This window comes from Stegostoma tigrinum, chromosome 11 (genome assembly GCF_030684315.1).
Source record: "Stegostoma tigrinum isolate sSteTig4 chromosome 11, sSteTig4.hap1, whole genome shotgun sequence".
Taxonomy (NCBI): Eukaryota; Metazoa; Chordata; class Chondrichthyes; order Orectolobiformes; family Stegostomatidae; genus Stegostoma; species Stegostoma tigrinum.
Window position 1 is genome coordinate 60,011,876 of NC_081364.1, and position 121,896 is coordinate 60,133,771.

The 121,896-nt window shown below is 45.1% G+C and overlaps 2 protein-coding genes across 2 annotated transcripts; one reads left to right on the forward strand and one right to left on the reverse strand.

Moving 5' to 3' along the window:
• Positions 1 to 12,387: 12,387 nt before the first annotated feature.
• Positions 12,388 to 29,812, reverse strand: LOC125460395 (caveolin-2-like). The gene is made up of 3 exons (XM_048547845.2): positions 29,442 to 29,812; positions 19,703 to 19,890; positions 12,388 to 13,954 (listed from the first exon to the last, which is right to left on the reverse strand). The coding sequence occupies exons 1-3, from the start codon at positions 29,583 to 29,585 to the stop codon at positions 13,804 to 13,806; spliced, it is 483 nt and encodes a 160-aa protein (XP_048403802.1). The 5' UTR covers positions 29,586 to 29,812; the 3' UTR covers positions 12,388 to 13,803.
• A 30,185-nt stretch (positions 29,813 to 59,997) lies between these two features.
• LOC125460334 (protein SSUH2 homolog) lies at positions 59,998 to 120,789 on the forward strand. The gene is made up of 13 exons (XM_048547710.2): positions 59,998 to 60,335; positions 72,105 to 72,166; positions 77,796 to 77,894; positions 80,494 to 80,569; positions 86,674 to 86,803; positions 89,421 to 89,481; positions 91,809 to 91,933; positions 93,147 to 93,209; positions 95,280 to 95,362; positions 96,024 to 96,116; positions 102,103 to 102,208; positions 111,447 to 111,554; positions 115,279 to 120,789. Exons 1-13 carry the CDS (start codon positions 60,313 to 60,315, stop codon positions 115,420 to 115,422), a joined length of 1,173 nt encoding a protein of 390 aa, XP_048403667.1. The 5' UTR covers positions 59,998 to 60,312; the 3' UTR covers positions 115,423 to 120,789.
• Positions 120,790 to 121,896: the final 1,107 nt, after the last annotated feature.

The following is a 121,896-nucleotide window of genomic DNA, read 5'->3' on the forward strand; positions in this document are numbered from 1 at the left end:
CAGCCTCACATTTTATTATCTTGGTCACCCATGGCACTCCTTTGACCTGATGAAAGGAGGAGTTTAAGGAGAAGTTGTTCAGGGTGAGAATGAGCTTGGCCAGGCAAAGGAGGATTGTGGTAGATGGGAGCAGTTTGGGGCCTTTTTTTCCAGGGAGAAGCAGAGAGCCCTGAGACCTTCCTGGTGGGGGGGATGGACATGGAAAGGGATTGCACATCCACCGTAAAGATGAAGCAGCTGGAGTCTACGAACTGAAATTTCTGAAACTGACGCAAAACCTTAAAGGAATTGCAGAGATAAGTCGGAAGGGACTAGACAAGGGCAGAAAAAGCTCAAGTCGAAATTGGAAGAGTTGCGTTTCTATAGGGCAGGATTTTGGGAAGGAGGTAGAAGCAAGCTATGTGGGGTTAAGATATGATCAGCTTGGAGGCAGTGAGGGGAAATCATCAGATGAAATGAGATTAGTTACATTTGTGGACATAGTACCATGATATTCCATGGTGGGGCCATGGTCCAAGTGGAGTTAGGGGGAGGTATCTGAGATGTAGCACTTAGCCTCTGCAATGTAGACATCAATATGCCAGACGACAACCACCCTTATCAGCAGGCTTTATTACAAAGTCAGGGTTGGATCTGAGAGCAAGGACTGCAGTCAGTTCAAAGGGAGATAGCTTGGAAGGGGTAAGGGCGGGGGGTCAGAGAAATTGAGGCCACCAATGTCAATTCAACTGTTTTTGATGAACATATCGCGCGCAGGCAAAAGGCTACAGAGAGGGGTCCAGCTGGATGCAGAGTGTTGGAGATCGGTGTTATGGAGAGAGGACCCCTGTCTAAAGAAATGGGCACAGAGGCAAAGATGACAGAAGAAGGGTTCAACATCATGTCGTACCCAAAATTCATTAAGGTGGGGATGCAGAGGAATGAAATTGGCTGAGTAGAGAACATTCAGCATCAGGTAACAGAAGGTTATGCAGGTAACAGCAAAGGTAACCACCATGGGTAATAACACAGGTAACCACCATGGGTAATAACAGAGGTGACCAGTACTGGTTAGTGCCAAAGGTAATGACACAACATGCTCTATAATACAGACATAAGTCTGGCATAGTCAGTGAGGCACGACCATGTTTCACATCCTCCCCTTGTTTTAAATGCAGCGACAGAGCTGTTAAAGCTAATGAGAGCAACGTACCAGGGAACCTAAAGCCTTAAAATGAGCTGTATGTTAAAACAGATATGAAGTGCCATTTGTCTCAGAGGAGCCAGTGAATGCCATATGAAATGGTATGAAAACGAAACGTGCTCAGCTTGCTGTTTTCATTGGAGAATGGGTGGGGAGTATGCTCGGTATGTCTTATTCATTCAACTGAAATAGATTAGGGTGTGGGACACTAACATAGCTGAAGAAGTTAAATCATCAAGCTATGAAATGTTGTCCCTTCTGCACTATCATTAACCCCACCACCAACAAACATTTGAGCTTCGAGTTAAAATCACCATGTGAGAACAGGGAATGTCCCAAGGTGCTGTCAGAACAAAGAAATAAAAGACATTATTATTGAGGCAGAGTGAGAGCTAAGAGGATCTCTGTTTAATTTAAGGTAGCTGCCTGAATTCTTCTTCACCGATGTAGATTGCTAACATAAAGTTTCTTTTCCAAAGGATCCTCAGCCATTTTGATGAAAAGTTGCTCAAATCCTGAAGTCAATTTCTCTGTCCCCACCAGAGACTGCCCGAGCAGCTGGGCATTTCTGGCGTGTTTTTTTGCTCAAGGCTTTTCTCAGCTGCCGACACTAAAGATCAGGTTGTACTCCTCACAGTACAACCCACAAGGCTTGAGGCTCGCATCTTGGAAACCGGAGCTGAACTCAACAGCCGAGGTAGGCAAGGATCAGACCTCTAGACAGCACAGTCACAACTTCAGGAGCGGAACCTTGCAGATGTCGGAAACCTAAGCCACAGAGAGAAAGTTCTGGAAGCTCTCAGCGAGTCCAGCTGCATTTGCAGAGATGGAAACAGAGGGTGGAATTTTCCGAGCCATTTGGGAGAACTGAGGAGGGAAAATGGGGCTGGCACAGTTGTGCGATATCAAGTTGCAAGATGTCAATCGGGCATTTGAAGAAAGCGCAATAATGTCCCGACTTCCTCAGGAGGCTAGGAAATTCGGCATGTCCACAAAAATTCTTACCAATTTTTATAGATGCATCCTGTCTGGATGCATCACAGATGCCAGCTGCTCTTCCCGAGACCACAACAAACTGCAGTCATAAACACAGCCCAGTCCGTCACACAAACCAAAAGCCCATCCATTGGCTCCACCTATACTTCCCACTGCCTCGAGAAAGCAACCAACATAATCAAACACCCCTCCCACCCTGATTATACTCTCTTCCAGCCTCTGTCTTCAGCAGAAGATATAAAAGCTTGATGACACATACAAACAGATTGGAGAACAGCTTCTTCCCCGTTGTTATCAGACTTTTGATTGGACCGCTCAAATGTTAATTCTGATCGCTCTCTCTGCCCTTTCGCTGCAGCTGTAACACTGTACTCTGCACTCTGTCCTGTGAGCCTGATGCACTTTGCATTGTACCATCTGGCTGTATAACACACACAACAGCAATTTTCATTACATCTTGGTACACGTGACAACAATAAATCAAATCAAATAGTGATCGGTAAGGAACAAAACCGACAATTTGGCAAATTGAGAGGAATTTTGCGTGGCTTGTTTTGAACGTTTTCAAACAGCACATAGGAGCCAGAGGGTTCAGAGTCCAGAAAAAAACAAATGGGAGCTTGTGTAGGCCAATATTGATGATCAGGGAAGGTGGAGCAATGTGGGCACTGGCAAACGAAAGCAGGAAGAGATAACAGAGTGAATGGTGCTTCGTTAGGAGACCTGGGAAACTGAAAGTGACCACCAGATATGGAACTCATTCAGTCAGGCTGCAGGAACTATGTTTATGGATGAGATACAGTGGAGAATGAGAGAGAGGTCCAGGTGTCTGCTAACTGCTGACCCTGCTCCAGTGTGAAGCCTGGCAGAACAACAGCACAAGGGGTCAGAGGACCAAACCTCCTCAGACAGAAGAAATCACCTCCAAGAGTAGGCCCACTGCCCCAGGGTCAATCACACGCAAATATCCAAACAGCAGTGTCTCCAAAGCTGATTTCTTCAAGGAGAACAACACTGTTCTGTGTGCTAAGATGGAAGACAAGCAGAACCCTGTGGGAGCTGGTGGTCAAACAATGCCAGTGATGCTAGAGGCCACACAGTGCCAGTAGAACTGAAGGTGACACAGTGCCAATGGAACTGAAGGTGACACAGTGCCAGTGGAACTGCAGGTGACTCACATTGCCAATAGAACTGAAGGTCACACAGTGCCAGTGGAACCGAAGGTCACACAGTACCAGTGAAACTGAAGGTCACACGGTACCAGTGGCACTGAAGAGGACAATACGTCAGTGGAACTGAAGGTCACTGAATGCCAGTGCACTGAAGATTTCTCAATGCCAGTGGTGCAGAAGGTGCCACAATTCCAGAGGAAATGAAGGTAACACAATTCCAGTGGTGCTGAAGTGGGCAAAAGGACAGTGGAACTGAAGATCACCACTGATGCTGAAGGTCACTGAATGCCAGTGGAACTGAAGATAAATGATTGCCAGTGGAACTGAAGGTTACATAGTGCCAGTATAACTGTAGGTCACTGAATACCAATGGAATTGAAGGCCACGCAGTGCCATGGTGCTGAAGGTCACTGTAGCACTGATTTTTACACACACAGGGAATGTGAGGTTTCACTTTGACTCTCCATAAATGCCAAGTGTAAGTGAGTGCTCTTCTTAAATTTCTTACTGAGACTGGATTACACACTTTACAACAGATGCAGACACTTTGATAAATGGTCCCAAGGCTGGGAATGTTCCATTGTGAAAATAGATTGGAGACATTGGGATTCTTTTACTTGGAGGAGAGGCTAAGATGAGTGTGGTTGAAGTTTGCGTGGTCATGGGAAGTCTGGAGAAAGTAGTCAGAGAGGAACTGTGCCCACTTGTGAGGGCATTGAGACCCAGATAGTGCAGGTTTGAATTGTTTTGCAGAAGAAGTCAAAGTAATGTGAGAAAAAAGCATTTCTACACAGTGATAGCAGGAACTGCAGGTGCTGGAGAATCTGAGATAACAAGGTGTAGAGCTGGATGAACACAGCAGGCCAAGCAGCATCAGAGGAGCAGGAAAGCTGATGCTTCAGGAAGAAGGGTGTGGGCCCAAAACATCAGCCTTCCTCCTCCTCTGATGCTGCTTGGCCTGCTGTGTTCATCCAGCTCTACACCTTGTTATTTCTACACAGTGACTGGTTTGGGTTTCGAAAGCATTGCCTGGAAGCCTGGTGCAAGCAGCTTCAGTCGAGGAATCTGGGATGGCATTAGATGATTATTGAAATAGAAATGGTGTGCAGAGTTGTGGGGAAAGGCCAGGAGAATGGCAGTAAGTCATGACGTTCCTACAGAAGGCTGTTACAGATGCGGTGGGCTGAATGGCCTCCTTCTGGACTGTTTTGTAACCATTTTGTGATTCTGTGATTCCTGACCTGTTGGCTCTTTTCCATCTGCAGCTAAGTTGGAGACGAGCTGATTGCTTGGTATGACCTTGTCTGCCATCCTATGGCTGATTGCTAAAGGAGCACACGCTGAGGGGCATCAGAAGTGGGTACAGAAGCCTCTGTGATCACTTCTACTGGAGGCTGTGGTGTCACTGGCAAAGGCATCACTGGCAGAGGGTTGAGGAGCTGCTGCCCACACTAGGAGTACTCTGAGAGGAGCCTCCAGATGGGAAGGCTACCATTCCTCCTCCCTAACAGCCACCCTCATACCTCCCTGTCGACCTGAGAAGGGTGAGCTCCTGGCAGAGACTTTAGGTACCTTGTCTCCTTCTTGGCTTTTCACTGCCGCATGGTCAAGGTGATGATGTACACCTCCCATCATCACTGAGTGGCCGACGGAGTTGACCTATCTCAGACATGGAAGCATTGGAGGAACTGCTCCACCCCCCCTCCATACAATTTGGGGGTCCCCCGGTAGCCCCTTAGCTCACCTGTAGCATGCACCATGTTGAAGCCAACTCCAAAGGCACTTCAGCAGTGCTGGCCCCAGCATGGGCCTGGCCCCCGCCCTCCGCCCCTCAGAACCTGGCCTTTCCTCCTTCCCCTAATCATCAGTCCCATCACTCTTGATGTCAAGGCTAGCTCCTCTTGCAAGTCCGTAGTGTCCTCACCAGGTTTTGGGCCCAAACCTAAACTCCAGCATAAACCATAGAGGGCACGTTGGGCTGAATGGATTCCTTTACATCTTAGATATTCTGTGAGTCTGTGAGAGTACTCTGAGGAACCCTATCATCCTTGCAGTTGGGAAGCTAGTTTTTCTTCAGCCTGACCCTTATTGAGAGATTAAATTGTCTGATGGCTTCCCATTGTGGGCTTCCAGCTAGCCCTAGTGCGGAGGTCCGTGTCTCCGATGGTGTTCGGATGTTCTTCTGGGCTCTGCGCTCACTCGCTCTGCGACAGCACTTCTGTCTCGAGCTGTGTGTTGGGGCAATTTCCGAACTTTCCATCCAGTTCTTCCTCCATAGAGCTCAGTGTGGACAGGATTGGAACTCCTTCACTGGTCTTGATCTCATGGTTGTCTCTTGCTACCAGCACACCACCATATTGTATAGGGCCCAATCATCCACGGTGAGCACTCTTGTGACTTCTGTTGAAAAGACTTTGCCAAAGACAGCATTGGTAGAGTTCCTCTTCTATCTAAGCTGCAGCCAGATCAGGTTGTGCCTGACCACCCCCTCCCCTCCCAAATCCTTCCCATTCTGTTATGGACCAGACCAAATACCCTCAAATATATTCAGAGATTAGTCTAGCCCCTAACTTTTTCTTATTTTAGAGATTGATATAATGTGTTGCATTCCAGATGCAATTTGATTGGTCAAACTGTTCAACATTAAGGGAAACGCACTTTATTTTAACATTGCTGTTAAAAAACAGACAAAATAAAAAACAGACTTGGCTTACCTGCAACTCTATCGAAATGCTTAACAAAACAATAAATATATTCACTGCTACTAATTAACTGTTCCACAATAGTAACATCCCATAAACACACCCTTGACAAAGGCAAATTCAGTAAAATAGATTGCCTCACAGGTTAAGTCTCCAGTTCAAGAGGGAAAACATCAAGAGAAAACTCTGACAGAAAGAGTGGCAGGGAGAGATGAACTGCAGTTTCCAAACTCTGCTACTAGACCCAGCAACAACTGCTACTGAAATTAAAACTAAATTTCCTGGTTTTGGGAGAGCTTGACTCCACCCATTCAGGCTGCTTCTATTGTTCCAACTTTAAAACAAAACCTCACAAGCTGTTCACATTATTGGATTCAAATAGACAGCACAGCACCTGCCTTAAGACAGCTCTTTAAAAAAAAAGTCCAGGACAAAATATACCACTTAAAAGCCATAGTTTCATTGCACTTGCGACCGGCTAAATGGTTACTCCCATTATACCAAACTCACTCCATTGTATTGTTGCAATAAAGCTCCAAAGCAGGAAGAGATATGCACCACCCATTTTGGAAGGGTGAAATTATTGCCATTGCTGTGCTTTTGAGCCACTTGTCTGAGTTGCTGTATAGCTGCAGACCTTCTCTGCAATCTCTGATCAGACCTGTTGGTCAAGCAGGCCAATTCCTAGCACTAACATCACCCTCCGCAAACCCAACCCCCAGTCCACTGGAGATAGGAGCTTGATGCTACAGCCTGGAGGGGAACCCCACACAGTCCCATTCAGTGCTGACAGGTCTTTAAGTATGGTGGGACTGTACCCACAAGGTGGCAGGATGCTGTCTCCGTTGTATGCCCTCCGATACCTTCAGGTTGTTAATGGCTTGCTCACCAAGCAGACTCTAGTCCCAAACTTGGGATCTGAGGTTTCTTTACAAATCCAGTCCAGAAATCATGGGACAGATTTTGGGAGCACCATTTTCCCAAAAGGAAATTTTCCCACAGGGCTCCCTGAGAAATACAAAGCCGTGCTTCTACTCTGACAGTCCCTTGTAGGTCCATGATGCAGGATTTATGGTAGGTGGGCAGTGTTGTGTGAAGGTCTGAAGACTGTAAGGCGGTCGAAGGGAATGCGAGGTAAGTCTGAGGTCTGTTGAATAGTTCCTCACGAGTTAAGATATAACTTTCCACATTTTCCTAAGTAAGCATTCTAATTAACTTTATCAGAATCCTCTGAATTCTCTGATTTAAATAGAGATATTCAGGTATGGGAGAATTCCCAGTCATATCTTCAATTTCCTGAGCAATTCCTCCATGGCCTGCTATGATGGGGATACCACAGGATCCCTGAGTGCAACTCCCATCTTTACTAGAATAACAACTGCCTGACTAGGTCAGCAATGTTTATTCTCTTCAAATATTTGTATTCCCTTTATGAGGAGAATAAAAGACATCTCGGCACCTCGTCTGGCAAAGTCACTCGATATTAAGGAACCCATGATTTTACTTTGTAAAAATCAATAGATCAACTTGGTCAATGATGGCAGATCCATTATGTTTAAACATGAATGCTTCTACATGTAAATCCAAGAAGGCAAAGGATAAATCTACTCAGAATCTATAGAGAACATTAAATAATTTCTCTCTCTCCTTCTCTCCCTCTCTCCTTGATAAAGTGAGGTGTGTGGTTAACAAACAAGAATATACATGTTGAACCTCAAAGCTTAGCTTACAGTTTCTGTCATGTAGCAGTTATCCCATTTACTTTTACATATGGACAGGGTCTTGTTCGAAACCAGGCGGAAACATTTTTTACGCCTCTTTTGGCACAGTGCTAATGTCGCCATCTCTGGACCAGGAGGCTTGGATTCAAGTCCCTCCTACTCCAGACGTGTGCTGTGACACCTCTAAACAGGTTGATGAAAAATGCCTCAAAGCTCAGCTTTAAATAACTTAATTACAGAAGTGAGGGATCATAAATGGAGTTAGTTTTCATTATTTTCTATAACTAAGAGCATAGTAATATTTAGGCTCTGAAATGCTGTAGAACTCACCTTTCCTATCAGTGAAGAACTTCTGCTGAAGACTTTTTTGTTACTGAATTGCTCAAGAGAAATGATCTGTTTGGTCAAAAAAAGACCTGACAATTATATATCATTGAAGTAACTGCTCATGTTGAATTCTGACAAAAATGCAGCGGATAAATGGTCCAGGTCCAAAATCTCATCTGAAGCACAAAGGACAAAATATGAAAAAAAACTGTTCATCCAAAAAAAGCTGTTGCTTGCCGATATTCTGCAAGAAGTATTTTTCTGATAAAATGGCATTTTAACACTCTGGAGTTTTGGTAATTCTCTCACTTAATGTTGAATTAAATTGTATCTTGCCAAATCTCTGCCTTGATTTGTAAATTTATCTGTAAACAAACCTGGACAAATAGTTTAATCTGCATGCAGTGAATTTGTAAGGTAATATTTTTCTGTATTCTCAGATGTAGGTGAACTCGGCTGACATGTCATATATCCTGCAGTGGGCAACCTGTTGAAAGTTGTCATATTCATGTTAACACAATCTTTGCAGAGCAGAAAATGATGCATTGAATTTATACTTACTCTACCGTATTTATGGTTCACCATGTGCATCCCTCTACACTGGGAAGATTGGACACAGAATGTGTGACCATTTTGCAGAATACTTAATTCAATCCCCATGTGTGATCCTAAGCTTTCACTCACCTGCCACTTCATTCTCCCCTCCACTCCCGCTCAAATCTCCTACACTGTTCACTGAAGCTCAACGCAAGCTTGACAAGAAGAATTGCTTCTTTCAATTTCACGAATTGCAGTTATTTTTCTTGTTCGTTCATGAAATTTGGGTGATGCTGACTGCTCCAGCATTTATTGCCTGTCACTAATTACCCTTGAGAAGGTGGTGGTGAGCTGCCTTCCAGAACCGCTACAATTCAAATGTTATAGGTGGTCCCACAATGCCTTTAAGAAGGGAATTCCAGGATTTCGACCCAGCAACAGTGAAGGAACGGTGTTAAATGTCCAAGTTGGGATGGTGAGTGGCTTGGAGGGGAACCTGCTGGTGCTGATACTCCCATGTATCTGCTACCCTTGTCCTTCTGGGTAGAAGTGGTCATGAGTTTAAAAGGTACTGTCTCAGGATCTTTGGTAAACTCCTGCAGTGCACCTTGTAGATAGCTAGTACACACTGCTGTCACTGAGTGCCGGTGGTGGAAGGAGTGGATGCTTGTGGACGTGGTGCAAGTCAAGCAGGCTGCTTTGTAGTGGATGATATCAGGCTTCTTGAATGTTGTTGGGGCTGCACCCATCCAGGCAGGTGGGGAATATTCCATCACACTCCTGACTTGTGCCTTGTAGATGGTGGACAGACTTTGGGGAGTCAGGAGGTGAGTTACTGCTGCAGGATTCTTAGCCTCTGACCTGCTCTGGTAGCCATTGTATTTATATGTCTGGTGCAGTTCAGTTTCTGGTCAATCATAACACCCTGGGTGATGATACTAATCTTTTCATTTATTGACACTGAATATCAAGGGATGATGGTTACGTTATGTCTTATTGTAAAAGTTCATTGACCAGCACTGTGTGGCATGAATATCACTTGTTTTGTTATTTTACTTGTTTCAGTACAAGCTCCAGATTGCCTTGCATCATGGACCATTTGCAATTTAATCCTTCCTGCCTGTTACCTTTTCACAGACCTTCCATTTGTTACCAACACCTCACAACTTTCTTTGCATCTGTAATTGCTTAAAACTTCTCACATCTCCCATAATTTCCCATTATGTCAAAAAGTGATTACAGTAGATCATTCATTCTGTTCCTGCCCACAGATGTGTGTTAGACATGCTGGGTATTTCCAACATATTTTCTTTTATTTCAGAAAATGCTGCAAGTTTATGATTTGTAGAGATTTAGTCTGTTTGTAGCATTGGTAATCTAGCTGTAAAAATGTAAAGGGTGTTGTGAGAAAGCTGAAATGATAGTGCAGGTTTTTTTTTAACATGTTACCGAGAAAGGAAATTTAATCGAGATTAGTTCGCTGAATTATAAAGAAAACTTGAGCAACCTAGGGATATTTAGCATCAAACAAAGGCAGCTCAGGAAATTCAAAACAAAATTTCTACAGGAGCATAGATAAACCAAAGACCGTATAGTGTCTAGCATGTCCCACAACTCCTGTGACAAATTGAGGTCATATTCCAGTTTAAGTGGCATGCAAACAGTCCAGTTTCAACTATTACATTCATTGGGTGGTGAATGCATGGAATAGGTTGGAGAGAAACAAGGGAGTTATATAGTTCCAGAGAATTCAGTGAAAGTACTTTTGTTTATTCCTTCACACGATGTGGGCACGGCTGACTAAGCCAGAAATTATTGCCCATCCCTAATCGCCCCTGACAAGGCGATGGTGAGCTGTTTTCTTGAACTGTTACAGTCCATGAAGTGCAGGAACACTCAGGGTACTATTAGAAGCGAGGGGGTTTTGACACAGCAACAGTGGAAGAAAGGTGGGACGATGAGTGACTTGGAAGGAAATTTGCAGTTAGCGATATTTCCTTGCATGTGTAGCTATTGCCCTTCCAGATGATAGAGGAGATGGAAGGAGATGTTGAAGAAGCTTGGTGAGATGCTGCAGTAGCTCTTAAAGATGATGCACACTGCTTGGCCACTGTGTATTGGTTGTGCTGAAGGGAGTGAATGTTGAGGGTGATGTATGACTGCCAAGTCCAGTGGACTGCTTTGTAATATTATATGACTGGTCCTGTGAAGCTTCTGGTCACTGGTAACCCCCGAGGATGTTGATAGCAGTGAAATCAATAATAGCAACACCATTGAAGGTCAAGAGGAGCTGGTTAGATTTCTTGTTAGAGATGATCATTTTCTGACCTTGTATATCATTAATAATTCTTACCACCTTTCAGCCTTGGAATTTGTTCAGATCTTATTACCTGTAAACATGGACTGCTTCAGTATCTGAGGAAAGAAATATTTTAACAAAATAAGTATCAAAATTTCTGGTGAGATGGATCAAAGCGATTTCACCAGTGACTTTCATATGGTTTCCTGAAGTAATTCACTATTTCCATTAGTCAGTCTCCAGCTCACATTGCATTAAATGGCAGCAGGGAACATGGCACAGTGCATATAGGACCCTTGTCTCTCAATAAAGAAGTGGTAGCTTCAACTTGCACTTCAGAAATGCAGTCCTTAATCCATTGATACTCCGGTGGCTTCTGAGGGAGTGCTGAACTATTGCAGGTGTTATCCTTTGGAACCACCATTCTTTGTATTTCAAAGCAGTCTAGCTTTCTCCAGAGACCTGAGCAACAGACACAAATGAGCTATTTCTACAAACTTGCTGCCCTCAACTGAGTTATTATGGTGTGCCTATTCACAAAAAACCCATACCTAGAAAGCTCAAAAACATCAACTCCAATAAATAAATACGGTCTGAGATTAATGTTCAGTCAGGACAATTGCCAGATTCAAACTCTTTTGTGAATTCAGGTTGCAGTTCTGAAATTTAGGAATTGTAGATTGCATGAAATCTTAGGTATGGTGTTTAAATGGTAATTTGCCTACCCACTCTCATCCACTTTTAAATAGGGACTTTCTACCAGCATTGTCCAGAATTACTCACAGGAAATGTTCTGTCCTTTAATATGTTTGCACTGCCTCAGGAGCAAAGAGTTATCCATGGGCTTCAGTGGGCAGAGATATGCCAGTGTTATCAATTCAGGCAACACATCTTTCATTTTATTTGCATTTCAGTGAAGCGATTACTCAAGCACAGACATTTTCGAAACGCAACCTGGCGGACAAGCTAAGGCACATGTTTTGTGCAGTTGGGACTGGAGTCCAGACCTTCTGTCCCAGAGCTGGCGAAACTACCACTGTGCCACAAGACCCCAGTCATGGGCTTCTTGTATACTCTGCCCAAGCTCTCTCCAAGGACGGTAGATGGGGGTCAAGACCTAGAGCAAAAGGTCTCATCTCCCTTTTCCCTGACTTTTACACATACTGAATGTTTAAGCTCTGGCAACAATGATCAGGAAAATCATATCCCAAAAAGCTACAAGATTATTAAACCTGGACACAGCAAACTGCTTCTATAATAGCAAGCAAAAATGATGGGAACACTTGAATGACTTGGCCCACTTGGTCAACAGTGGTGGGAAGACCTCAACAACTCAAGTTAATAGAGCACACTTTATCTTTACACAATACACCATAGTCTTAAGCCTTATCAACATCCTTATTACTCGTTTTGACAATAAGGAAAAGGTATGACCAACAATCAGTTTAAATAGCTTTATATAGTATATTTATATATATGCACACGATAGGTACATACGCATGTGAATCAAACAAAATATATTTATCCTTTAAATCAGAAGTAAGGTAAGAAAAACAAAAAAAGTCTTCATCACTCAAGAACTTTGAGTATAGGAGTTAGGAAGCTCATGTCGAGGCTGCACAAGATGTTGGTGTGGCCTCTTCTGCAGTACCGTGTCCAGTTCTGGTCACCCTGTTATAGCAAGGATATTATTAAGCTGGAGAGGATCCGGAAGAGATTTACCAGGATTTTTCCGGACATTGAGGGTTTGAGTTACCGGGAGAAGCTAAATAGGGTGGTTTTTCACTGGAGCGATGGAGGTTGAGAGGTGACCTTACTGATGTTTTTAAAATCATGAGGGGCTCAGGGGAGATGAATGGCAGGTGTCTTTTTGGTAGGATGGGGGGTTTCGAGACTAGTGGGCTTTTTTTTAAAGATGTGGGGAAGAGTGTGATTTGTGTGTGTAATAAACTTCCAGAGGAAATGGTGGATGCAGATATAATTTCAACGTTTAAAAGACATCTGTATAAGTATATGAAAGGAAAGATCTGGAGGGATATGGGCAGGCAGGACTGAGTTTAGTTTGGGAACATGGACTTGTTGGACCAAAGTGTTTGTTTCTGTACTGTATGACTGTATGGCTGTGGGTGATCTCAGAAATAAACAACTGGAAGCTTCAAAAGGAAAACAAAACGTGGTTCAGGGTAAAAAGCAAGAACCCATTGGTAATAGAAACAAAAGATGCCATTCAGCTATTCCTGGCTGAGTTGGATGTAAATGGCCACCTTTACCAGCAGCGTAGTACAGAGTTGAAAGGGATCACTTAAAAATATTGCTAGATGCTTCCATAAACAGCCAGGCTCCCAGCAGCTGGGATACTGTTACAGTATTTAAAGCAGCCAATGGCTTTGAGGTTACTCCCTGAGAAGCTTTAAGGACATTAAAAAGTTATAGATAGTTACTTAATCCAAAACAACAGCAAGCGCTAAAGGAATTTTGGCCGAACTGGGTTGAGAGCTGCTGCAGCATTTCCACTCAAAATAAAAATCACAACTTAACAAGCTCACTGAGTTTATTTCAGGACGTACAATGACTTATGATATAGCTGGATGCATTCCTTGATTTTTATTTTCCCCAGCTTTGCCTGCAATCGCATGTTTGCAGCAGTTATTTAATACAAAAGAATTTCAAAGCTGCCATGGAAACCGAGCACTTTAAAACAGCTGACCCAGCATTTGCATTGTACACCTGTTCGAAAGAAGCCAGAGCTTCGAATTTATGGCTTAGTACAGGTTCCCGTTCAAAGATGGCACTGTGGTCAGAATGCTGTTGTAGAATCCAGACTGACAAATAAATTGGATCCAACCACTCGCAATGAGGTGGAATTTTAATCGCGGGATATGTGTAGGTTGATGCCACTGAAACATCTCCCCATACTCTCACAGCAAGGGGAAATGATCAGGTCCACAATACTCCCCCAGATGGTCTGAATGGAAGGCATGTTCATCATGAAGTTCTTGATGCAAGGCATGACACACCTGGATAAGCAGTGACAAAATGCCAATATTATTACCAGAACATTAACAACTTGTGTTCATCACAGCAACAATTTTGCAGTTATAAGGACAGAAGTTGCTGGAAAAGCTCAGCAGTCCAGCAGCATCTGTGGAGAGAAATCGGAGTTATGTTTCGGGAACCTTCCTCAGAACTGAAGGAGTTTGCAGTTTTCAATCTTTCATGTACTGAGTTACCCTTCAAGATATTTCGCAGCGGAATTATCAGAGAAGACTTGATGTCAAGCCACCTCATTGAAACTGGTGACCAAATGTTAATGATGTAGTCTTGAAGCAATATCTGACAGGAAGATAGAGAGGTGTGGAGCAGCAAAGGATGTTGTTTTCAAGGACAGAATTCCAGAGCTCCTAGGCAACTGAGGCACAGCTGCCAACTGTGGAGCGATTCAAATCAGGGATGTGTGCAGGAAGCTGGAATTGGAAGAGGGCCAAGATTTTGAGTGATTGTACAGCCGAAGCAAGTTATTTAGATCGGGAGGTAAATGCCACAGGGGCATCTGAAGACAAGAATGTGAGCTTGGCAACTGAGGCATAGCTGAACACAGAATGTCAGTGACCACAGGGGCGATGGATGTGCAGAATTTGAGGATGGTTGGGATACAGACAACAGAGTGTCGAACGAGCTCAAGAGTCTGGAGGTGGAAGTATGGGACTATCTGGGGGTGGGATAGTAAAGTTTAGAGGTAACAAAAACATGGATGAGGCTTTCAGCAGCAAATAACCTGAAGTAAGAACAGAGGTGGAAGTTACCGGTTTGGGAGATCGAGGTGGTATCAAGTCAGAAACAAATCTCAGCATCGAATAGGATGACAATACTGACCAATATTAATCTCTCAATCAACATTACTAAATCTACTTATCAGGATATTATCACATTGCTGTTTATAGGAGCCTTGCTGTGCACAAACAGGTCCAGAAGATTGAGAAGAAATAGCTTATCAAGGTCTCAATCACACAGGGTGCCGATGTCTGCTTTCAAAACCCTCCACAGCCTTGAACCCTCCCTGATTCGGAAATTTTTTCCAGTCATCTGCCATGTGCACTTTTCCAATCCTAGCCTCTGTAGCATCCCCAATTTTAATCTTTGTGCCAAGGTGCTCAACTCTGGAATGCACTCATTAAATCTCTCACTCTGTTATATCAAGAACTGCCTCAAATTCCACCACTTTGACCACTTGAGAATAGTATCCGAGGCCAGTGAAAATTAAGGGAAGGAGGCAGAGGGAGTTGAAATGTACACTGAAACTGCACAAAATGATCACATCTTGAATTGGCAGTGCCATTTTGAGTGAAGGCACATACCAGTCCTAAATTTGGCATTCCAGCTCAAAACCATACTGTGGAGTTGTGTGTCCCACTGCCCTTATGTGTCTCAGTATCTAATTCTGTCTGATAATGCTTCAGTGAAATCAGATTGGAGGGATGCAAACAGGGAGATCCGGGATCATCTGGGAGAAAACAACACATTTCAGGGACTTTGAGGAGGGAAGGAAGATTGGGGCAGTAAATTTTCAGGAACAGAGAGAGGTTCAGGATGAGGTTCTTGAGGGGAGATGAGATGACGTAGGAATTGAGGGAGGAGGTACAGCACCGGATGGGAGATAATATCAGCTACCATGAGAGACAATGGAGGTCTGTTGGCTGGTAACCTATTTAGTGGATAGGATCAAAAGAGCTGAGAATGGGTCACATGAACAAGGTGAGCTCAGAGGGGACAGAGGGCAGATAAGAGAGAATTGAGAGAGGATGCGAGATCAGGGTTAAGATCAGGGAAATTAGTGGGAAGCTTGATTTAGTGAGAAAGAGAAAGGTTGGAAGCGGCTGAGGTAACTGATTGAATGCCTCAATTTCAATGACAAAAAAAGAAACATGAGCTCCAGACGCTAGTAACTGGAGGTGAGGCTGGAGGAGACAGGAACGTAATTTGTGGCAGTGGGCAGAAGGCAGAAGTTATCTGCACATTCCAGGATGTTTACCAGAGGACAGCAAGACACAACAGGGCAGATACTTTTCAGGAAAGGATGAGAAGGAATTGTGGTTGGGCATGGTAGGAAGGAGGACTTAAGTGACAATGAACTACTTTGATATTACCTTCCCCAATTGACACAAATAAAGTAGAGCGCCTTCATGAGATGGCCAGGTGTAGGAAGTGACCATGGACACAGGGTAGGGGGGGCTCACATGGGAGATGGGGTTGGGGCGGGGGGCTGGGTCATGGTTGGCAGTGGCAAGACCTCTGCTATCTCATGAGTAAGAGCATTAGAGAGAGTGTTGCCGGACAATTAGATGGCCAGCAACTCCGTGGTGTGGCACTACAGGCTGTTTTCAAAACTGAGGAAGCCAATTAAATCCAGAATCAAATGTCTTATCAAGAGGCGAGAAGCATAACTGGGACAAGGGGACTGAAGTGGATAACAAAGTGTGGAGCTGGATGAACACTGCAGGCCAAAGCAGCATCTTAGGAGCAGAAAAGTTGACGCTTCGGGCCTAAACCCTTAGGCCAGGGAGCAGTGGCTAGCGATAAACATCAACAACAACGACAGGAGGGCTTTGGTTGCCTCCAAGGGGGCCAGGAGGAATGATAAAGGAGACTAACACTTTGCCTGACACCAGCCACATAACTGAAGCTTCCCATATGGTATAGCATTCCCCTGCCAGGGATAAAACACTGGCAGTGGTGCGATGAAGCCTTTAGACAGCCATTAATTGCCCAAGTGAAGGCCTCAATAGACTCAAAAGTACATCAGCCCACCTGATGCCTGACCCATCCTATAAAATTTCACTTTGAGAAGTTAAATGGTACACGACTACCCAAGGGATGTTATTCTATGTCAATGAGGGAGCTTATTAAATCCAAGCAATGATAAAGAGGATACCCCTGACCTTCCCAATGGATTTGTTAATGTTTGACTTATGTTTATGTCCCTTAGTTCTGAACTCACTCACAAGTGGAAATGTCTTCCCCTCATCTATCAAATCAATGGTTTTCATATCCACTCAAAGGAGGTATGCATCATTGACAGGAATGGCATTTATTGCCTGTGGCGTTGGTAGTAAACTGCCTTCTTGAACTGCTGCAGTCCATGTGATGTAGCTACACCCACGATGCTGTGAGGAAGGGAATTCCATGACTTTGACCCAATGACAAATGAAGGAACAGCGACATATTTCCAAGTCAAGATGGCGAGCGGCTTGGAGGACAAGTTGCAGATAGTGGTGTTTCCCATGTATCTGCTGCCCCTTGTCACTCTACATTGATGTGGTTGTGGGTTTGGGGGGTGCTGTCTAAGGTGAATTTCATAATGAATGTCTGAGTATATCTTGTAGATGGCACACTGTGGAGGGAATGAATGCTTGTGGGTGGACTACCAATGAAGCTGGCTGCTTTGTCCTGAATGGTGGCAAGTTTATTGAAGCTGCATTCATCCAGCCAATGGGGAGTATTCAATCACATTCTTGACCTGTGCCTTTTAGATGGAAGACAGGCTTTGGGGAAGTCAGGAGGTGAGTTCCTCACTGCAAGATTGTTAGCCCCTGCTCTTATAGCCACAGTATTTAAACGGATTATCCAGTTCACTTTCTGGTCCATGGTAATCCCAGGATGTTGATAGAAGAGAATTCAGTGGTAGTTTATACCATTGAATGTGAAGGACCTAGAGTTTCCCTTGTTGGAGATGGTCATTACTTTACACTTGTGTGATGTGAATATTACTTGCAACTTTGTCGGTTCAAAGCTGGATATGAGGTTATCACCTTCTCAACTCACCTGAGGCTTGGTGACCCTCAGGTTAAACCACCCAGCAGTCATCCCTCTTTAATGAGAGGCCAGCCCTATGGTCCACTGGGGCTTTGGCAACTTTAGATTGTCATATCTGTTGTCCTTATTATGTGGCTCTTTTTAAAAAAAGCAAAGAAGCAATTAACAAGCTGTGAACTTTATAAATGTTGTTCCTGTAAAAGTAACTGGTATTTCATCTCCCAGAGCTAAAATATTTGAAATTGAATTATTTTTCAGCCATAACCAACTATTTTGATGACATTATCAGAAAGCAAAGGGCTTAACTGTGTGGAAACGGAATTCTCTCTAGTTCTCTCCTCATTGTCTGTAAATGCTGCACTGTGTACTTTTGTGTATAACAGCAACACTTTACAGGAAGGTTCCCTGCCCGTGACTGGGCACCCTGTCTGATTTTGCTGTTCCTCCTTCCCTGACTACAGTGACTGTTACCAACCCCATCACGATGAACTAAACTAGCACACCTTACAGAGATGACCTGACATTCATTAAGGCTATGGGATGCTTCACTTTAAATAGACCAATATCCTGAGAGGTAAAGAACTAAAGGTGGACAGACGTGGGTTGGAGAAATGGATGAGTTCAGGACAGAAATCACAAAGTAATTCTTTTATGCAAAAGGTGATAGAGATTTGAAGATAACACAGTGTGGTTTTGGAGGAACACAGCAGGCCAGACAGCATCAGAGGAGCGGGAAAGCTGACAAAAATGAGATTTGGAACTCTGACCCTTTAAGAGCAGTAAATGCTAAGACAAGTAGAATGTGTTTGTAAAATGTGGATGAAGTATCAAGGTCATACTTTGTGAAGATACTCTTTAATCAAGCTGCTATGACATAGTTTTGGAGCAAGCAGGACTTGAACCTGGGCCTCCTGGCTCAGAGGTAGGGACACCATAACTGTGCCACAACAACCCTATCAGGGGATGTGGAGATAGCAGCTCACGTACAAAGTGAGGATGTCAATTAGCCCATGTGATCTGGTTTTATGTAGTTTTAATTGACCTGTTCAGACATGCTATGACACACCTCTGGAACAGGTGGGACTTAAACCCAGGCCTTCTGGGCCAGAGGTAGGGCCACCACCATTCAGTACAAGAGCCCTATCGAGCGATTTGGAGGTAACACAGGCATTTGAGGTTCAGCTGAAAGAATTGATAGAGATGTTCAACGTCGTAATGGGTCTAAACAGCACGAATAAAGAGAAACAGTCGGTGAGTTTGTGACCAGAGTTTCAAATACTTCACAGAAGAACTAATAACACCATGAGGAAATTTTTTCTCATGTAGCAGGTGGTTAGGGTGTGGACTACGCTGTCTGAGAGTTTGGTGGCGGAAGGATCAATCATGGCCATCAAAATATGTATTAGCTAATGACCTGAAGAGAAAGGTTTTACTAAATGGAAAGGATGGGGCAGTGAGATGTGCTGAGTTGCTCCTGCAGAGAGTCCTCATGGACATGATGGGCTAATGGTCTACTTCCACACTGTGGCCATTCCAAGACTACATTCAATGAAAGATGTGCAGCCCCAAGGAGCTGAACAGTCTACCGTTGTTCTTAATGTTACAAATCTGCTCCACTCAAAGCCGTTCACAGGTCCCCTCCATGCATATGGATGTCTGTTGAAATGTTGTCAAAGGTGCTATGTAAATGTACATTGTTACTGTGATGTTCAATGCCAAAACTCTTATGGGAGGAATGGCTACCTGACTGAGGTACTGTTAGCTCACTGCCTACTTCATTCTCCATCAGATGTCAATACCTTCAGAAAAAGGAGGGGAAGGAAATGGGAGGAAGATGCCCAGAAGTAAATTGCCAGAATTGAATCTGCACTCGATATTCACAACTGCAAACAGTTGCTGAATAAGAAAAACATGAACTGTCACATTGACAACGTTCAATTTTGATTTATACTCACCAGATATGCAGGCAACTTAAAAGAGCGAAAATAAGTCCAGAGATTAAAGACACTGGCACAGCAAATATAAGTGAGATGATTCGATAGCACCATAACTTAGATACTTCAAACAATGCATCACTCCAAATCCAGACTTTGTCAAAACTATGCACCGAATCAGGCTCTGCAATCACATCTTCAAAGTTCACCTTTAAAGAAACAGAAATAGACCAGGGTTCATTGAGCAAGGTGGAAATGTATCTTCCATTTAGGCACATGTCACTGATTCCATTCTTCTCGCGCATTTAAGATATCCGTGTTATCTTGGCCATGGCCTAGGAGTGTCGGGCCTAGCAGCAGGAGTAGGCCATTCAACCCTTCAAGCCTGCACCTCCATTCAATAAGGTCACATTGCGGTCTCACATCCACTTTCCAATCTGCACTCCAAAATCCTGAACTCTCTTGCCTGACAATAACCTATCTCATTAAGCCTGGAGGAAATTCAGTGAGCAAATCCCACTGTTTTCATTCCATAGACTAATGACCTTCTGACTTCCTTATCTCAGTTTTAAATGGGAGACTGCCATCTATCTCAATAAGATCACCTCTCATTCTTCTCAACCCCGCTGGGCATTGGCCCAGTCTGTTCATGCTTTCATTCAGACCCCTTATGCCCTGTTTCATCAAGACTGCCTATATCCATCTCATTAATATTGCTTATTTCCACCCTGCCTCAACCCAGATACCATTGTAACCCTCATGCACACCTTTCTTATCTCGATTTTCAACAATTAATATTCATCCTTGACTGTTCTGCATCCTTCACCCCCTTAGAACTACGGTTTATTCAAAACTCTTTAGATCACCGCCTTGCACCAAATCTTATTCCACTGATCCCTCTCACATTCTCCAATCTGCATTGGCTTCCGATTTCCCAATACCTAAGGTTTAGCATTTCAGTTCTCGGGTTTCAATCCATCTGAGGATTTCCTTATCCTCTAAGTTCTTCCATATTTCTCTGGCCCATGGCTCTTTGGTGTATTACCTCTTCATTGCCCAAGCACTGGCTGTTCAACACAGTCTCCCATTCTCACATTCCCTCCATTAGCCCTCTGGCCTCCTCATCTTAACCGTTCCAACTCATGACTAAAGATTTGGCCATCGCTTTGAAGACCGCCTTCTTTGGTTGAGCAAACATTTTGTCTCAAGTCACTGCAAGTTTGAGACCTTTCTTTAGACAGTAAATGTGCTACATGAACGTAAACTGTGATGTTATACAAAATGATGTGGTGACACTGGAAGGCTGGAGGGATGATTAACAAGGGTGGTGCCAGAATGTGTGGGTATACCTATCAGATAAGGGTTGACGGGCTGAGGGAGAACTTTAAAATTCTGAAAATTCTTAAAATTCTGACAGCGGCCATATCCTGCTATGGGGGAGACAATAACTTCTTTCATAACCTTCTCTCTAATAGCGTTTGAGCCAGACAGTGTACTTGCTTACTTTCTCATGACTTATCATACCAAGTATAGCTGACCAGGATATTCTCCTACCCTTACCGTTTGCCACAGGCATATCAGAAGGATATAGTCAACTTGTTGATCATATTAAAAATGTACCATCAAGTCCTAAAGGGGCCTTGATCCCAGTGCTTCAGGCTGAAAGGTACCACTATATCCCAAGACTTCCAGATCATAATTGAAATGGCATAAATTCAGGACAAATCACCAGGAAATCCAATCAGAAATTCAAAAGGAGCCTGAAAAGTAATGAGAATATGGAAATCACTACCATGAGGAGTGGTTGAAGTAAACAGTATGGATACACCTGAGGGGAAGATTGACAAACAAATAAGGGAGAAGGGAATCGAAGTTGAGGAAGGCAGATTTAGGTGAGAAAGGTGAGAGGAGAGGAGTGCAACACCAACTTGGACTGATTGAGCCAAACGGCTTGTTCTTGTGCCATGTGAAATGTCATGGAATCTCATGTAAGAGGCTGCAACAGCATGAACTGTATTTTGAGACCTGCAGCACAGATTACACAGTGAGCTTCCATTCACACACACCAATGTATCATGTCCAATCCATAAATTATCATTCGCCTCTAATGTGCTCAGATGACATTCCAGGGTCTGCTATTTTCGAGAGGAGCATTACCCTGTTTAAAATACACACTTCTCTGCTGTATTAAAATAGTACGCAGAGAAATGTCACGCAAGCCCGTCATGTATCCGACATGTAGTATCACCAATCCCAAATTCCAGCTCGAGTCTTCAATTTTCCATACGTTCCAAGTGGAAAGGCTAAATATTCTGCTTAGAGGCTACAGGGAATGTCCTGGTGTAATCCCATTCAATGGACAAAAATTGTCAGTGTTTTGGCATGTGTCACTGCATTGATGGTATTTTGTATCTTCCAGGCAGACAACATTTCTGTTCGGTATGTGTAAGGTGCAGCAGGAGTGAGAAGGGTTAAGTACATTTGTTTCATTCATTCATGGCATGTGGCAGTGACTAGCTAGGCCTAGCATTAATTGCACATCCCTAAATGACCTTGAGGATGTAATGGTGAATGATCCTCTTGAGCTGCTGCAGTACTTAGTTGGTGGTAATGCGCATAATACCATTAGGAAGGGAGATCCAGGATTTTGACTCAGCCACAGTGAAGGAATGGTGATATATTCCAAGTCAGGATGATGAGTGACTCAAAGGGGTTCTTGCAGATGCTGGTGTTCTCATATATCTGCTACCTTTGTCCTCCTGCGTGGTAGAAGTTGGAAGTTTGGAATGTTCTGTTGGTGACATAATGCAATGTGTCTTGTAGATGGTGCATACTGGTACAATAATGTCTTGCTGGTGAAGGGAGAGAATGTTGAAGGTGCTAGAAGTGGTGCTAATCAAGAGCCTTCTTTATCCTGAATGGTGTCAAGCTTCCTGAGTGTTGCTAGAGCTGCACCCATCCAGGAAAGTATTCCATCCCAATTCTGATCATTTTTTATGCACTCATGAGATATAGGCATTGCTAGCTGGACCAGAACTTATTGCCCATCACTAGTTACACTTGAGAATGTGGCCTGAGCGGTATCCCTGAATACTGCAGTCTATTTAGTGCAAATGGATCCACAATGCCATTAGGGAGGGAATTCTAGGGTTTTAGACCACAGACCATAAGATATAGGAGCAAAATTAGGATATTCAACCCATTGAGTCTACTCATCCATTCTATCATGGCTGATGTGTTTCTCAACCCATTCTCCTGCCATGCCTCATAACCCTTGATCCCCTTACAGATCAAGAACCTATATATCTCTGTCTTAAATACACTCAATGACGTGGTCTCCACAGCCCTCTGTGGCAATGATTTCCACAGATTCACCACACCCTGGCTGAAGAAATTCCTCCTCATCTCAGTTCCAAACAGTCATTCCTACACCCTGAGGTTATGCCCTCAGGTCCTAGTCTCTCCTACCAGAGGAAACATCTTCTCCACATCCATTCTATCTAGGCCTCTAAGTATTCTGTAAGCTTCAATGAAATTCCCTTTCATCCTTCTAAACTCCATTGAGTATAGTCCCAGAGTCCTCAATGGCTCCTCAGCTAGCAAGCCTTTGATCCCTGGGGTCATTCTACTCTGGACCCCCTCCAATGCCAGCACATCCTTCCTTAGATATGGGGCCCAAAACTGTTCACAATTTTCCAAGTACAGTCTGACTACAGTCTTAGACAGCTTAGCAGTGCATCTCTGCTCTTGTATTCTAGCCCTCTTAAAATGAATGCTAGTGTTGCATTTGCCTTTCTAAATATCAATTGACCTACACATTGATCTTAAGAGAGTCCTGAACTAGAACTTTCAAGTCCCTTTGAGCTTCAGATTTCTGAAGCCTTTCCCCAGTTAGAAAATAGTCTACACCCTTATTCTTCTGACCAAAGTGCATAATCTCACACTAGCCCACACTGTATTCCATCTTTCACTTCTCTGTCTAATTTCCAAGCCTGATTAATACCTTCCTCAATACTGCATGACACTCCACCTTTTTTGTCTCAACTGCAAACCTAGCAATAATACCCTCAGTTCCTTTGTCCAGATTGTTAATGTGTAATGTAACTAATTGACTCCTGCAGAAATCCACTAGTCACCGGTTGCCATCCCAAGAAAGACCCTTTTATCCCTACTCATTGTTTCTGCCAGTAAGCTAATCCTCTATCCATGCCAGTACCTTGTCCCTAACACCATGGGCTCTTATCTTATTTAGCAGGCCCCTGTGCGATAGCTGGTCAAAGGCCTTCTGAAGATCCAAACAGATCACGTACACCGGCTCTCCTTTGTCTAACATGCTCATTACCTCCTCAAAGAATCTTAACAGATTTGTCAGTCATGACCTCCCCTTGACAAAGCTGGGATGTCTCAGCCCTATTTTACCATGCGCTTCCAAGTACTCTGTAATCTCATCCTTAACGGATGCCAAAATCTTACCAACGACCGATGTCAGGCTAGCCAGTCAGTAATGTCTTGTCTTCTGCCTCCTGCCCTTTTTAAATAGGGGCATTGCATTATCCATTTACCAGTCCTCTGGGACCCTCCCTGACTCCAGTGATTCCTGAAAGTTCACCATGAATGCCTCTTATATTACTTGCTTTCTTAGTTTCATATTTCATCTTCTTACCCCTTATTTCTTTGTTCATTATCCTTTGCTAGTTTTTAAAGGCTTCCCACTGATTTCCACCACATTATGCTTTTTTTTACGCTGTCTCTGACTCCCCTTGTCAGCTATGGTTTTCTCCTACTCCCCTTAGTAAGTTTTTTCTTCCTCAGGCTGAATTTCAGCTATGCCTCCCAATTACCCACCAAACTTTCTGCCATTGCTGCTCCACTGTCTTCCCTGCTAGGCTCCGCTTCCAGTTGACCCTGGCCAGCACCTCCTTTATGTCTTTGTACTTACCTTCACTCAATTGAATATACTGTTGTATCTGATTCCAACTTCACCCTCTCAAATAGCAGGGTGATTTCTACCATAGTGTGGTCACTGTCTCCTCGGGGTGTCTTCACCTTTAGCTCCTTAATTGACCCTGCCTCATTACGCATCACCACATCCAGAACTGCCTATTCCCCTGGTGGGCTCTACCACATGCTGCTCCAAAGAAACCATCTCATAGACATTCCACAAATTCCATTTCCTGGAATCCGCCAGCAACCGGATTTTCCCAGTTCACCTGCATGTAGAAAACCCCCGTGATTATTGTAATAGTGTCATTCCCTTACATGTCCTTTCTATTTCTTCATTTGTTTTCCGCCCCACATCTCAACTACTGCTAGGAGGCCTGTACACAACTCCCACTCCCAGCAGTGTCCTTTTTGCTTCGCAGTTCCTCAACTCTGCCCACATAGAGTCAGAAGGTGTAGAACCTATTATCACCTCCTGCTATTAATTTAAGAACATAAGACATAGGAGCAGAAATTAGGCCATTCGGCCCATCGAGTCCGCTCCGCCATTCGATCATGGCTGTAGGTTCCTCTACCCCATTCTCCCACTTTCTCCCCGTAACCCTTCTCCCCCTTGTTAATCAAGAACCTATCTATCTCAGTCTTAAATGCTCTCAATGACCTGGCGTCCGCAGCCTTCTGTGGCAGTGAATTCCATAGATTCACCACTCTCAGGCTGAAGAAGTTTCTCCATCTCTCCATTCAAAAAGGTTTTCCCTTTACTCTAAGGCTGTGCCCTCGGGTCCTAGTCTCTCCGACAAATGAAAACATCTTCCCAACATCCACTCTTTCCCTGGCCATTCAGTATTCTGATGTAATTCAATCTCTTACTATCAATGCAACCCCCACCCCCTCTGCCCATCAGTCTGTCCTTTCAATACGATGCATATATTGGGATATTTAGTCCCCAGCCCTGATTCCCTTGCGTCCCCTTGTGTGGTACCCACAACATCATACCTGCCAATTTCAGTCTGCGATATGAGCTCATTCACCTTGTTTCATATACTGTTTGCATTTAAGTACAAATCCCTCAGTCCTGTGTTGAATGCCCCTTCTCATAGGTGTCCCCTTAACTGCTGTGCCTGAATTTAGATTTCTGAGCCTTTGATATTCTGTGTCCTTTTACTTGTCCTGGAAAATTTAATATCCTCTACTCAGTCCTCCCCCAGTGACAGTGAAGGGATGGGATACATTTCCAAGGTAGAATGGAGAGTGACTTGGAGGGAAGAGACTTGTGTCTTGCAGATGGTGGAAAAGCTTTGAGGAGCCAGAAAGTCAGTTACATGCTGCAGGGTTTCCAGCTTCTAACCTGCCCTGACAGGTTAACACCACACAGCTTATAATGACTAATCCAGTTCAGTTTCAGGTCACAATGCAATTGGGCAGTGAACTCCAGGATTTTGACCCAACTACAGTGAAGGAACAATGATATGTTTCCAAGTCAGGATGGTGTGAGCCTTGCAGATGGTGCTGTTCTGATGTTTCTGCAGCTGTTCTGCTGGGTAGAAGTAGGAGGTTTGGAAGATGCTGTTGGAGGAGCCTTGGTGACTTACAGTAGTGCATCTTGTAGATGGTAAACACCACGACCACAGTGTGTGGGTGGTGAAGGGTGAGAATGTTGAAGGTATGGGTCGCATGCTAATCAAGGGCTGCCTTGTCCTGGATGATGTCAAGCTCCTTGAGTGTTGTTGGAGCTTCCAGGCAAGTGGAGAGTATTCCATCACATTCTTGACTTTTTTTATTACACTCATCAGATGTAGGCATTCCTGGCTGGGTTAGCATTTATTGTCCTTTACTAGGATGTTCATAGTGGGGGATTCGGTGATCGTAATTCTATTGAACGTCAAGGTACAATAGTCAGATTTGTTCTTGTTGGAGATGGTCATTGACTGAACCTGCGATGATTGATCTCCAAGAACAACCATTTTATGCACTAGTTAGAAGTCCAAACAGAGGAGAGATTTCCCCCAATTCCTATTGACTACAGTTTTGCTAGGGGTCCTGGAACAGCTAAACAGGGGCACAGTTTGTTCTGGAGTACATGTCTTCAGTACTACTGACAGGTAAGACCTCATTTGGAGTTTTGTGTCAGAAAGATGTCAATGTGTTGGAGACAGTTTACAAGAATGGTTCCAAGGATGAGAAACTTCAGCTAAGAGGACAAATTGATGAACTTGGGTCTCTTCTCCTTGGAGAGTAGAAGGCCATGAGGAGCACGGACTGAAATTTTCACAATCATGAATGGACTGGATGGAGTATCATAGAATCATTACAGTGTGGAAATAGGCCATACCACACCCCAACCAGCCCTATAAACCTGTATTCCTATGGCCATTCCACCTAACCTCCACATCTTTGGACTGAGAGGAAACTGGAGCATCAAGACACAGGGAGAACATGCAAATTCCACACACACAGTCACCCCAGGCTGGAATCGAACCCGGATCCCTGGCACCATGAGGTAGCAGAGCTAACCACTGAGCTACTGTGCCACCCTGAGTAGACAGAAATATTTGCTGCTTGTACAAAGAAGCAGACTAATGTGGGATAGCTTTAAAGTGATGTGCAAATGAAGCAAGGACGATGTGAGAAAAAACGTTTTCAGTCAATTAGTAGTTGAAGAATGCAATACACTGCCTAAGAAGTGTGGTGGAGACAGATTAAATTGAGGCATTCAAGACAGTATTGGATGGTTATTTGAACAAAAATAAGATGTGAAAGGTCAGGGGAGAAAGCAGGAGATTGGCACTAAGTAATGGTGATTATTTGAAGAGGTGGTGCAGATACTATGGGACAAATGGCTTCCATCTGCGCTGTAAGGCTTCTGTGAATGTTGTCGGAGTCCCATGGTTTTTCCAATTTCTAGGGCCTTCAGGCAGTCTTCAGTATTACTGTAAGTGAATCAAATTCAATGAAGACTGACATCTGTGATTCTGAGATCTCAGGAGGAGGCTGAAGCAAATCATCCATCCAGCACACCTGGCTGCAAATGACTGCAAATATTTCAGTCTTGTCTTTTGCACTGATGAGATGGACTATGATATCATTGAATATGAGGTTATTTGTGGATAAACACCCTCCAGTGAGGTTTGAACTAAAGCTCCCTGGATTATAAAACGAGTCCTTGGAATGTCTGGCACATTGACATTACCGCTACATTGCTGCACCACATTGCCTTAGGAGATAACACAGTGTGAAGCTGGAGGAACGCAGCAAGCCAGGCAGCTTCAGAGAATCAGGAAAGTTGACATCTCGGGTCGGGACCCTTCTTCAGAAAAATGTCCCAACCCAAAATGTCAACTTTCCTGCTCTTCTGATGCTGTCTGGCCTGCTGTGTTCCTTCAGCTCCATGCTGCATTATCTCTGACTCCAGCCTCTTCAGTTCATACTATCATTACCTTAGAACTTTTTTTTAAAATCCCTTTTGTGAAGTAAGCCACTTCACAGGAGATAATGGAGCCCATGCAAGAACTGGGAAAGAAACTGGGATGAATTTAATTGATAGCTTTTGAGGCTGTTTCTTAAGCTGGAGATAGAAGGTGGTGGCATAAGGGATTTAAAGAGTGGGAATTCCTGAGTTTCACCTCATTGTGGGGTGGTTTAATCTTATTGTCCTACCTGATATTAATTAAATAAGCAACTTAAAACCCTGGAGTTGATGTGGGCAATTATATCATACTCCTTATCTGCAGTACACTAGAACATGAATCTCATAGACACAAGCATTAGAAATGCAATTCCAAAATATCTGTGCAAACCTAGAAACATAAAAACATAGAAGATAGGAGCAGTAGTCATTAATGCCTCAAGCCTACTCCACCATTCAATATGGTCATGGGTGATCATTTAGAGCAATACTTTAATTCTGCCATCTCCCCATCTCCCTTTAGCCACAAGAGCTCTTCTTAAAGACACATAATGTTTTAGCCTCAACTACTTCCTGTGGTAGTTAACTCCACAGGCTCACCACCCTCTGGTCCGAGATGCAAAACTAATCCAACTTCCTCCTCGCAATGTGGTACCCATGCCGCAAAACATGTTAACATCTGATTGGAAAGACAGCGTCTCCCCTTGGCCCTACTGTGCAGGGTTAGCCTTGCCTTTTGTGCTCCGACTTGAAATGAGAACTGAACCTCAGATCTTACCTGGGCAGGTCCCACTGAGCCACGGCACAGAGACTGGCTACTTCCTGCTTACCTCAGTTCTACAAACTGGCACCTGATGGCCAAAACACTTCCTCTATAACTGTGCAGGGCTTTAAATTGCATACATACATAAACAATTACACCGAGGGGGATCTTTATGGTTTATTTACCTACACACAAAATGGGCTGTGTCAATGAACGGCAGTGCCAAATTGTTGATGATGGGTGGAGCTCACGTTGAACCTGCCCAGTGACCATAAGGCATTTGCCCAGTGCTCTGTTCTGAAGAAATCGTTTAGTTGCAAATCGCACTGAGGCGATCAGGGCTCGGAGATCAACTGGAGAGACACAGGACATGTTCGATATGAAGCATGGTGCCCAGCCAAGAGGGAACACCACGGCTTAGCTGGACGAAGCTCTGTGCTCAACTTGCTGACCTGCCTTCCCTTCAAAAGAGACTACAGACCGGGGCGGGGTTTCAGAAAGTGCACCCTTCATGGACAACCCATACAGAGGGGATTTATTTTGTAAACAAACAAATTATCCAGGTTACTGCAAGGGCTCTGCGCTCTGTTGACTAAAATGCTTGAGCTCTGCCTGGAGCCTTTCTTACGATATGGGTGGGAGTCTCTTACCTTTAAGTGGGCATTGATGCCTCTGGGGTCCCGGTCTTCCACCGACGAGGGCTGTCCCTTAGGTGCCGGGACACTTTGATCCGGCTCCCCTTGCTCCTCACCGAGGTCGATTTTGGTCTCGTTCAGGTGTTCGCCTGCGAGCATGCTTGCACATCCGACGGCAGAGATGGGGATGCGGTCAGGCAGGACGGAGGGAGACACGGCAGCAAAGGCACGGGTATGGCTAGAGGTCTGATTGAAGTTGCAGATGCTGCAGATCCGGCCCCCCCATGTAAATCTATAGCTCCCTCAGACAGCCTGCGCTATGTGATCGGTCTGACACTGGCATCTGCTGTTCCCAAATGCAGCGGAGAATATTCTGCCTCTGACATACTAGGGAAAGGAATGTCTGATCTCCTGTGCACCAATGGCAGCTAGCCTTTGGGTTTTTAGTCCAGTGCTCTGAATAAATCCCAATTGTTTAATGCAGAAGTGACCAAATTATCTCTCTAAATATAGGGAGCTTCCTTCAGACGCAATGACCGAGTGCAATATTTCCAATAATTAAACACTCCTGTGCCATAACATGCAGGCTTCTAACTTTCCCAGAGTTTGTCACTCCCACTCCACCACTGATTCTATTCATTGGCTGTTGCCCGATTTAATACATTTATTACATTATCGTATTACATTAGATTTAAAGGGGCACAGAGTTTCAAGGGCAATGTTTTTAAAGGGGTACTGTTTTTAAAGTGACACTGTCTTTAAAATTGGACTGAGTTCATAGGGGCACTATCTTTAAAGGGATCCTGAGTTTAAAGGGGCACTGTCTTTAAAGAGATACTGGGTTTAAAAGGGTACCATCTTTAAAGAGATATTGAGTTTAAAGGGGCACTGTCTTTAAAGAGATACTGGGTTTAAAAGGGTACCATCTTTAAAGAGATATTGAGTTTAAAGGGGCACTGTCTTTAAGATGGCCTGAAACAAAATACTGTGAATGATAGAAGTGTGAAACAGGAACAGAATTGCTGGAGAAACTCAGCAGTTCTGGCAGCATCCATGGAAAGAGAAACAGGGATAACGTTTCGAGTCCAAGGAATTGAAGGAGGCAGAATGAAATGATTTTTATAAAAGGGGCAGGAGGAGCGATTGGAGCCGACAGTGAGGGCATTCAACAGTAAAAGACGGAGGGGGTGACAAGGTGCTAGAGGAGGGATTCAGATGTAAAATAGCAGCACAACTTTGCAAAGAGACAGCCAACAAGCAAGACACAGGGGATGACGCGCTTGCCTGTGCGCGCATGTGCATTTGTATATGTGTTTGTGTGTGTGTGTATGTTTGCACGCTTGTGTGTGCCTGTGTATGTGTGTGCATGGGACTGGGAGGCTGTTAAAATCAAACTGAAGAGCACTATTCATGTTCTGAATCGAACTCATTCTCACTTTGCACTTTGGGATTTACCAGCCTGTTTCTGGGAATGAAGAGTTTGAGTTATAAGGAAAGACTGTATGGGCTGGCACTGTTTTTACTAGCGCTCAGGAGATTGAGAGGTGACTTTATAGCGGTTTATAAAATCATGAGGGGCATAGATAAGATGAATGGCAGATGCCTTTTCCCCAGGGTGGGGGATTTCGAGACTAGGACACATATTTTTTAAGATGAGAGGAGAAAGATTTTAAAAAGACACGAGGCATTTTTTTTAACACACAAATTGATTCGTGTGTGGAATGAACCTCCAGAGGAAATGATGGATGTGGGCACGGTTACAATGTTTAGAAGATACTTAGATAAGTCCTTGAACAAAAAATGCTTTTAGGGAAACAGGCCAAGCGCAGGCAGGTGGGACTAGTATAGTTTGGGATTATGGTTGGCATGGGCTGGTTGGACTGAATGGTCTGTTTCCGTACTGTGTGACTCTGTAACTATAACATCTCCTTGACTTGCCTAATGCTGACTTCATTATCAAACCAGCTGATAAAGAGGGTCAGGAAGAACTACCAATGCTGGAGTCAAAAATAACACAGTTTGGAGCTGGAGGAACACAGCAGGTCAGGCAGCATCTGAGGAGCCTATTTCCGAAGAAGGGCCCAAAATGTCAACTTTCCTGCTCCTCTGATGCTGCCTGGCCTGCTGTGTTCTTCCAGCTCCATACCAATAAAAAGGGCTGCAGTTTTTTTTGTCTGGCATGCTGACCACTACCTGGAAGAGACTGGGCCCTAACTCTCAGACACATCCTCCTACCTTCCCTGGATCATGGCCCTGCCATTGAACATCAGGGTGTAGTTCCCAGGGCTGTCACTGACCTCATCTCCTCTGGAGATCTTCCCTCCACAGCTTCCCAACTCATAGTCCTCCTCCCCTTCAATCCCGGACAGCTCGCTTCTACCTCCTTCACAATAGCCAGACACAGGGCTGACCCGTCGCTCCAGCCAATCCCTGTTCCAATGAACCTATTTCTTCCTTTCTTAAATGTTTTCTTTCTCCCTTTTCCCCGACTTATATTTCAGATTGTTTTTGACTGTCTACACAGCTCCATCCCACCAGTCTCTGCATTCAGAGTCTCATCCTCTGCCATTTCTATCACCTTCAGCAGGAGGCTGCTATCATGTACATCTCTCCCCTGGCAACCCCCCTCCCACACACACACAATGGACAGTGTCCCTCATAGACCATTTTTTTCTGCAGCACCCTTGTCCATACCGCCACTTGTCCATTCACCTCCTCCATCCTCAATGTCCGAGGCTCCTGTAGTGTTTGGAATGAGGTCAGCGAGTCAGACTTAATAAAATATGAGTTCCCTGAGTGTGAAGGAGGACTGAGTCCGGAGGAGGACTGAGTTTGAAGGCCTTCCATCTCTGCATTTATGTGGTTGCCCGTATATTTTGCACATCCCTTTTGCTCTGGTGCTCATTCCTTTGTTCCAGATTTGCAGTGTCAATTCTGTTGCCTTTCTCTTGACTTCGTCTGTCTATTCACAGCTGCATGTGCTATCACACAGTCTGTGGGTTCATCCTTTCCAAATAAATCTTCCTGTACTTCAGGGTGTGCAGAGTCCCAGAAAAGCTGATCTGTCAGCCTTTCAATTATGTCCACGACATTACATTTTCAAGAAGCATTTTTAGCCGTGTCAGGAAATTGTCAACAGGCTCACCTGATTCCTGTGTCAGGATTTCAGCCTCATATTGGTTGATCGGAAGATTTCACGTAGGCCAGAAACACGCGTGGAATCTTTCAAAAATATTGTCCGTGTTTCTGCTGTCGTCTTCATTCAGCTCCCAGCTGTTAAACAAATGTAACCATTTCTCTCTTTCCTCCCAAAAGGGTTGAGCTGACCCTTTCCTCTTCACTTGTGTGTTCTGAAATATCAGCAGCTTCCTTCAACACCCCACACTGTTCCCTGGATAACATCTCTGTCTCAGGCTTGTCGCAGTGCTCCAGCAAACCTCAATGCAAGTTGGAAGAACAACACCTCATTTTCTGCTTGGGAACTCTATTGCCTTCTGGACAGGCAACATCAGAGGAGCAGGAAAGTTGACGTTTTGGTTCGGGACCCTTCTTCAGAAGTTCTAAACCTTCCTGCTCCTCTGATGCTGCCTGGCCTACTGTGTTCCTCCAGTTCCACGCTGTGCTATTTCTGACTCCAGCATCAGTAGTTCTTACTATCTCAATATCAAGTTCAATAATTTTAGGGCTTGAGGCACCTTCTCACAAGTCCTTGCCCCAACCTCAACCTTTATTATCACATGGTCTGCCATTACAGACAATCCATTGTTAACCTCTAAGAGTTCCCATTAATAGCCATCTATTCTCCCAGGCTGACCATTACCCATTCCTTTGTCTCTCCAACGGTTCTTCTCTCTCTCGGAGCTCTACCCCCACCTATCATTTACACCTTGCCCGTCTCCCCCACCCTATCTTCTGCACAAATATCAACATTTTCCTAGCTACCATCAGTTCTGATGAAGATTCACTGGACCCAGAACGTGAACTCTGATTTCTCTCCACTGATGCTGCCAAACCTGCTGAGATTTTTCAGTCCAGCAATTTCTGTTTCTGTTTCTGAATTCCAGTATCCACAGTTCTTTCGGTTTGTTTTTACTATTGACCTCCAAGTTTATTCCGTACTGGAGCTTTGGTGTGGAAGCCATTTGTAGTCTGATACTCCATTTTGCTCTCTCTGGCATTAATTCAGGTTAATTTTTCAAGCTAGTGCACCAGTAAATTCATTCAAAGTGTTAGGTTTTTATTCGTAGACAACCCACTACCACAATTTTGTGTCTTTTTGTTTCCAAAGTAACAAACAGTTCAGACTCAACATTGTTTCAGAGATCATAGGAACTGGAACCAGATGTGGCCTCCTCTACATCAGGGAAACCAAGCGGAGGCCTGGGGACCACTTTGTGGAACACCTAGGCTTGGCTCGCGACAAACAACTGCACCTCCCAGTCGCGAACCATTTCACCTCCCCCTCCCACTCCTCAGATGACATGTCCACCCTGGGCATCCTGCAGTGCCACAACAATGCCACCCGAAGGTTGCAGGAACAGCAACTCATATTTCGCTTGGGAGCCCTGCAGCCCAATGGTATCAATGTGGATCTCACAAGCTTCAAAATCTCCCCTCCCCTACCGCATCCCAAAACCTGCCCAGCTTGTACGCGCCTCCCTAACCTGTCCTTCCTCCCACCTATCCCCTCCTCCTACCTCAAGCTGCACCCCCATCTCTTACCTACTAGCCTCATCCCACCCCCTTGACCTGTCTGTCCTCCCTGGACTGACCTATCCCCTCCCTACCTCCCCACCTACACTCACCTCTACAGGCTCCTTCCCCGCCTCTTTGACCTATCTGTCTCCTCTCCACCTATCTTCTCCTCTATGCATCTTCTTTCCGCCTCCCCTTCTCTCCCTATTTATTTCAGAATCCTGTTCCCCCATTTCTGAAGAAGGGTCCAGGCCCAAAACTTCAGATTTCCTGCTCCTCTGATGCTGCTTGGCCTACTGTGTTCATCCAGCTCTACACGTTGTTAGCTCAGACTCAACATTCTAAGTTGACTGTATTTCTTACACCTAACCATATGGCTGTGGAGGGACACGACTGATACACTAATGGCTGAAGCATGGTTACAGGGCAGTAGTAAAACATAGCACCCCAGGATATAACTTCATGCAACAATCATTTCTTAGCTCTTCATGAATAATCATGCTGATGTTTGTTTGTGAGAATAACAATTCGCTGTCATCTGCTTTGGGCTAGAATTAGCATCCCCTGAAAACTCAGTCTCCTGCAAACTCAGTCCCCTTTAAAAACAGTCTTCCACCAAACTCAAACAGCAAGTCCCCTTTAAACTCAATCCCTTTCAGGCTCAGTCCCTTTCAAACAAAATCCCTTACAGATTCAGTGCCCCTTCAGACTCCATCCCCCTTCAAACTCAATCCGCTCAAACGTGATCCTCCATTAAATTCAGTGCACCTTAAAAACACAGTCCCACTTTAAAACCAGAAAGTGCCAAATAAACTCATCAGATCTGATAGCACCTGTGGAGAGTGAAACACAGAGTTAATGTTTTGACTCCAGACTCCTCTCTGGAACTGAAGGGGACTGGAATATGATTTTATGACACTGTTGATAAAAAGGGGAGGAGGAGTGAGTGGAACAGATGATGAGGGTGCCCAGAGCAAAAGAAAAAGGGAGTGATAATGATAGCAAAGGAGGAATTGGGATGTAAATTTGGTGTAAATGGTAGATTTTATTTGGTGAAAAGAGGTCTACTCTGCTGACAACAAACCTGACAAAAACACAACAAAGTACATGCGGAAGGGGGATTGTGGTGGTTTGAAATCAAAATGGATAACAGAGGCCAATCTCTGAATTTGTGGAATTCGATATTGTGTCCCAGAGACTGTAAAGTGCCTGCACAGGAAATGGAGGGCAATATCTCCAGCCTGCCTTGGGCTCCGCTGAAATGCTGCAGCAGACCAAGGATGGACATGTTAAAAATGGGAGTAAGGAGGTGTGTTGACGCGGCAGGCAGTTGGGATGGGGGGACGGGTGGTGGGTCATACTTAGCTATAGAATGGAGGGTGTCCGCAAAGTGTTCTCATAGTCTGTGTGTCTGGCCTCACCAGTGTGCGGAAGACCGCATCGTTAGCAGCGAATACGGTAGAGTGGGATGAAAGAAGTACAAGTGAAATGGTGCTGCTTCTGGAAGGTGTGTTTGAGGCTAACATAACTCCACAAGAGGCTGATATCTTGTCAGCAAGTCACCCTTTATTTACACGTGGCGAGTCCTTAATTTTAGTACTGCCTCATACTGAGTCAAGCACCACAGTGTCAGAATCTGTGATACTCCCCTTTTTTATTCTGTCAACTAGGGCTCCCTGATGGGACCAATTAACAGCCCCAGCCAGGGAACTCCTATGGGGTCCACCTGGCTGACCTCATTACAATCACCACATCCCTCCCACTCAGAGCCTGAGGACACAGGCCAATCCTTTCTCTTGGAGAACTTCCTGGGGCGTTTTAGGACTGGGTCAGGCTCTTCTGACTCAGCATCTGACACGGGCAGAGTGTAACATGCAGGACATGTCCCTCTTGCACCAAGAACGCTTTGGTAGAATTTCTTCGAGTGGTAAAGATGTCGAGGTGGCTGTACCTATCATGTCCATCTCTGAGTCTGATCGTTCGTCAAAGCTTAGTGGAGAGGGTGAACCCATGGGCTTTGGCAGTCTTTCTGAGTGTGCTGAGGAGGGGGGCAGATTATGCTCCCATTCCGTTTGCTAGTTCACAGCTTTCATATGGTACAGGTCTTGTTCAGGACCATTGATCTTCTTTTGTGAGGAAGGACGCTCTTGCACTCAAGGGAGTGCAGCGAAGGTTTACGAGGCTGATTCCAGGGATGGTGGGTCTGATGTATGAGGAGAGATTGACTACGTTAGGATTGTTTTTGCTGGAGTTCAGGCGAATGAAGGGGATCTAATAGAGACAAAATTCTAACAGGACTGAACAGGGGAGATGGAGGGAGGATGTTCCCGATGGTGGGTGTGTCTAGAACCAGGGGCCACAGTATGAGGATTCAGGGTAGACGATTTAGGATGGAGATGAGAAAGCATTTCTTCACCCAGAGAGTGGTGAGCCTGCGGAATTCATTACCACAGGAAGTCATTGATGCCAAAACATTGAATGTATTCAAGAGGCAATTAGATGCAGCACATGGGGTGAATGGGATCAAAGGTTATGGGGAGAAAGCAGCATTAGACTATTGAGTTGGACGATCAGCCATGATCATGATGAATGGCGGAACAGGCTCGAAGGGCTAAATGGCCTCCTCCTGCTCCTATCCTCTATGTTTCTATGTATCACTGGTCCTGACATTGCATTGACCTTGCCTCTCACCCAAGTAGCACCATTCTGTGGTTCCTACACCAAACGACTTGCCCCGTATCAAACCATCTCTCTCGCTTGGCAGAATCTTGTGTCTGGCACGGGAATTCTTGATACCATTTCCGCCCCCACCCCGCGAGGACTGTGGAGGTCAGACTTAACCTGGTGTAGGGTCTTCTATCCATTACCCACTCTGCCAGTGCTGTTCCTGTGGCTGCATGAGGGGTGGTCCTATTATCAGGTAAGAACTGTGTCAGCTTGGTATCAAGCGAGATCGACTGTTTCTTCAAGCCAGCCTCCAGAGTTTGGACTGCTCTTTCTACCATGTCATTGGATAATGGATGGAATGGAGCTGACCTTCTATGTTGAATCCCATTTGACTTTAAGAAATACCCAAATTCCATGGTAATAGCCTGTTATCTGTGCCAAAAACTTCGGGCATACTGTGAAAAGGATATGCCCAGTTTTTCTATTGTCGCCCCCATGTTTGACAGATGGGCTCTATGCAGTGTTCAGTCTCTATGAATGGGCATCCACAATGACAAAGAACATTGAACCCATTGTCGTTCTGTAACTGAGTCCAAGGTTCACCCAGCCATTCCCATGAGCGTGCAGAAGCTGCTGGCTGTAACATTTGTCCATGTTAGCACTCTAGGCATTGTCTCAAGAACGCGGCAATGTCTGCATCTAACTCGGCCAGAAATAATTTCTTATCGATCAACATAGAACATAGAACATAGAACAAAGAAAAGTACAGCACAGTACAGGCCCTTCGGCCCACAATGTTGTGCCTTGGATTAATCCTAATCCAAAAATAAAATAACCTAACCTACATTCCCCTCAATTCACTGCTGTCCATGTGCATGTCCAGCAGTCACTTAAATGTCACTAATGACTCCGCTTCCACGACTACCACTGGTAAACTATTCCATGCGCTCACAACTCTCTGGGTGAAGAACCTCCCTCTGATGTCTCCTCTATACCTTCCTCCTAACACCTTAAAACTGTGACCCCTCATGGCAGTCAATCCTGCCCTGGGGAAAAGTCTCTAGCTATCGACTCTATCCATGCCTCTCATTACCTTGTACACCTCGATCAGGTCACCTCTCTTCCTCCTTCACTCCAGAGAGAAAAGTCCGAGCTCAATCAACCTCTCCTCGTAAGACAAGCCCTCCAGTCCAGGCAGCATCCTGGTAAACATCCTCTGCACCCTCTCCAAAGCCTCCACGTCTTTCCTGTAATAGGGCGACCAGAACTGGACACAGTATGCCAAGTGTGGTCTCACCAGGGTTTTGTAGAGCTGCAGCAAAATCTCGCGGCTCTTAAACTCAATCCCCCTGTTAATGAAAGCCAAAATACCATATGCTTTCTTAACAACCTTATCCACCTGGCTGGCAACTTTGAGGGAGCTATGCACTTGAACACCAAGATCCCGCTGTTCCTCCACACTGCTAAGAATCCTGCCTTTAATCCTATATTCAGCATTTAAGTTCGACCTTCCAAAATGCATCACTTCACCTTTATCCAGGTTGAACTCCATCTGCCATTTCTCAGCCCAGCTCTGCACACTGTCAATGTCTTGCTGAAGCCTGCATTAGCCCTCGATACTATCAACGGCACCTCCAACCTTTGTGTCATCAGCAAACATACTAACCCAGCCCTCAACCTCCTCATCCAAGTCATTTATAAAAACTACAAAGAGCAGAGGCCCAAGAACAGAGCCCTGCGGGACACCACTCAGCACTGACCTCCAGGCAGAATACTTACCATCTACACCCACTCTCTGCCTCCCGTCAGCCAACCAATTCAGAATCTGACTGGTCTGTAACTTCCAGGGATTTCCCTATTCCCTTTCTTGAAAAGAGGAACAACATTTGCCTCCGCTACGACTCCTGTGGAGAGTGAGGAAGCAAAGATCTTCGCCAGAGGCTTAGCAACCTCCTTTCTCGCTTCCCGGAGCAGCCTAGGATGAATCTGGTCTAGCCCTGGGGACTTATCAATCTTAATGTTTGCCAAAATTTCCAGCACATCAACTTCCTCAATCTCAATCTGTTCAAGCCTGTTTCCCTGCTCCTTAAAGTTCTCATTCACAACAAGGTCCCTTTCCTTAGTGAAAACCGAAGCAAAAAACTCATTTAGGGCTTCCCCTATCTGCTCAGACTCCATGCACAAGTTCCCTATGCTATCCCTGATCGGCCCTACCTTCTCCCTGATCATTCTTTTATTCCTCGCGTATGAGTAAAATGCCTTTGGGTTCTCCCTAATCCTTCCTGCCAAGCCATTCTCATGCCCCCTCCTGGCCCTCCGCAGTCCACTTTTGAGCTCCTTCCGAGCAAGCCTGTAATCCTCTAAAGCTTGCTTCCTCCACCTTATGTAAGCTGCCTTTTTCTTTTTGACGAGAAGCACCTCTGTTCCCATCATCCAAGGCTCCTTAATCTTACCCCTTCTTACCTGTCTCAGAGGAACAAATTTATGCATCACTCGCAACAACTGCTCCTTAAACAGCCTCCACATGTCTGCTGTGCCCTTTCTGTGGAACAATTGCTCCCAATCTGTACTTCCCAGATTCACTTCTTCACTTCATCTTCACTTTGGAAACCTCGGAGTGGCCCTGTTGGAGTTCAGCCAGTACCCGGCAATGACCTTGACTCAGGACAATCACTCTTGCTCCCCATAACAATATACCATCCTCCACTGTGGCCTGGTCTCTCCATGTCCAAAAAGATTTCAATTCTGTTGTGATGGCCCTTTGGTTTCCCCTATTAATAGCTGTTGTTTTAGTTTTGAAAGGGCGGGACATTTCTGTGTCCAAAGTCTGACATTGTTGGCTGTGACTGGGAGTATGTTCAGAAAATTTAATACAATTAGTCTCTTTTGTTGGTGGCATCACTGGTGGTGTACTTGGCAATGGGAGGTTGTCCAATGCATCTGCATTCGCTGTTTGGCCTCCTGGATATTGTGTGTGGAGGCATGGCATGTCCATACCAGGCCCTGGGCCAGTCACTGCTAACTTTTGAACACTCTCACTTTGTCTTCCAACAGGTGTAACCTGGTCTTGTCAACTTTGTAGCTCAAGTAGATTACTTGGGGTCCTTGAACACACATTTTTCCCTTCTTAGGCATATGCCTGCTTGGCAAAATGCCTTAAGGCCATATCCAAGTTCTCCAAGTGTCCCTTAACTATGTCATTCAATTCTTGAACATTTTAGTGTTTGGTCCCTCAGGGAAAGGAAGGCTCCTAATTGCGGAAAACACTGCGGCTCCTCAAGCTGTCAGGAGAATTACTTGTTGCTTTTCATCTGCCACAATGTTGTTTGCCCAGAAAAAAATGCATTCTTTCCACATTCTGGGCCTAATCCTCGACAGCAGGGTTGAATGAGCCAAGCTTCCCAAAAAATGACATGATGTTAGGAAATTCTTACCCCACTCTAGGACGACTGTCATGAGTGAGTTTCTTCAGGATAATGTCACCACTGAAATAACTCCATAAAGGCTGGCGTGCCATCATCAAGTCACCTTTCATTTACATATGACTAGTCCTTGACTATACTGCCTCATACAGAGTCAGACACCCATGTGTAAGCATCCCTGACACTCCCCTTTTGGTGTCAGCCAGGGCTCCCTGATTGGACCAGATTAACAGCACAGGAGGAAGATGGGTAAATGAGTTATCAGAAACAGAGCAATAGCATGAATCAGGAAGAAAACAAACCAATACATTCATACCCTGGAAGGTGATGATGTATTTGAGGACACAATAGGTGTGGGAGCCACATGGAAAAGTCTAGATGCATCAAACCCCAGAAAGAAAAATGTCACAGATCAAGAAGGTGGAGAGAAATAAGCCACAATTTCAAATCTGAAGTTTAAAACTCAAACAGAAAGTAATCTCATTCAGCTCAGTCTATACCTGAAAGTTTGAAAGAAAATAGGTACCCAAAGAAATACACACAGGAGCCGAGCAGTTGCATTTTAACCGCGTTTAGGGTAGATGTCTTTTGACAGTGGGGAACAAGCCAAATTAGTGGGTGAAACAAAGGAAGAAGACATTAACTATGATGGTGGAAGTTGGTACATCTAACGAAAAGCACCCGCCTATCAGAAACAAGGATGGTCTGCTACACGTGCCGAGGGAGCTTTGTATCACATCACCATTGACCCAGTGTTGAATGCAGTCATTCATCCCTCAGCTAAAGCATCAACAGGATTGTTTGAAAGCGAGCCCCAATACAGAGAGGAAATAAAGGTGAGTACCGGAGTCACGCAGGCTGCAGATTGGATGAATTCCACAGTGTGGAGAAAAAAAGCCAAATGGCAAATTTGCCTGGATCCCAGAGATCTTAATCAAGCAACTACTGCAATGAGAAAGGATTGTAATATGTTACCAGTTGGAAATTTGGGTCTTAAAATAAGGGTAAAATAGATTTGTTGTTTCTGTTCTGTGAGGGTAGTTGTGTTTTCTAAAGTGGTCAGAAAGTTGTTTGGAACAATGCAGTCCAGGCATCATTTCTGAGAAAGTTTTCGGTTCAAGTTAAATGCCTGAATCTATGGAATTAATTGATGCAGTATTTACAAAGTTGAGCTTTTCTGACGCATAGACCAGGGGTCTTGAGTTTAGCTCAGAAGGAGCAGGTTTCAGTTTACAAGAGCCAGGCTTCAAATTGGAAGAGCTGTTTCATCCTGGCAGGGGCCTGTTTGTTAGTTGTGTAAAAGTCTCCAGGCTGTGTAGAGTTAGGTCTGTCAAATCTCCAGGATGTGAGTCCTTGGTTTGTCGAATTTCTAGATTAATGGAGTTTGCAAAAGCCCCCTGGCTGTCAGAACAAACAAGGGGTCCAGGACCGCTCAAGTGAAAAGCAATTTCTAGGTCATCAAAACTGCAAAGAGTCAGTGAAATAAATGAAACCTCATTAGCATTGAGTAACTGTAAGGATATTTCTGGGAGAAAAAAAGTTGAATCATTCCTTTGTGCAAGACCCAATTTAGTCTAACACAATTGAGAATGATATCTTGTAGTTGCAGCCTACCATTCAAAGTTTCCTTTAATTCAGAAGGTGAAAGATTTGGAAACTATAACGATCACCTCAACAGTACAAGTTCTGTTCATTCAGCAAGGGATTCCTGGAAGAATAAAATGTGGCAATGGAACCCAATTCATCTCAGGAGAATTTACGAAATTTGCTGAATAGCATGGATTCAACATCATCATCACTTTAGCCTGGAAGTCAGTGGTTGACAGAAAAACACATTCAAAAGATCTATACAACCCTCACAAACCTCAAAAGACAAAGCGAGACCAAAACCCTGTAATAATGCCGGTCCAATCTCCCCCTCTCAAAGACTGGTATGAAGTCACAAATAGAACGGAAGTATAATGAAAGATTCCACACTTGGCAGCCACAGAAACCTAAGATAGGCAGGTGGCATTAAAAGTAGTTTCACAATAGTTTATTAAATTCATTAGGAAGCAACATTTTAGATACGATGCAAGGGCTGACAAAAGAAATACAGCCTGTGGCAGGTGAGGGCAGTTTACTAATACCACAGGAGGAATGCAGGAATTGGAAGAGAGAGTATTGATCTCAGTGTCTTGTGACAGTAGCATTTTGCTGTCTGTCCTTGGTCATGCATTCTCTTTCCTGGTCCATCTCCCACCTGAAGGAGGCAGTTTCCTGCCAGGGTCAGAGCAGGGTTTATTAGCATGCTTTATTTGTATGGTTGGCAGCAACTTGCCAAATCTCTTTTGATAGAACTTACCAAACCTGTGGCGTCCACTGCCTGGAAGGACAAGGGCTACAGATGCAGGGAATAACCACCATCTGCAAGTTCCCTTTCAAGCCACTCACCATCCTGACTTGGAAATGTGTCTCTGTTCCTTCACTGTCACTGGGAAAAAAAACCCTGGAACTCATCAATTCCTAGCAGCACTGTGGCTATGCCTATACTTGCTGAACTGCACAGATCAGCAACAAGAGCTAGGAAGTAAATACTAGCCCCGTCAGTGATGTCCACATCCCATGGGTGAATGAAAAATTGAAAAGGCATTGGAGCGTTCATCAGAACACACATTTTAATATAAGGTTAGAAAGGTAGCTGAGTCTTGTTTCTCTTTGTTTACAGGATGAGGTGCTGGCTAGGATATCACATATTGCCTGTCTCTAATTGCCCAGAGGGCATTTAAGAGTCAACCACATGGCTGGAGTCACATGTAGTCCAGATCAGGTAAGGATGGCAATTTCCTTCCCTAAAGGATATTAGTGAACCAGATGGGTTTTTCCTGACAATTGATTCATGGTCATTGTTAGACTCTTAATTCCAGCTTCTTTTTGAACCAAATTCAAATTCCACCATCTACTATGATGGGTTTCAAACCTGGGTCTCTGGATTAATAGCTCAGCGATAATACCACCAGGCCTTCGCCTCCCCCACATCATCTCAGGCTGGACTAGGATTCTGGGTGTTAATGTGCTCAGCACTTGGGAGACAGAACAAGTAGTGACTCCATTTTTAAGATAACAAGGTGTGGAGCTGGATGAACACAGCAGGCCAAGCAGCATCAGAGGAGCAGGAAAGCTGACATTTCGGGCCTAGACCCTTCTTCGGAATAGGCCCGAAGCATCAGCTTTCCTGCTCCTCTGATGCTGCTTGGCCTTCTGTGTTCATCCAGCTCCACACCTTGTTATCTCAGATTCTCCAGTATCTGCATTTCTTACTATCTCGGTTCCATTTTTAAACTTGCTCTCTTCCCATTCATATTTCTGATTACAATGACAGCCCTATAGTGCCACCTGCTGATATACAAAGCCTTAAAAGGCTCCCTGTACAAAGCAAAGGAAAATCTGCAATTATTTAGCAAATCTTGAGACCTTGGCCGATTAAATGTCCTCGTTGCTATAATGCAGGGAACCACAGAAACTAATTGCTGCACAGTAAGTTCCCATGAACAATATTGTGAAAGGATGGAGCAAACAATAACTGGACATCTGGAGTTGTTCTTGGAGAAGAGGTTAAGAGATTTGATAGGGGTTTAAATCATCATGTGGGGTCTGGGCAGAACAGTTAAGAAAAAAAATGCTAACAATGGAAGGATTGCATCCCAGAAGACACCAATTTCAGACGATTAGTAAAGAGAGCAAGGAAAAGCATCTTAATGTAGTGAGTTGCTGGAAAAGCCCAGCAGGTCTGACAGCATCTGCGAAGGAAAGAAAGGAGTTAATGTTTCGGGTCAGGTAACCCTTCAGAAGGGTCACCAGGCCCGAAACGTTAACGCTGTTTTTTTTACCTTTGCAGTTGCTGCCAGACCTGCTGGGCTTTTCCAGCAACTTTGTTTTTGTTCCTGATCTACAGCACCCGCAGTTCTTTTGGTTTTTAATGTAGCGAGTGTTTGGGATCTGGAATACATGCCAGAGAATGGAGGCAAAGTCAATTGTGACCTTCAATAAGGAATTGCATAGGTGTCTGACCAGAAACGGGCAGTGAGACCAATTGAGCTCAGAGCTGTGTGGGCACAATGGGCTAATTAACTACACTCTGTGGTTGCCACAATTTGATGATTTGATCATCATGACCAGCCAATCTGCTTATTGCCCTTGACTGGAGGTAAAATATTGGCCAACGTCCTGGGCAGGCCTCCCAAGGTCCTGTTCAAAGCAATGCTGTAGGATCTTTAACATGAACTCCAAAGAACAACAGGACTTCATTTTCACATCAGTTGCCCACAGATCTTCCAGGAAAATCATCTGCGGCTGTTGTGTTAAAAAATTACACGGCATTGACTCTATAATTTTTTTGCTTCTACAGCAGACATGGTGCCCAATTTCCAACCAGTATCCCAACTACGCCACAGTTTGTTACTTTCCTGGAAGGGAGGCCTGAGGCCTAATGTCAGATTGGGCTGCGTCTGATTTTTGTTTTTGGCTAAATCCAAGTTGGGCCTTTTTTTTTCAGGAGGGATATCCACCACCCAGACCCTGGCTTTCTCACTACCTGTTACCAAACCTGTCTCATCAATTATCCACTCAGCTCCTGTGGCATGTGTCACCTCTGAGCCAGGGCCCAAATTTCCACCCACCATTTCCGGAACAAGGCAGTGGATATCTGTTGAAAGATTGGCACCCACTAAGTTGTACCAGCTTAGAAAGGCATCTGCTTACCCAGGCGAGCACTGGACGCATTTGTGAGCTATACTGGCAGAACACAAAACTGTACCGATGAAGTGTCATAGAGTCATAACAGCGCGGAAACAGGCCCTTCAGCCCAACCAGTCCATGCCTAACTTAATCCCACGTTAAACTAGTCCCACCTGCCTGCAACTGGCCCATATCCCTCCAAATCGTTCCTATTCATGTACTTAGACTCAAAATGTTAACTCTGTTTTCTCTCCACTCATGCTGCCAGATCTGCCGAATTTCTGCAGCCCTTTCTGTTTTTGTTTCAGATTTCCAATGTCCACAGTTCTTTGTTTTTATTTTAGCATCCCATTAAATTTCCTCTGCACCCTTGATTATGTATTTGATCTCAGTCTCTTCTTGGCTGCTTGGGCGTCCATAGCACACTTTAGACTGTTTATCACTTTTGTGTTTTTTATGTTGATCCTTTTGGCTTCATTTGATGATCCCTCCAAGAAATCATCACTTCTCGCTGCTATATGTGATGTCTTGATCAAAATAGCATCACTCCCTTCTGTTTTAATTCCCCCTCTATCTTTCCTGAATAGCCAGGAATGTTGACCTCCACTCCTGCCACCTTTCATGCAAGTCTTGGTTTAGGTAACACAATGGATCAATGGTTAGCACTGCTCCCTCTCGGTGACAGGGGTCTGGGTTCAATCCCACCCTGATGTGAAATAATTTTGCACACCGTATAATGTATTGTATAAATACTTACTAAAATTTCACGCTGACAGTGTATTCTCTGGACGGTAGAAATACCATCTGGCAGAAAATCTTTTCCTACAACAAGAATGACATTTAACTTGGCCTGGTTCAGTGAGTTGTTATTTCTAACGTGTGTGAATTGAGGAGATTCCTGTATCAGAAAATGGCAGCAGAGAACGGAACCTAAAAAAGTGTCAGTCTGTTTGATGTTTGCATTTTCTGCCTGCCTCTGCGAGGGTGTGCTCCAGTTTCCTCCTACAGTCCAAAGACGTGCAGTTTAGATAGATTAGCCATGCTAAATTGCCCCTAGTGTCCAAAGATATATTTTATTATAGGGGAGGGGACTGGGTTTGAGTGCAATTCTTTTCAGTGGGTCGGTGCAAACTCAATAAGCTGAATGGCCTCTTTCCGCACTGTAGGGATTCTATGATCGTGAAGCATGGTCAGAATTTACCAAATTCAGAAAGAATAAAGATCTACTGGTATTCAATAGATTGTATGCAGGACTGCAGCAATTTTATTTGGCAATTCCCCAAACTGTGCTGGCATTTAAATTGTTAAATTGCAAACAAAATGTTGAGTTTATTCATAGTTCTAGTTTGGGCTGAGGTTAAATTTGCAGATAATCACACGCTGTTAGAAGAAATCTTGAAGGCACTTAAAAAAGACTCCTTGAAAAGCATTTCTGTCCATCAAACTTCTTGGTACAAATGGAACAGTCAGCAATACAACATAAAATGGACGGGACATTTAAGGACACATTGTTATTGGTCTGGCATGACTGTCTAGATATAGATCAGAGGAGACAGTACAAAACAAGAGCATTAACCAAGAGAAATGACGATGGAAATGTTTTTTATCATTTTGAAAAGTAAAACGAACTTGAGATTTACAATAAAAGAATGAATCCCATAAATACCCAGGATGTAGGCAATTGATTTTTGTTTTTGTGTGATTCAAAGTAGTATTAAACCATGAACTGTTCCAAACAGCATTCAAAACTAAACTCGAAACAGAAGATTTAGAGGAGGGTAACGGGGATATGGATCATATAGAGGGCATTGTATTAATTACAAGACATTCTAGTCCAGTGATGAATGTGTTGCTAGAAGCATCTTTCAACTGTGTAGCATTAGACTGCAGATGCACATCTACAGTGCATGGATTGGCTAAGATTCTAAAATCCTGCCTAGATTCTGAATGATTAGGATTTTGTTATGGAACTAGGAATTTGAGAATTTGACCAGTTTTAAACTGGGGGACAGTGACACATAAAAGCCATTGAAAAGAGTAGTCATTCCCTGTAAAAGAATTTTATTAGCACAGATGTAGTGTCCAGTGATATATATTGTGATTAAGCAAATAATTGATGAAACACTGTCGATGAAATTGGAACAAAAGCAACAAAGCCACTGAATTTAGAAAATCTATGAGTTGCAATTTACAATTGACTACAAAGGACACATCCATTGGGATGATCAAACTCATAGAATTCCTACAGCCTGGAAGCAGGCCATTCAACCCATTGAGTCTGGGCCAAAACTCTGAAGAACGCCCACCTCGACCAACCCCCTAACCCTATCTCCATTACCCTGCATTTCCCATGGCTAATTCACCTAATCTACAGATCTTTGGACTCTAGGGGCAATTTAGCACGGCCAATCCACCTAACCTGTACATCTTTGGACTGACACAGACATGTCACAGACTCCACGCAGACAGTCACTTGAGGGTGGAATCAAACCTGGGTCCCTGGCACTGTGAGGCAGCAGTGCTAACCACTGCCACATAATGAAACCATTGATTCCAAAGGACAACTCCCAAAAATGGGTACTAAAGTTAAATATTTACCAGGAGGACCTCATCAATGGAGACGTATGACCAACCAAACTAGAGCAGGGAAGGCAATTGGAAAATCAAATAACTGGTTGAACATACAGAATGAGATTAAGTCATTAGATTGCGAGCATGAAGCGCAAAAATGGAAAGCAAGAAAATACACTGTACTCATGAATGGCATCTCTGGGAGTGAATATGTGTCCAGAAAGAGATCACAAACTGTTGAAAGGAATTCTGGTAACAATGGGGATGGATCAAAAAGTAGCAATCGAGCAAGAGATAGAAGGAGAGCAGTTTTGAAGATTTTGTTGGTAATGTTAGCAGCAAGTAGTTGGAAGTATAGATCAATTAATAAAGTGTATTAACATTACACTCCCACAGGAAGACTAGCTCGAAAGAGAAGTGCTTCTTCACTCTCTGAAGAGACTTGGACATTTTTAATTGGCTTAACGCAGAATTCCATATTGGTAATCAGACTTCATGCACCTTTCAGTACATTGGCTGGAAGTTAGGCAGAGTGGATTGAGAGTCACTGTGCATTACAAAATTTATTTAAAATTGATACCTCATTGTAAAAAGATGCAGTGTCCTCCAAATGGAAAGGGAGGATTAAGATGTCGAATTAGACTGTTGAGTTGACTGGGTTTAACACTCTCGGTCTGCCCTTTGTGAACCCATTGTTACACAACGTGCATGTGAGGTTACAAGCCACATGGCTTCCTGCCTCAGTGAAGTTTATGTGGACAACTTTTCTAGAAATGATACTCAAAATCCTGGTCTTGCGGCCTCATTTTGTGGCAATCCTCGCACCCATTTTCAACTTTTCTAGCGCACAAAAGTCCTGCCCCCATACTACGAAGATTAAATTTTAAAAAGAGATAACAGAATCTAGAATTGTATTCCCTCGAACTCTGAAGACCAATAAGTATTTGATTGAGATTTTTATTATAATAATTAGAACTGATAGGGGAGGCTAGTTAATGCTTCTCATCTTGCACAATTCAGGACAAGGGTGCAAGAAATCAGATTTTGAAACGGAACACTAATTTACCCAGCATGAGAAGAGAGTGCTGATTGGTTGGACTGTGGATGGCGTAGAGTTGCAGCCAGCTCAGTTAATGGTCCAGTTTAACTGGTTGATTAACCTTGGACCAACTAGATTTTGTTGGTTTGGGCATTAACATAGGGAATGCCATTGTCATTACCTTCTGTCAATGAAAAATCCTTGCCACATGCACAAACTTCTTTTACCAACATTTGTTATGGCAGCAGAGTAGAACGCTCCAGCCAGAGCTCTTCTGCTCAGCCTGTTCTTTTCCATTTTCTCTTTCTTTTTTTGCTGTTCCGAAGTGTTATTTTTCAAAGGTTTAACTTTTAAACTTATTCGGAGGGGAATGGAAGAGATGGCTCCCCAACAAGTCCCAGACCAGGCCAGCACAGGGAGGCGAGTCCCAGACCAGGCCAGCACAGGGAGGCGAGTCCCAGACCAGGCCAACACAGGGAGGGGAGTCCCAGACCAGGCCAGCACAGGGAGGGGAGTCCCAGACCAGGCCAGCACAGGGAGGCGAGTCCCAGACCAGGCCAGCACAGGGAGGGGAGTCCCAGACAAGGGCAGCATGGGGAGGGGAGTCCCAGACCAGGCCAGCATACGGAGGGGAGTCCAAGGCTGGAGCCCAGTGCTGGGAGGGGAGTACCAGGCTGGATCCCAGTGCAGGGAACTGAGTCCTGGACTGGAGCCCGGTGCGGGGAGGTGAGTCTCTTGCAGACTGGAGCCCGGTGTGGGGAGGAGAGTCCCGGACTGGAGCCCGGTGCGGGGAGGTGAGTCTCTTGCAGACTGGAGCCCGGTGTGGGGAGGAGAGTCCCGGACTGGAGCCCGGTGCGGGGAGGCGAGTCCCGGACTGGGGCCCAGTGCGGGGAGGCGAGTCCCGGGCTGGACCCCGGTGCACGGAGGCGAGCCCCAGACTGGAGCCCAGTGTGGGGAGGGGAGTTATGGACTGGGGCCCGGTGTGGGAAGGCGAGGCACGGACTGGACACCGCTGTAGGGAGGCGAGTACCAGACTGGGGCCCGGTGTGGGGAGGGGAGTCCCGGACTGGGACCTGGTGTGGGGTGGTGATTCCCAGACTGGAGCCCGTTGTGGGGAGGGAAGTTATGGACTGGGGCCCGGTGTGGGGAGGCGAGTCCCGGACTGGGGCCCGGTGTGGGGAGGCGAGTCCCGGACTGGAGCCCGGTGCGGGGAGGCGAGTCCCAGACTGGAGCCCGGTGCGGGGAGGCGAGTCCCGGACTGGGGCCCGGTGTGGGAGGCGAGTCCCGGACTGGGGCCCGGTGTGGGGAGGCGAGTCCCGGACTGGGGCCCGGTGAGGGGAGGCGAGTCCCGGACTGGAGCCTGGTGCGGGGAGGCGAGTCCCAGACTGGAGCCCGGTGTGGGGAAGCGAGTTATGGACTGGGGCCCGGTGCGGGGAGGGGAGTCCCGGACTGGAGGCTTGGTGCTGGCATGCACTGGGGTGAAGAGGACATGATTTGAATACTTATTTTTCCCTTTTTAGTCTTATGCTGGACTTTTATTTACTATTCTTTCAACTCTGTCCCAAATACGTAAGTATCTTGTACCTAAGATGGTGCTATAAGCAGTGATATTGCAAACTTTTCACTGCACTCGTTCAAGTTCATGTGACAATAAAGCTAATTCTAATTCTAATTGCTGTGTGTGAATACGTCTGGGTCTAGTGCACGTAAATAAGATGCATAGTGAGCCTGACTGATGATCTTACATTGTTGAAATTCTTAGCACAGATTGGATTATTTAATATATGTTGTCCAATAGTAGGTTCACATCTAGTGTTTGGACCTTATGTTCTGAGTGCAGCAGGCAGAGACTGATTAAACTCAATCAGCATGCTACCCACTGCAAACAGCCATGGGGCATATTATTTGAGAGGCTTGCAAGTTGTCAAGTTGAATGACATCTACCTGACATCAAACTGGCATTGAAACTCATATTATGTTGCACATTTGTGTGGTAGGTAGAAAGCCATTCTGGCTGGACTGCAATATCCTGTGAATGGAGCAAAATCACTAGTGTATTTACTGCAGAGGAGCAGTGAGAGACAGTTAGGTTCAGCTGTTGCTGAAATGTTTGGAACAACTGCCCCTTCAAGGGTAAGCTGAGGTAGACTGAGCACTTTTGGGGGTCAAACATGACCTCACGCACATCCTGAATCGTTCCTGTTCACTGCAGAAACGCGGTATACACTGTGCATTATAAGCAACCAGTGGGAAGGCTATGAGAGGCAATATAGTTGGCCTTGATGTCCTGCAGTTTGCCTGTCCTCTCTTCCATCTGTGCTTGTGAGGGTCACACTGTGAGTTTCCATTGGATCTGTCCACATTTTCTGCAAGATGGCTGAGCAGGAAACTCTCCTGTTCTTAACGCCTTACCAATCAGGCATTTTGAAAGCGCTTACAAGCTGACAATGAAACTGTTGGCCATATTCCAAGTGCATCTTCCATGGCCAGCAAACCCTGGTGTGTGGCTGAAGCCTGGAGCTTGTAGCCCTGGAACAGAAATGCTATTGTTGCAATACAGGGCCTCTGTCCTTCAGTTTAACAGAGGAATATAAATCTTGGCCACTGCTTTGTTCACTATCTAATGACCCTTGCTGGAAAAGTTATGATTCTATAACCCTAACCTATGCTGTACCTGCCCTGAAGAAAAATGCAGATGGGATATATTTTGTATCTAACCCTTGTTTGACTAGGAATGCTTAAAGCTGACAAGGACTGCAAGAAATGGGAAATGTTCCATAACATAGTGTTAACCTCACTCACCACGAAGATAATCCCCCAACAATGTGGTATATTTTCAGAAAATTTGTTTTCTTTAAGAAAGGATGTAAATATGTTAGAAACAGTTGAAACAAGTTCGCTGAACTGATACATGAGTTCAGGGTTGGGGGGGGTTGCTATGAGGACAAGCTGCACAAATTGGGTCTGTATACATTTGGAGGTAGAAGAGTATGAGGTGATCTTATTAAGATGTTTGAGATCCTGAGGGAACGTGACAGAGTGGATACTGAAAGGAAGTTTCCTTTGATAGAAATGACTAGGACTAAGGGACACAGTTTAAAAAGAAGGGGTCACCTGTTTAAGATTGAAATCATGAGAAATTCTCTTCTCTCAGAGGGCCTCGAGCCTTGTGTTTCCCAGAGACTGCTGGGAGGCACTGATATTGTACATTTTTAACACAGAAGGTAGAAAGATCCTTGACTAAAAGTAGAGTGAAATGCTATTGGGTGGGGGGTGGCAGGTGGAAATGGGGATTTGAGGTCACAATTAGGTCAACCATGATATTACAGAGCAAACAGGAAGGGGCCCAATGGGCTACACCTTCTACAATTTGAAAAACAGCATTCCATATTCATAAATTCACGAAATAATAAAATCGAGGGAAACGTGGCAGTTCACAAGTGAAAAGCCAAACAAGTTAATTCAATATAACAAGGTGTGGGGCTGGATGAACACAGCAGGCCAAGCAGCATCTTAGGAGCAGGAAAGCTAACGTTTCAGGTCTAGACCCCTCGTCAGAAAATTTAACTCAATGCCGTTCGTTATACGGCCTCTAGGGTGCGTCATTGCACTTTGAATGCGGATGGCTCGCAAATTTAACATTGCAGTAAACATTTCCAGATGCACAACGGCCCAGGTCTGCCCCCAGGGCAGTGTGGAGCAGCAGTGGACCCGCTGGATAAGAGGGTGAGAGCCTTTCACACACCAGCAGCCAAGCTTCAGCTTGACGCTGGTCTGGAAGTGGTGGAATTATGTTAGCCTGATCTGGGAGCAGGTGAGCAGGATCCAACTCTACCCTTCTCCACAGGGAGAAGCAGACCCTTGCTGGAAAAGCTATGATTCTATAACCTAATCCATGCTGTGCCTGCCCTGGGGGTGTTTGATAGAACAATGCAGATGGAATATTCACTGTATCTAACCCTTGTTGAACCAGGAGTGCTTAAAGCCGACAAGGAGTGCAAGAAATGTTCCATTCCACACATCGAACTGAGATCTAATTTCACAGACAAGTGTGATTGTGGCGGCTGAACTTCACTGATGCTGAGATGGAAATGTCAGAACTCTCCAATCTGACTTCACTACTTTAATGGGGGGACGATGGTGGTGAGGGCTGAGGGCGCAGCTCCGACTTTCTACTGCTATCAATGAGATATACGTGCACCACATCCTCCTAACTGCATGGTGAACGTGAGTAATATTCACACCCTCATGCCTTGCGCGCGATGAGAGTCTCCAAAACCTCATGAACTGGAGGTGGTGAGGTGGGGTACGACTCACGGCAACATCTATTTACTCTGCAGCCGGCCTGCTTAAAAAGCAAGCCGTCCCAAGCTGTAGGAGACAGAGCTCATCACACCAGCCTGAGAGGGTGTTAGCCTCAGTAAAATGCATCAGAGATAATAGGAACTGCAGATGCTGGAGTATCCGAGAATACAAGGTGTAGAGCTGGACGAGCACAGCAGGCCCGCTCCTCTGATGCTGCTTGGCCTGCTGTGTTCATCCAGCTCTACACCTTGTATTCCAGCAAAATGCAGGTGGCTTCACAACGTAAAAACCGATCCCAGTCTCTGAATGATTGATGGAGAGCTTCCGTATTCTTCTCCGTTATGGCCAGGAATGCTGGTGTCACTGCTGCCTTTATTTCTTCACTGTTGTTTATTGTAACGGAAAGGAAACTGGACAAACATTTGAATGAGAGTTAATTGCAGTGATATGGGGAAAACCAGGGATGGGTCACACTAACCAGATTGCACAGAACTGATGGGCTGAATGGTCTCCCTCTAAGTTGTATCATTCCACAATTCTCTGAGATACTAGGAGAGCTAATGATAAGGTTACTTAAAGAGGTGGATTCTAGAGGGGATTTTAAAAGACAGAGATGTGAAAATGGGGAAGTGTTAAGGAGAATTCCAATGTGTGGGGTGTAACCCAAAAAACAGCATGGCCACTAATGGTGAGTGCTGTAGAATGAGCGAACGAACAAATGCCCAATGTAAGGGCTGAAAGGGGTCACAGAAACAGGGGGAAGTAAGGCCTGGAGTTGTTAAATGCAAGGCAAACTACTTTAAATTGTACTTTGGCCAGTATTACACCATCAATGATTCCAAGTACAAACCATCCAAACACTCAGATGACCCTAACATTCACAATTATTCATCATTCCACCATTACAAAAAGTGGAATGCCTCGATTAGGTCAAGGTTCATTAAAGCTAAGAGATAAGCCTGTCTACTAAAAACAAGCAGTTGTCCTAATGAGTGAAAGATTAACTGGACCGTGGAAGGCATTACACTCTCACAATGTTTGCCAGTGTTCAAACTGATCAATCGCTGAAAACTGTGCAATGTCAGGGTTTGATTGCCAAGGCTGTTTGTATGGAAAAGGTGTAGAATAGAGTTTCTGATGAAGTGTCTCGGCCCGAAATGGCAGCTTTCCTCCTCCTAAGATGCTGCTTGGCCTGCTGCGTTCATCCAGCCCCACACCGTGTTATCTCGGATTCTCCAGCATCTGCAGTTCCTATTATCTCTAGCCCTCAGAAAGATAGTTAGTTAACTCAGGAATGGGAGTTATCTGAGGTTGAAATGGAGCAGGTTAATCCCTGTTTCAGTGTAATCCTCAAACAAGTCATATAAACCAGGGTCACGTTCCATTGGAGGCATTGTGATGTACTACAATTTCTTACAGTACTTTGTAGTCTGCCTTGGGCTGTCTTGGGATAATTGATATCCAAAGTAAACCTGCTGGACCAAGGAAAGTGGGAATACAAGCCTTCAATTTATTGCGTATCCTTAATTGCCCAGTGTCTTGTGACTAACTCCTCATTCTATCGCATTTGCAAGCTTTGAATCATCTGCAAATCTCAAAGTCTTGCCTGTTGGTCGAAGCCAATTGATACATCAAACAATTTGTCTCAACATTGAACCCTGGAAGATATCATTGTGCCTCCAGTCTGCCAACAACCTACTCTCTGGTTTCAATGGAGAAGTGTTTAACCCTGAACCTATTTCAACATAAAAGCAATTGGGTAACAATTTGACCAGTTTGGTTCAGTGGGCTTACTTGCCTTTTTGTGAGATGAGTAGGTTTATTGCGAGTGCATCATTTAAAATTAAGAAATGGGTAAACCTCAACAGCTAAAATCAACCAAGTAAGAGCCCTTTAAATTTAGACATTAAACTGAGCCTCAAATCTGCCCTTTCCAGTAGTTGCAAGCGAGTTTCCCCCAGTACCTTAATCAAAATTTATCCTTTAATTGACATTCAGGAGAAACAGCTTAAGCTGTCATTGACCTGCTGCATGTGGGAGTTTGCTGCATGCAAATTGCCTGTCACATTTCCACATTGCAACTTTTCAACTAGCTGTGAAATGCTTTCAAACTTCCTGTGACTCTCTTTCAAAATATGAGGTCCAGCATGTGATCCCCAGACTGTGAAGAGTTAACCTTTGTCAAATCCAGACTTCTCTTCAACTGTGATCAGACATAATGGGAACTGCAGATGCTGGAGAATCCGAGATAACAAAGTGTGAAGCTGGATGAACACAACAGGCCAAGCAGCATCTCAGGAGCACAAAAGCTGACGTTTCGGGCCTAGACCATTCATCAGAGAGGGGGACGGGGAGAGGGAACTGGAATAAATAGGGAGAGAGGGGGAGGCGGACCAAAGAAGGAGAAAAAAGAAGATAGTTGGAGAGGAGAGTATAGGTGGGGAGGTAGGGAGGGGATAGGTCAGTCCAGGGAAGACGGACAGGTCAAGGAGACGGGATGAGGTTAGTAGGTAGGAAATGGAGGTGCGGCTTGAGGTGGGAGGAGGGGATAGGTGAGAGGTAAAACAGGTTAAGGAGTTGGGGACAAGCTGGGCTGGTTTTGGGATGTGGGGGAAGGGGAGATTTTGAAGCTTGTGAAGTCCACGTTGATGCCATTGGGCTGCAGGGTTCCCAAGTGGAATATGAGTTCCTATTCCTGCAACCTTCGGGTGGCACTGCAGGAGGCCCATGATGGACATGTTGTCTAAGGAGTGGGAGGGGAAGTTAAAATGGTTCACGACTGCAAGGTGCAGTTGTTTATTGCGAACTGAGCGGAGGTGTTCTGCAAAGCGGTCCCCAAGCCTCCGCTTGGTTTCCCCAATGTAGAGGAAACCACACCAGGTACAGTAGATACAGTATACCACACTGGCAGATGTGCAGGTGAACATCTGCTTAATATGGAAAGGCATCTTGGGGCCTGGGATGGGGGTGAGGGAGGAGGTGTCGGGGCAAGTTCCTCCGACACTTCCCCCATCTACAATCCGACACCACCACCCAAGACATTTTTCCATCCCCATCCTTGTCTGCCTTCCAGAGAGACCACTCTCTCCGGGACTCCCTTGTCCGCTCCACACTCCCCTCCAACCCCACCACACCTGGCACCTTGCCCTGCAACTGCAGGAAGTGCTACACTTGCCCCCACACCTCCTCCCTCACTGTTAAAGACTAACCGGCCTGTAATTTCCGGGGTTAACCCTTTTCCCTTTTTTGACCAAGGAAATGATGTTTGCCTCTCTCCAATCTTCCAGCATTATACCCATGGACAGTGAGGATGAAAAAATCATCGCCAAAGGCCCTGCGATCTCGTCCCTCGCTTCCCATAGAATTCTTGGATAAATCCCATCAGGCCCGGCAGACGTATCTATCTTCAACTTCCTCAAAATTTCTAGCACATCTTCCTTACTAACATCGACCTCCTCCATCCTACCAGCCCATTTCACACTGTCCTCCTCGATAACTAGGTCCCTCTCTGTTGTGAATATCGAAGAAAAGTACTCATTAAGTACCTCTCCTATCTCTTTAGGCACCGTGCACAAATTCCCTTTACAATTCTTGATCGGCCCTACTCTTTCTCTGGTCATCCTTTATTCCTCATGTATACGTAAAAAGCCTTGGAGTTTTCCTGGATCCTATCTGCCAAGGTTTTCTCATGCCTCCTTACAGCTCTCCTAAGCTCTTTCTTCAGCTCCTTTCTGGATAACTTGTATCCTTCTGAAGCCTTTCCCATTCCTTGTTTCCTAAACCTTACGTAAGCCTCCTTCTGCTGTGTATGTTGGCCAAGTAAAATTCTGAAATCACAAAACCCAGACACCAGACACAATGGAAACACAGCAACCAGGTAAAATGCAACAGTTTTATTCTGAGATAACAAGGTGTAGATCTGGGTGAACGCTGTAGGCCAAGCAGCATCAGAGGAGCAGGAAAAATGATGTTTCGGGTCTGGACCCTTCTTCAGAAAAAATGTCAGCTCAGCTTTCCTGCTCCTTTGATGCTGCCTGGCCTGCTGCGTTCATCCAGCTCTACACCTTGTTATCTCAGAATCCAGCATTAGCAGTTCCTACTGTCTCTGAGTTTTATTGAGATTGTGAGAACTGCTGATGCTGGAGTCAGAGACAACACAGCGTGGACATGGAGGGGCTCAGCAGGCCAGGGAGCATCAGAGGAGCAAGAAAGTTGATGAAGGGTCTAGGCCCAAAACGTCAGCTTTTGTGCTCCTAAGATGCTGCTTGGCCTGCTGTGTTCATCCAGCTTCACACTTTGTTATCTTGGATTCTCCAGCATCTGCAGTTCCCATTATCACGCACCAAGAAAGTTGACGTCTTGGGTCAGGACCCTGATCAGAAAATGTTTTATTCTACACAGCTATCCCTAACAACATATCTACTAAATAAAGTACAGCCCAGGCAGAAAGGCACTGGATCCTACCACACAAAGAAACTGACAGTAACATACCACCTAAATGATTGACTCTTGTTTAAAAGAATTAAATGATCTCTGTTCTGAGGAAGGGTCACCAGATCCGAAATGTTAGCTCTGTTTTTTTCCTTCACAGATGCTGCCAGGCCTGCTAGAGTCTTCCAGCAACTTTGTTTTTGTTCCTGATTTATAGCATCCACAGTTCTCCCGGTTTTTATTAAGTCTACCTCCCTGACTGTCCAGAACTATAGAAAATCACTTAAAAGGTACAAAAACAGAGTTCACCTGCAAATCTCTCTCTTGGATACCTCTCTTGGAGCTGTCTGAGGCCTTCTGAGGAGACCAGCATGGCAAGAAGCAGAGGCCAGCTGACCATCCAGAGAAAGAGAGAGAGAGCGCAAGAGAGAGAGAGAAAGCGAGAGAGAGAGAAAGAGAGAGAGAGAGAGAGAAAGCAGTTTTGCAGATCCAGAGACAGAGCCACAGGAGACTTGGGAAGTATTGTAACCTTAAGGGGTCAAACAGGATTAGGGACAGTATGTTTGGTATGAAAGATTACTGTAATCTTATTCCTAATAAAGTGGCACCGTTTTGTATTGGTACCAGCTTGTGTTCATATTGATTTGACCGCTTTGGTATTGTGGGACACCTGGGCAAATTCATTCATAACATCCTGGTCAGAGTTGTCTGGAACTTGTTTAGACTGTAACAGAGAACAGCTGTTGGGTGCACAGGTAGTCCTGTTTGGTAGCTCCACCAGGTTAACACTTCATTTTCAGGTACACCTGGTGCTGGTCCTGGCATGCCCCCCTGCACTCTCCACTGAACCAACTCTGGCCTGATGGTAATGGTTGAGTGGGGGATATGCTGGGCCGTGAGGTTACAGATTGTGTTCGAGTGCAGTTCTGCTGTAGTTGATGGCCCACAACACCTCATGGATGCCCAGTCTTGAGATGCTAGATCTGAGCAAAGTCTGTCCCATTGAGCACGGTGACAGAGCTGCAAAACACAATGGAGGGTATTCTCAATATGAAAGTGGGACTTTGCCTCTACGAAGACTGTGCGATGATCACTCTTCCTGATACTATCATGGACAGATGCATCTGCAGCTGGCAGATTGCTAAGGAAAGGGTCAAGTATGCTTCTTCCTCTTGTTAGATCCCTCACCACCTGCCGCAAACACAGTCTGGCAGCTATGTCCTTTAGGACCCGACCAGCTTGATCTGCAGTGCAGCTGCTGAGCCACTCTTAGTGGTGGGCATTGAAATCCCCCAGCCAGAGTACTTTCTGCAACCCTCAGTGCTTCCTCCAAGTGGTGTTCAGCATGGAGGAGTACTGATGTATCAGCTGAGGGAGAATGGTACATGATAATCAGCTGGAGGTTTCCTTGCCCACATTTAATTTGAAACCATGAGACTTCCAGTATCAATGCTGAGGACTCCCTCCTGACTGTATACCTCTGTGCCACCGTCTCTGCTGGGTCTGCCCTGCCAATGGGACAGGACATATTCAGGAATGGTGATGGTGGCACCTGGGACATTATCTACTATACAGATGAGAAGTATTCATCTGAGACCTCACCCATGACCTCTGACTCCATGCACCAGTTGCCTCTTTGGTCTCATGTCATGGGACTCAAGTTGACTATTTTTAGGGACTCATCACTTGGGTTGGCCTGGATAATCTGACTGCCTGGTGATAGCCAATCACAAGCCATTGGAATGGGGCAGAAAGTCATGACAAGGAGTTTGTTTCAGTACAATGTGATCACTGTGTCCCCTTGGGTTTATTTCGTTTTTGTGGGACATGGGCATAGCTGGCTGGCCAGCATTTATTGCCTGTCCCTAGTTGCCCCTGAGAAGGTGGTGTTAAGCTGCCTTCTTCAACTGCAGCAGTGCACCTGCTGTGTGTTCACCCACAATGCTATTAGGGAGGGAATTCCAGGATTTTGACCCAGTGGCACTGAGGAATCTTTATATCTTTCCAAGTCAGGATTGTGAGTGGCTTGCAGACGAACTTGCAGACGGCGGCATTCCCATGTACCTGCTGCCCTTGTCCCTCGGGATGCAAGTGGTCCTGGATTTGGAAAGTGCTGTCTGAGCAACTTTGATGAATTTCTGCAGTGCATCTTATAGATAGTGCACAGTGCTGCTACTAAACATTGGTGGTGGAGGGAGTGAATGTTTGTGGATGTGGTGCCAATCAAGTGGGCTGCTTTGACCTGGGGATGGTGTTGAGCTTCTTGAGTGTTGTTGGGGCTGCACCCATCCAGGCAAGTGGGGAGTGTTCCATCACACTCCTGACTTGTGCCTTGTAGATGGTGGGCAGGCTTTGGGGAGCCAGCTAAGTTACTTGCTACATTATTCCTAGCCTCTGACCTGCACTTGTAGCCACTGTGCTTACGTGATGAGTCCAGTTTCGTTTTGGTTTAGTGGTAACCCCAGGATATTGGTAGTCGAGTATTCAATGATGGTGACACTTTTGAATGTCAAGAGGCAATGGTTAAATTGTCTCTAATTGGTGATAGGCATAGCCTCGCATTTATGTGGTGGGAATGTTACTGGGATATCATTGCACGGGCTGAACAGTCTCAGCGTGGGGGGGCATTTGGTGTCCGGCTCTCTGTTTGGAATCTCAGTCCACGTGTGGAGATGTGCCAGGGCTGGCCCTGGCTCTAACTGTGATGCTCCCAGCATCCGAATAGATGCACTGGCCACCCACAAGAGTGGGCTTAGGAGGGTGCCCACGGTGAGTCGGCACCGAGCGTCTTTGAAGACACGAACAGAACTGGGCCGAACTGCTGTGTAAAACGACTGGGGCGGGTTGAGCAAAATCACTTCCGCCGTTCCGCCTTTCGGCAGTGCCTGAGATTTGAGCCTGCCCCGCATGTTTAATTCCAGTTCCGAGAGGCTGCTTCGGCGAATGGATGGGAAGCGTTTGTGGGGAGGTCAGCGAGAAAATCGAAACTGACTCGGGTCCTGGACAGAGAGGGGACACCGACTGAAGAAGGCCCAAAAGAATGGAAAAACAAGCACTGCTCAGGTAAAACACACACTGGAATGGTAAAACATCTTTCTCGATACAGCTTCAGATCTGGCTGCTCTGGTTGCAGATTGTTCTCTTATATTCTTCCCACTAGTTTTCTGCACGTAGTTTGTTTTTTAATTGTTGCAAACTCCGGTTCGACTGCAGAATGCAACAGCAGGAGCAGCTCAGACTTTTCGAAGTCTGTCTGCCGCTGTTGTTATTGCACCCGAGAGGTGGCCTCGGACTGAACAGGTTCGGTGCAACAGGGTAACAGCGATAGACACTGGGCTCCAGGCTTCCAGCTGTGTCTGACCTAGCAGAGCAGACCAGTGTCAGAGCCAGCACCTTAGACCCCTGGAGGCATGGGGTCTGCACACGATTGGAAGTTACTATTAATTGTGTGCATTCCGTCAGGAAACCACACGGGGCCCTGCAAAGAAATAGTTATTGCTCAGTCTCAGTTGGCGAGAAAGCTGCTTTTGAGGCGTGTGAAATGTTGTATGGGTGGCAGACACTGTTCACCCTGCTCTGCTTTGGATTCTGCCGACGGGGTGCGTGGGAAGATCAGTATGTTCACTATCACTGAATTGTAAACGGTGCAAAAGAGGCCGTTCTGCCCGTCGTCTCTGCGCCATCGCACTGACTTAGTGCCAAATTCCTGCCTTATCCTGCACATTGCTTCTGTTCCAGTCAGTACCCTCAGGATGCCCCACTGTCATTCCTAGCCCCTATGTAGTTATCACTTAAGGAGGCTCTTGTGAAGTGAGGGTGGCGTCCCTGCTTCTGAGCCAGGAGGCTCTGGGTGTAAGTCTCACCTTCTTTGGAAGTGTGTCATAACACGTCTGGACAGGTTTATTATAAACATTTATCTTTATGGCTGTCCTCCAAATGTTCCTCCATTGACGCTCATTCCCAGGTCTAGTAGTGCCTCCTTTCTTACTGAACTGAACACTTAACATTGTGGGAAATTCTCCAGAACACACAATAGCCTTCCCTTACAATACAGCTATCCCAATCTCCCTATGGGTAATTATAGCCCACCCACCCCGTTATACCCGCACAATGAGCTTTACAGTTTCCTTGCAGATTGTTCTCTTATATTCTTCCCACTAGTCTCCCTGCTATAGGAACATGTTGTGGAACTTGTAAGGTTTCAGAAAAGATTTACAAAAATGTTGTTGTGGCTGGAGGGTTTGAGCTGTAGGGAAAAGCTGAATAGACTGGGGCTGTTTTCCCTGCAACGTCGGAGGCTGAGGGGTGACCTTACTGAGGTTTATAAAGTCATGAGGGACATAGACAGGGTGAATGGCCGAGGTCTTTTCTGAGGGTGGGGGGTCCCAAAGTAGAGAGTATAGGTTAAAGGTGAAAGGGGAAAGATTTAAAAGGGACCCAAACGCAACATGTTCGCACAGAGTGGTGTGTGCATATGGAATGAGCTGCCAGAGGAAGTGGTGGAAACTGGTACAATTACAACATTTAAAAGGCATCTGGACGGGTACATGCATAGGAAGGGTTTAATAGGGATGTGGGCCAAATGCTTGCAGTGGGACTAGATTAATTTAGGATATCTGGTCACCCTGGATGTTGAGTTGGGGTGAATAGCCTGTTTCCATGCTGTACAATTCTGTGATTACACTGAACAACGTAGTGTACCTTCCTTATTCCTCAGCTCTGGACAAATCAATTCTGCCCATGTACCCTCTGAAGTACCCTCTCTGATGAAGGGTCTCGGCCCGAAACGTCAGCTTTTGTGCTCCTGAGATGCTGCTTGGCCTGCTGTGTTCATCCAGCCTCACATTTTATTATCTTGGAATTCTCCAGCATCTGCAGTTCCCATTATGTCTGATAACCTCTGAAGTATCCTCTTTCTTCAGTACAACAATGCTCTCCTTAATCAAAGCATCCCTCTGTTATCTTTTACCATCTTTCCTGAACATGCTTGCAGCCAGGAATATTTAACACCTACACCTGCCCTTTCTTCAAGCGGGTATCCATTATCACCACAACATCATAATCCCATAATCCAAATTTATACCTGTGTCTCCCAATTTTATTAACTACACTCCATCCATTCACATATATACAATGTAACCCTAGTTTCAGACAGCCTTACTTCCTTTCAAACCTTGACCGTTTCTTCATGAACACTACTCTGCAGCAAAACTTATTTCAGCTCTGTGTACTCCCATCTGAAATACTCTACCACATCTCATCTCTACTGGCTGTTTGAGAGAAAAATGACAGAGTAGCTAAGCCCACCCTGAGGTCCTACTCCCTGCGTTAGTCCTGTTGCTATTTTTTTAAAAGAACTACACTTGCGTAACACCTCTTGAATCTGTTTAACGTCTCCATTCGAAAAGTGACATTTCTAACAGTGCAGCCGCCCACTCAGTATGGCTGTGAAGTGTCGGACTCAGTTTGATGGTCCAGTCACAGCGTGGAACATGAACCCACCCTGTTTGATTCAGACACTAAAGTGCAAACCGTTGAACCGCAGCTGACACGCTGAGTTATGGGGCTATTGCGCACTTTGACCAAAGGCCTTTGAAATGCTCAATTATCTGTATCTGTTCGTGTTTGTGAGGCTGACTGTGCTCATTTCTAACTATGCGTCTCTCTCACTTTGTTTCTGGGCATGTTTGTGCACTTTTTTTTGCCCATGTCTCTCTTTTTTTAACGTCTGTCTTCCTCTGCCTCTGATTTACATATGGAAGTGGACGACTTCCCCTGGCTGCCCAAAATAAGTCTGATTTTTTTAAAAAGAAAAGCCCCACTATGTTTAATGCCATCTTCTTGTAAAGTGATAAATAAACAGGCTTTCCAAATAGAATGTAGGCACACCAACTGCGGGGATGAAATACAGACTCTTACAACTCAGAAGAAAGCTGTTCAGCTGATCGAGTTTGAGCCTGTTCTTTGAATCAGGGGCCCAAGTCTCAACTTGTCTGCTTCAAGTTCATAAGCAATTGCCTTTTGGAAATCTGTACGGATTGCACCACAACACACTTCCACGTCATGTGTTCCATATCCCAACAAACCTCTATGAGCAAAAAATAGTCTTTGTTAATCTTTTTTGTCAATTATTTTAAATCTATAACTTTTTGTACTGATTCCTTTCTCCAGAGGACAGTTTCTTCCTATTTACTATATTAAAGCCTCCTCATAATTAGGAATACCTCCTACTGGATTTTCTCTTAACCTTCACTGCTGCAAGCAGTGCTGCATGTAACTGTGCAGTTTCAGCCTGGTTAACCTCGTCTGTAGCCTCTCTGAGACCTTAATGTCTGTACTTATGTTTGATGCCCAGATTTAAACTCCAGAACTGAGGTTTAACTAGTATTTTTTTAAAAAACATATATTATGGGATGTAGGCATCACATTATTACTGTCCTTTACCAGCCTGGAGAAGGGGGTCGGTCAGCCCCCTTCTTGAACCACTGGACTCCTCGTGGGGTCACCCCTGTTGGGAAGGGACAACCAGGATTTTGCATCCAGCTACAGTGAAGGAGCAGCCAAATCATGATGGTACATGGCTTCGAGGTGATGGTGTTTGTATGTCTGTGCTGCTTTTGTCCTTTCACATGGTCAAGATTGTGAGACCTTTAGAGCGGAAATAGCTCATTCGGCCCATCGAGTCTGCTCCACCATTCAGTAAGTTCATGGCTGCTCTAATAATCCTCAACTCCATTTTCCTGCTTTGTCCACACAACCCTGGATTCCTGTACTGGTTTAAACAAAATCAGCCAACTTCCGTCTCGAATGTATTTAACGCAGCCTTGTCAGCCCTCTGTGGTGAAGAATTTCACAGAGGAGCTATCCTCTGAGAGAAGAAATTCTTCCTCATCGCGGTCTTAAATGTGTGACCCCTGATGCTGAGACGATGCCCTCTTGTCCTAGATTCTCCCAGAAGGGGAAACTCCCCTTCAGCATCTGTCTTATTAAGGCCCCTAAGAATCTTCTATGTTTCAGTCAGGTCACCTATCATTCTTCCAAATTCCAATACGTGCTCAACCTCTCCTCATAAGACAGGCCCTCCATACCTGGCATCAACCTAGTGCCCCTTCTCTAGACTGCCTCCAATGCCAGTACGTTACTTGACCACCCCATCTCAGCTCATACGTTGCTGAACACATATATGCCTTTAATATTGCTGGTTATGACTATTTCCACACAATCCTGGAAACCTTCTAGCATTCTATGCTTCATAAACTTGAGATTACACAAAACTCTGCTGCCCGTGTCTTCATTCGCAGTAAGCTGTGTTCACCAATAACCGCAGTCAACACTGGCTCCCAGTCAAGCAACATTTATGTTTTAAAATTCTCATCCTGGTTTTCTAATTTCTCAACTCCCTCACTCCTTCCTTCCCTCTTAATTTCCTCTGATCCCACAATCCTCAGAGATTTCCTTTAATTCTAGCAGTTGGAGCATCTTGGATTTTGACGACTGTACTATTGGCCACAATGCTTTCAGTTTTAAGGGCCCTAATTTGTGGAATTTGCTTCCTAAATCTTTCCCACTGTCAATCCCTGATCCACATTTCACACACTTCTCAAAACCTACTTCACTGACCCTGCTTCTAGTTATCTTCCCTAATGTCTCCTTCCACCACTGTGTCATTTGCTGTCATGTCCCTGTGCGACACTTCTTCCCCACTGCGTAAATACAAAACATCTTTTTCTCTCTAGTTTAGTTTCACAGAAAGAAGCCCAGGCTTTATTTGTTCCTGACAATTATTTTAAACACCTTTTCATGATGCTGCTCTAATTTACATTAGCAATATATTTGTGTGTGTCACTTTCAGGAACATCTCACTGACATGTATAAAGCTCCAGTACAAGCAGTCATGCACATTGTCCAGCCGGGACATTCATTCAGCTTACGCCCATCATCCCTGCAATTAGAAAGACCAAATTCGACAAAACAGATCTTCCCACCATCATATGATCCAAGAGTATTCTGATTTGAAAAAAGCACGAATCCTGGGTGTGATTTTACCATTTCAGAGTTTCAGTTATGAAGAGCTCTCAGTTATCATCAAGCAGTCAATTAGGTGCTTTCGAGGCATCAGTAGGGGCTAAGTTCAGTTTATCTAGGATAATCCAGTGGCCTATTCACGTAGCATTAATACCTCAGGTACGCCTAGAGGGTCAAACCGCTTTGGTTACAGTAAATGTAGAAATGTTCCATTTGGAAACCAGCTTATCCATTATAATGGTGTAAATTTCCTCTAACACAAAACAAAATTACTTGTAACATGTCAGTGGCATCAGCTGAGGGGGGAGAAAGATCCTTCTTAACTTCAGAATGGTGCCGCAAGATGTGAGAATGCACATTTCCATTGTGCATGTTTCACATGGCGTTTCCCACAATGGATGTGTGACATCTTGCAACACGACACAGAATCCTTTCACACATCTATGCAAGAAGTGAAAAGTAAGGTAACTGAATTATATTTAATCTTTACACAGAAAGCAAAATATATTTGAGGCATAGACAGGGAATTTAGGGACACCCAAATATAATAAATTAATGATCAAAATCTAAATTGTCTTAAATGCTCTGAGTTACAACTTTGGACATCTCTGTCAGTTTTCACGGTTTAGCATGACTGCCTTGTTTCTGTGTTCGGTGCTTCTTTTCACAAAGCCAGAGATCTCATATGCTTTCTTATTGATTTTTCCCAGGTATCTTTAAAGATTTGTGAGAGTACACTGTAGTTCTCTCTGCTGTTAAACATCTTCCTTCCTGACCTTGGAACAGTGTCACTTTTACCGACTTTTCCCAATGTGCAGCTCTTACACAAGATCAAGAACAGATTATTTGGTCATTACCACAGTGTAAACCACACTACGAACTCTTGGCGGAAATCAGACGTTAGTTTGCAGTGTCGACAACTGAAGCCAAAGTAAAAACTGCAACAAGTTGCATGTACCACCAGTCTGTCCATGTCCTCCTGATGCCAGCCACTCACTTCCTCACCATGCACTGTAGGGCCCCATTTTACATTATCTGTAAATTTCACAATTGTACTTCCTGTACTCAAGCCCCAGTTATTTAAAAATAAGTCTATTTCTGACTCCTGAAGGGTTTTTTAAAATTTCTAATAAGAAGGACATTTGTTTATCACAACTTATTACATCTTGCCCCTTAATCAGTTACCTTACCTAACCAGGTTGCCACTGTCATGTTTAATGTCATGTACTTCTATGTTCCACCTGAGCACTTTGGAATATAAAAGTGGTACTTCATCAATTATTTTTTGAAATTCCATCTCTGTAACATTTATTGCATTTGCATTCCATAGAGAATTGGATTTTTCTTTGGATAGAAATGATGTGGGAGAAAATACGGAAAAAATGCATTGAGTAAGAGAACTGGAGCAAACATGATGGGTCTAAGTGAGCACAGATTGGCTGGTCAGGCATATTTTAACAAACTTGTGCTAGGTGCCTATTCTTCCCCCCACATAAGAATTAATTTTGTGCCATCGGGCTGCCCTCTTCTTCTGTGAATACGCTTGATTTGTATCGATGTGAAAACTTTTTATTGCTGACTCGTTGGTTTATTGGCCGATCTATGTTTTCACTTTCCCCATTCCAAATCCTTTCCTAATTCATTGAAATTGGATCTCTTCCAATTGGCTATTTTTGAATTTTCCTTTTCTGTAACAATTTTAAACATAATTAGTTTCTCATCACATTTGCCAATTGCTGTCCTTCATTTTCTGGAACTAGTTGCAACACTGCTTCCTAAAGCCCTTTTATCTGTTTCCGACTGCCCCTACCAATGCTATAGAAGAGTAATTTGAATTTCCAACTGTTATTGATCTAATATTTTTTACATTTTTTAACATTTGTTTGCACACTTGCTTCTCTTTTTCCTGCTCACCCCCTACATTTCTTACATGCCCTTTGAGGCTTTTTACTATAAATGCAGTCCCTCATACTTAAGTTTTGACTCGAAGAAGAACTCCTGGATCAAAATTCTCCTCAATGCGTCTTTGGAAACTTCCATCAAATCCCTCCTCATCCTCTTAAGCGCGTAAAGTCCCAGGATCGACAAAGTTCCACATAATGATTAGACAGAAAGCAAAGGTCCAGGATGAATAGCATCTCTGGGAGGGTGACTCCAATTACTTAGCTCTCATGCCCTGGTGACTTTAGGGAGAAAGATGGTACACTTGAAGCCTTGCCTGACCAGTAAACACGACGGGTTTGGATTGTCTAATCAAAAGGCAACATATCAATGCAGTCCCATGTTTTAGTTTTCTGCAGTCCAGTTTTTGCATTCTTTTTTCAGGACCCAAGTTGGATACCACTCTGGGGCGAGTGTCTGTCTGTGTGGAGTTTGCACACTCTCCCTGTGTGTGCGTGGGTTTCCTATGAGTGCTCCGGTTTTCTCCCACCGCCCAAAGATGGGCACATTAGGTGGATTAGCCATACTAAGTTGCCCATGGTGTGCAGGCTATGTAGATTAGCCAGGGGAAATGCAGGGTTATAGGGTTGGGTTAGGTCAGGGTGAGATGCTCTTCAGAGGGTCAGTGTGAACTCCGGTGGGTTGAATGGCCTATTTCCACATCAATGAAGGATACCTGGAATGTGTGGATTGCTTTATGAGGAAACACCAGACAGACTAGCCTGCATCCTTTGGAGATTAGAAGAGCCAGCGGTGACTGAAATGAAATTTATAAGATCCTGAGGAGATTTCGCTGGGTGAAGACGGAGAGGATATTTCTTCTTGCGAGAATCTAGAACGAAGCATTTAAAAATCAAGGATTGCCCGTTTAAGACAGATGAGGAGAAAGTATTTGCCTGTGAGAGTTGAGAGTCTTTGGAACTCCGTTTCGCAAAAGGTAGCATGTGCAGAATCTTCAAATATTTCAATGTGGGAGCTGATAGATTCTGGATTTCTATATTATTAGAGGTGTGCTGTACTAATGCAGGTGAGGTTAAAATCAGATCAGCCATGATTTTATTGAATGGCAGGGCAAACTTGAAGGGCCAAGTGGCCTGTTCTTGTTCACACATGTATATGTGGCTGCACAGGAATCTAGACGAGAGGAATGCAAAGTTCAAAGGAGAGATTTGGAGCAAGCTCTAGCAATAGAGAGAGGCATGAAGTCAGAAAGAGGCCAGTCGTGTTTTCAGCTTTTCAATTCTAAACTCGTTATTGCGACCTCGTATTTTCCCTTGTAAGGAAACACCTCGCACTTACCATGATTGATATTTTCTGCCTCTTTTCTCCTTCTTTGTACTTCTGATCAATTTCTTGATGTCCTTCCCCTTCACCCTTTATAGCTTTTCCTGTTTTTCCTTCCTGTGCCCAACTTGGCTTTCAACGCATTTTCCTGTTTCCACGATTTCCAACTCGATTCAGAAGTTTTCCTGGAAAATGGAACTGGAACACGCTAGGTCAGAACGACCCAAAATTACGTGTACGACCTCTGGGCAGGCCAAGCAGCATCTCAGGAGCGCAAAAGCTGACGTTTCGGGCCTAGACCCTTCATCAGAGAGGGAGATGGGGAGAGGGAACTGGAATAAATAGGGAGAGAGGGGGAGGCGGACCGAAGATGGAGAGAAAAGAAGATAGGTGGAGAGGAGAGTATAGGTGGGGAGGTAGGGAGGGGATAGGTCAGTCCAGGGAAGATGGACAGGTCAAGGGGGTGGGATGAGGTTAGTAGGTAGGAGATGGAGGTGCGGCTTGAGGTGGGAGGAAGGGATGGGTGAGAGGAAGAACAGATTAGGGAAGCAGAGACAAGCTGGGCTGGTTTCGGGATGCAATGGGGGGAGGGGATGAGCTGGGCTGGTTTTGGGATGCAGTGTGGAGAGGGGAGATTTTGAAGCTTGTGAAGTCCGCATTGATACCATTGGGCTGCAGGGTTCCCAAGTGGAATATGAGTTGCTGTTCCTGCAACCTTCGGGTGGCATCATTGTGGCACTGCAGGAAGCCCATGATGGACATGTCTTCAAGGACTGCAACTTTCCCCCCACAGTGGTGGAGAACGCCCTTGACCGCGTTTCCCGCAACACATCCCTCACACCCCGCCCCCAGAGGATCCCCCTCATTCTCACATACCACCCCACCAACCTCCGGATACAACGTATCATCCTCCGACACTTCCGCCATCCACAATCCGACCCCACCACCCAAGCCATTTTTCCATCCCCACCCTTGTCTGCCTTGCGGAGAGACCACTCTCTCCGCGACTCCCTTGTCCGTTCTACACTCCCCTCCAACCCCACCACACCTGGCGCCTTCCCCTGCAACCGCAGGAAGTGCTACACTTGCCCCCACACCTCCTCCCTCACCCCCATCCCAGGCCCCAAGATGACCTTCCATATCAAGCAGATGTTCACTTGCACATCTGCCAATGTGGTATATTGTATCCATTGCACCTGGTGTGGCTTCCTCTACATTGGGGAAACCAAGCAGAGGCTTAGGGACCGTTTTGCAGAACACCTCCACTCAGTTTGCAACAAACAACTGCACCTCCCAGTCACGAACCATTTCAACTCCCCCTCCCATTCCTCAGACGACATGTCCATCATGGGCCTCCTGCAGTGCCACAATGATGCCACCCGAAGGTTGCAGGAACAGCAACTCATATTCCACTTGGGAACCCTGTAGCCCAATGGTATCAATGTGGCCTTCGCAAGCTTCAAAATCTCCCCTTCCCCCGCTGCACCACACAACCAGCCCAGCTCTTCCCCTCCCCCCACTGCATCCCAAAACCAGCCCAGCTCTTCCCCTCCCCCCACTGCATCCCAAAACCAGCCCAGCTCATCCCCTCTCCCCACTGCATCCCAAAACCAGCCCAGCTCTTCCCCTCCCCCCCACTGCATCCCAAAACCAGCCCAGCCTGTCTCTGCTTCCCTAACCTGTTCTTCCTTTCACCCATCCCTTCCTCCCACCTCAAACCGCACCTCCATTTCCTACCTACCACCTCATCCCGCCTCCTTGACCTGTCCGTCTTCCCTGGACTGACCGATCCTCTCCCTACCTCCCCACCTATACTCTCCTCTCTACCTATCTTGTTTTCTCTCCATCTTTGGTCCACCTCCCCCCTTTCTCCCTATTTATTCCAGTTCCCTCTCCCCATCCCCCTTTTCTGATGAAGGGTCTAGGCCCGGAACGTCAACTTTTGTGCTTCTAGGACGCTGCTTGGCCTGCTGTGTTCATCCAGCTTCACACTTTGTTATCTCGGATTCTCCAGCATCTGCTGTTCCCATTATCACAGGTACTTTCGGAAGTTTACTCCGTGTTACAGCCTGGGAAACACAATGGCCAATTTGCACTCACCAAGTTCCCACAGACTGCTTTGTGATCTAACCAGATAACCAATGTGAGATCATTGAGGGGTAAACACCAACAAACAGTCACCTGCTTTATCTGTAAATGTGTCGCAGAAGATCTCTTGCACATACCTCAAATCCAGTTTAGCATCCCATTTGAAAAACAATATCTCCGACAATGCAGCACTCCCTGGAGTGTCAGCCTGGAATACGCGCTCTTGTCTTTAGAGTGGGACTCCAATTAAAAACCCTTTAACTCTGAGTGAGGAGTGCTATCACTGAGCCACAACTGGTACCAAAATATAGAATACAGCAACTGGTGTCAGTTAACAGAAAGATCCTTGACTCTACAATCCCATCATATCCTGGTTAGGTCGAGTAAAGGTTAGATGCTGGGTGAAGATCCTTGCACTTTACCTGACAATGTACATCCACCGCAAATTCTGGAGAACCTGTTCCCCCAGGGACAGTGGAATTGTATTTGTTTCTTTGCCACCTTGGTAATTTTCTGCTGCATGCTGAGTGGTTACTTTGGGTTTGTGGTCATTGGGAACAGGTTTGAAACTGGAGTCGTGGTGGGATGAGGTTTTTGCAGAGTATCAGTTTGAGCTGGATTCAAACCCAGACCTAAGACATTAGACGGAAGCCTCATTTTCTCCCTTGCATGTTTGCAAAACGTCATTTCACACTGCAAAGTACACTCAGCCTTATCAAACACTCTCAACAGGTCCAGCCTGATTTTCTCCCACCATTCTTCAACAAACCCATTAATAATTTTGTCTTTTTCCTCCGCATGCTTATCTAGTTTTCCTTTAATGCAGTATTTGATTTGATTTATTATTGTCATGTGTACCTTGGTACAGTGGAAGGTTTTGTTTTGTATACAATACAAGCCAAATAAGGGTCTTGGAACAGAGCAAGGAATACAGCGGTGCAGATAAGGTGCCCAAAGAGCAAGGTGAACATTAAATTTAAAATTTAAGAGGTCCATTCAGAAATCCAGTTATAGTGAGGAAGAAGCTGTTCTTGAATCTGTTGGTATGTGTGTTTAAGCTTTTGTGTCTTCTGGACAGAAGAGGTTGGAGGAGGTGGGAGGGGTCTTTGGTCATCTATCTATGATGGACAGGGTAGACCTTCCCCAGTATCCTGGCTAATATTTGAGCTTGAACTAACGTCTCCTAAATATTTTATCGGACCATTTACTTCATTCCTATGTGTCGGATCTTGCAAAGCGCAATTTCACTCCTGAATTGCAGCAGCAATGTGCTCTGGAACATCCCAAGCTTGTGTATAAATGCAAGCGTACTTTGCTTCTTTTTAAGATCCCTGTGATAGCATTTCTGTTTTTGTAGATGGTAGGAAATACTTGTCGTAAAAAGGAATGGTTTTTCGTGTGTGTCTCCAGATCGAGCTGGTTGTATGAGTCATGTGAATAAGCGCAGTAAGCTTCTTCACTACATGCTGATCGATCCCTGTATTTCTGTTTCAGTGCCACTGGACCCAGGGACAGCTATGGATCCTTGCCACCAGAGGATGATCCAGCAGCTTCAGGTAAAACCTCGGCTCGGTCTGAATTCTTTGTAAGTGTTAAATGGCCACTATGTGAATGGACGGACACTCCCAGAAAGCACATCTGCGGTAGCTGTGAATGGTTTACTGGCAATCTCTGATCCTGCTATAAGCCTTGCAGTGAGTTCTGTGTGACTGGCCACAGGGAGATTCAGTGGGAACATGTAATGAAATATTTTCCACATTATTTTCTAACCAGTTGCGGCATTGAACATGAGTGGCAAACCTGTTTTGCAGGAGTGTCCTGTTCAAGGAATGTTCACAGAGCGCGGTGGCTCAAGTGGTTAGCACTGCAGCCTCACAGAGCCAGGGACCCGGGTTCAAATCCACCCTCGGGCGACTGTCTGTGTGGAGTTTGCACACTCTCCCTGTGTCTGTGTGGGTTTCCTCCGGGTGCTCCAGTTTCTTCCCACAGTGCAAAATTGCGCAGGTTATGTGGATTGGCCGTGCTAAATTGCTCATACTGTCCAGCGATTTACAGGCTGGGTGGATTAGCCATGGGAAATACAGGGATAGGTTAGGGAGTTGGGTCTGGCTGTGATGCTGTTTGGAGGGACGGTATGGGCTGAATGGCCTGCTTCCCCCACTGTTGGGATTTTATGGTGCGTTCTTGGGGGACAGTGACGTATAATAGGGCAGTGCAGAGTGAGGATGTGCATGTGGCTGGCCTGTCACTACAACAACCTGCATTTATATAGCTCCTTTACTGCAGTACAAAATCCCAAGGCACTTTCATGGTTCAACGCCAAGTCATGTAACGAGTTGTTAGCACAGGTAACCTGAAGTTTATCCAGAAAGATAAGTTTAAAGAGCATGTGAGAGGTGGAAAGGGAAATAAAGAAGCAAAGAAAGGGATTCCAGACCTAAGACAACTGAAGATCCAGCCAGTGGATGAGGAGGTGTCGGGATCTTTGCTTGCTAACTTGGGGCAGCAGTGCATTAAATCTTTATTGAGTGCTTTGTCATTTAGATTGAGAGAAGGGACATCCGCTGTGCTCAAATGGAGGAGAGATTTAAGTAGAGCAGCTCTCTGTGGTTTTCCTGGTGGTAGAATCTCGCTCCCTCCCCCTCCCCTGATGACTAACCAATGGTCCTTACATCTGGTGGATGAGGACTGGATGAAGCAGGGGCTGTGATACCCCAGGCTTTCCTCTCCCTTACAGCCACCTATCTAGCTGAACCGCCCTCCAAGCCTCTGGTGTGAACAGTGGCTACCCAGGAGAGAGACCGTTGGCTTGCCAGCAGCAGTGAACCATGTGAGGAGCCAACACCATCCCGGGGGTGGGGGGGGTGGGGCGCGGCACTGCCAACACGTTTAGCCACGTCTTAGTCACACATAGGACATAGAAACTGATAACTGGGGGTAATCAAAAGGGTGCCGGTGATCCTCCCTCCCATCCTTTCTCACCTCAGTCTTATCACAGCGATCATCTCCTCCCTCCACCTCTCCTTAAGCTATTCGCTTTAACCACTCGCTGTGAGAACGAGTTCTCCATTCTCATCGCTCTTTGGGTAAAGATGCTTCTTCCAAATTCTAAAATGTTTGTGAGGCTGGAGCTTGCTGTACCCCCTCGGAAAGAAGCTTCCTCCTTGTAACTACTCCATCAACGCTGTTGTAATTCTTAAAGTCCTCTCGTTAAGCCCAACCCCCACCTTCTTTTATTTAAAAGGAAAGATAGCTGGGCTGTTCGCCCTTTCCTGATAAATTGGATCCTTCATCACCCTGAGACTGTAAAAAGTTGAGTGTGGTCAGAGAAGGGAAATTCTAATTCCGGTTACACTTGATGTCCTGTTCAAACTTAGACGTGACTTGCGTCCCACTAAAATATAACTGGACTCGAGAACATTACAGAAGAAGCAGAAACCAGGCTGCCTGGTGGATTTGAGATAATGGGAACTGCAGATGCTGGAGTATCTAAGATAACAAAGTGTGGAGCTGGATGAACACAGCAGGCCAAGCAGCATCTCAGGAGCACAAAAGCTGATGTTTCGGGCCTAGACCCTTCATCAGAGACCCTTCATCATCCTCTCTGATGAAGGGTCTAGGCCCGAAACGTCAGCTTTTGTGCTCCTGAGATGCTGATTGGCCTGCTGTGTTCATCCAGCTCCACACTTTGTTATCTATGCCTGGTGGATTTATCTTATTACATTGCCTGAGTCTGTTACAGTAAAGCTGCTGACAGAAATTTGCAGGTGGAACATGCGGGCAGACAAAATGGTGTTTTTTGTTTAGAAAAGACTGTCTCCCCTATCTGTGCACACATTTCACATTTGAATAAGCTGTTGTGGTTTATTCTGAGTCGGCTGCTAAATCGTGTGGGTCTGGACTCAAAACAGCGTCAAGCATTATGTTCAACGGACAGCTATTGTCTGAGAGGTCGATCTCTCGATCTTTTGAGCTGTTTCTTTTTCTGGCTGGGAATTTGCTTATAAGAACATGGAGGGGAATTGTGAAAACACAGTTGTTACCGTCAGCAATAAGGTGTCTGAATGTTTGTCAAGGCAAAATAGTTGAAGTCAGCAACTGAAGTCTGTGGAGAGACCTACTCCCAACTATATTAGCCCAGTTGATTTGTAAGTCGCAAGCTCTGGGCCAGCAATGACCACTGTAGATCTCTGTGGCTCCCCCACCATTTTTCACAGGCTTCTCTTTTGCCCCCGGCCCCCATCAAGGAGCTTCTGTGTCCCCACCCCACCACTGTCACAGGTCTCACCCCCACCGCCCTCACGCTGACTGACCTGGAGGTGTTCACAACAAATGTTGAAGGTTCAAAATTGAGTCACAGTAGGGAAAATGTCAGGCCTTGAGCTTGATAAGTTATCCCCACGGTTTTACCAACAATGCTCAGTGCCAGCCAGCAGGAGGCAGGAGTGAGTAAGTTAACATGTGATCCTCTTTTACTCGATGCATTCCCACATGAGAGGTCAAGCTTCAGCTGGGTTTAACTTCTTGCTGAGGTTACCATGTATTGACATCTCTACTTGGATACAACCGAATTGGCTTGGTGGGTTTATCCATTGACGATTGGGAATTACTGCGTTGGCTCGAGACAAGAGCAGGTGTGTGACAGATCTCCTTCCCTGAAGGATATCTTTAAACCAGTTGGATTTTTAACAATAATTCTACCAGCTTCACGTCCACATTTACTGATGCCAGCCTACCTTATTTCCAGGAACAAAAACAGAAGTTGCTGGAAAAGCTCAGCAGGTCTGGCGGCATCTGTGAAGCAAAAAAAAATCTAGCGTTAACGTTTCAGGTCCAGTGACCCTTCCTCAGAACCCACCCCGAAACTTTAACTATGGATTTTTAAATTTTTTTTTTGCTTCACAGATGCTGCCAGACCTGTTGGTCTTTCCCAGCAACTTCTGTTTTAGTTCCTGATTTACAGCATCTGCAGTTCTTTTGGTTTTTGCTTTATTTCCAGTTTTAATTTCTCAAACTGCCTTGGTGGTGTTTGAACTTTTGTGGTTTTTATTTCGTCTGTGCTTACCAGGTCTCTTAATTGCGGGACGATTGTGGCTTTAGCAGAGGACAGCCGTGTTTGGGTTCCTGTGTCCAACACATAAGCACAACTCGTAATGTAATAGAATTTCACCAACCTAAATTTGATTTTTAAAATCATCTTTACATTTTAATGTTAAGCCATCCAATGCTACATACTTTTTTTTTCCTTTATTCATTCATGGGATGAGGGCGTCGTAGGCTGGGCAGCATTTATTGCCCATCCCTAGTTGCCCAGAGGACAATTCAAAGTCAACCACGTTGCTGTGGGTCTGGGGTCACATGTAAGCCAGACCAGGTAAGGATGGCAGTTTCCTTCCCTGAAGCATATACTATAAAGGTCAACAGTCCAAATCTTCCCATGGGGTTTGAGTGTGACAGTATCTCTGCTTTTTGGTAACATACAGGAGGGGCTAAAGAAACCAAGAGCTGAATTGAATCACCAAGGATGCTGTGTGATATTAGCAATTCAAGCAGACAAGTGCTGATAATTGAGGCTTAATTGGCAACCCCGCCATCAATTGCTTTTCAGAAAAGGAATGGAGGTGGGCAGGTGACGGCTTCATGGTATTATCACTGGAGTGTTACTCCAGAGGCCCATGCAATGTTTTTTTTACCAATAGAAAATCCCATAGTGTGGAGACAGGCCATTCAGCCCAACAAATCTACACCCAGCCCACCAAAGAGCATCCCAGCCCATCTCCCAAACACTATACCTGTAGCCCCACATTTCCCACGGCTAACACTCCTAATCTATACATCCCGGAACACTAAGGGTAAGTTAGCCTGGCCAATCCACCTAAGTTGCATGTCTCCAGACTCTGGTAGGAAACCGGAGTACCCAGACGAAACTGGCACAGAGATAGGGAGAAAATATGCAGGGCTGGAATCGAACCTGGGTCCCTAACTGCTGTGCTGCCACTAAACCAGGGCACCTGCAGACCCGGGGAGAACATACAAACCCCACACGCAGACAGACACCCAAGGCTGGAATTGGACCCATGTCCTTAACTACTGAGCCATCCCGCCTCAGAATGTGGCTGTAGACCCCAGTACTTCTCGTGTGCTAAGTGAGCGGTCTACCATTTGAGCTAATTCCCCCGGGGTCCCTGGTTCAAATCCTGCCACAGCAGATGATGGAATTGAAATTTTTAAAAGAAATCTGGAATTACGAGTTCAATGATGACCACGAATCCATTGTCAATTGTTGGGGGGAAAAGCCCATGTGGTTCACTAATGCCCTTTAGGATCATGCCATCCTCACCAGGTCTGGCCTGCATGTGACTCCAGGCCCACGGCAATGTGGTTGTCTGCCTTCTGGGCGATTGGGGATGAGCAATAGGTGCTCACTTAGCCAGAAAGAAAAGCGTAAAACAGGGAATCATCCCAACATGAGCGCTTCTGAATTTCCAAACATTTTCAGCCACTTCCAAAGGGTTAGGAAAATTCCAGTCAAATTCCTAGGGCCCAGCAGGTGCATCTCAAAGTAATTATTTTTAATTCATTCACTCGCAGGATGTGGGTATCATTGTCAATGCCCATCCATCATTGCCTTTGAGCTGAGCCAGACCATAACGTGTCAGACACATTGCTGTGGGTCTTGAGACATATGTCGGCCAGACCAGGTAAGTACAGGAGCTTCCATCCCTAAAGGACATCTGTAAATCCGATGGATCTATAAATTCCACTGGCTAACGTTCTGGGATTTGGACTTGTGCTGTTAGCGCACCAAACTGGGCCTTTGCATGTCTAGATCAGTGACACCGTCACCACACCACCAGTAAGCCCTCTGATCAGCAGTCCTTCAGTAAATGTGGATCTGTTAATAGAACAGGTGACTCGCACAGAGAGAATTGAATACAGTGGTCCTGTTAGATGAAGAGAGGTAAGAGGAGGTGTTTGTGGAACATAAACCTGGCATGGATAAGTTGGGGCAGAATGCTATCAATTCCACACAATACAGTGAACCCTCTCGTGAGGGTGAATGACAGTGTCGGGGGCCTGGTGCAACTCTCTGGCCAGTGGAGTTAGCGTCGGAAAAGCACTAGTTTCCAGGCGAGCGGTTCAATCAAACAATTAACGAGAGAAAATGTCACCTTCTGCTTGCAGCTTTCCCTGAAATCTCTCCGGGTGAGGAATGGGCATCGGCGCCCCCAGTCGATATGCTGGACGATGTTGTTGGGTATGAAGGAACCACGTCGGGCGATGGTACGTGAGAAATGTCGGCTGAGGGGCTTTGTTCGCGAAATTGCGCACCAACCACAGGCGTGAGCCCTTGTAGAAACCAAGAGGTCTCACTCCAGTAATGGGCTAGGACCCCAACCCTGTATCTGCATGGCTGTGTTGGGTTGGTGTCAGTGGAAATTGCATTGCAGTATTTGCTGAGGTTGTGGTTTCAATGAGGCCAGAAGCTGCACTACCACAGGTACCCGCAATAAATAGCCAGCTAACTGCCAACATTCCTGCCCATTTGTATTGAGCAAGAGAAAAAAGGAAGACTTACAATTCACTATTGGCTTAGCTCCTCAAGATCCTATCTCCAGTAATGAATATTGAGTGGAAAATAATGGACAGGGGACACCAGGAGATCTCTCGACTCATCTTTTGAGGAGTGCTGTGGGATCTTTTAGTGTTGCTTGGGGCAGTAGTGCAGGCTGACGGGACCACTTCTTAGTGTTGTATCTAGTTAATGGCATCTTTGATAAAGCACTGCTGCTTTAGCATTGCATTGTAATGGCTCTGGATGTGAGTTTGCTCGCTGAGCTGGAAGATTAGTTTTCAGACGTTTCGTCACCATTCTAGGTAACATCATCAGTGAGCCTCCGACGAAGCGCTGGTGTTATGTCCCGCTTTCTATTTATCTGGTTAGGTTTCCTTGGGTTGGTGATGTCATTTCCTGCGTTGGTGATGTCATTTCCTGTTCTTTTTCTCAGGGGATGGTAGATTGATTTGGAGCCAATGTGTTTGTTGATGGAGTTCTGGTTGGAATGCCATGCTTCTAGGAATTCTGTTGCGTGTCTCTGTTTGGCTTGTCCTAGGATGGATGTGTTGTCCCAATCAAAGTGGTGTCCTTCCATATCTGTATGTAAGGATACGAGTGATAGTGGGTCATGTCGTTTTGTGGCTAGTTGATGTTCATGTATCCTGGTGGCTAGCTTCCTGCCTGTTTGTCCAATGTAGTGTTTGTCACAGTTCTTGCAAGGTATTTTGTAGATGACGTTCGTTTTGTTTGTTGTCTGTATAGGGTCTTTTAAGTTCATTAGCTGCTGTTTTAGTGTGTTGGTGGGTTTGTGGGCTACCCTGATGCCAAGGGGTCCGAGTAGTCTGGCAGTCATTTCGGAAATGTCTTTGATGTAGGGGAGAGTGGTTATGGTTTCTGGGCACGTTTTGTCTGTTTGTTTGGGTTTGTTGCTGAGGAATCGGCGGACTGTGTTCATAGGGTACCCATTCTTTTTAAATACGCTGTATAGGTGATTTTCTTCTGCTCTACATAGTTCCTCTGTGCTGCAGTGTGTGGTGGCTCATTGGAATAATGTTCTAATGCAGCTTCGTTTGTGGGTGTTGGGATGGTTGCTCCTGTAGTTCAGTATTTGGTCCGTATGTGTTGTTTTCCTGTAGACGCTGGTTTGAAGTTCCCCATTGACTGTTCGCTCTACTGTGACATCTAGGAATGGCAGCTTGTTGTTGTTTTCTTTGTAATGGCTGCCTAGATGGAGTGACTAGTCTTCTGCACAGTTTCAAACTCCAACCATCAGCTGAGCCAAGACAATAACTACGTGCAGGACGAAGCTGCGACATCAAGATGGCATTTACTTCAAATGTGGGTAGAATCAAAATATAGTGGAGATCTTCCATTTATCCCCGTATTCCCCCCGCCCCCGTCTCGACATCAGAACCCTGTCACTTCCCACTGCAGTACCAGAGATCCCCCAGTTCTTTGCCCAAGTGACCAATATGGAGTGCCAACACATTCTTTGACTGTGGTAGGCATCACAGCCAAACCCAGTCCTTGGTTATGTCTACTGGTTCACCCATATGTGATGTGCACTAGTTAATAATGTTTTTGAATAAAGTCCTAGTCCACACTTTTTAGCCAGTTGTTTCAGTTGGCCATACTCCAAATATTCACACCCCATAGATTATTTCTGAAACTTTTTTATAACTGTATTGATAACTAGCTCCCCCATGTTTATACAAACAATTTGGACACAAACTGTTAACTAAAATGTCCGTCATTTCATTAGGTCTTGAACATCCCTTTGGAGCACATTAGATAATTTCTGAGCCCCTTTTTCTACCAGACAGCAGTAACTGGGTATCTGTGAGGACTTGGGTACCTCTCACCTTCTTAAAGCCTCTGCAGTGTATCAACTTGAAGCAAGTATGAGTACCCTAACCGAAGTGAGCACCAAGTTACAATAAAGCTTGCAGCTTTCCTGACTTGCGCATGTGTCTCAGCACTCACGTTCCAACCACGGTGGGGGAATGTATACGTTTGAGTGTGAGTGCGTCTGTGCGCAAGTGTGTGTGCAGGTCAGATTGTGTGCATTTAAGTGTGCGCCTGAGCGCACGAGTATGTCAGTGTGCAAGTGTGTGCTGTGTGACCACGTTTGAGCAAGTGTGTGTGTGTGTGTGTGTGTGTCCCAGTGCGCATGTGTATGTCTGGTGTGAGACTGTGTTTGAGCAGGTGTGTGCACACATTCAAGCACGCCTGTGTGTGCGTCCGAGTGTGTGTGCCATCAGAGGGCCTCAGTAGAGAGCCTGGTTATATCAAGTGACATTCTGATGGTGTGCTTATTATTCGCAGATGGAAGCTACATTCTCCCACCGGCTTCTATCGCAGAAGGAGCACAGGGAGATGTGCCTCGCCCACAGACATGGAGGTGAGGTCCTAAAAGTGACAAGTCTCAGTTAGCCTTGAAACACTCGAACCCCGTTTTTAGCCTTGCAACCTGGGCTTTCATTAGCGTGCTCCTTATTAAACATCAGAACGGCTTGTTTTAGTTCCAACACACGTACAAATTAATTCGGAACAAGGGTAGACCATTCAGCCCCTTAAGCCTGCTCTACCTCTTGAAAAATGCATTATTCCCATTGGCAGATCTGATTGTGACCTCAACTCCTCATTCCTGCCTATTCCTGATTCCTTTCAACTCCCTCATTAGGTAAGAATCAATCTAACTCAGCCTCCGAATTAAACAATGATCCACCTCCACACAGAGGAGGGTTCCACTATCTCATGATCTTCTGACTGAAAAATTTCTCTTCATTCTCATCTTAAATTGGAGATCCCTTATTTTTGAAGCGAGTCCTCTCCTAGTTCTATTCTCTTCTAAAAAGGAAAAAAAAAATTCCTTTGGCCAAGCATTCTGTCAAGTCCCCTCAGGATCTTGTATTTTTCAATAAGACCAGCTTTCCTCCTTCTATACTGTCTCTGTTTAAATATGCTGCTTTTGAATTCCTCCTGCCAAGTTCACATTTTTCTACATTATTTCCCATATCTTTGTACGCTCACTTAACCTATCTTTATTGGTTTGCAGATTCCTTACGTCCTATTTACCGACTTACTTCCCTTCCTGAAACAAAAACAGGAAGTGCTAGAGATCCTGGCAGGATCTATGAATAGTGAAACAGAATGAATGCTCTGAGTCCTTTAAGATTGCTGCTCAGAAACGAAAGGGTCTGGCAAGTGGCGTCCTTATGCTGTTGACAGAGCTGTGAGGGGGGGGGGAGAGTAAGTGCAACAGATAGTGAAGGTGCCTACAGCAAAGGGCGAAGGGAGTGCTAACAGTAGTAAAGGAGAGATTGAGATGTAAGGTAAGTGTTAATGGTAGGTGTGAATAGTAAAACATGGGCCAGCTCTGCTGAGAGCAAACTTTGTGTGTGTGTCTGCGTGCGCACGCAGGGGTAGAGGGTGGGGAGCATAATCAAATTTGAAACACGGCCATGCTTGAAAGCTTTGAATTAATTGTTGAGTGCTGAATTCTCTAAAATGCTGAAGTGAAAATGAGGTGTTGCTTCTCCAGTTAGCATTGAGCTTCTTTGGAACCCTGTGAAGGGCTCAGGACAGAAACGTCAGCATAAGGGCAGGATGGTTTATTGAAATGGCCAAAACTGGAAGATCACGGTCATTTTTACAAGTAGAGCAGAGGTGCTTGTCTGCGTTTGGTCTCACAAATGTAAAGGAGACCATATTGTGAGCGATGAATACAGTAGACTAGACTGAAAGTAATGTAGGGAAATGGCTGATTCATCATGTGGAGTCTTGGACAGTGAGAATGGAGGAGGCAAAAAGACAAGTGTTGCATGTTCTGCATTTGCACGGGAAGGTGCTGTGGCGGAGTGAGGAAGTGTTAGGAGTGGTGGAGAAGTGGACTGCAGCGTGATGGAGGGAATGTTCCCTGCCAAATGTTGGCAGTGGAGCAGAGGAGAAGATATGTTTGTTGCATCATCAGGAATAGGTGGAAATGACGGACAAGTCACAGACAGATAAATGGTGAAGAGGAGGCAGCAGGAACTGGGAAAAATGGAAATTGGGAAACTCATGCAAAGCACCAGACGAATCGTGAATGTAAGTGGGAAGAACCTGAACAAGGTGGGGGGGGGGGGAACAAAATAGACTCAAGATAAGAACACATAGGTTCAGTGGGGCAGGGGCAGGCTGGAGCGATGAGTCAGCCCCGTTTGTGGGTTTTGGGAAGGAAGGTAGAAGCGGGCTGTGTGTGGCTAGGGGGCTATGAGGTGGGAAGCTTTGGTGGAAATGAGGTCACTGGCAGTCCTGGGAGTGACAGCCTGATGTTCAGTGGAACTGTGATTCAAGGAGAGATGGCACTCAGCTTCTGGGGGGTCATTGTCAACCACGCCCCCTCTTCAGTGGATTTGATAGCTGTCAGCATTAGACATGGGAGAACAGAGCGAAGCGTGTTCAAAGGGAGACAGTTTCGGTGGGTGAGAGGGAGAAAAGAAATGATGGAGGCTACTGGCACCTCCTTGATGTAGAGATCAAAGGTAAGTGCCCAGATGGAGGGAGAGTAGTGGAGATGGTAAAAGTGTCCAAAAGAGGAGAGAAGACTCGTGTCAAAAGACATTAGCACGGGAATGGAGGGGATACATAATAAGTTAAACATCATGTCATGCCTGAAATTCATTGAGGTGGGGTCACAAAGTGACAGCTCCTTTCCTGTCTTGGTGTCAGGTGCAAATTCAACAACCATAAATTCAGCCCCTTCACTTCATCGAAGTATATCCTAAACTGCATAAATAATACATTTTAAAAATCTTTAGACTTTATTTTTGTACTTTTTTTTAAATTAAGAAGACAAGTGCTGAACTTTTAAACTTATTTCTTTGTTTTCCTATTTTTGCAACTAACATTTTGTGCCTACTTACTAAGCTGGTGCCATGTGTGACACTGGACACATTTCATTATACTCTTGACCTCTTATTTGAGTACATGTGACAATAAAACCTGAATCTAAACCTAGAACGCTGAGCATTGATTCCTGCTGCAGTACTAGTCACACTTCATTGATATGAAAAGGACCTGTTTGTGCATACTATTTGCTAATCCCCTCTGATGTCGGGAGGGCGGATTTGAAAGGAGGCACTTTTCATTGCTTTGCCTGGCGTCTGTACAAGCTCTAGGTTGGCAAGGAGTAAGAGAAGATCTTGCATTTCTGTAGTGTCTTGCACCTTCTTGGGCTATGCCCCCGCTACTGAATTGTAGTTGTTGTCACATTGTGAGCAAACATCCTCCCTCACCCGAAAGTAACCAGAAAGCTTATCTCGAGCCAGGTTATTTGAGGGATAAATGCCAACCAGATCAGCAGGTGCCCTGCTCTTCAAATAGTGACCTGTGTGCAGCAATCCCTCAGAATGGAACCGGAATACCAGACTGGACTCAGAATTACAGTGTCTGGGATGGCCGTTCCAGCTCCTGACTTGAAGACCCCAGTGCTACCACCAACAACAGCTTGCAACTAGTTGTTTAGTGAGTTGTCGGTTAATTTTGTAATGAACTTGTAGTGAGTCCCTCAAGCTTGTTTGTAAACTTGGTTAATTCTGACTTTGGGTGTTTTGGCATGGCTGCGCTGGTACCTTGCTTAATTGTTAATTATTGATTTGTATTTTGCAACCAGTCTTCAGTTAAATATAGAGAATATGTCTAATGCACGTGTCACGTTTGGAAAATGCCTACTGTGAAAGGTGTGTTGACTTAAATCCCATTCATTTGACAAATGAACCATCCACATCGGCAGTTTTTGCATTCACAGATTCAATTTATTACTGTCTCGTACCAAGGTACAGTGAAAAGTGTTGTCTTGTGCGTGCTTTGCAGGCAGAGAGAGACAGAAGTTAGAGTTCTGTACAATGTAGAAAGTGCCCTTTGGCCCATCGAGTCTGCAACGCCGCAGTTAGCATTACAAGTGCACTAACCCCACTCGTGCTATCACATCCTTCTTGTAATAAGGCAACCAGGCCTGCACACACTACTCCAGCTGGAGACTGACCAGTGCGCTGGACAACTCTAACATTACTCTGTGCCATGACTGATGAAAATGTGTATCCCACATGCTTTCTTAATTGTCCTATTCAGATGCTATGTTGATTTCAGGGACCTGTCAGTAATTACGCCAAGATCTCCCTGTTCCTCTAAGCTACTTGGTGCCCTGTCATTCATTAAATGCTCCCTCATCTTGTTACTTCTTCCAAAGTGCACCAGCTCCCACTTATCAGGATCGAATACCATGCGCCACTGCTCTGCTCATCTGAGCGGCACCTCTGTATCTTCCTGTAGCCTACAACTATCTCCTTCGCTATAAACTACTCTACCAATTTTGGTGTCATCTGCAAGTTTTCTTGCTGGCCTCCGCTGCAGAGATTTTAAAAACTTCCATGGGGTCTGCCTGTTAAGAGCGTTCCTCTTTAGCGAATACTTAACACAGGGCTTCTAAAGCATGAAGGGTGGGTTCTCTGGGATGTTGAAGGATCACATTGGATATGTCATTGCACAAAAAAGGGAAGAATCTTTGTTTATGTAACATCTTTCATGACCTCTGGGCTCTCCATAGCATTTTACAGCCAATGCTCTTAAAAACAGAATCCCTGTTACAATGTAGAGAAGATCAGCAGTGAAGTAAGTGACCAGATCTTCGTTTTTTTTTGACGTTGATTTAGGATACTGGGGGACAACTTCCCTGTCACTAAAATCAGTGTGGGAACCTGAGAGAGTAGAAGGAACCTCCGTTAAATCATTTGACAGGGAAAGCACTTCAGACGATACAGAACCCCTGCAGTACTGCAGCAGAACACTGGCTTATTTTACGTACTCCCCAGGAGCTGAGGCATGAGAACACAAATTCTGATCCCTAGTGATTCTGCCTTATGATAGAACGGCGAATCAGGCACATGGTGAATGGCCTACCTCTGTATCTTTAATCTGCATGTCTGTGCCAAATAGCAAACACGTGAATAATAGCAGTGTATGCAGCCAGCAAGCTAAGTTTGAAATTGGGCAATGTATTTTCTTTCCCTGGAAATTCATCTCAATCTTTCTAAAACAGTGGATTTAAATATGGACCAAAGTACAATGACTGGTCCCAGGGTTAGGCTGGAATGAAGTGGAAGTGCTGTCAGCAGGGAGCATTACAGTACAAAGTGACAATGCAGCATACTGAAATAAAAGGAAATGTGAACCAGGTATCTTTTGATTTGTCTGCCAGGAGATTGTGTGGTACATTTTGAGCATGTGGTGATTTATTTTTTTTTCACCTGCCAGTCAGTGTTTCCTGGTGAGTAGATTTTTGCACACTTTTTTTTTCAGAATTGCAAAATCATTCACACTGTCATAGTGAAATGTACATCCTCAGAGCTAACACCTCATTTTAACCATCCTCAAGGTTTTATTAGCTGGAGCACTCTATGAACTTTTAGACCTACAATATCAGTTGGCATTGCCAATTGTTATTGGACATCATTTATTATGACTGTCCTAAGAATTACGTCAGAAACCAATTAAAACTTGTAGTGTGCTTCAACTGTGTATGTTTGAAACTAATTTATTCATATATAGGGCTCTGTTCTTTGTAAACACAAAGGATATGTCGAGACACAACTTATATCAATAAAAAAGGGCAAAAGAGACAGCCAAACCCTGCTGCATCCCTATGGCAATACTTAGAACAATAAAAGTTGACATACCTGGTTTAAATGTAATTTCCATACTGGCATATTATGTGTGTTCTTAGTGCTTTTTACCTTAAGGACTGAATGGATTCTGCTGCTTTTTCGTGAAAACCTTCTTGCCTTCAGATATACCCAAGGTTCTTTCAGATTTCTGACACCAGTGGCATCTGAATGGCTTTCTCCAAAGCCAAATCTTTAAACTATAATACATTTGAAAAAGACCCATCAGCAATCCCAGCGATAATTCTGTCTCCTGTGAATTCTGATTTCAAAGCTGCGTGGTCACATTTCTCCACCAATCTGTAGTGGTCATTAATGAAATTATCAATGGATTCCCCTGGGATGTGACCTTGCTTTTTCAAGAATTTTATCTATTCAGAGATTAAAGTACTTCCCAATTCTTGTAGAACCTCACCAAACATATCTTTGCGCTTGTGTTGAGCTACAATGTCATCAGCTATGTTCATAATTGAACTCAAAAGTTTCAGTTTTCAATGCAAGTTCCCACAATGGCATTTGAACATGTATCGTTGTGGTATTAGTCTTCAAAATACTAACACACTGTTACACTAATATTGGGCATGCTTGCATCTATGCATGAAATTGTGTATTGATGCAGATTGTGGAGATTTGAGCTGGGCCCTAGTTTTCTTGACATGTATGTTATGTCAATCCACAGTTGCATTTTGAGTGGCCAAAGCAAATGCGATCAAGGAATTTCAAGATATTGTGAATGTTCCACAAATGTGTCAAAATACAGTCATAACAACAATGTGCTTTTCTCCCCTCCCCTTCTCACCAGTATTCCCAGCATCACTGAAGATGTAGCTAGAGAAGCATTCATTGAGTTTGCATCCAGCAAGTGCTGCTACAGCACCAGCCCTGCCAAAGACATGATCTTTCGGGATTTAAGACCGTATAACACGTACAGAGTAAGTGATGCCCTGTTATAAAGAAAGGTAAAAAAAAAAATTACATTGGTATACAATCCAATCACATCTCCAGAAACATCTCCGTGCTTCAGATGTTACTTCGAAGACGTTGCATGTTTTACCAGTAGGTTTTCCAAATTGGCTGTGGCTCACTTGGTAATGGCCTTGCCTTTGAATCTCTAGATTAAAGTCCCCCCCCAGCACTCGAGCGCAAAGTCAAAGCGAACCACCCAGTGCAGTACTGAAAGTGTGCCGCAGCATCAGAGATGCCATGTTTTGGATGAGGTGTTAAAAATGACGCCTGCTTGGATCAGTGTAGAAGAAGTTTGAAAAAGAGCATAGCGTCATTCCCCAATGCCTTCGCCACTACGTATCCTTCCGTTAGCCGCAGATTGTAAGAACAACGCATTATCTTGTCAGCAGCCCATTGTGGTTGTGGGAACTTACTTTGTACAAATTGCCTGCAATCTTCCCCACACTACCACACTTGAGGAGTATTTGATTGACTATAAAGCACTTTCAGACATCCAGCAGCTATGAGAAATGCAATACAAATTAAAATCTTGCTTTCAATTGCAGTTTGCTGTTTCTGCCAGTTCAACTTAGTTCCCAATATATCACAGTTAACAAAACAGACATTTGATTTACTGACTATGGTCTCAGCATCATTTCAAATCAATACATTCTCATCCACGTCACCATTGGATGACCTTGTCTCGTTCACCCACACTGAACGCTTACCAGATAGAAAACAGATTAAAATACTGGCTATCTTGGATGGCACATCCTTCGGTCAGAACATTTCCCAATTATTACAGATTCTTATATAAACCAGGGCCATTTTTTCATTGCTCAAATCTGCTGCTTGCGAGTCGGCATGCTGTGTGTAATGTGATAACAATTAAACCATAGCATTGAGCAGATTCAGTTCAAAGTGTATGGTGACTCAGTAGCTAGCACTGCTGCCTCACAGCACCAGGGACCCAGGTTTGATTCCATCTTCAGGTAACTGTCAGGGTGGAGTTTGCACGTTCTCCCCATATCTGCGTGGGTTTCCTCCAGGTGCTCCAGTTTTCTGCCACTGTTCAAAGAGGTGTAAGTTAGGTGGATTGGCCATGCTAAATTTGCCTGTACTGTGCAGGGATGTGCAGGCTAGGTGGATTAGCCATGGGAAATACAGGGATGGGGTGGGTGTGGGTGGGATGCTGTTCGGAGGGTTGGTGTGGACTTGATGGGCTGAATGGCCTTCTCTCACACTGTAGGGCTCCTATGATTCTGGTCATAAGTAACAGTTTGTGTTTTTGTTTATTTGTCTTATCAACGATATGATAAAATAAAGATGAATCTGTATCAAATTTTCAAAAGGACAAACATCCTGTGCCAAATGGAGCTACAGTTTATATTAAGACCATATTTTTTTGTGGCAAAGCAGAGCAGACAAGGAATGTCACTGATCTTGTAGCTTAGTGTAGAATGTGGTGGCAAAGAATGGTTTTGAAATCCAGGGGAACTTCGAATCACACTGAAAACTGCAACACCAGAATAATGTTGACAAAGCAATTTTATTTTAAATAGAGGCTTGAAGGAAAGTGAAGAGAGTTTGCAACGTTACAAAAAGCAGGGGCCCAGTAACTGAGCAGAGTGCTGCAGCTGAAACAGCTGAAGTGAGTTTGTGTCAACGAAACAGAGGATAGGGATAGTCACTCAAACAGGATGGGGCAAGACCGTGCAGGGATTTTAAACTTAGCAGCTTAGCTTAGACTGAGGGTTGGTGCCAATGGGGCATCAAACCAGAGCTGTGCGTCCAGTATGGCCGTAATTCAACATAAATAAAACTGAAACGAACGGACTGAATTTATTGATGTGGGAGTGGGGCCCCAACCACAGGCTTGAGATTCAGTGGCTAGCCTGTCAGAGCTATTTTGGGGAGTCCTAATGGGCTTAAATCCCAACCATGCACTTCCCTGTCTGCTTTCAGGGTCCCTGAGCCATTTCGGAGGCCAGTAGGGGCACCAGAAATGGTGCCTACTGCTGGCATTGCAGTAGTCTCTGGACCAGGAGCTGCCTAATAGGCCCAAGAGAAGAAGGTAAAGGGGTCAGCTTTTCCCTAGCAGTCAGGCAGCAGGCGGCAGGTTATGTCGTTGTGAAGGACAGAGTGCGGAAGGCATGGCTTGGGTCTCCCCACAGGCATGGCGCTTCCATCCAGACATTCTCACTTTGGGGAAAACAGGACCCCACCACCCCCAAGCTGTGACTCGGTTGCCAGCTTTCACTGGATGGTGAAACACGGCTGCTGACATGGTGAAGCTACCAGAAATTTACCAGCAGGGTGTGGGGTGAGACCTGTCGGCCGTTCTGGGCAACAGTCGGCCTAGGTTCAGCCTTGCCTGCATTTGACTTAATCAGTGAAATGGGGTTTGGAAAGGCGAGGGGACCCCCCCCCCCGCCCATACCTTACCTTCTGTCCAACATCAACATACCCCACCCCTGATGGTGAGGGTGTTATAAGACCTGTGCTATATTACTGAGTCAAATGCAAGCTGTCAATAAAATGTTGCGAATGTAAAGCACTTCTGGCTTGTGAAACATTGCTAAACCAAGGTTAATTTTACTTCAGTACCGCCTAGAAAGCTTCATTGAGTCCAGATCAACTAAGTGGAAGATGGTCCCTTATAGTGGTGAGTATGTAACATACCTGTAATGACTTAAATCCAAAGTGTGTAGGAGCTTTACAGAGATCACAGCCACCCCAACAAACTGTTAACCTTTAAAGGCTCATGGCTGACTATATTGCTGTTGTGAAAACCTTATGTAACCACCAGTATACAGCAGTCACATCTCTGACAGAGCGATAGTAATTTAATGTTATCACTCACTTGGGTTACCAATTGATACTTTTTTTTAAAAAAGAAGGTCCATTCCGCTTTCCAAGTTCCTGGCCAGCCCCTAAGTTTTGTTCTCCAATGTTCTCCAAGCCTCTGATCTATTCAGTTAAGGTTCTTGGAACAAAGAACAAGGAAAATTACAGCACAGGAACAGGTCCTTAGGTCCTCCAAGCCTGTGCCGATCCAGATCATCTATCTAAACCTGTTGCCTATTTTCCAAGGATCTGTGTCCCTCTGCTCCCTGCCTATTCATGTATCTGTCTAGATACATCTTAAATGACGCTGTTGTGCCCGCCTCTACCAACTCCGCTGGCAACATGTTCCAGGCACCCACCACCCTCTGCGTAAAGAACTTTCCACGCATATCTCCCTTAAATTTTTCCCCTCTCACCTTGAAATTGTGACCCCCTAGTAATTGAGTCCCCCACACTGTGGGGGGGAAAAAGCTTCTTGCTATCCACCCTGTCTATACCTCTCATCATTTTGTAGACCTCAGTCAGCTCCCTGCTCAACCTCAGTCTTTCTAATGTAAATAATCCTAACCCACTCAACCTCTCTTCATAGCTAGTGCCCTCCATACCAGGCAACATTCTGGTGAACCTCCTCTGCACCTTCTCCAAAGCATCCACATCCTTTTGGTAATGCAGCAACCAGAACTGTACGCAGTATTCCAAATGTGGTCGAACCAAGTCCTATACAACTGTAACATGACCCGCCAACTCTTGTACTCAACACCCCGTCCGATGAATGCTGCATGCCTGTTTGACCACTCTGCCAACCTGCGTTGCCACATTCAGGGTACAATGGACCTGAACACCCAGATCTCTCTCTGTGCATCAATTTTCCCCAGGGCTTTTCCATTTGCTGTATAGTTCGCTCTTGAATTGAATCTTCCAAAATGCATCACCTTGCATTTGTCTGGATTGAGCTCCATCTGCCATTTCTCCTCCCAACTCTCCAATCTATCTATATTCTGCTGCATTCTCCGACAGTCCCCTTCGCTATCTGCTACTCCACCAATCTTAGTGTCATCTGCAAACTTGCTAATCAGACCATCTATACCTTCGTCCAGATCATTTATGTATATCACAAACAACAGTGGTCCCAGCACGAACACCACCGGTCACTATTCTCCATTTGGAGAAACTCCCTTCCACTACAACTCTGTGTCCTGTAGCCCAGCCAGTTGTCTAGCTAGCTCACTCTGGACCCATGTGACTTCACTTTCTCCGTCAGCCTACCATAGGGAACCTTATCAAACGCCTTACTGAAGTCCATGTATATGACATCATCTTATAATAACCTTGGATTACGGAGTTGCCTGTGTCTTGTAATGCTGTCATTGCATTCACTGAACTAGGATGAACTTGGGTAGGCTCAGTGGTACTGGCGTACCTTATTGGTATGCCCCCATGAAGTCTTCAGCAGAAGAAAAGCTCAACCTTGATAAATAGTAAAGGTTTATTACAATTACTTAATAGCAAGTTACATTACAAATTTAGGTTACATGGGAGTCCAAGGTAAATCCTCAGATTATACTCGAGTGTAAGTACACCTTACTGCTACTGAAATTTTCTTGCATAGTATTGGTAACAAACATAGAACAGGTTGGCTCCTCCTAGGAACATTACAGAAATAACTTCATGAAACCGGTATCCTGTCACGAAGACAACCTTTATTTCTATGTGCACGGTGCATGGACTCAGTTCAGAGCCGGTCCCTACAGTGAAGAGAGTCCCTGAGACTCCTGTTTATATCTGTCAGCCAGGACTGCCTGATTGAGGCTGTTAATCTTTGCCATTCAGGGAGCTCCCGCTTGATGAGATCGACTTGGCCAACCTTGTTCCAATCACTATCTGCTGATGGATGGAACTTATGTGGTTTTCATTCTTCTGCACATATCCTGTCCTGCTAACAGCCACTGCCAAATCCTACAACTTGAGGAAAAAGAGTCAGCCCCTTTACTCTTTATTCTTTTAGCTGCCTTGCAATGAAGACTGCATTGCTGCTCCTCGTGGCTAGCTCATCTCCATCTCTGATGTGCTTACATTTTGTTCTGGTGTCTTCCTGATGTTTGCCGATTAGTTTTAAAAGGGAACAGTGGTCTCTTGCTATTTTAGGGCAGATTGTCGACAGCAGTGCCTATGGAATTCCACCCCTCCCCTGGGATATAATCGTGGAGAGGCCTCCGATGTTTCAGGACCACGAGAAGAAAATCGCAGTGCCCCACACTTCGTCCATAAAGGTAAGGCTTCATACAAGGGAACACTTCCTCTCTGAAAGCTGTAGTAAAACCATACCTTCCCTTTATAAAGAATGCATAATGTTGTTATACCCACAGTACACTTTATGGGACATTACCTAAAACAAAATCGCTGTTAAATCAGCTGGAATGGATTTGATCATTTCAGCATTGAAGTGTGAGACTGACGTGGAACTAATATTTTGGATGCAGTATCAAATGTAAATTAGAATTGGAGATTGCAAGTTGAAACTCCTTTTCTTGACCCCACTCCCATTGGCCGTTAAAGGTCCACTCTGAAAAAGGATCATGAGCCTGAAACTTTAAGTCTGCTTTCTCTCCACAGATGCTGCCAGACCTGCCGAGTTTTTCCAGCAATTTTGTTTGTTTTTATTTCTGATTTCCAGCACGCACGGTTTGTTTTTGATGGCCGTTGAAAGGTCTGCTTGTCCTTTGTTTGCAGCAATGGGAAATTCTCAGGTTCGCATACTCTGAGCTCCGTGGAATAACTGTGTCGCATCTCCCGTGTGAAAGCTGTTAATGCCTTTTAATCATCTAGGAACATCAGAACCATCACGCGAGCTTGTTTTTGCCTATCAGATTTGTTTTGAACTGTCAGAGCATGCTTCTGAAAAGAAGGAGCAAAATGAATCCTGTAATCAGTGCTGTAACTATTCCAATTTCTGATCAGCCTTTTTGACCCTATGCTCTACATTGAAAGGGTGATCACCTCCTGCCTCTGGAAGGCCCGTATTATTTTAGCTGCACTGCAAAACTCAGAATTACAAAGTTTAAATCCTGCAGGTTCTGCTGAAAGTACACAGCCCCTTTTGAAAGTTAGTCCTATTGATTTAAAAAGACTAAGTTGCCCAGACTTTGAAAGGCAGAGCATAGGATTTGCCATCATGTACTGTACTGCCAGTTCCATATCATATAGCCGTGAAGGAGCTGGCTAAATAGCAAAATGTTTTCTGAAGCTTGTTTTTGCACAGTGAAAGCTGTGCACAATGGGGCTTTCACACCATCTATCCCAACAAGAATTGAAGTTTGGGGAAATGTCGCAGCATGAAAGTTGAGACCCAGCCCCATGGTTTACTGTGCACTTTCCTGCTTTAAATGTACCGAGAATGAATTTACTTCTTGTGATTTGTAGATGAACTCACAGAGTACAGGACCAAAGTTAACCTTATTTAATTGTGCCCTTCTCTCTCTCCAGGGGTGTCACGTATGTATGACATTGGGCAAAATAGCATGCAACAAATGCACTACGACAGGGCAGGTAAGAAGTGAACTTGAGAGCTTCTCATGTATTTTTGATGTAGTCTTGTCTGAAGGTCACTTCTTCCCGAGCACAGTTACTGTCCCAAGTGTGGTGAGGCCTCAGTCAATAGAAGAGCAGCTCAGTGATTGACTCAAGTCTACCTGTGATGCATACTACTGTTGAACAGTATTGCACTGGATTGTTATATTATTACATTAATGCTTTGCTAATTCATATTTAACCATTCAGTCAGGTCTGTTAATGAGTTCAAGGATTGAAATGCCCCATTACCCCTAACCCAGTCAAAGAGACCATGTGTAGTACTTCCAAACTCCTAAAACAACGATCTGGGGACATGGAGTCAAATTTCACAACAGAAGCTGGTAGAACTTAAATTTGATTCTGAAAGATTGTATTTGGAAGCTAATCGCAGTAATAGTAATTGTGAAAATATCATTGATTGCCTTGGATTGACTAATCCCTGATGCCAACTGGTGGCCAAGGCCCTTCTTCTGGAATGTAGCCAGCAGGCAAGACAAGACCCACCAGAAATGGCTTGGCTGTAAGTTTCTAATCTCCAGGCCTCCATGTCACTGGCACCAGTGGTGAGACTGAGCCGAATTGCGTGAACTTTACTTTTAAAGTGAATATCTGACTGGGAACAGGATTGGGGGAAGTTGGGACGTCCTCAAAATGGTTCCTGAACGGCATGACATCATCTAAGTGCCATACCAGAGCAACCAGCAAGTCAAGGACACCTAAAAGAGGAGATCAGAATGTTCCAGGATGTTGCTTTGTTCAAAGTTCTGGATGGGAAATGGCTGTTTAGGGACCAACAGAAGCTGTGGGCAGTAAAGAGGGTTTTTTCAGTGATGCATAGAACAAGCAGGTCTAATGGGCCAGTTTACTTTCTATCACTTGGCACCTACTTAGAAAGGAAGATTGAGAGAATTTGCATTTCCATAGTACCGTTCGTGACCTCAGAATATCTGTGTGCCTGACAGTGACTGAAGTACTTTTAAAGTTTACACCATTGTCATGTAGAAAACACAACAGATAATTTGTCCCACAGACAGCAGCTAATGACCGGGTAACCTATTTTACTGTTTTAGGTGTCAGTTTTGGCCAGGACACTGTTGGGAGCTCCCGTACCCTTCCTATACCAAAGACGTCTGGTAACTGAATGGTAGGAAGGACCCTGAGTTAACATCTCCTATGAAATACAGTCTGTAGTCTCTCAGCAGTGCAACTAGATCTTGTTTCAGAGATAGCAGGAACTGCAGATGCTGGAGAATCTGAGATAACAAGGTGTAGAGCTGGATGAACACAGCAGGCCAAGGAGCATCAGAGGAGCAGGAAAGCTGACGTTTCGGGCCTAGACGAAACATCAGCCTTCCTGCTCCTCTGATGCAGCTTGGCCTGTTGCGTTCATCCAGCTCTACACCTTGTTACCTAGATTTTGTTCCCAGGTCTCTGGAGATTTGATGCCAGTGTTTGAACTCAAAGATGACTATTTGTCCTTTTGTTTAAAGCGTGTGGAGGCAACAGATTAATGACTTTCTCAAGTAGAGGTTGACTCTAACTGATATCAATGAGCAATCTGGGAAATGCTTGGAAATTAGATTTTGTTGCCTAATTCACAAGTAGTGACCCTATGCTGTGCTGTGCCTTGTGGAACACAAACAATGGAAACGTGCAGTATGGAGCCCACAATAATGTACAAACAGCGAAAGAGAGTAAGCCACTTGGCCTTTTAAGCTTGGTCCAGCATTCAATAAGATCATGGCTGATCTGATTTTGGACTGAAGTGAAGTGTGTGACTGAATGTAGCTCATTCAACAAATTATGTTCCTTGTTCTGTAGATTCAAAATATTCGAACCATTTCCAGTCCAATTCATTCTCTCAAATGTGTTTAATATGAATGCAAGTTCCTTTTATTGTCGCATAGTTCACCAGTTGAATCATCTATCTTCTGTGAATCCTTCAAGTTCATTGCATGTCAAGCACTGGACTTTAACAGTCGATGGATTGGCATTCCTGTGATATGGAAAGATATCAAGTTACGCTGTGCTGTTTTGTATATGCAGGTGAAGTGCTGGGTGTGTAAAGGCCGAGGATCCCAACTTAGCAATGATACATGCGGACACTGCAATGGCTTTGGACTTCAAAGGTAAGAAAGAATGATTAAGCTTATGCTGGATCCCAGTAAGATCTAAGAGCCCAGTTTGGGAAGAATGTCCGGTGGTAGGCATGTCTAGAAATGAAAATGAGAACCTTTTCATTTTGTACTCTCATCCTCCCCTGCCCTCTTCAGCAACTTGGGAATACCAGAAACAATTGGTAGCATCTATTGCCACCACATTCAGCATTGTCGATGCTGGGTTGGATCTCTTCACATCAGGGAGGGTGTTCCCTATCATTTTCATAAACATTAATGGTCAAGATTCATCCACACACGACAGCCTCTGGAATAAGACATCACATTATTGCAGAAAGGGTTAGATGCCCTAATAGGGAGGGGAGTCAAATTGGAAAGGAATAATTCCTGAATATTTTAGCGCGGAACCATGTAGACTTCTCTTGTTGTTACTAGGACAGTGTACTGAAGTGAGTCAGTCATGTTGATACATGATACATTAGGTAGCAATCTTAAGTCCAAAATACAAAATATCCTGAATTTAACTTTTTTTAACCACCTTGAGAGCACCAAGGCATGGCTACTTAAGGTGAGATTATTTGACATGCATATAATAGACCGGTCTCCTAGTAAAGTTGGTTCTATGGAAAATATACTGCCATTTGTCTAACTCAAGTTTCTTGTTTGTCCTCAGGTGTACTCAGTGCTCGGGCCAGGGGACAAAATTGTGCAAAACATGCAAAGCAAGTGGACAACTGATGGTGTTCATCCAGCTGACAGTCAAATGGTAAGCTTAATGGTTTCATTGTGTGCAGGAGCATAGTGCTACTCAATCACATTTTCAAGGGCTGTGGGAATTTTTACATAGGAGTGCAGCCTTGGCGTTCTGTTTCCTCATTTCTGATGGCTGTTCAAATCCAATTCAGGTAATAGAAGGACATCTAGACTTTGGAAGTGCTTTGATTATTCTACCGATAAGGTTAGAAGGTGACAACTTGTGCAGTTTCATAGTATGAATCAATAATATTTCACTGACCTTTACTCAGCTGGCCTCAGAGTGACAGATCACAAGGATGGCTAATGAAAGAATTAAGAGTGCTGCATTTGTAGCACTGAGGAAGTAGGAGCCAATCCCATTTCTTGTGGGAAAGGCTTTGTTCCCCTCTTAATTTAGTTCATTTTTCCTGGGAATACCCCACATTAACACAGGATGCAAATGATAGGAAATGAGGCAGCCTAGCAAAGACTGGGGTGAGTATGTCATCGGAATGCAGGAGAGGGGACATTGTACAAGGGAGGTTATAAGGCAAACCAGAGTGTGGATTCTCCTTTCAAAAAAAAAGATTCTGGAGCAGAAAGAATATTTGGCTGGAGAAAATATTATTTGAAGTAGTGAAGTCAAACTTAACATTGGAGACATCTGTAATGTGTACATGCAGCTCTGTAATACTTAGATTTAAGAAGATAATTATACTGGGAAGTGCCATGCGTAACAGGCCATTGCAAGAAGCATTAAGGTGCACATGCTTCACGCAAAGATCTTACGAAAGGTCTAGTGTAAAAACGAGTGGAGACAGAAGAAGGGATTAATTCAGTGGATTGACAGAACCGGAAATGTAAAGGATCAAGAAAGGGAATCCTTGGAGTCAGGGAATTGGAAATGCTTCTACCGTCATTTCAGAAATAGAATTCCATAGATTAACAACCCTCAGAGAGAGGGAAAAAAGGACTTTGTTTCTGTTTTGAATGGGCAACTCCTGATTTTTGGGCAGTTCTAGATTCTCCCACAAGAGGAAGCATCCCCTCCACATATACCTTGTCAACATCCCTCAGGATAGTACATGTTTCAGTCAAGCCATCTCTTGCTCTCCTAAAGTGCAGCAGGTACAAGCCTAGTCTGTCCAACCTACCCTATTAAGATAAACACATACATTCTCAGTATTAGTCTGGTAATGTTTTCTGAGCCATGCCAAAGCATTAGCATTCTCTCTTAAATAAGATAGTACTGTACTTAGTACTCCAGTTGTGGTCTCACTAATGTCTATACTTCTGTAAGTAATTCCCCTCGCAATAAATTATTACTGTTACATTTCCTAATTGCTTCCTGTACCTGCACTAATATTGTTTTGTGATTCGTGCACAAGAACACGCAGATGCCACTGCATCTCGGAGCTCTTCAATCTCTCATCACTTGTATAATATATGTGGTTTCGACTTTTCATGCCAAAATGGAAATTCCATATCATATTCCAGTTGTCGTTTTTGTGGCACCTTATGTCCTCTTCTCAACTTACTCTTATCCCCAGTTTTGTGTCATCAGCAAATCTGGCAACCATATCTTCAGTCCCTGCAACCAAGTCATTTATATACACTGTTAAAATATTTTTAAAAGTTAAAATAATATATACAGTTGAAGTGTCAGTCCTAATCCCTGAGACACACAGCTCATTACATCATGCAAGCCTGAAAAAGACCCATTATGCCAGAGATAGTGGGAACTGCAGATGCTGGAGATTCTGAGATAACAAGGTGTGGAGCTGGATGATCACAGCAGGCCAAGCAGCATCAGAGGAGCAGGAAAGCTGACGTTTCGGGCCTAGATCCTTCTTCAGAAAATTTTCATTTTCTGAAGAAGGGTCTAGGCCCGAAACATCAGCTTGCCTGCTGTGTTCATCCAGCTGTACACCTTGCTATCCCATTTATGCCAACTTGTTTCTTTCTGTTAGCCGGTCAAACATCTCTCTATGCAAATATCTCTCCCCCTCACAACATGAGCTTTTATTTTCAGAACTAACCTTCAATAAGAGACCTTACTGAACGGCTTCTGGAAACCTAAGCTTTCATTTATCCTCATCAAATCCTGCGTCTCAATAAATTGGTCAGACATAATTTCCTTTAAACAATGTCATGTTGATGCTGCTGTATTGCTTGGAATTTATCAGCGCCTTGCTGTATCTTCTTTCATAATAGTTTCTAACACCTTTGCTGTAACAGATGTTAAAGTAAAAGGGCTCTATCTCCTGCTTTTTGTCCCCCTCCCTTTTTGTATAAAGGAGTTGCATTCACTATGTTCGAATCATAGGGCTATAGAGTTGTACGGCACTCAGACACAGACCCTTTGGTCCAACTCGTCCATGCTGACCAGGCATCCTAAGTTAATCTAGTCCCATTTGCCAGCATTGGTCCCATACTCCTCTAAACCCATCCTATTCATATACCCACCCAGATGCCTTTTAAATGTTGTAACTGTACCAGCCTCCACCACTTCCTCTCGCAGCACATTCCATACACCCACCACCGTCTGCATGAAAAAGTTGCCGCTTAAGTCCCTTTTGTGCCCTTCCCCTCTCGCCTTAACCCTATGCCATCTGGTTTGTACTCAACTACCCAGAGTGAAAGACCTTGTCTATTCACCCTATCCATGCCCCTCATGATCTTTATAAACCGCTAATAAGGCCACCCGTCAGCCTCTGAAGCTCCAGGGAAAATAGCCCCAGCCTATTCAGGCTCTCCCTATAGCTCAAACCCTCCAACCCTGGCAGCATCCTTGTAAATCTTTTCTGAACACTTCCAAGTTTCTAATGGAGATTGGCCCAAATCAAAGGAGTTTTAGAAAATTAAAGCCAACACATCAACTATCTTACTAGTTACATCTTTCAAGACCATCAGGTTTAACACACTTGACAGCCTGCAACTTCAAAAATTTACTTAATACCACTTCCCTCAGTGCTTATAATTTTCCTGAATTCCTCCCATCTTTCCGTTTTCCCTTTTGGAAAGTAATGTAAATTGTAACGTCTCCAAGTTTGCAGATAACAGAGCTGAATGTGAGGGTGAACTGCGAAGAATATATCAAAGAATATGTCAGTGTGATTTGGACAAGTTGAGTGAGTGGGCGAATGCATGTTAAATGAAGCATAATGAGGATAAGTGTGAGGTTATCCACATTAGTAGCGAAAAAATAAACGTGGATTATTATTTTAATGTTACCAGAAATAAGCAGGCAAGTGAAGACGGTGAAGGAAGCAAGTGGTATGATATCCTTCATAGCAAGAGGACTCCAGTACAGGGGCAGGGATCTCTTGCTGTACAGGGCCTTGTTGAGGTCATGTCTGAAGTATTGTGTTTAGTTTTGGTCTCCTTCTTTGAGGAATGATGTTTTGGCTGTGCATGGAATGCAGCAAAGATTTACCAGACTGGTTGCTGGGATGGCTGGATTGACATATGAGGAGAAACTGGATCGGTGAGGATTATATTCGCTAGAGTTTAGACGAGTAAGAAATAGATTTCAGAAATCTATAAAAATTCTAACAGGACTAGAGGGTAAATGCAGAAATGATGTTCACAATGACTGGGGAGTCCAGAACCAGGGCCACAATCAAAGAATATGGAATAAACCATTTAAGACTGCAATGAGGTGAAATTTCTTCACCCAGAGAGTGGTGAGCCCATGTAATTCTCCACCACAAAATGGCATTGAGGCCAAAACATTGAATTTCTACGAAAAGGAGTTAGATAAAGCTCTCGAAGCTAAAGGGATAAAAGTGAAAAAGCAGGTAGAAGGTGGGAACAGCTTGGACAATTAGCCATGATTGCATCGAATGGTGAATCAGGCTCACAGGGCCGAATGGCCTACTCCTGCTCCTATTTTCTATGTTTCTGTGTTCTTCGTATCCTCTGCCACAAAGACTGGTGCAAAATACCTAATCAATTCATCTGAGGTAACAAGGTGTAGAGCTGGATGAACACAGCAGGCCAAGCAGCACCAGAGGAGCAAGAAGGCTGATGTTTTGGGCCTAGACTCATCTTCAGAAACAATTTCTGAAGAAGGGTCTAGGCCCGAAACGTCAGCCTTCCTGCTCCTCTGATACTGCTTGGCCTGCTGTGTTCATCCAGCTCTACACCTTGTATTCTCAGATTCTTCAGTATCTGAAGCTCTAATCAATTCATCTGCCATTTCCTTACTTTCCATTATCAATTATAGACTTATTTTCCAAAATACCAACACTCATGTTGTAAATTCTTCTTTCTTTAAATATAGAAACTGTTACTATTCATTTTTATATTTCTGACTAGTTTTCTCTCATGCCCTAATTTTTCTGTCTTCATTGTTTCATTATTCTTTACTGATTGTGACGGTCTGTCTAATCTTTTGACTTGCCACCTGTCTTTACATATGTTTTTGCTTTTTTTTAAGTTTAATACTATCCTTTAACCTTTTGTAATTAACCATAGGTGGTAGGTGTCTTCCTTGAAATGTCCTTTATTCATTTGAAATGTCCCTTACTCACTTGAAATGTTCCTTACTCACTAACCTGTGTACTCTGTAATAACCTCTTAAATGTCCACCAGTGCTTCTCTGCTGATCTTTCAACTAACTTGCCAATTCATTTCAGCCAGCTTTCTTTCTACATCAGTGTAGTTGTCCTTTTTTCAACTTTTAAAGAAGTCTCGGACCCATTTCTCCCTGTGCCTTAAAGTTAATGTAAAATTCAACCATACTATGATTGTTCCTACCTAAGCACACATTCACTATGAGATTGTTCATTGATCCCATGGTTACACAATACCAGGTCGAATATAAAAACAGAAATTGCTGGAGAAACTCAGCAGGCCTGGCAGCATCTGTGGAGAGAGAAACAGTTAATATTTTGAGCCTAACATCACTCTTCTTCAAAGTTTCTGGTCCTCTAAGGGTCGAAAGGCCTCCCCTGCTCTTATTTTCCATGTTTCTATTCTCCATCATAAAGATTGGTGTGAAGTACCTCATCAATTTATGTGCCATCTCCTTACTTTCTGTTGTTAATTGTAACCATTAATCTGGTTTCTCCAGCCTTTTCTCATCTCTTTATTCAGATTTCCAGCATCCAAGGTCTACTTTCTTTCTTTACCAGGACTCCTTTGGCCTGCATTCTGGGTCAGCTATCCTGAAAACATCCATGAGCGCTTCATATTCCTCATACTACCTGTCTGACTTTTCCAGTCAATATGTAGATTAAAAATTGATGATAATCACATGCCTTTGTGGCAGACTGTCTTTATTTATCCCTTTTATGTGCCAGATTATTGTGTGATTACGGCTTGTGGCTAGTACATCGCTCCCACAAGTGATGTCTTACCTTTATCATCTCTCATCTCTGCTCAAATTGTTTCCACAGCTCGGTTTGCTGAATTTAGGTTGTCCCTCTCTATTGAGCCACTGCCATCTTTTAAGAAACAGAGCTGCTCCACCTCTTTTTTTTCTAGCTTTCTGTCCTTCCTAAAGGTCTTGCACCCATAAATATGCACCTCCCTTAGCCATGTCTCTGCAGTGCACGTGCAGGATGGAAGTGTTGAAAATGCCTTAACATAAACCTTAAATACTTAGGCTTCAGGCCAAAGTGCAGCTCTGCTTTGACCATATTAAATCATAATTTGACTCCATAGTTGTTAAAGGAATGAATAAATAAAAGTAAAGATAAATGGATTAGTCCTTCTGTCGGGTTTTCTTTAAACCCCGGTATCCACACACTAAGGCATTGTGATCCTTCAACAAAGAGGCGAAGCAAAACGTCAGGACATAGCGGTTCCTGGCTGTGTTTGTTGTGGATAGTGTGCAGTATAACAGATCAATGTTTGTGGCCAGATTGTACCATTAGACTGAAAGAGGCGTATTTTGCAGGTGCTTACAGCATGGCGTAGTGAGTGAACTCCATTTCAAAGGGCTTGGCTCAGCCTAACTTCCTGCTACACTGCACTAAAAGAAACTAAGTTATGCTCTTTTTCTCAATCAGGAAAAATATCATTGTCGAAAGCATTGCTGATCAACAAAGTGGACTTCCTTTGGACCTTTATGACAAAATGTCAGGCCAAAACATCTTCGCCGATCAACAATACAGGGTAAGGAAGGAAATTTTCCCTGGAAGCCCAGCATTTAATAAAGGTTGGACCTGCATTTGCTGAGTGAGTGTACCAGATCAGCTGCAGAGAGATCAAAGGGCTGGTTGGTGTGGGAGTACCTGGTGTACAGACTGCATTTTTGAACATACGTAACAGCATGAGTGGGCAATTTGGGATCCTGCTCTGCTATTAAATAAGATCGTGGCTGATCTGATTGATTGTAACCTCAACTCTACATTTCCTGATCCCCAATAACTGTTCACTTCCTTGCTTACCAAGAATCCATCCTTCTCTGCCTTAAAAATATCCAAAGACCGTCAGTCCATCACCTTTTCTCCTTTTCCTGCTGGGTTAAACCTGACCTGGGGAAACTCACTGCCAGAATGGGCTGACTGTCCTGGATGACGACAGTGTTCACATAGGAACATTGAGGGCACATTGTAGGCTCAGTCACTGTGCTTGAGGGTTGGAGTTAATACTCGTGAATTCAGTGATGGTGAAATATATGGATCCTGCCTTGTTGGAAATGATCATTGCCTGGCATTCACGTGGCATTAATGTTGGGCCTTCGACACTACCTTGAGGAACTCCTGCAGCAATTCCCTGGAGCTGAGATGACTGACTTCCAGCAACTGTAACTGCTTCCTTGGTGCCTGGTATGACTCCAACCAGTGGAGAGACTCTTCTCACCCCTCCCAACTCTCCCTCCTGAAACGGTTGGAGACACTGAATACTGCAAAGGCTACGGGCCCTGACAACATTCCAACAACAGTACTGAAGACTTGTGCTCCAGAACTTGCCGCTCCTCTAGCCAAGCTGTCCCAGTACAGTTACAACACCGGCATCTACCTGACAATGTGGAGAATTGCCCAGTTCTCTCCTATACATAAAAAGCCAACCCAACCAATTACTGCCCCATCAGCCTACTCTCGATCATCAGTAAAGTGATAGAAGGAGCCATTAACAGTGCTACCAAGCAGCACCTGCTCAGCAATAACCTGCTCAGAGACGCCCAGTTTGGGTTCTGCAAGGTCCACTCACCTCCTGACCTCATTCCAGCCTTGGTTCAAACGTGGACAAAAGAGCTGAACTCCAGGGATGAGGTGAGAGTGACGGCCCTTGATATCAAGACTGCATTCGACCGGTGTGGCCTCAAGATCAAGCATTTGTCGATGTCATGTGGAGTGAATCAAATTGGCTGAAAACTGGTATCCGTGATGCTGGGGAAACCACTGGAGGAGACCGAGATGGATCATCTACTTGGCACTTCTGGCTGAAGATTGCTACGAATGTTTCTTTTTTTTTTGCACTAATGAGATTAGATTAGATTCCCTACAGTGTGGAAACAGGCCCTTCAGCCCAACAAGTCCACACCGCCCCTTGAAGCATCCCCCCCAGACCCATCCCCCTATAACCCACACACCCCTGAACACTGGGGGCAATTTAGCATGGCCAATCCACCTAGCCTGCACATCTTTGGACTGTGGGAGGAAACCGGAGCACCCAGAAGGAAACCCACGCAGACACAAGGAGAACGTGCAAACTCCACACAGACAGTCGCCCGAGGCTGGAATTGAACCTGGGTCCCTGGTGCTGTGAGGCTGCAGTGCTAACCACTGAGCCACCGTGCCGCCCTAAATGATGTGCTGGGCCCGTCCATCATTGAGGACGAGGATATTTGTGGAGACCGCTCCCTTGGCATTGTTTGTGGAGTAGCTTCACTTTGGCTATCACTTGCTGCTTTGGTTGTTTGGCATACAAGCCGTCTTGTTTGTAGCATCACCAGGTTAAAGGGACATTCAGAGATTTGTGGTAACCGCTACTCATCAGTTGCTTGAGAACTCCCATTATTGTTAGTGGATAATTTTTAAAATTATTCATTCATTGGATGTTGGCGTCACTCGGTTAGATCAATATTTTCACCAAAGGGCAATTATGACACAACCACATTGCTGTGGATCTGGAGCCACGTGTAAACCAGACCAGGTAAATGTGACAGATTTCCTTCCCGAAAGGACATAAGTGAATCCCATGCGTTTCGATGACAGTAGACGTTGATTAAATAGTCACCCTTTGGCTCGGTTTTTTATTTCCAGGGCTGTATTGAATTCCACTACCTGCCGTTGTGTTTCTGTAAGTAAGAAAGAAGCAGGATGTAGGAAATTCAGCCCCTCGAGCCTGCTGTACCATTTGATACAATCATGACTGATATCATCCCAGCCTCAACTCCACTTTCCTGCTCACTCTCCATGGCCCTGCAACCTGTTACTGATTAAACATCTGTCTAGCTCCTCCTTTAAATCTAAGAACTTAAGAGCTGGGAGCAGGAGGAGGCAGGAATGATAACAAGAAAATATCAATCAATCTAATTGTGTGGATGTAAAATTGTGTATTAATTGTTCAGGGACAATGAGAATGAATATTTTTGAGGTTTTAGCCTTGCTGGCCGAACTTCTGGGTTTGTTTGCAGATGTTTTGTTACCCTGCTAGGTAATGTCGTCAGTGCACCTCCAGTGAAGTGTTGGTGTTCTGTCCCACTTGTTACTTCTACTCCTCGGTTTGCCGGGATGGTCGGCATCACTTCCGGTTCCGTTTCTCAGTGGTTTGTATATGAGGGCCAGTTCAATGTGCTTGTAGACGGAGTTCCAGTTGGAATGCCAGACCTCCAGGAATTCCCTGGCATGTCTCTGTTTGGCTCGTGCTATTATGGATGTGTTGTCCCAGTCAAATTTGTGTCTTCTCTGTCCAGGTGTATTGAGACCAGTGAGAATTGGCCATGTTTCTTGGTGGCTAATTGGAATTTGTGTATTTGTATTGCCAGTTTTTTTCCAGTTTGGCCTAAGTAATGTTTCTCATAGTCCTTGCATGGCATTTTGTATGTTATGTTAGTTTTATTGGTTGTGTGTACGGGATCCTTTACGTTCATCAGGAGCTGTCACAGGGTGGTTGTTGATTTGTGGGTTACACTGATACCTAGGGGGTCTGAGTAGTCTTGTGGTTATCTCTGATGTGTCCCTGATGTACGGTAGGGTTGCTAGTGTGTCTGGCTGTGTTGTGTCTTTCTGCTGCGGTCTGTCGCAGAGATAATGGCAGATTGTGCTTTTTTGGTATCCATTCCTTTTATAAATTCTGTATAATTGCTCCTGTTCTGCTTTGTACGGTTGCAGGTTTCTGCAGTGTGTTATGGCTGGTTTGAATAATGTCCTGGTGCAGCTCTGTTAATGGGTGTTGGGGTGGTTGCTGGTGTAATTAACTATCTGCTCCATATGTGCGGTCTTTCTGTATACGCTGGTCTGGAGATCCCCGTTGTTCTTACATTCTACCGTTACCTCTGGGAAGGGTAGTCCATTAATGTTCTCCGCTTGTGAATTTTATCCTGGTGAGGATGTTGTTTATGTGTTGGCGGATTTCTTCTAGTTTTGTGTGTTTGATATTCATGAAGATGTCATCTACATAGCGGACCCAGAGTTTGGGTTGGATAGTGGGGAGTGCTGTCCGCTCTAACATTTGCATTGCTGCTTTTGCAATCAGCCCTGACACTGGGGACACCATTGGTGTTCTGTTGATTTGTTCGAATCCACGGTTGTTGAAGGTGAAGTGGGTGGTAAGGCACAGATCCAGCAGTTTCAGGGTGCTGTCCTTGTTGATGTTGCTCGTGTCCTGGGGTTGTCTGCTTACTTGATTCATCTAGCTGTGTGGCAATTACCTATTTGGTTATGTTGATGTTTATGGATGTAAATTGTGCTGTTACGTCGGAGGATATTGTCACCTCATCCTCTTCTATTCTGGTGTCCATGATGATGTTGAGGAATTCTTAGGATGAGTGGATCGAGTGGATAGTGTTTTCAACTGAGTATTTCAGCTTCCGTTGTGGTTCCTTGGCAAGCCTATGTGATGGTGTTGGAGAATCCAAGATAACAAAGTGTGGAGCTGGCTGAACACAGCAGGCCAAGCAGCATCTCAGGAGCACAAAAGTTGACGTTTCGGACCTAGACCCTTCATCAGAGAGAGGGTGTACCTGGTAGTGAGACAGTGGTCTGAGGGGAACCCCTGGCTTGTGTACTTGGGGAGCTCATAGAATTGGGGTGTGTTGGATCCCTCTGGCTTTTTTTTTGGTAGACTGATATCTCCCGAGTTGTGTAATTTCTTCAGGATTGTTTTGATCTGATTCTCTGACTGGGGTTGGGTCTATCACCATCTGTTGTTAGGTGTCGGTATCTGCTAGAAGTGCGTTAGCTTTCTTGATGTATTGGGCTCTATTAAGGACTACTGTCATGCATCCTTTGTCCACTGATGAGATTACAATGTTTCTGTCTTGAATTTTTTCAGGGCTTTCTTCTGTTCTGTGTTGAATGTGTTCCACTTACCTTTTCTGCAGAGTGTTGGGACTATTGTCTGTCTGACAGTCTGTTGTATTTTGTGAGTCCGTTGTTCTTTAGTGTTGATTCCAGCCCAGCCAGGAAGTCAGATTTTTATTTTGGCATCTCTGTAGTTACATTTCAGCCCACATACTAGGACGGTCTACTCAGTTTCTGTAAGTGGTCAGTCCAAGATGTCCTTCATCCATGTTTCTGTGTTAACCATGTAGTCGTTGTGGGTGAGTTTGGATAGTTTTTTTTTTCTTGTTGGACTAGTCTTTCCTTTGTTCTGGTCTTTTTGTTGTTGTATGGTGATGGAACCAGATCAAAACAACCCTGAAGAAATTGCACAACTCAGGAGATAACAGCAAGACAGACTACCAAAAAATAAAGCCACAGGGATCCAACACACCCTGCTCCTATGGACTCCCCACGGCACACAAGGCAGGGGCTCCCCTCAGATCCGTTGCCTCACTACCTCCGTACGCCAACATATAGACTAGCAAAAGAACTGCAACAGAAATTGAAATTCTCAGTTGACAGCATTACCCACTCCGTCCACCCCTCCAGGAATTCCTCAACATCATCAAGGACATCAGAATAGAACAGGATAAAATAATGACACCAAAAATCGTAAGTACAACCAACTCACTGGCCCTTGCCACCCACAAGAGGATTCCTGCGCCTCCCAAATCCCGAGTCTGTCCCTGCCCCTCCCCCACCATGCACCCGCCGCCATTGACCATGAGGACACGGCCGGAGACCCCACCGATGACGTCACTCCACCTCCGCCGGCCACAGAACTTCCGGAACCGCCGCTGCAGTCACCACCTCCACTTCCAGGTACAACACCTCACACACCACCCTCACCGCAGCTGCTGCCGCCCACCCCGATACTCCAACCGCCGACGGAACCCCGCCCACAGCTGACACCAACGGAACCCCGCCCACGGCCGACGACCTCATCGCTCCGCCCACAACCTCCAGCAACCCCAGAGAAGACAGTCACACTGAACCCTGCCGCATCTTCACCATCCCCCCAGACCTCCCACTGACTGAGGACGAACGGTCAGTCCTTAGTAAGGGGCTCACCTTTGCCCCCTACAACCACACATCAACGAATACCAGTCACGATTGGACATAGAGCAGTTTTTCCGCCGTCTTCGCCTCCATGCCTACTTCTTCAACCGGGAGCCTAACCCTCCCTCCACTGACCCCTTCACCCGCTTCCAACACAAGTCCTCCTCCTGGACACCACCCCCAGGTCTCCTACCCTCCCTCGACCTCTTCATCTCCAACTGCCGTCGAGACATTAACCGCCTCAACCTCTCCACCCCTCTCACCCACTCCAACCTCTCCCCCGCAGAACGGGCAGCCCTCCGCTCCAACCCCAACCTCACCATCAAACCCGCAGACAAGGGTGGCGCAGTGGTGGTATGGCGCACTGACCTCTACATTGCCGAGGCCAGATGCCAACTCTCCGACACCACCTCCTACCGCCCCCTTGATCATGACCCCACACCCGAGCACCAAACCATCATCTCCAACACCATTCATGACCTCATCACCTCAGGGGACCTTCCACCCACAGCCTCCAACCTCATTGTTCCCCAACCCCGCACGGCCCGTTTCTATCTCCTTCCCAAAATCCACAAACCTGCCTGCCCTGGTCGACCCATCGTCTCGGCCTGCTCCTGCCCCACCGAACTCATCTCCACCTATCTGGACTCCATTTTCTCCCCTATGGTCCAGGAACTCCCCACCTACGTCCGTGACACCACCCACGCCCTCCACCTCCTCCAGGACTTCCAATTCCCTGGCCCCCAACACCTCATCTTCACCATGGACGTCCAGTCCCTATACACCTGCATTCCGCATGCTGATGGCCTCAAGGCCCTCCGCTTCTTCCTGTCCCGCAGGCCCGACCAGTCCCCCTCCACCGACACCCTCATCCGCCTAGCTGAACTCGTCCTCACCCTCAACAACTTCTCTTGACTCCTCCCACTTCCTACAGACTAAGGGGGTGGCCATGGGCACCCGCATGGGCCCCAGCTATGCCTGCCTCTTTGTAGGTTACGTGGAACAGTCCCTCTTCCACACCTACACAGGCCCCAAACCCCACCTCTTCCTCCGGTACATTGATGACTGTGTCGGCGCCGCCTCTTGCTCCCCAGAGGAGTTCAAACAGTTCATCCACTTCACCAACACCTTCCACCCCAACCTTCAGTTCACCTGGGCCATCTCCAACACATCCCTCATCTTCCTGGACCTCTCAGTCTCCATCTCAGGCAACCAGCTTGTAACTGATGTCCATTTCAAGCCCACCGACTCCCACAGCTACCGAGAATACACCTCCTCCCACCCACCCTCCTGCAAAAATTCCATCCCCTATTCCCAATTCCTCCGCCTCCGCCGCATCTGCTCCCACGATAAGACATTCCACCCCCGCACATCCCAGATGTCCAAGTTCTTCAAGGACCGCAACTTTCCCCCCACAGTGATCGAGAACGCCCTTGACCGCGTCTCCCGTATTTCCCGCAACACATCCCTCACACCCTGCCCCCGCCACAACCGCCCAAAGAGGATCCCCCTCGTTCTCACACACCACCCTACCAACCTCCAGATACAACGCATCATCCTCCGACACTTCCGCCATTTACAATCCGACCCACCACCCAAGACACTTTTCCATCCCCACCCCTGTCTGCTTTCCGGAGAGACCACTCTCTCCACGACTCTCTTGTTCGCTCCACACTGCCCTCCAACCCCACCACACCCGGCACTTTCCCCTGCAAGCGCAGGAAATGCTACACTTGCCCCTACACCTCCTCCCTCACCCCCATCCCAGGCCCCAAGATGACATTCCACATTAAGCAGAGGTTCACCTGCACATCTGCTAATGTGGTATACTGCATCCACTGTACCCGGTGTGGCTTCCTCTACATTGGGGAAACCAAGCGGAGGCTTGGAGACTGCTTTGCAGAACACCTCCGCTCAGTTTGCAACAAACAACTGCACCTCCCAGTCGCAAACCATTTCCACTCCCCCGCCCATTCTTTAGATGACATGTCCATCATGGGCCTCCTGCAGTGCCACAATGATGCCACCCGAAGGTTGCAGGAACAGCAACTCATATTCCGCCTGGGAACCCTGCAGCCCAATGGTAAGCTTTTGTGCTCCTGAGATGCTGCTGGGCCTGCTGTGTTCATCCAGCCTCACATTTTATTATCTTGGATTCTCCAGCATCTGCAGTTCCCATTATCACTGTTTACTTTATGTGTTTGTTATTCTCCAGCAGTTGGTCAAAGAAGGGTAAAGACCAAAGGCAGCATATAACTTCTGCTTATATAGCTCCTATCACCACCGCAGGACATCTCAAAGATCCTCCCTACCAAACAGGTAGATGTTTTGTTAGAGTATATAGTTAGGGAAATTCAGCAACTAATTTTCACGTACATCAAAGTCCGACAAACATCAATGAGAAAAGTGACCGGATAATCTGTTTGAGCAACACTGATTGAGAACTAAATGCCATGACACGAGAAGAGATACCCTCCCCTTTTGGGAACATAGCATTGTTTCTTTGACAATTACTTAAGAGGATAGATAGAGTTTAGGTTGTTGCCTCAATTGAAAGATGGGACATCCATCAGTGCTACACTCTCTCAGCAGATAAATACAGTGCTAACCTGGGTTAAGTGCTAACTTATGTTTCTGTGTGGTAGTTGTCTCTTTGGCCAGGTTGATGTTCATGGATGTAAATAGTGCCGTTACATCGAATGATATCAATATTTTAAGATAATAAAATGTGAGGCTGGATGAACACAGCAGGCCCAGCAGCATCGCAGGAGCACAAAAGCTGACGTTTCGGGCCTAGACCCTTCATCAGAGAGGGGGATGGGGTGAGGGTTCTGGAATAAATAGGGAGAGAGGGGGAGGCGGACCGAAGATGGAGAGAAAAGAAGCTAGGTGGAGAGGAGAGTATAGGTGGGGAGGTAGGGAGGGGATAGGTCAGTCCAGGGAAGACGGACAGGTCAAGGAGGTGGGATGAGGTTAGTAGGTAGATGGGGGTGCGGCTTGAGGTGGGAGGAAGGGATGGGTGAGAGGAAGAACAGGTTAGGGAGGCAGAGACAGGTTGGACTGGTTTTGGGATGCAGTGGGTGGGGGGGGAAGAGCTGGGCTGGTTGTGTGGTGCAGTGGGGGGAGGGGATGAACTGGGCTGGTTTAGGGATGCAGTTGGGGAAGGGGAGATTTTGAAACTGGTGAAGTCCACATTGATACCATTAGGCTGCAGGGTTCCCAGGCGGAATATGAGTTGCTGTTCCTGCAACCTTCGGGTGGAATCATTGTGGCACTGCAGGAGGCCCATGATGGACATGTCATCTAAAGAATGGGAGGGGGAGTGGAAATAGTTTGCGACTGGGAGGTGCGGTTGTTTATTGCGAACTGAGCGGAGGTGTTCTGCAAAGCGGTCCCCAAGCCTCCGCTTGGTTTCCCCAATGTAGAGGAAGCCACACCGGGTACAGTGGATACAGTATACCACATTGGCAGATGTGCAGGTGAACCTCTGCCTAATGTGGAAAGTCATCTTGGGGCCTGGGATAGGGGTGAGGGAAGAGGTGTGGGGGCAAGTGTAGCATTTCCTGCGGTTGCAGGGAAGATGCCGGGTGTGGTGGAGTTGGAGGGCAGTGTGGAGCGACATTTTGTTGGACTGTTGACATCTCACAACTGTCTTGTCGCATTCGGTGTGATAATGCTAACGTTTGAGTAGAGATGCGCAAGAAAAGTCAGTTGAATGATACAAGTAATGAAAGGGTTTTGAACTATCATTAACTGGATTATAACGGTTGCTGGTGTTCCTATCCCTTTTGTCCCTGTAGGTCTATCCTATAGTGGGATTTCCGGAGAATCAGATCAATCAGGCCTCTCAGCTAGCCATCCAAAAACATCAGAGCGAGCTGTCAAGAACCTCCCACATAATTCAACAGGTGAGTTTATAAACTATGGCCAGAACTTGCTGTAATTTATTATGAATCCCTGTTTCCAAACGGGAGCATGATTTTTTTTTTCTGTGGAATTCTCAGAAGAGATGCAGACATTTTGTGTGCGATCATTTTCGATCTGTTGTTGCATGTTTTTTTAAAATTTATGATAGCTGAAATCACTACATTTCATCAGTTAAGACGAAAATGTCTTGGGCAGCCTTTTCAACCTTGCGTCAGGTTTCTAACAGCTGGATCACTTCCGGCTTCCAAGCCCGTGTCAGTGAGGTTGTGGTATTTTTAAAGGAACAGGCCCTGACTGATGAAGAAATGGGTTTGGCTCTAAGTCAGTCGCTCTAGGCACAGAGGAGAAGGTGGAAAATAGTCCTGGAGGGGAGTTGTTAAAGGCACACAGCTTGCCTTTACCTGGATAAATAAAGCTAGAAGGATCAATGTGCACTCTCTCTTACAGACGCCTCCTGTTTTTGGTACATTTCACACTTAACCACTTAGGAGTTCTAGTGCTCTCGTTGCTAATGGGGACTATCTATGTAATTGGCTAATAGTGCCACTTATCTGACATTACCAAGAGATCTTGAACAATTGGGTCAGTGGGCTGAGGAGTGGCAGATGGAGTTTAATCTGGGTAAGTGTGACATGCGGCACTTTGTGAGATCAAACGTTAAGGAAAAGTATACAGTTGATGGCAGGACCCCGAACAGCACAGATGTACAGAGAGATCTTGGGGTTCAAGTCCACAGTTCCCTGAAAGGAGCCATACAAGTAGACAGGGTGGGAAAGAAGGCATATAGAATGTTTGCCTTTATTGGTCGGGGAAGTGAGTACAAGAGTCAGGATGTGATGTTGCAGCTTTATAAGACTTTGGTTAGGCGGCACTTAGCGTATTGCATTCAGTTCTGGTCGCCACATTACAGGAAGGATGTGGAGGCTTTGGAGAGGATGCAGGAGAGGTTTACCGGGACGCTGCCTGGATTAGATGAACTATAAGGAGAGGCTAGAAAAACTCCGGTTGTTTGGACCGACAAAGGCTGAGGGGAGACTTGATAGAAGTCTATAAAATTATGAGATGCAAAGAAAAGGTTGACAGTCAGAACCCTTTTTTTTTCCCAGAAATGTCATGCATTTAAACTGAGAGGGGGATAGTTCAAAGGAGATGTGGGGGGCAAGTTGTTTTATAACAGGGAGTGGTAGGAGTGTGGAGCATGCTGCCAGGGATGGGGTGTTGGCAGATACATTAGTGGCATTTAAGGATCTTTTAGATAAACACATGAATTGCAAGGAATGGAGGGATATGGACCAAGGGCAGGCAGAAGGGATCATTTTAATTTCGTGTCATGTTTAGCACAACATTGTGGGCCAAAAGGCCCATTCCTGTGCTCTACTGTTCGATGTTCTGAGTTAATTTGGATAAATATGAAGTATTGCATTTTGATAAAACAAACAAGGGCAGTACTTTTACAGTTAATGGTAGGACCCTGGATAGTGTTGTAATACAGAGAGACCTATGGTTTCGGGTACATAAATTGTTGAAATTTCAGTCAGGTAGACGGGGTGGTTAACAAGGGATTTAGCACGCTTGTCTTTATTGTTCAGACCTTTGAGTTTAGGAGTTGGGACGTCATGTTGTGGTTGTACAGGGCGTGGGTGAGGCCTCTTCTGGAGTTCACTGACCCGTTCTGGTCACCCTGTTACAGGAAGGATATTATTAAACTGGAAAGGGTTCGGACAAGAGTCATCAGGATGTTGCTGGGAATGGAGGCTTTGAGTTATAAGGAGGGGCTGGATAGGCTGGGATAATTTTCACTGGAGCATGAGAGGCTGACAGGTGACCTTTACAGAGGAAAATCATGAAGGAGATTCATGAGGTGAATAGCAAAGGTATTTTCCCTCAAGTGGGGGTGTTCAAAACCTATTTTTTTAAGGAGAAAGAGGGGCAGCTTTTTTACACAGAGAGGCGTGGAATGAACTGCCAGAGGAAGTGATGGATGCAGTTACAACATTCAAAAGACATTTTGGAATAGTACGTGAATAGGAACGGTTTGGAGGGAAATGAGCGAAGTGCAGGGAGGTGGGACTAGTTTGATTTGGGAACGTGGTCGGTGTGGACTGGTTGGTCTGTTTCTGTGTGTGTGTAACTGTAACTCTGTCACTTTTTGTTTTCACATTCCCCAGTTGCCCCACCTCAAGCCAGAGAAATGGAAAGGCTGCTACCAGCTGCCCTTCCCGTATTAGCAGAGATGTCACTTCCTAATGTAAAAGTGTTGGGCTGAAAAGAAAACTGACTTCTAAAGTGGAATGGATGCACACTGGTACAACATATCCACTGCACTCTCTCCGCTCCTACAGGCTACAGTTGCCCATTTTATTTCACATTTGCAGCATCATGGGAAGATGACTGATAAATAACATAACCCATTTAGAAACACAGGAGGAGGCCATTCGGCTCTTTTTTCCCCTACTTGCCAAATGCTCTTTTGCATACACTAACCTGCAGCTTCTCTTCCCGTTTCTCTTGAGCTGGTCTGTGTGCCCCCAAGAATCTGCCCTTAGCCCCCTCTTGTGTCTCATCTGCAGGCTGCCCCCTCTGGTGGTGGCATCTGAATGTGCAATTTCCACATGTATGTCAATGACACCCAGCTCTACCTCATGACTGTTCCTCCTCCACACACACCGCCCCCCCGCCCCCGGGCCACAAACTCCAGCCACATCCCTAACCTGCCAGGCTATATGTCCAGCATTCGGCAAAAAAAATTCCTACACCCAAATGTTGGGATGACCACTGTCTTCGGTCCCGATCTCAAACAGTGTTCCCAAAACATTAGCTTCAACCCAGTCCTTGGTAACTTGCTGAGCTGAACTGGTCTGTTGGCAGCCTTGGGGCTATGTTCAACTCTGGTATTAGCAATTAATCACGTCCCAACACTGTTGCTAAACCCCAGTCTACTTCCATTTCTGCACATTTGGCCTGCATCCACCCCTGAAACCCTCATGTCTCCTTTGTCACCTCTAGACTTTGATCATTGCACTGAGTCCTGGATTGTCTCCCACCATACTTAACCCTCCACACATTTCTGTGACAAGCTGTTGTCTAAAATGCACCAACTCACCACCCCGTGCCCACTAACCTATATTGGTTCCCCATTTAAGAAATGCCTTGTCCTTTGAAATTCTCAGCGTCATTTTCAAATCCCTCCATGACTTCACTCTTCCCTATCTCCGTAGTCTCCTCCATTCTTGCCCTGCCCTCGAGGTAGCTTATTGAATCCTGGCCTCCTCAGCAAACCCCTTATTTTGAAGACCCTGCTATAGGTTGCCACACTTTCAGTTGCCAAGGCCCTAAGCTCTGGGACGCCTTTCCTAAACCCCTCTAACTTGGACAAAAATCCTCCTGAGAAATTAACTGTATAACCACAGTTTTGATCGTTATGCTCCCGAATGCCCTTTTATAAATGTCAAATTTTGTGTGATAATGTCTTGGTAAAGTTCTCTGGATGTTTTGCTCAGTTAAAGGCGTGGCATAAAAATGCAAGTTTATTGATTTGCACCTTTGCCTATTCACTGAAATCGCCGGCATGCCCACTTGTATGTGAAATAATGCACACCGTGTAAATTTAGCCTCCGATCAAGTCTGCAACTAAGCAGGCTCCAGTTAGGAAACCCTTCTTTAAAAAATGCGACTGAATTGCTCTTTTCTCTTCCCCGTTGGCAGCGACAGACAATTGAGTTCATTCCGATCACCCAAGTGTTCTACGAGTGGAAAGGAACAGAATACAACTATTTCACATGCGGGACAAAAAACAAAGTGTATGCCCCAGACTACCCCGCAAAATGCTGCTGCTGCAGCATCCTGTAGCCGGACCAATCAGAAACTGCTGCTGCTGCTTTAAAAAAAATATCCACACAACAGCCAAGATTCAGCAGCTCACTACCCAAGCTACCTAAAGGCCAGCTCTTGTTCGGCACATTGCTGGTGAGTTAACTCCCTGCCAAACCTCTGTCACTTACTCCAATCAGTAGGTGATCGTTATTCTGATAATTAAGACAATGGACTAATCTGGAGATTCTCTGTGGTTTACTGATGGATTACACCATCCAATCAGTCCATGACCGGGATGTATACTGCTTCAAGTTGTGATCTCCTCCCTTGTAGGAATGGGTACCGCAGTCGCAGTTAAGGAGGGAGACAAAATTAGCTCAGGCTCCTGCATTGATTCAGTGACTTCTCTTGGGGCTGCAGATGTATCGAGGAGCATTTGATCATGCTTGGCTATAGCGGCCCCACTTAAGAAAAAGGCCTGGCAGCGTCCGAAGATCGGTGCCCCGTTGTGGGCCACTGTTTCTGAATGGGGGATGGGGCACGTCTCTCCAGTAACTACTCACTCCCGTTACAGAATAGGGCTGATTTTATAAAACTTCAACATCCAATCTGCAATCTCTTCTGCTTAAACACTAACTCTCTCTGTTGAAACTTTGCAATGGAAACCTTGCATTAATCGCATGGCAAGTGCATGCAAGTGGAAGTTAGTAACTGGGGTTTCACTTGAGCCTATCAAATACCACTGGTGTGTTTAGGTGGTGTATGTTTGCAATGTTTCATTCTGTAAATAAACGCAAGACTAAGTAGATTGGCTCAAGTATCCTTCTCACGCTCTCTGGTGTAGAACGTAAGATAACCCTTTGTAGATCACTGTGTGGAGGTATAACTAATTCTTAAAAGGTCTGCACCAAGAATAAAGATTGTGTTGGCACATTATATCACTGTGGGCTGGTCGTGTGATGAAAGCAACAAGAGGAAATTGAGCATCCACGTTGCTGACTGGTACCTTGTGAGCACAGAGGCTCTGCATTTGTGCTGATAACCTGAGGGAGAAAAGATTTTCCAGGGAACATCACAAACAAGTCTAAGGCTAGTTCTTTGGTAAAGAGAGCAAATGGGCTGTTATTTCAGTGAGCTGGACAGATAGAATCTACTAGCTGCTGTGCACAAAAGGAGCATTTGTGTTTCCAGAGGGAACAGGAGAATTACAGAACATACTTCTGTGCAAATTTTCTGGTTATTGGAACTATAATTTGCATAGTCCACATGTGACATGTTTTTGTCATGTTGACAGGATTTTTATTCACAAGATCTTCTAAAGGAAGAAAACTGAGTGTATGAGACACAGACAGACACACAGCCTCAATAGAGAAAGAGGGAGAGACACTCGTAGATCAGAGAGAGACAAAGAGACATGTACATGCATACAGATCGAGAGAGGGCAAGGGAGAGGGCGAGGGAGAGGGAGAAAGAAAGAGACAAAGATACATATGGACTGAGACAGAAAGACGCAGGCATGCACAGACCCCGTACAGGGAGGAAGAGAGAGAGACAGAGATACACATGGACTGACAGAGAGAAATTGAGACAGAGATATGCAAGCCGAGAAAGATGGACACACACACACAGACATGCACACAGATCAGGAGGGAAAGATGAGAGACGCACCGACCAAGAGAGAGAGGCAATGACAAAGTACAGGCTCAAGAGGGAGGCAGACGCGCACGCGCACACACGCAGAAACTGGGAGGCAGATGGAGTCACGTGCATCCTGAGTGAGCATGAGACACATGCAGGCTGAGAAAGGAAAACCGAAACAGCCAGATAACTCCTCCACTCACATCCCAACCAGACTTCTTTATCTCAGTCTCCCGCACTGTTCCTATGCAGCTAATTGTGAATTTAAGGAACAGCACTTCATCATTTTGTTGTACACTTTTCAGCCTCTCGATTCAACACTGAGTTCAAATATCACAGATTATAACCATACTGCCATTTTGTTTAGGTGTATTTTTAGTTTTTTCTTTGGATGACAGCTGATCCTGCTTTCCTGTGTTTACTTTCTCTCGGGCATCTTTCATTTCTTTACTCGACCTGTTGTTAACCCTTTCAGCTTGCATCTTCAACCTTTTACCATTTAGTGTCTCCATCATCTACCATGCCACAGGCATTTATTCCATCCTAACCTCTGCCCCAGCCATGAGCCTACACTCATTTAAAACTTGTAATAGCTGTAACTACTAGCTTTGACAAGAAGCCATTGACCTGAACATTGACTCTGGGCTGAATTGTACTATATTTTAGCAAAGTCCCATTTTCATTACATTTCATGGAGTGTTCCCTCCATGAGGCTCCATAAGCCTCCACGATGCCTATGTGAGTTCTCTCGTACTGTGGTCCCAAACTTACTTCATTAACTACTCACTAAGACTGTTTGATACTCTTTCTCACACAATGCTCTCCTACAGATAGAAACCCAGAGGTACTCGCTGCTACCTGGGTAGCCCATGATCCCTGGCACTGGCACCATATTTGAAATTTGATATTTCCACCCAGACAAGTGCTGTCAGTCCAGGGCTGCCCTGCCCAGTTAATGGCACTTGCACCAGATGCGATAGGTTTGGAGAAATTGGCAGTGCCCTTTGAGAACCATCTAGAACATGGCAATCTGGTCACAGGTAGCCATCTTGGACAGTGCGGTCTCAGCCATCGGGTGGAATGCTCGACAGTGCACAAAGGATGCCAGTGACCTTCGCCGCTCAGGGTAAGTGCCGCCATCTTGTCTCTGCTATCTCACTCGCATCCTGTCTCTGTCACTGTGCCCACTGCCCTCCAAACCTCATGTCCTACCACTGCATTATATGTGGCATCTTTCCACAATCACCCGCCCCCACATCCCCCACCTATCCTCACCCTGCAAGGTCTCTGTGTTGCCTTTTCACTCACCTCAGGATATCTCACCAGCTTTTCCCCCCCACTTACACTACCAACTTGGCTGTCCACTTTTCGTTTATCTCACTCAATCCCTCCCTTCCACTGATTCCAGGAGAATACAACAGGGCACCAAAGTGAGAGTTGCCAACTTTTGGCTCCTCACCCCCTGCAAGGAGTAGATCTGGCCCCGATTACCTGTTGTTTATTTCTTTATTCTTAAAACAGGATCTGGGCATCACTGCCCATTCCTAATTGTTCTTGAACTGATTGGCTTTCTGGGCTATTTTGGAGGACAGTGTAGGGCCATACAGCTCAGAAACAGACCCTTCAGTGCCACCAGACCATGCCTGATATAATTCCAAATTAAATTAGTCCTCCATGCCTTCTCCTGGCCCATATCCCTCCAAACCTTTCCTGTTCATGCACCTATCTGAATATCTTTTAAACTTTGTAATTATACCCACATACACCACTTCTTCAGCAAGTTCATTCCACACACGAACCATCCTCTGTATAAAACATTTTTCCCCTGTCTTTTTTAAATCTCTCTCTCTCACATTATCTTGGGTCCGAAGTCACGCATAGGCCAGACCAGCTGAGGACATTAGTGAAGCTGATGGATTTTAACAACAAATGACATGGGTTTCGTAGTCATCGTTACAGCAACTTCTAGCTTCAGGTTGTTTAATTGAATTCCAACTCCACCATCTGCCATAATGGGTTTTGAATCCATCCTCCATTGGAGTGGTAACCCAAAATTCCACTCTAGTCACATGACCACTACACCACTGGGTAACATCGGTCAAGCCCCTGGAATTGGGGCAGCATGGTGGCTCAGCGATTAGCTCTGCGGTCTCTCACTGCCAGGGACCCAGATCTGATTACAGCCTTGGGTGACCATCTGTGTGGAACTTGCCTTTAAGAGGGCTGTTTTGGGCAGAATGGCTTGCATCCACACTGCAGGAATTCTCAGATTCCATGATGTCACAGGTTGCCTTGCCTTATGTTCCAGGATGCCCTGACTAACAGGCTGACCGATGACTACTCCCCGTTGACTTTGAGACATGAAGCTCGTGCATTGTTGTCTCCTGCATAAGCTGCTGGCAGGCGGTGGAGTGTGAGTTTGACGTAGCACAGTGTTGCTGGGCAATTTGTCCATCCCCTTGACTCTGAGCTTTCAGGCACATCAAGGCAGAAGTGCCGTGCAATTCCTAGCCTTGGGCTGAGGAGGAAGAGAAGGCAAGGCTGGGGGCTTCTGTGAACATCCGAGTGGTGCTAAATGAGCGAGCACTAATAAAAGCAAGTGAGCAGCCCTGAGATGCAGCCTGATCCAGTCAATGGGCTGGGAGCCTTCCCTTGCATCAGCCTCTAAAAGTGAGAAGCTCATCCTGAATGTATGAAACTCAGCTGCAAAAATGTGACTTGTTGCTTTCAACACAAAGAAAGCCACACTGGGTTCTGAAGAAGAGTTGCCAGGTCTGAAACATTACCTCCAGTTTCTCTCCACAGATACTGCCAAACCTGAGTTACTCCAGCAACTTCTGTTTCTGATTTCCACCATCCACAATTCCTTTGGTTCCTTTTGATTTCTTTTCATCGTTAAAAATTAGCCCTTTTCAATTCTAAGAAAAATTCAGTGCACTGCACTAGATGTTGGTGGCATTGTGACTGAATGAATGAATTCAGAAGTATATTGACTAAAACCTGCTTTACCAAATGATGTTTTGACGCTAATATCTCAAGAAGCCAAATGATGATACCCAGTCTGTCTTTTGTTCTTGATTCTGAAAATTGGGTTGTAGACTTTCAGCAGAGTGGTCCGGTTCTATGGGTAAAATGGTTTACTCATTGTCGTCTACCGTCAAATTTTTTATATACGTTGTAATGTTTCAATTCATTTGCCTTGCTCATGAGACAGCTTGCGTTGAAGCATATGGCATTAAACTCTGAATTCCTATACTTTCTACTTTCCTTTGAATCTTCTCTTTAGTCAACTGCACTGGACTGATTTAAAGGCCAATAACAAACCTGCTTAGCTCTATTATCAACTCACCTTCGACCGCAACTAATAAGTCCCGGAGTGGGACTCAAACCTAGAGCTTCTTGCTCAGAGTTAGGGAAACTATCGCTGCACCACAACGCCCGATGGCAGTGCTGCAAACTGTATAAATCTCTTAGGTTTTTGAAGATTTAATCACCCCATGTTGCCCTTAACACATTGAAATGTTGAGGGCAGGCTCTGTGAATGAGAAAAAAATAGTATTGCATATTGATATCTAAAATGTACGCTATGGTGAGGTACTAATAGACGTACTCTGTACTTTAAATATAATTCTGAGGTTGTCTTTTTTATATATCTGTCATATTTGAATTGTAACAAATCCTGATTTGTAACTGGCTAATTTTAACTTTTGGAATATTTGTTGAAAAGGATCATTTTCACTTTATTAAAACATTTTCAGACATTAATGCTGCCTCTGCTCATTTTTTCACACCTTCAGCTTCTAATGTATATTCAATGTTTTGAATGCAAGAACAGCTTCTTTCCCACTGTTGTCAGACTTTTGAACGGTCCTCTCAAATATTCGAGTTAATCTTTCTCTGCCCCTTCTCTGTAGCTGTAACACTATATTCTGCATTCTGTTCTATTACCCTGATGTGCTTATGTAAGGTATGATTTGTCTGGACAGCATGCAAAACAATATTTTTCACTCTATCTCGCCTAATGTGACAATAATAAATCAAATCATTCCTTATTTGTAGAAACCAGCCTGCCACACCTCTGTAGGATTCCTCATTGTAGAGTTACCTCTTAGACAAATCACACCTGAGGCTTCATACTCCTGAGGGCGGGGAGAGGGAGAGTGACAGCCAGTGGTGGTGGTCCATATTAGCATCCATGGCCCCGTCAGAGGAATGGGGTTCTGCAGGCGGATTTCAGGAAGCTACGAAAGAAACTTGAAACAATGACAACAAAGGTGGTAGCTCCTGGATTGATCCTAAAGCCACGCACGTGTGAACACTGTGGCCAGCAGCAGATATGGTTACAAGTGACAATCAAGCATGCTTGGAAATTTGGTCAAGCTTGTTTAAACTCTGACCTCAGTAAAAGCTGCAGCGAGGAAATGTTTTTACCTGCTCTTATTGTGTTGACCAAGTAGAACAGGTCAAATGATGGTTTGCTAGACAGACTGGTGCCACATACATTACATAGAGGGTGGAATGTAGCTACTAATGACTTGGTGCCAGCGATTTGAGAGTTGTTTACCAATAAAACTCCATTGGTTAGGAAGGAACATTTTGATGAGGGTTTGGTCTATTCGTTGGCTAACTTCCGGAGAAGGTTAGAGCGTTCTGTGATCAAGGTTAGCAGAATGGAGGGTTTCTCAGAAGTGAGAGCAACATTTGAGAAGCACATGCTCTGAAATCATCTTCACAGAAGAACCCACAAGGCAAGAACTACACTGAGAGCAAAAGTACACACTTCACTCAAATTGAGAACAAACTTTTTGAGTTAGAGTTTGGGTTAAATGTGAATTAAGTAAGGCAAAGTCAAGTTAAATGAAGTAAGTTAAG

Coding starts and splice junctions, on each gene's coding strand:
- LOC125460395 (XM_048547845.2), bottom strand. CDS start 29,585: ATGCTCGCAGGCGAACACCTGAACGAGACCAAAATCGACCTCGGTGAG. Junction 19,891..29,441: donor GCATCAATGCCCACTTAAAG/GTAAGAGACTCC, acceptor GTTTCTTTAAAG/GTGAACTTTGAAGATGTGAT. Junction 13,955..19,702: donor TTAAGTTGCCTGCATATCTG/GTGAGTATAAAT, acceptor CTGCTTATCCAG/GTGTGTCATGCCTTGCATCA.
- LOC125460334 (XM_048547710.2), top strand. CDS start 60,313: ATGGAAAAACAAGCACTGCTCAG. Junction 86,804..89,420: donor GACCGTATAACACGTACAGA/GTAAGTGATGCC, acceptor ATTTTACTTCAG/TACCGCCTAGAAAGCTTCAT. Junction 96,117..102,102: donor ATCCAGCTGACAGTCAAATG/GTAAGCTTAATG, acceptor TTTCTCAATCAG/GAAAAATATCATTGTCGAAA.